General features: G+C 41.8%; 1 protein-coding gene across 5 annotated transcripts; it reads right to left on the bottom strand.

Annotated features, from left to right (window-relative positions):
• Positions 1–45,220: 45,220 nt before the first annotated feature.
• On the bottom strand, positions 45,221–128,744 carry LOC115410679 (histone acetyltransferase p300-like). 5 transcript variants are annotated; one of them, XM_030122431.1, is made up of 32 exons: positions 128,231–128,744; positions 125,776–126,467; positions 121,701–121,880; positions 121,247–121,580; positions 118,343–118,462; positions 114,418–114,657; positions 113,435–113,540; positions 113,187–113,312; positions 90,006–90,123; positions 89,589–89,730; positions 89,314–89,388; positions 87,738–87,823; positions 87,490–87,642; positions 86,613–87,107; positions 79,521–79,929; positions 79,247–79,365; positions 78,922–78,985; positions 76,994–77,169; positions 73,911–73,999; positions 70,452–70,532; positions 64,603–64,659; positions 63,883–63,960; positions 63,715–63,782; positions 63,429–63,579; positions 56,051–56,197; positions 55,832–55,945; positions 53,681–53,846; positions 53,354–53,521; positions 53,075–53,236; positions 50,007–50,288; positions 48,047–49,645; positions 45,221–47,443 (listed from the first exon to the last, which is right to left on the bottom strand). In XM_030122431.1, exons 1-32 carry the CDS (start codon positions 128,322–128,324, stop codon positions 46,559–46,561), a joined length of 7,776 nt encoding a protein of 2,591 aa, XP_029978291.1. In that variant the 5' UTR covers positions 128,325–128,744; the 3' UTR covers positions 45,221–46,558. The 5 variants fall into 5 exon arrangements, with proteins under 5 accessions (XP_029978291.1, XP_029978287.1, XP_029978289.1 ...); XM_030122427.1 differs by having other exon boundaries at positions 45,221–49,645; XM_030122429.1 differs by having other exon boundaries at positions 45,221–49,645; positions 118,349–118,462.
• Between the last annotated feature and the right edge of the window lie 1,631 nt (positions 128,745–130,375).

Raw genomic sequence — 130,375 nt, 5'->3', positions numbered from 1 at the left:
CAGGTAGTGAGGTTCAGGACCTCCTCTCTGTAAGCCGTTTCGTCATTGTTGTGGATCAGCCCCACCACAGTAGTGTCATCTGCAAATTTGACAAGGATGTTGCTGTTGTGGATTGGTGCGCAGTCATGGGTGTACAAAGTGTACAGCATGGGGCTGAGCACACAGCCCTGGGGGGCCCCAGTACTCACTGTCAGGACAGAAGAGTGATGAGGCCCCATCCTGACTGACTGCAGACGGTTGGTAAGAAAATCACCAATCCATCTGCAGGTGTGCTCACCAATACCCAGACTGCGCAGTTTGGACAACAGTCTGCTTGGAAGGAGTGTATTAAAAGCAGAACTGAAGTCCACAAACAACATCCTTGCATAAGTGCCAGATTGTTCCAGATGTTTACACACTGTGTGAAGGGCTGTGTTAATGGCATCACCTGTCGACCTGTTGGCTCTATATGCGAATTGGTGCTTATCAAGGCTGGGAGGCAACAAAGATTTGATGTGCCGTAGCACCAGTCTTTCAAAGCACTTCATCACAATTGAAGTAAGAGCCACGGGTCTGTAATCATCCAGACTGCTGACCGACTGTGTCTTGGGGATGGGTACAATAGTGGCAGATTTTAGACAGCTAGGGACTGTGCAAGCAGCCAGTGAGAGGTTAAAAATGGTAGTAAAAACCTCTGCCAGCTGGACTGCACAGCCCCTCAGTACCCTCCCCTGGATACCGTCGGGACCAGCAGCCTTCGACGGGTTCACACTCCGGAGCACCTTCCTGACCTCCTCTGTGCTCACAGTGAGGGCCAGGTTGTCAGCAGGTAGTGGTACAGGGGCACTCTCCCCCTTGTTAACTTCAAACCTAGCAAAGAACTGATTTATCTCCTCTTCTAGGTTTGTGCTGGTCTTGGTGGTGGTAGCATTTGAGCCATTTATGTTCACGAGGTCACGGATGCCCTGCCAGACACGCCGGGGGTTCCCCTCCATGAAGTGCTCCTCGATCTTCTTCCGTACGCTGCCTTCGCCCGCTTAATGCCCTTTTTCAGGTTGGATCTGGCTGTGCTGTACAGTTCTACATTTCCAGACCTGAAAACAGAGTCCCGATCCTTTAGCAGCTGTTTCACCTCACTGTTTATCCACGGTTTTGTATTTGGGTAATGTCTAATCTTCTTCTCCGCTGTGACATTATCCATGCACGTTTTAATATAAAACAGAATGGTGGATGTATAGTCTGTGAGGTCTTCTTGTGCAAAAATGTCCCAGTCTGTTGTGTGGAAGAAGTCCTGGAGTTGTGGGATGGCATCTTCGGCCCAAATCCGTATGGATCTCACCTCAGGCATTGTTCTTTGTATGAGAGGTCTGTATGCTGGGGTCAGAAACAGGGACAGATGATCCGATTGTCCAAGGTGGGGGAGGGGGGTGACTTTGTATGCTTCCTTGATGTTGCTGTAAACTTTATCCAGCATGTTATGACCTCTGGTTGCACATGTAACATGCTGGTAAAACTTAGGGAGCACAGATCTTAAGTCAGCCTGATTAAAGTCTCCGGCCACAATGAAAATACCATCCGGGTAGGCAGACTGTTGTTTGCTAACAGCTGCTAGCAGGGTCTTTAGTGCTACGTTAGCATTATTACCCAATTATTACCCATTGTTACCCAATAGGGCCCGTAGACAGTCCTGTGCTGGGCTGTGAGGTCGCCACCTCAAATGAAGGTGTAATGGTCCCCCTGTAGGGTGCCAGTCTGTCCCTCAGGATCACTTTGCGACCTCTGGGTGGTACCTGCACCCTGTATACAACCTCCCCATTACGTTCAAGAACGCTGCAGGGGCCATCCCAATGACTATCCAACTTTGGGGAGCATCCCTTCTTTCTTTTAGGGGAGTACACCCATACCAACTCCCCTGCAGAGAAGTGCCTGCCAACACTTTGGATATCATAGTTCCTCTTTCGCCGCATACCAGCACTCTCCAGCTGGTTCCTGGCAAAAGTGTGAGCCGACTCCAGTCTGTCCTGCAGCTTGTAGGCATACTCCAGCCAAGGCACATCCTCTACAGAGTCCAGTGGCCTTCCAAAAGCCAGTTCCACAGGAGTACGGATCACCTGAGCGAGCATCAAGAGAGCAGGGGTGCAATTGGTGGAACTCTGCACTGCGGAGTGGTACACCATGAGCACAAGGGGAATGTGTGTGTCCCAGTCACGCTGGTGGTCGGCTGTAAGGATGGCTACTTGTTGCTGCATAGTTCTGTTGAAACGTTCCAGTCGTCCATCACTCTGTGGGTGTAGAGGTGTGGTGCGTGTTTTATGCATGTTTAGTCTCTGACAGTGCAGCAAAAACACAGGACTCAAAATTTCTCCCCTGATCGCTGTGGATGACCTCGGGGATGCCAAAATGACTGAACATGCCCTCAACCAGTGCATCAGCCACGGTCTCTGCCTCCTGGTCCAGCAGTGCATAGGCCTCCAGCCATTTTGTAAAATAGTCCATGGCACACAGGATGTATTTATTCCCTTTGTTACTAACTGGAAAAGGCCCCATGATGTCTATAGCCACCCTCTCCATAGGTGCCCCTGCTACCTGCTTTTGTAAGGAGGCACGTGATTGGTCTAGGGGGCCCTTCCGTGCTGTGCACACATCACAGTGCCTACAAAAGTCCTCCACATCCCACCTGTGCTGACCCCAATAAAACCCCTGTCTAATCCTGCGCAGTGTTTTGGAGCTCCCAAAGTGATCCGACCCTACACCCCCATGACACACCCCCAGCACTGCCTCTCTAAGGGTTTTGGGCACTACCACTTCCCACCTTTCCTCTCCTGTGGCTGGCTACTTCCACATCTTCTGGAGCACCCCACCCACTAAACGCAGGGCACTGAATTTACACCAGAGGCCCTTTGTGGTTAGTGATATCCCCGTCACCTCTCCCCATGGTGGCCTACAACCATCCTCTACCCACTGCCTCACTGGCTTTAAGTAAGAATCCTCTTCCTGTCTAGCTTCCCATACTGACGCTTCTACCACCTGCAGCCCATGACATGATGGCTCTACAGTGGACTCCTCCCCCTTCAGCTCCCTTTCCCAGGCCTCCCTCCTGTCACAATAGCTGCAGACATCCAACAGCACATGGGTGCCGGGACAGGGCATCAGCGTTAGAGTGCTGAGCTCAATTTCAGTGCACCACTTTAAAGTGGAAGGACTGCAGCTCCTCTAACCACCTAGCCACCTGCCCCTCTGGCTCCCTGAAAGACATCAACCACTGCAGGGCTGCATGGTCTGACCTGATAGTGAAGGGGACACCACAGAAGTAGTACTTAAGGTGTCTAGCAGCCACCACTACCGCCAGCAGCTCCCGCCGGGTTACACAGTACCGCCTCTCACTCCTGTTGAAGATCCAGCTAAAATATGCCACAACCTGATCACTCTCAGTACTCACCTGTGACAAAACCGTGCCCATACCCACATTACTGGCGTCAGTGTCCAGAATGAAAGGCAAGGTGGGGTCTGGGGATTTGAGCACAGTGGCATTGATGAGGGCCTGTTTAAGGGCAGCAAATGCCTCATGGCTGTCTGCTGACCATGAGAAGGGCTGGTTGTTTTGAAGGAGGCGGAAAAGGGGAGCACAAATGCAGGAAAACCCCTTAACAAACCTCCGGTAGTAGGAGGCAAGACCCAAAAAACTTTTGAGCTGCCTCTGGTTTTTGGGGATGGGCCAGTCTCTAATAGCAGCAACCTTTTCCTGAAGTGTGCTAATCCCTGCACCACCAACCTTATGGCCCAAAAACTCAACCTCCCTCTGCATAAAGTGGCACTTTTCCGGGGGCAACCTCAGTCCTGCAGCTGCAATCCTCCCGAACACCACCTTCAGCGAGTTCAGTGCAGCCTCAAATGACCTCCTGTGGACTAAGATGTTATCAAGGTAGACCAGGCATTCCTGGCAGGGGACACCAGCCAGCACTCCTTCCATGAGTCTTTCAAATGTACCAGGTGTGTTACACAATCCAAAACTCAGGACTTTGAACTGCCAGTGCCCCCTACCAGTACTGAATGCGGTCTTTGGCTTGGATTCGGGGGTGAGGGGGACTTGCCAATACCTACTGCGCAAATCCAGTGAGGTGAACCAGGCTGAACCTGACACCAGGTCCAGGGTCTCATCCACCTGGGGGAGGGGGTAACAGTCCTTCCTCGTCACCTTGTTTAGGGGCCTATAATCAACACAAAACGTCCACCTGGGGTTCTTCTTCTTAGGCACCATAACTACCCCTGAGGATCATGGACTGTCTGAGGGCTCTGTGATACCGGACTCCAACATGGCACGACCTCCTCCTCTGCAGCCTGCTGTTGGAACATCAGCAAGTGGCTGGGGTGTGTCTTAATAGGTCGTGCATCTCCCGTATCAATATGGTGTTGAACCAGGTGTGGCCCCACCTCCCTGTCAGTGAGAGCAAAAATGTCCCTGAACTGCCACAACAGCTGCCACAACATCATCTGCTGCTGATCATTCAAACCCTCACAGTTCCTGTCTCATAGCTGCTGTGTGATCCCCTAGACCCTGGTGTAGATGTGGTGTGGTGTCTACAGCCGGTGAGGGTGGGTCAGGCTGACTAACCTATCCCTGAGGGCTGGCATGTTCTGTGTTTACTGTGCTCAAGTAGGACGTGATATGGGGGTCCCTGTGTGTAGGAAATGTCAACGGCACACTTTGCCCACCCAGCAGTACCAGTAGCTCCGCCTCCACATCCAAAACACAACCTGTGAAGCGCAAAAAGTCCAGTCCCAGGATACACTGGTCCCCTATACCGGCCACTCATGCTGCAAAGTTCACTATCAGGGGCCCCACCGTAAATGTAAACACACCCCTACCTTCCATGGCTGCTGTCTCACCAGTCACCATTCTCAGTTTCACTGAAGTCCTCTCTAAGACAGTACCAGCTGGGACAATGTCAAGCTTCACTAGAGTCACTGTAGAGCCAGTATCCACTAGAGCTGTACAGGAAACACCACCAACGAACACAGGAAACATGACAGAGATTTCCGACCTCCATCCAGCCCACGTACACAACAGGGCCAGGAGCAGCTTGTGTTCCGTCCTTGTCCTCTCCCTCAGTGATAGGTTGCAGCTCCCGGAAGTTGATAGAGGAGGTCTGTGTTGTCCGGGTTACACAGATCCCTGTCCTTTTCCTTGCTGATGTCTCTTCGTAGGGCAGCAGCAAAGCAGGTGACCCGATTGGCCACACCCCCAGCACACGACTGGACGAGCTGGATGACCTCCCTCCTCAGCCGACTGTGTTGACAGCATCCTCACTGCTTGTACGACCTCCTCTGCCCATGCAGGTTTCTGGTCCGGAACTTCGGCTGCAGTGGTGACCACCACGGGAAGAAACTTGTTTTGTGGCACTGATGACAGTTTCCCTCTCTATAGCGAGCTCCAGCGCCTCTCGGAGTGTGGACAGATGCCGGAACTGTACATGGAGGTGCAGCTCATCAGGGGTCAGGGCTTGAATGAACTGGTCACGGGTGAGCTCATTCTGGATATCAGGTGGCATGGTGGCATAAGCACACCTACCCAGGCTCTCAATATCAAAGGCCAGTAGACGAAGTGACTCACCCGGGTGTCTGGAGCGGTGCTTAAATTCACAACGTAGCGAGTCTTGGACGTTTGACACACCATATCTCCCCTGCAGTGCATCAACAAGTGCCTTATAGTCACCTCTTTCATCCGGACTCTGCAGCAGGAGACAAGCTGAAGCTTCATCAGTCAGGGAAATGGCGAGCTGTATGGCCTTAGTCTTTGCATCCACAATCAGTTCGAATTGCATCCGGTAAGCCTCCCACCTCCCTTTTCCTGAATATTTCGATGTTTTCATGCTGACCGGCAGATGGCGGAGGGTGTTGTCATGTCTGTTTACAGCCGAGCCATCCAGGCATGCACCGCCACCATCATGTAGTGCTGGCATTTCCCGCAAATAGTCCGGGTGGCGCAAAAAAACAGCATCTCAAGCAGCAGAATGTCCATTTCCAACATCCGAAACGTTCCAAACAGCTCCAGACATGTCCACCATGCACTCCCCCTTCTCCTGCTTCACCTTAGGTCTAGCTCTGGTGTATAAAACCATCTCACCCTCCGTGACAATTTAAGTCTGTTTGTTGTGGGGCCCTAATTCTGATCTTCTGACACCAAATGTAACACCCTGGAGAGTTTCACACAAGGATGAAGCCAGGAGCGACGTTCAGAAGGTTTATTAATCATTAACAAGGCACTCAAAAAACGGCTCCTCTCAGGTACATAAGCATACACCTCTCTCTGTCACTTCCGCCCCCACTGCATGTCAGCCCCCCTCCTCTCTCTCTCACTGACTCCTCCCATCTCAGTCACAACCACCTGAACCAAAACAGTGAAACTAAACAGCAGAACATAATGAACATAAATAACCCATAATGGTTAACTATTACAGATTATCACAATACATTCGATCATATGATAGTCTGATCACAGCCAAACAAGATAAAGGTTCATGCATAATTGTAAAATGGGGGTGTATATGATAGTGAGCCTCCTAAAATATTGCCCTGGTTTGTTTTTATTACTAACATGAGTGGTTTGTTGTGCTGTGTACTGCAGTTTTAGTTTGCTGTGCAGATTTCTGTTCACCTTTCACCTAATTAACCTGCATGCATGTGTGACTCTGTTGGGGCTGTATTAATGGAAAGCACCTGAAACCAATCTTCTGCTGACACTCTTCCTACCAGATTGGACCCTGTTTATTGGCACCTGGGTATAAATATGTGGACTGAGTGGAGTAGAGGGGGAGAGCATCACAGAGGACTGGGAGCTGGTGGAGGATCAACACGGACGGCAGTGGATTGACTAAGGTATTGGAAATGGACTGAACAGACGAGCGGGCATCTGTCAATAAAAGGAACGACGTTGGAGGAGGACCAACTGCTCGAGCTAAGTAAAGAAACGTGCCCCATCATGTTCTCCAGGAAGTGTGTGCCGGTGCCGTGCACCAGTCGAGCATCAATCATCTTCCATGAAGTTACTGGCTCCTAGGACCCAACAGATCTGGACAAGCAGGCGAGGAGACTGGACGAGAGTATACAACACAACCCAATGGGCTAAGAAAAGGAACGTAACCCATTCTGTGATGTGTGTGTGTGGCGACTGTTCTGTGAGTGGCTTTCACCAAGACCTGTACTTTGCCTCTCCAGCTACATCGCCCTGGCATGGATGAGGAAGTGGCTGGCCAGTCTGGAGCGTCGCTGATCTGATGGGGACCCTGGACACACCTCCTCCTTTGCAAAAGCTCCAATAGTGCTGTGCAACACTGCTTGTGCCGCTTGGAGCTGCCACCGTGGGACTGTGCAGCAGCTGAGACAGACCAGGAGGCAGCTACAGGCCCTAGATTGAGCCTGAATTTTTATGTTTAGAACATTTTTAATTGTCTTTTTATGGTTTTTTAAACTTGTTCACTTTCTTTTATTGAGACCACTTGTGGGTCATTTTAATAAATCCTTTTTAACTTTACCATTGCATTAACCTGGTTTGTCACAGTGGCGAAAAACTGGAAAAACTAAAGAAACCACACCTTGCATGCTCACATTTGGCATTGTCGGCAGGATCTACCAGCTCCACTGTGACTTACCAATTAACAAAATGGATACAGCTCAGAGTAGTATAACCCCACCTATTATTGCACAGTTTATTATGCCGTGGTTTATGGGGGCAGTGTGGGTGCCTAAGTTTAATGGTGATAAATCAAAGTTTGTGGAATGGAGGGCTCAGGTAGAAGCGATGTTGCGAGCACAAGGATTGAGTCAACAGCAGCAGGCTGACTTTGTCCTGGGGGCCTTAGAAGGGGAAGGAAAACGTGAGCTGCTCTTTATTTCAAAAGGAGATAGAGACACTGTGGTCAAAGTATTGGACATTTTACAAAGACTTAATGCTATGCCAGCCACCAAAGCACAGCTGAGGGCAAATTTTTAAAAATGTAAACAGAAGCCTGAAGAGAGTGTGACTGCATTTATATTAAAATTAAGAGAAATGTTTTCTAAATGGCAGGAGCAGGACATGGACACAGAGGATGGTGATGATCTCCTCCTTGAGCAGCTGATGGTAGGTCTGCAACCAAGGTCAGCAAAGCAAGAACTGAGCCCACAGCTGCGGCGCAATGATCACATGATATTTGCAGATGCCTGCAAGGAGGTCCAAGCCCTTGAACAAGAACTGGAGCATGGTGAGGTCTCTAGTGTTGCACAAGAGGCACTGTCCCGCCCCTCAGAAACACTGCTGATGTAGAGTTGGGCCAAAAAGAGAGGCTGCAGGCTGAACTGCAAAGTGAACTGTTGGGAGAGATGAGGAAAGAGATTACAGAACAGATTAAGACCCTATCTTCTGATTTGCTGGAAGAGATGAGGACATTGTACTCCAGAGATGTGCCCTCAGCCCGACACCCCTCGCCTGAGCATGAAGTTGCACGAAGTCGACCTGCAGCAGCCCCCAGGTCTGTCTATCAGTGGGATGCTCAAGGGAGGCCCATCTGCCGGCACTGTGGCACACCTGGGCAGTGGCGTGCACAGACATTGAGAGGGCAAGTCCTCAGCCAACGAAAAAGGGCACACCTCTCCCGAGTCCAACAATCCTGATCTGCAGTATTTTCATAAATATTGGTCTGCAATAACTTGCTATCACTGTTTATTCAGTATTACACATATGTTAGCATTCTACAAAACAATGTACTGCTACTGCAATGGCCTTACACGTTTCACACCAAATAACTAGAAAAAAACAAACAAAAAACATTCTACTCATAAAGTACAATGAGCACAGGCCTTAACAGTCCAGGAGCAAAAAAAATGACTAGAGGAGAATTATGAACCACCCAACCGTGTAAAAATCCACAAAGCCAAAACTGAGTCACATAATCATGACAATCACTAATTTACTGAACAACCTCTATCAGCCTGAACAAATCAATATCATATAACCAATCTAGGACTGCACACTTGACACAACTGTACATAAGGACTGACATTTGGCTTGATCCAGGACAGAAGAGAGCTGCTACTCTGGGCTGCCTGCTGCAAGTCTCTTTCCCTCTGTTTCTTTACTCTTTCCTTTCTTGGCATTTTGCTGCAATTGTGCACTGCAATGAACATTGTAGACCAGGGGTGTTAAACTCATTTTAGTTCAGGGGCCACATACGCTTAATATGATCTAGAGTGGGCCGGACCAGTAAAATAATATGAATAATAGGATAAGAACTTTTGAGTGAAAAAAGTAAATTCTGTAATGAAAATGTTTACATCTACGAATTGTACTTGAACATAACATGAACAAATATGAACAACCTGAAAATTTGTTAGTAAAATAAGTGCAATGTTAACAATATTACACCTCAGTTGATCATTTATACAAGTGAATCACAACTTAGAGATCACAGTGGATCTACAAATACACAAAACATTAATTAATAGGCAGAATATTATTAAAATTCCAAATACTTCTCTTAAGACATTTCAGATATTCACATTTTTGGTAAAAAGCTTGTCTGTAAATGTAAACTTTTTTGTGTAATTTTACTTTTTATTCACTAAAAAAAAGAGACAAATTTACAGTTTTCATTATTTATAGGTTAGTATGGTAGTATTTTACTGGTCTGATCCACTTTAGACTGAAATGACCTAAAATGATTTTAACATCCTTGATTATTAATATCTTCAGTGTAATTTTTGCATTTCACAAATTCATCCCAGGGGCTGGATTGAACCCTTTGGCGGGCCAGATTTGGCCCTGGGGCCACATGTTGGACACCTGTGTTGTAGACATACAGATTTTTTTTATCTGAATCACAGACTGATGTTAATTATATTTTGTCCATGAATACTTATTAAATAATTCCAAATGGTCTGTCTGCTTTCTTTCATAGCTTTTCCCCTGGTTGTGCTGCTTCCAGACATGTATTTTCATGTTAAAGTATTTAACCAATCACATTTCAGCCACCATTTGTTGCCAGGCAGGGTCAAAGTCAAAGAAATCTGCCTGGAGGCCTTCACAATCAGTTCTGCAGGCCCTCTAGCAAAACATAAGTCTCAATGAAACAGTTGCTTCAACTAATCAGATTTTGAGTTGGCGACACCAAAGCCCTCTAGCAGGTGTATGGTAACGTCAGCGTATTCACACCCTTTGATTGGATAGTCAGAGAGCGTACTAGCCAAAGCTAGCGAACTGCATCTGTAGCGAGCTGCACAAACAGAAATATAGTTGTGTTGGTAGCTGTTTTGTCAAAAGACAATGGCTGGAGGAGGAGAAGAAATGGATTTGGTTGCAGATTTACTGTCAAAGCCATTTTCAAGATGGACTTTTCAAGAAAAGCTGGACATCGTTAAGAAAGGTTGGACAATTCCAAAGCTAGCAAGCTGGTCACAACCAGGAAAAAGATCTGTCCGTCACTTTTATTCCACTTACTATGACTGGTACCCCCGGTCCCAGTGACGTGCAGTCAGAGGAGGCAGGGGAGGCAGAACCTCCCTTGTCAATCCTGAAAAGAAAAAAAACTTGACTATAAAATATAATAAATGTTGATAGTTGTCAGCTGGTATGTCCTATAAACTCATTTTCCATTCGAATCCAATATTGTTATTATTATTATTATTATTATGTCAATTAGAATAGCAGAATTTCCGCACACTCCGTTCAAATACAGGGAGGAGATGTGTTGTGAGGCAGCGCTGTGCTGTGCCTCCCGGAGAACTGTCTACTCTCCTCATGAACTCTGCTGGTACCCGATGAAAATATTGTGTCGCTGTCCCTCTGTATATCGCAGTTAAAATGCTTTCAAACACTCTGATTATATGCTCTATCCTTCCATAATCTGCATAATGTATGGAATGTATTTCTGTAATGTGTTTAGGCTCGCAGATTAATCATAAAACCGCAGTGAAAAAGTCACTAGGGGAGGCAAACAGTACCCCTTATGATAGATGGCGCCTGTGAGTCCACAGATTCATGCGCTTATAATCTTCTTCGTTCTTTTTTATACACTTTTATTCACGAGGATTGGTGCATGGATTTCATTTACAAATAAAGGTAAGACCATAAACTTGTTTTAATTTTTAGTTTGAAATGGCTCTTTTTGAAGGTTTCCTGTTGAGTTCCTGCCAGTCTACCTATGCTGACTTGATGCAGAGCCCATATACCCAGGCCATTCCTTTTGCTCACTCTCTCTATTCCAGTTTCTCAGGCCACCATATATTTGTAGACCTGGCTCTGAAAGAGTCAGTGCCTCCCCAGCCATGAACCCCACTGCACGTCACTGCCCAGTGCCTGCAGGGATAATCTGTACAACAGAGTTGTTGAACTCTTTTTGAGGAAAGAAGGGAGGATGGATTTTGTGTACAAATAATCAGAATTTTTTGGTGAGTAAAATGTTGCTATTTTCCTTAATAATATTGCAAGTTAATGAGGTTATTATTGATGCTTCTTTAAGCCTCAGTCACAAAGCTTTGTGCGAACCTATCGTTCGTACGAGTTCTGGGGACATTAAGCCTTTTGTGAATGTGTGTTTGATGTGTCTGGGATTGTGCGCTGTCCGTAGTGCTGAAATCACACATTACTGCACAAAAACTGACCTGTACTGTTAGAAATTAGGAGTCATAATAAGACATCAAATTAAGAAATTTGAAGTAGAAGATATAAGAATTAAACAAAGATACACAAGAATAATAAAGAAGTGAATGTTAAAAACACTAACCATCCAACACACACATCCATCATGCTGATTCTTGTCCCTGTGGACTGTGTATTATCTCTGTAGATTTGTTTCAAGTTTATTTTTCTGTTAATAAAAGACTTTGTTCTTTATATGTTCTGCACTGTGCATTTGAGACCAGTCATTCACTCCGTCTTGACAGTTTGTATTCGACCCACATAAGAATGCCACAAATACATGGAGCCGATTTAGGGCCTTAAGTTTTGTAAATGGAAAATATAGAATTTGAAACTGAAAATTAAAGTTTTGATCTTGAATTTTGAAAAATACAACAATGTATTCAAATTAAAAATAAGTGTATGAAAAGTTTTTTCAGGTTAAATATAATTTTGATTCACTTCGGTACTTCTTTCGAATAAATTATTTATTTTCATTTTTCACTTTCATATATATTATAATATATGAGGTTTTATTTTTTTATTTTTTTGTTTTATCTTTTCAGATTCAGATCTTTTTTTCACTTTGAAATCTTTTTTTTTCTAGTTTCAGATCTCTCAAAGCTTTTTAAATGTAGGTTTGTCACTGGCATGAGTTTTTTCACTACCACTGACGTGAATATAGTGTAAATAGTGTTGAGTCTGAATTGTTTTAGTTGCGACGTTCCCTGAAGGCAACATGAGCAGGGAAGGTCCCTAAGTTTTTTGTCATGCTGTCACTCATGATTCCACGCCCCTCTCAGTTGAGGCCACACCCTCCATGCCACATCAGGGCCAAATGTTGAACGAGCGAAAAAAAAAAACATCTGAAAGTGAAAAAAAGAGATCTGAAACTGAAAAAAAGATTTGAAAGAGAAAAAAAATCTGAAAGTGAAAAAATAAGATTTGAAACTGTAAAAAATATGACCTGAATCTGAAAAGATAAAACATGCAACTACAAAAAAATAATACCTCAAATTTTAAAATATATATGAAAGTGAAAAATGAAAATAAATAATTTATTCAAAAGAATTACCGAAGTGAATCAAAATTATATTTAACCTGAAAACTTTTCGTACACTTATTTTTAATTTGAATGTATTGCTGTATTTTTCAAAATTCAAGATCAAAACTTTAATTTTCGGTTTCAAATGTGATATTTTCATATGCAAAACTTATGGCCCTAAATCAGCTCCATACAATTGTCATACTACTGCTGCACTGCATCTTACGCCCACCTTAATAACGCCATGCAAATCTCTGTCAGTGCGTTCGTTCGTGTGAATGTCATAAGGGACCCCTAAGAACACCGTAATTAGGCCCAAGCCGAGTATAGCCGGCGCAGGGCCTATTGAGTCTGCAGTGGGCGCATGGGGACGAAATCGCCAGTGACGCGGTCGCTTTTCGCCACTGTCGCCACTCTCACACATATTCACATTCACGGCACTGAGACCTTTCCGAAGATGTACATGACATGTGCACAAGTCGCATATTTACACCTGCTCAGAATGAATGGGAGTCAATGGGACACGCCAAGTCGGGGTCAGTCACGTGGGTGTAAGTGCACGACACGTGACATCTGACCCCACAGACATGTGGGGGAACTCGAGAGCTTTCAAATAAAGCCAAATATGTGGTTACCATAGAAATGGCTATATTGTTCTTGCTCAGATTATTATTAATTTTATTTATTTATTTATTTTTAGGCCCAAGCCGAGTAAAGCCGGCGCAGGGCCTATTGAGTCTGCAGTGGGCGCATGGGGACGAAATTGCCAGTGACGCGGTCGCCTTTCGCCACTGTCGCTACTCTCACACATATTCACATTCACGGCACGGAGACAGACATGTGGGGGAGCTCGAGAGCTTTCAAATAAGGCCATATGTGGTTGCCATAGAAAGGGCTATATTGTTCTTCCTCAGATTCTGATTTTTTTTCTCCTGCTCTTTCAGCTCAATTTTGACCCTCTGAACATTTATGAAAACTCACCAAATTTTGCCTAAAGTTCAAAAGTGTGAGAAATTGAATTTACATATAGGTTTCGTAGAGGTCGGTAAAGAAATGTTGCGGCAGCGCCCCCTTGAAAAGCGGAAATGCATTGCGCCAATGGGAGCTCGTCCAACATAAAGTTTGTCGTAGAGCCACGAAAATTGGTACACAGATTCATCATGAGGAGACAAACAAAAAATATTATTATGGCCATGCCCCTAAACCAACCCTTGGTCAGCCATATTGGATTGAAATTTCCAAAGTGCTGAGTCAGCGTTTTCGCTGACGTTGTATTTTAACTATCTCCTACTAAGTTGTTTGGCCGAATGAGCTCAAAATCGGTGTACAGTATCTAGAGAAGTGGGATATCAAAAGTTATCTGAATTTTTTAATCGTTGTCACCGTTTTTGTGCAACGAGGTTACAAACTTTGTGAAGTTTTGTCGAAAATTTGCCAACACAAAAATTGCTTCAGCTCAGACATACAAACACCGATTTGGCTGAAATTTGACTCAGGCGTCGATCTCCCAGGCCTACACCCATTTATTGAAAGACATTGAAATTTCACACTATAGCGCCCCCTACAAATGTACATTTACAAAAATGACATCAGTTCGGACATACGAACACCAATTTGGCTTAAACTTGACTCAGACATCTGTCTCCCAGGTCTACACCTACTTGTCAAAAGAAACTGAAATTTTGCACTACAGCGCCCCCTACAAAAAATTTTTGATTTTTATTTTTTTTTAATAAAATTGCTTCAGTTCGGACATATGAACACCGATTTGGCTCAAATTTGACTCAGACGTCTATCTCTCAGGCCTACACCCATTTATCAGAAAAGTTGGAAATTCGGTGCCATAGCGCCCCCTAAAATTTTACCTTTACAAAAATTACTTCATGTTAGACATACAAACACCAATTTGGCTCAAATTTGAATCAGTTGTCCATCTCCTAGGCCTACACCCATTTATCAAAAGAAAATGACATTTTGCTAAATAGCGCCCCCTACAAATTTACCTTCATGAAAATTGAATTAATTCAAACATACGAACACCGATTTGGCTCAAATTTCACTCAGTGGTAAATCTCGCAGGTCTAAACCCATTCAGAGGAAGAAATTCAATTTTAGCTTCATACCGCCCCCTACAGATTTACTTATACTAAAATTTCTTTAGTTTGGACATAAAACCAAAGATTTGCCTCAAATTTGAATCAGTTGTCAATCTCCCAGGCTACACCCATTCATCAGAAGACATTGAAATTTGGTGCTAGAGCGCCACCTGCTGAACGATGGACATACTTCTACTGGACGTGCCTGTGGTGAGGGCCTTTAGATGCCGCTTGCGGCTTTAATTAGGCCCGAGCCGAGTAAAGCCGGCAAAGGGCCTATCGAAATCGCCAGTGACACGGTCGCCTTTCACCACTGTCGCCACTCTCACACATATTCACATTCACGGCACTGAGACCTTTCCGAAGATGTATATGACATGTGCACAAATCGCATATTTACACCTGCTCAGAATGAATGGGAGTCAATGGGACATGCCCAGTCGGGGTCAGTCACGCGGGTGAAAGTGCACGACACATGACATCTTACCCCACAGACGTGGGGGACCTTGAGAGCTTTCACATAAGGCCAAATACGTGGTTACCATGGAAACGGCTATATTGTTCTTGCTCAGATTATTATTATTTTTATTTATTTAGGCCCGAGCTGAGTAAAGCCGGCGCAGGGCCTATTGAGTCTGCAGTGGGCGCATGGGGACGAAATCGCCAGTGACGCGGTCGCCTTTCTCCACTGTCACCACTCTCACACATATTCACATTCACGGCACTGAGACCTTTCCGACGATGTAAATGACGTGCACAAATCGTATATTTACACCTGCTCTGAATGAATGGGAGTCAATGGGAATCGTCAAGTCGGGGTCAGTCACGTGGGTGAAAGTGCACGACACGTGACATCCGACCCCAAAGACATGTGGGGAACCTCGAGAGCTTTAACATAAGGCCAAATACGTGGTTGCCATAGAAAAAGTATCTATCTTTTGTGTGACGTCGCAAACTTTGTAAAGTTTCTTTGCAAATTTACCATTACAAAAATTGCTTCAGCTCAGACATACGAACACCGATTTGGCTCCAATTACACTCAGACGTCCATCTCCCAGGCCTACACTCATTTATTAAAAGAATTTGAAATTTCGCTCTAGACCGCCCCCTACAAATGTACATTTACAAAAATGACATCAGTTTGGAGATACGAACACCGATTTGGCTCAAATTTGACTAAGACATCTGTCTCCCAGGCCTACACCTACTTGTCAAAAGAAAGTGAAATTTCACACTACAGCGCCCCCTACAAGTTTTTTTTTATTTTTTTTTTTTATTAAAATTGCTTCAGTTCGGACATACGAACACCAATTTGGCTCAAATTTGACTCAGATGTCTATCTCTCAGGCCTACACCCATTCATCAGAAAAATTTGAAATTTGGAGCTGTAGCGCCCGCTACAATTTTACCTTTATGAAAATTACTTCACTTCAGACATACGAACACCAGTTTGGCTCAAATTTGAATCAGTTATCAATCTCCCAGGCCTACACCCATTTATCAAAAGAAATTGCCATTTCACTCACTAGCGCCCACTACAAATTCACCTTCACGAAAATTGCATCACCTCGGACATATGAACACCTGGCAACACACATGGCTCAAATTTGACTCAGTGGTACATCTTGCAGGCCTACCCCCATTCAATTGAAGAAATTTAATTTTAGCTGCATAGCGCCCCCTACAGATTTACTTATACAAAAATTTCCTTAGGTCGGACATACAAGCAATGATTTCCCTCAAATTTGAATCAGTTGTCAATCTCCCAGGCCGACACCCATTCATCAGAAGACACTGAAATTTGGTGCTGGAGCGCCACCTGCGGAATGATGGGCATACTTCCACTGGACGTGCCCTTGGCGAGGGCCTTTAGATGCCACTTGCGGCTTTAATTTTGTCTTATTTTTCCTTCTCCTGCGCTTTGAGCTCAATTTTGACCCTCTGAACATTTATGAAAACTCACCAAATTTTGCCTAAAATTCAAAAGTGTGAGAAATTGAATTTACATATAGGTTTCGTAGAGGTCGGTAAAGAAATGTTGCGGCAGTGCCCCCTTGAAAAGTGGAAATGCATTGCGCAAATGGGAGCGTGTCCAACATAAAATTTGTCGTAGAGCCACGAAAATCAGTACACAGATTCATCATGAAGAGACAAACAAAAAATATTATTATGGCCACGCCCCTAAACCAACCCTTAGTCGGCCATATTGGATTGAAATTTCCAAAATGCTGAGTCAGCGTTTTCGCTGACGTCGTATTTTAACTATCTCCTACTTGGCCGTTTGGCCAGATGAGCTCAAAATCGGTATACAGGATCTAGAGAAGTGGGGCATCAAAAAGTAGTCGAATTTTTTGAATCGTTGTCACTGTTTTTGTGCGACGAGGTTGCAAACTTTGCAAAGTTTTTTCGAAAATTTGCCATGACAAAAATTGCTTCAGCTCAGACATACAAACACCGATTTGGCTAAATTTGACTCAGACGTCTATCTCCCAGGCCTACACCCATTTATTAAAAGAAACTAAAATTTCGCACTACAGCGCCCCCTACAAATTTACATTTACTAAAATGACATCAGTTCGGAGATACGAACACCGATTTGGCTCAAATTTGACTCAGACATCTGTCTCCCAGGCCTACACCTATTTGTCAAAAGAAACAGAAATTTGTCGCTACAGCGCCGCCTACAAGTTTTTTAAAAATTTTTTTATTAAAATTGCTTCAGTTCGGACATATGAACACCAATTTGGCTCAAATTTGACTCAGACGTCTATCTCTCAGGCCTACACCCATTTATCAGAAAAAATTGAAATTTGGTGCTTTAGCGCCCCCTCCAAGTTTACCTTTACGAAAATTACTTTACTTCAGACATACGAACACAAATTTGGCTCAAATTTGAAGAAGTTGCCAATCTCCCAGGCCTACACCAATTCAGCAAAAGAAATTGCCATTTCGCTCAGTGGCGCCCCCCTACAAATTTACCTTCACAATAATTGCATAAGTTTGGACATACAAACACCGATTTGGCTGAAATTTGACTCAGTGGTACATCTCGCAGGCCTACACCCATTCAATGGAACAAATTGAATTTTGGCTCCATAGCGCCCCCTACAGATTTATTTATACAAAAAATTTTTTAGTTTGGACATACGAACACTGATTAGTCTCAAATTTTTAGTCAATTGTCAATCTCCCAGGCCAACACCAATTCATCAGAAAACACAAAATTTGGGGCTAGAGCGTCACCTGCTGAACGACGGACATGCTTCTACTGGACGTGCCCATGGCGAGGGCCTTTAGATGCCGCTTGCGGCTTTAATTTATTTTATTAGGCCCGAGCCGAGTAAAGCCGGCGCAGGGCCTATTGAGTCTGCAGTGGGCGCATGGTGACGAAATCGCCAGTGACGCGGTCGCCTTTCACCACTGTCGCCACACTCACACATATTCACATTCACGGCACTGAGACGTTTCCGAAGATGTATATGACGTGCACAAATCGCATATTTACACCTGCTCAGAGTGAATGGGAGTCAATGGGACACGCCCACTCAGGGTCAGTCACGTGGGTGTAAGTGCACGACACGTGACATCTGACCCCACAGACATGTGGGGGACCTTGAGAGCTTTCAAATAAAGTCAAATACGTGGTTGCCACGGAAACACCTATATTGTTCTTGCTCAGATTATGATTATTTTTATTTATTAGGCCCGAGCCGAGTAAAGCCGGCGCAGGGCCTATTGAGTCTGCAGTGGGCGCATGGGGACGAAATCGCCAGTGACGCGGTTGCCTTTTGCCACTGTCGCCACTCTCACACATATTCACATTCACGGCACTGAGACCTTTCCGACGATGTACATGACGTGCACAAATCGCATATTTACACCTGCTCAGAATGAATGGGAGTCAATGAGACACGCGCACTTGGGGTTAGTCACATGTGTGTAAGTGCACGACACGTGACATCTGACCCCACAGACATGTGGGGGAGCTCAAGAGCTTTCACATAAGGCCAAATATGTGGTTGCCATAGAAACGGCTATATTGTTCTTGCTCAGATTATTATTATTTTTATTTTTTTTAGGCCCGAGCCGAGTAAAGCCGGCGCAGGGCCTATTGAGTCTGCAGTGGCCGCATGGGGACAAAATCACCAGTGACGCGGTCGCCTTTCGCCACTGTCGCCACTCTCACACATATTCACATTCACGGCACTGAGACCTTTCCGAAGATGTACATGACGTGCACAAATCGCATATTTACACCTGCTCTGAATGAATGGGAGTCATGGGGACACGCCCAGTCGGGGTCAGTCACGCGGGTGTAAATGCACGACACGTGACATCTGACCCCACAGACATGTGGGGGACCTCGAAAGCTTTCAAATAAGGCCAAATATGTGGTTACCATGGAAACAGCAAGATTATTATTAGGCCCGAGCCGAGTAAAGCCAGCACAGGGCCTATTGAGTCTGCAGTGGGCAAATGGGGACAAAATCGCCAGTGACGCGGTCGCCTTACGCCAGTGTCGCCACTCTCACACATTTCCACATTCACGGCACTGAGACCTTTCCGACGATGTATATGACATGTGCACAAATCGCATATTTACACCTGCTCAGAATGAATGGGAGTCAATGGGACACGCACACTCGGGGTTAGTCACGTGGGTGTAAGTGCACGACACGTGACATCTGACCCCACACACATGTGGAGGACCTCGAGAACTTTCAAAAAAGGGCAAATACGTGGTTGCCATAGAAATGGCTATATTGTTCTTGCTCAGATTATTAGGCCCGAGCCGAGTAAAGCCGGCGCAGGGCCTATTGAGTCTGCAGTGGGCGCATGGGGACAAAATCGCCAGTGACGCGGTCGCCTTTCGCCACTGTCGCCACTCTCACACATATTCACATTCACGGCACTGAGACCTTTCCGACAATGTACATGACATGTGCAAAAATTGCATATTTACACCTGCTCTGAATGAATGGGAGTCAATGGGACACGCCCACTCGCGGTCAGTCATGTGGGTGTAAGTGCACGACACGTGACATCTGACCCCACAGACATGTGGGGGACCTCGAGAGCTTTCACATAAGGCCAAATATGTGGTTGCCATAGAAACGGCTATATTGTTCTTGCTCAGAGTATTATTTTTATTTTTATTATTAGGCCCGAGCCGAGTAAAGCCGGCGCAGGGCCTATTGAGTCTGCAGTGGGCGCATGGGGACAAAATCGCCAGTGACGCAGTCGCCTTTCGCCACTGTCGCCACTCTCACACATATTCACATTCACGGCACTGAGACCTTTCCGACGATGTATATGACATGTGCACAAATCGCATATTTACACCTGCTCAGAATGAATGGGAGTCAATGGGACACGCCCACTCGGGGTCAGTCACATGTGTGTAAGTGCACGAAAGGTGACATCTGACCCCACACACATCTGGGGGGCCTCGAGAACTTTCAAAAAAGGGCAAATACGTGGTTGCCATAGAAACGGCTATATTGTTCTTGCTCAGATTATTATTATTTTTATTTTTATTTTATTGTTTTGTTTTTTTTTTGTCTTATTTTTCTTTCTCCTGCGCTTTGAGCTCAATTTTGACCCTCTGAACATTTACGAAAACTCACGTTCAGACATACGAACACCGATTTGGCTCAAATTTGACTCAGTGGTACATCTCACAGGCCTACACCCATTCAATGGCACAAATTGAATTTTGGCTCATCGCGCCCCCTACAGATTTATATATACAAAATTTTTTTCAGTTCGGACATACGAACACTGATTTGTCTCAAATCAATTGTCAATGTCCCAGGCCTAAACCCATTCATTAGAAGACACAAAATTTGGGGCTACAGCGCCACCTGCTGAACGATGAGCATACTTCCACTGGACGTGCCCTTGGCGAGGGACTTTAGATGCCACTTGCGGCTTTAATTTTTTTTTTTTGTCTTATTTTTCTTTCTCCTGCGCTTTGAGCTCAATTCTGACCCCCTGAACATTTACGAAAACTCACCAAATTTTGCACAAAATTAAGAAGTGCGAGAAATTGAATTGACATATAGGTTTCGTAGATGTCGGTAAAGAAATGTTGCCGCAGCGCCCCCTTGAAAAGTGGAAATGCATTACGCCAAAGGGAGCACGTCCAACATAAAGTTTGTCGTAGAGCCACGAAAATCGGTACACAGATTCATCATGAGGAGACAAAAAAAAATTATTATTATGGCCACGCCTCTAAACCAACCCTTAGTCGGCCATATTGGATTGAAATTTCCAAAATGCTGAGTCATCGTTTTCGCTGATGTCGTATTTTAACTATCTCCTACTAAGCCGTTTGGCCGAATGAGCTCAAAATCGGTGTACAGTATCTAGAGAAGTGGGACATCAAAAGTTAGCCAAATTTTTTGAATCGGCATCACCGTTTTTGTTTGACGAGGTTGCAAACTTTGCGAAGTTTTTTCAAAAATTTACCATTACAAAAATTGCTTCAGCTCAGACATACGAACACCGATTTGGCTGAAATTTGACTCAGACATCCATCTCCCAGGCCAACACCCATTTACTAAAAGAAATTGAAATTTAGCACTATAGCGCCCCCTAAAAATTTACATTTACAAAAATTACATCAGTTCGGACATACAAACACCGATTTGCCTCAAATTTGACTCAGACATCTGTCTCCCAGGCCTACACCTATTTATCAAAAGAAACTGAAATTTCGTACTACAGCGCCCCCTTCATGTTTTTTTTTTTAAATTTTTTTATTTAAATTGCTTCAGTTCAGACATACGAACACCAATTTGGCTCAAATTTGACTCAGACGTCTATCTCTCAGGCCTACACCACTTTGTCAGAAAAATTTGAAATTTGGACCTATAGTGCCCCCTACAATTTGACCTTCATGAAAATTACTTCACTTCAGACATACGAACACTAATTTGGCTCAAATTTGAATCATCTGTTAATCTCCCAGGCCTACACCCATTTATCAAAAGAAATTTCTATTTCGCTCATTAGCGCCCCCTACAAATCTACTTTCACAAAAATTGCATTACTTCGGACATACGACCACCGATTTGGCTCAAATTTGACTCAGTGGTACATCTTGCAAGCCTACACCCATTCAATTGAAGAAATTTAATTTTAGCTGCATAGCGCCCCCTACAGATTTACTTATACAAAAATGTCCTTACTTCGGACATACGAGCAATGATTTCCCTCAAATTTGAATCAGTTGTCAATCTCCATGGCCTACACCCATTCATAGGAAGACACTGAAATTTGGTGCTAGAGCGCCACCTGCTGAACGATGGGCATACTTCCACTGGACGTGCCCTTGGTGAGGGCCTTTAGATGCCGCTTGCGGCTTTAATTAGGCCCGAGCCGAGTAAAGCCGGCGCAGGGCCTATTGAGTCTGCAGTGGGCGCATGGGGACGAAATTGCCAGTGACGCGGTCGCCTTTCGCCACTGTCGCCACTCTCACACATATTCACATTCACGGCAATGAGACCTTTCCGACGATGTATATGACATGTGCACAAATTGCATATTTACACCTGCTCAGAATGAATGGGAGTCAATGGGACATGTCCACTCGGGGTCAGTCACATGTGTGTAAGTGCACGACAGGTGACATCTGACCCCACACACATGTGAGGGACCTCGAGAACTTTATAAAAAGGGCAAATACGTGGTTGCCATAGAAACGGCTAGATTGTTCTTGCTCAGATTATTAGTATTTTTATTTTTATTATTAGGCCCGAGCCGAGTAAAGCCGGCGCAGGGCCTATTGAGTCTGCAGTGGGCGCATGGGGACGAAATCGCCAGTGACGCGGTCGCCTTTTGCCACTGTCGCCACTCTCACACATATTCACATTCACGGCACTGAGACCTTTCCGACGATGTACATGACATGTGCACAAATCGCATATTTACACCTGCTAAGAACAAATGGGAGTCAATGGGACACGCCCACTCGGGGTCAGTCATGTGGGTGTAAGTGCACGACACGTGACCTCTGACCCCACAGACATGTGGGGAACCTCGAGAACTTTCAAAAAAGGGCAAATACGTTGTTGCCATAGAAATGGCTATATTGTTCGTTCTCAGATTATTATTATTTTTAATACGCCCGAGCCGAGTAAAGCCGGCGCAGGGCCTATTGAGTCTTCAGTGGGCGCATGGGGACGAAATCGCCAGTGACGCGGTCGCCTTTCGCCACTGTCGCCACTCTCACACATATTCACATTCACAGCACTGAGACCTTACCGAAGATGTATATGACATGTGCACAAATTGCATATTTACACCTGCTCAGAATGAAAGGGAGTCAATGGGACACGCCCAGTCGGGGTCAGTCACGTGGGTGTAAGTGCACGACACGTGACATCTAACCCCAAAGACATGTGGGGGAGGTCGAGAGCTTTCAAATAAGTCCAAATATGTGGTTGCCATAGAATTGGCTACATTGTTCTTGCTCAGATTATTATTATATTATTTTTTTTATTTTTTATTTTTTTTCTTTCTCTGGCACTTTGAGCTCAATTTTGACCCCCTGAACATTTACGAAAACTCACCAAATTTTGCCTAAAATTCAGAAGTGTGAGAAATTGAATTTACATATAGGTTTCGTAGATGTCGGTAAAGAAATGTTGCGGCAGCGCCCCCTTGAAAAGTGGAAATGCATTGCGCCAATGGGAGCACGTCCAACATAAAGTTTGTCGTAGAGCCACGAAAATCGGAAGACAGATTCATCATGAGGAGACAAACAAAAAATATTACTATGGCCACGCCCCTAAACCAACCCTTAGTCGGCCATATTGGATTGAAATTTCCAAAATGCTGAGTCAGCGTTTTCGCTGAAGTTGTATTTTAACTATCTCCTACTAAGCCGTTTGGCCGAATGAGCTCAAAATCGGTGTACAGTATCTAGAGAAGTGGGGCATCAAAAGTTAGCCGAATTTTTTGAATCGGCATCACTGTTTTTGTGTGACAAGGTTGCAAACTTTGCAAAGTTTTTTCGAAAATTTACCATCATAAAAATTGCTTCAGCTCAGACATACGAACAGCGATTTGGCTGAAATTTGACTCAGACATCCATCTCCCAGGCCTACACCCATTTATTAAAAGAAATTGAAATTTCGCACTATAGCGCCCCCTACAAATGTACATTTACAAAAATGACATCAGTTCGAACATACGAACACCGAGTTGGCTCAAATTTGACTCAGACATCTGTCTCAAAGGCCTACACCTATTTATCAAAAGAAACTGAAATTTTGCACTACAGCGCCCCCTACAAAAATTTTTAATATTTTTTATTAAAATTGCTTCAGTTCGGACATACGAACACCAATTTGGCTCAAATTTGACTCAGACGTTTATCTCCCAGGCCTACACCCATTTATCAGAAATATTTGAAATTCGGCACCATAGCGCCCCCTACAATGTTACCTTTACGAAAATTACTTCACGTTAGACATGCGAACACCAATTTGGCTCAAATTTGAATCAGTTGTCAATCTCCCAGGCCTACACCCATTTATCAAAAGAAATTGCCACTTCGCTCATTAGCGCCCCCTACAAATTTACCTTCACGAAAATTGCATCAGTTCAGACACACGAACACCGATTTGGCTCAAATTTGACTCAGTGGTACATCTCACAGGCCTACACCCATTCAATGGAAAAAATTGAATTTTTGCTCATAGCGCCCCCTACAGATTTATATATACAAAATTTTGTTCAGTTCGGACATACGAACACTGATTTGTCTCAAATCAATTGTCATTGTCCCAGGCCTAAACCCATTCATTAGAAGACACAAAATTTGGGGCTACAGCGCCACCTGCTGAACGATGAGCATACTTCCACTGGACGTGCCCTTGGCGAGGGCCTTTAGATGCCGCTTGCAGCTTTAATTTTTATTATTATTTTTTTTTGTCTTATTTTTCTTTCTCCTGCGCTTTGCGCTCAATTTTGACCCCCTTAACATTCACGAAAACTCACCAAATTTTGCCTAAAATTCAGAAGTGTGAGAAATTGAATTTACATATAGGTTTCGTAGATGTCGGTAAAGAAATGTTGCGGCAGCGTCCCCTTGAAAAGTGGAAATACATTGCGCCAATGGGAGCGCGTCCAACATAAAGTTTGTCGTAGAGCCACGAAAATCGGTACACAGATTCATCATGAGGAGACAAACAAAAAATATTATTATGGCCACGCCCCCAAACCTACCCTTAGTCGGCCATATTGGATTGAAATTTCCAAAATGCTGAGTCAGCGTTTTCGCTGAAGTTCTATTTTAACTATCTCGTACTAAGCCGTTTTGCCAAATGAGCTCAAAGTCGGTGTACAGTATCTAGAGAAGTGGGGCATCAAAGTTAGCCAAATTTTTTGAATCGGCATCACCGTTTTTGTGTGACGAGGTTGCAAACTTTGCGAAGTTTTTTCGAAAATTTACCATCATAAAAATTGTATCACCTCAGACATACGAAAAGCGATTTGGCTGAAATTTGACTCAGACGTCCATCTCCCTGGCCTACACCCGTTTATTAAAAGAAAATGAAATTTCGCACTATAGCGCCTCCTACAAATGTACATTTAAAAAAATGACATCAGTTCGGACATACGAACACCGATTTGGCTCAAATTTGACTCAGACATCTGTCTCAAAGGCCTACACCTATTTATCAAAAGAAACTGAAATTTTGCACTACAGTGCCCCCTACAAAAATTTTTAATATTTTTTATTAAAATTGCTTCAGGTTCGGACAAACGAACACCGATTTGGCTCAAATTTGACTCAGACGTCTATATCCAAAGCCTAATCCCATTTATCAGAAAAATTTTAAATTCGGCGCCATAGCGCCCCCTACAATGTTACCTTTAGGAAAATTACTTCACGTTAGACATGCGAACACCAATTTGGCTCAAATTTCAATCAGTTGTCAATCTCCCAGGCCTACACCCATTTATCAAAAGAAATTGCCACTTCGCTCAGTAGCGCCCCCTACAAATTTACCTTCACGAAAATTGCATCAGTTCAGACATACGAACACCAATTTGGGTCAAATTTGACTCAATGGTACATCTCAAAGGCCTACACCCATTCAATGGAACAAATTGAATTTTTGCTCATAGCGCCCCCTAAAGATTTATATATACAAAATTTTGTTCAGTTCGGACATACGAACACTGATTTGTCTCAAATCAATTGTCAATGTCCCAGGCCAAAACCCATTCATTAGAAGACACAAAATTTGGGGCTACAGCGCCACCTGCTGAACGATGAGCATACTTCAACTGGACGTGCCCGTGGCGAGGGCCTTTAGATGCCGCTTGCGGCTTTAATTATTATTATTATTTTTTTAGGCCCGAGCCGAGTAAAGCGGGCGCAGGGCCTATTGAGTCTGCAGTGGGCGCATAGGGACGAAATCGCCAGTGACGCGGTCGCCTTTCGCCACAGTCGCCACTCTCGCACATATTCACATTCACGGCACTGAGACCTTACCGACGATGTATATGACATGTGCACAAATCGCATATTTACACCTGCTCAGAATGAATGGGAGTCAATGGGACACGCACACTCAGGGTCAGTCATGTGTGTAAGTGCACGACAGGTGACATCTGACCCCACACACATGTGGGGGACCTCGAGAACTTTAAAAAAAGGGCAAATACGTGGTTACCATAGAAACTGCTATATTGTTCTTGCTCAGATTATTATTATTTTTATATTTTTATTTTTATTTTTTTTGTCTTATTTTTCTTTCTCCTGCGCTTTGAGCTCAATTTTGACCCTCTTAACATTTACGAAAACTCACTAAATTTTGCCTAAAATTCAGAAGTGTGAGAAATTGAATTTACATATAGGTTTCGTAGATGTCGGTAAAGAAATGTTGCGGCAGCGCCCCCTTGAAAAGTGGAAATGCATTGTGCCAATGGGAGCGCGTCCAACATAAAGTTTGTCGTAGAGCCACGAAAATCGGAAGACAGATTCTTCATGAGGAGATAAACAAAAAATATTATTATGGCCACGCCCCTAAACCAACCCTTAGTCGGCCATATTGGATTGAAATTTCCAAAATGCTGAGTCAGCGTTTTCGCTGAAGTTGTATTTTAACTATCTCCTACTAAGCCGTTTGGCCGAATGAGCTCAAAATCGGTGTACAGTATCTAGAGAAGAGGGGCATCAAAAGTTAGCCGAATTTTTTGAATCGGCATAACCGTTTTTGTGTGACGAGGTTGCAAACTTTGCGTAGTTTTTCGAAAATTTACCATCATAAAAATTGCTTCAGCTCAGACATACGAACACCGATTTGGCTGAAATTTGACTCAGACGTCCATCTCCCAGGCCTACACCCATTTATTAAAAGAAATTGAAATTTCGCACTATAGCGCCCCCTACAAATGTACATTTACAAAAATGAAATCAGTTCGGACATACGAACACTGATTTGGCTCAAATTTGACTCAAACATCTGTCTCCCAGGCCTACACCTATTTATCAAAAGAAACTGAAATTTTGCACTACAGCGCCCCCTACAAAATTATTTAATATTTTTTATTAAAATTGCTTCAGTTCGGACATACGAACACCAATTTGGCTCATATTTGACTCAGACGTCTATATCCCAGGCCTACACCCATTTATCAGAAAAATTTTAAATTCGGCGCCATAGCGCCCCCTACAATGCTACTTTTACGAAAATTACTTCACGTTAGACATGCGAACACCAATTTGGCTCAAATTTCAATCAGTTGTCAATCTCCCAGGCCTACACCCATTTATCAAAAGAAATTGCCACTTCGCTCAGTAGCGCCCCCTACAAATTTACCTTCACAAAAATTGCATCAGTTCAGACATACGAACACCGATTTGGCTATAATTTGACTCAGTGGTACATCTCGATGGTCTACACCCATTCAATGGAACAAATTGAATTTTGGCTCATAACGCCCCCTACAGATTAATTTATACAAAATTTTGCTCAGTTCGGACATACGAACACTGATTTGTCTCAAATCAATTGTCAATGTCCCAGGCCTAAACCCATTCATTGGAAGACACAAAATTTGGGGCTACAGCGCCACCTGCTGAATGATAAGCATACTTCCACTGGACGTGCCCTTGGCGAGGGCCTTTAGATGCCGCTTGCGGCTTTAATTATTTTTATTATTATTATTATTTTTTTTGTCTTATTTTTCTTTCTCCTGCGCTTTGAGTTCAATTTTGACCCTCTGAACATTTACGAAAACTCACCAAATTTTGCCTAAAATTCAGAAGTGTGAGAAATTGAATTTACATATAGGTTTCGTAGATGTCGGTAAAGAAATGTTGCGGCAGCGCCCCCTTGAAAAGTGGAAATGCATTGTGCCAATTAGAGGGCGTCCAACATAAAGTTTGTCGTAGAGCCACGAAAATCGGTAGACAGATTCATCATGAGGAGACAAACAAAAAATATTATTATGGCCATGCCCCTAAACCAACCCTTAGTCGGCCATATTGGATTGAATTTTCCAAAATGCTGAGTCAGCGTTTTCGCTGACGTTGTATTTTAACTATCTCCTACTAAGCCGTTTGGCCGAATGAGCTCAAAATCGGTGTACAGTATCTAGAGAAGTGGGGCATCAAAAGTTAGCCGAATTTTTTGAATCGGCATCACCGTTTTTGTGTGACAAGGTTGCAAACTTTGCAAAGTTTTTTCGAAAATTTACCATCATAAAAATTGCTTCAGCTCAGACATACGAACAGCGATTTTGCTGAAATTTGACTCAGACGTCCATCTCCCAGGCCTACACCCATTTATTAAAAAAGTTGAAATTTCGCACTATAGCGCCCCCTACAAATGTACATTTATAAAAATGACATCAGTTCGGACATACGAACACTGATTTTGCTCAAATATAACTCAAACATCTGTCTCCCAGGCCTACACCTATTTATCAAAAGAAACTGAAATTTTGCACTACAGCGCCCCCTAAAAAAATTTTAAATATTTTTTATTAAAATTGCTTCAGTTCGGACATACGAACACCAATTTGGCTCAAATTTGACCCAGACGTCTATATCCCAGACCTACACCCATTTATCAGAAAAATTTTAAATTCGGCGCCATAGCGCCCCCTACAATGCTACTTTTACGAAAATTACTTCACGTTAGACATGCGAACACCAATTTGGCTCAAATTTCAATCAGTTGTCAATCTCCCAGGCCTACACCCATTTATCAAAAGAAATTGCCACTTCGCTCAGTAGCGCCCCCTACAAATTTACCTTCACGAAAATTGCATCAGTTCAGACATACGAACACCGATTTGGCTCAAATTTGACTCAGTGGTACATCTCGCAGGTCTACACCCATTCAATGGAACAAATTGAATATTGGCTCATAGCGCCCCCTACACATTTATTTATACAAAATTTTGTTCAGTTCGGACATACGAACACTGATTTGTCTCAAATCAATTGTCAATGTCCCAGGCCAAAACCCATTCATTAGAAGACACAAAATTTGGGGCTACAGCACCACCTGCTGAACGATGAGCGTACTTCCACTGGACGTGCCCTTGGCGAGGGCCTGTAGATGCCGCTTGCGGCTTTAATTTTTGTCTTATTTTTCTTTCTCCTGCGCTTTGAGCTCAATTTTGACCCGCTGAACATTTACGAAAACTCACCAAATTTTGCCTAAAATTCAGAAGTGTGAGAAATTGAATTTACATATAGGTTTCGTAGATGTCGGTAAAGAAATGTTGCGGCAGCGCCCCCTTGAAAAGTGGAAATACATTGCGCCAATGGGAGCGCGTCCAACATAAAGTTTGTCGTAGAGCCACGAAAATCGGTACACAGATTCATCATGAGGAGACAAAAGAAAAATATTACTATGGCCACGCCCCTAAACCAACCCTTAGTCGGCCATATTGGATTGAAATTTCCAAAATGCTGAGTCAGCGTTTTCGCTTAAGTTGTATTTTAACTATCTCCTACTAAGCCGTTTGGCCGAATGAGCTCAAAATCGGTGTACAGTATCTAGAGAAGTGGGGCATCAAAAGTTAGCCGAATTTTTTGAATCGGCATCACCGTTTTTGTGTGACAAGGTTGCAAACTTTGCAAAGTTTTTTCGAAAATTTACCATCACAAAAATTGCTTCGGCTCAGACATACGAACACCGATTCGGCTGAAATTTGACTCAGACGTCCATCTCCCAGGCCTAGACCCATTTATTAAAAGAAATTGAAATTTCGCACTATAGCGCCCCCTACAAATGTACATTTACAAAAATGATATCAGTTCGGACATACGAACACCGATTTGGCTCAAATTTGACTCAGACATCTGTCTCCAAGGCCTACACCTATTTATCAAAAGAAACTGAAATTTTGCACTACAGCACCCCCTACAAAAATTTTTAATATTTTTTATTAAAATAGCTTCAGTTCGCACATACGAACACCAATTTGGCTCAAATTTTACTCAGACGTCTATATCCCAGGCCTACACCCATTTATCAGAAAATATTTAAATTCGGCGCCATAGCCCCCCCTACAATGTTACTTTTACGAAAGTTACTTCACGTTAGACATGCGAACACCAATTTGGCTCAAATTTCAATCAGTTGTCAATCTCCCAGGCCTACACCCATTTATCAAAAGAAATTGCCACTTCGCTCAGTAGCGCCCCCTACAAATTTACCTTCACGAAAATTGCATCAGTTCAGACATACGAACACCGATTTGGCTCAAATTTGACTCAGTGGTACATCTCGCAGGCCTACACCCATTCAATGGAACAAATTGAATTTTGGCTCATAGCACCCCCTACAGATTTATATATACAAAATTTTGTTCAGTTCAGACATACGAACACTGATTTGTCTCAAAATTTGAGTCAATTGTCAATATCCCAGGCCTACACCCATTCAACAGAAGACACAAAATTTGGTGCTAGAGCGCCACCTGCTGAACGATGAGCATACTTCCACTGGAGGTGCCCTTGGCGAGGGCCTTTAGATGCTGCTTGCGGCTTAAATTTTTTTAAATGTTTATTAGGCCCGAGCCAAGTAAAGCCGGCGCAGGGCCTATTGAGTCTGCAGTGGGCGCATGGGGACAATATCGCCAGTGACGCGGTCGCCTTTCGCCACTGTCGCCACTCTCACACATTTTCACATTCATGGCACTGAGACCTTTCCGACAATGTATATGACATGTACACAAATCGCATATTTACACCTGCTCAGAATGAATGGGAGTCAATGGGACACGCACACTCGGGGTTAGTCACGTGGGTGTAAGTGCACGACACATGACATCTGACCCCACACACATGGGGGACCTCGAGAACTTTCAAAAAAGGGCAAATACGTGGTTGCCATAGAAACGGCTATATTGTTCTCGCTCAGATTATTATTATTTTTATTTTTATTTTTTTTTGTCTTATTTTTCTTTCTCCTGCGCTTTGAGCTCAATTTTGACCCTCTGAAAATTTACGAAAACTCACCAAATTTTGCCTAAAATTCAGAAGTGCGAGAAATTGAATTTACATATAGGTTTCGTAGATGTCGGTAAAGAAATGTTGCGGCAGCGCCCCCTTGAAAAGTGGAAATGCATTGCGCCAATGGTAGCGCGTCCAACATAAAGTTTGTCATAGAGCCACGAAAATCGGTACACAGATTCTTCATGAGGAGATAAACAAAAAATATTATTATGGCCACGCCCCTAAACCAACCCTTAGTCGGCCATATTGGATTGAAATTTCCAAAATGCTGAGTCAGCGTTTTCGCTGAAGTTGTATTTTAACTATCTCCTACTAAGCCGTTTGGCCGAATGAGCTCAAAATCGGTGTACAGTATCTAGAGAAGTGGGGCATCAAAAGTTAGCCGAATTTTTTGAATCGGTATCACCGTTTTTGTGTGACGAGGTTGCAAACTTTGTGAAGTTTTTTTGAAAATTTACCATCACAAAAATTGCTTCAGCTCAGACATACGAACACCGATTCGGCTGAAATTTGACTCAGACATCTATCTCCCAGGCCTACACCCATTTATTAAAAGAAATTGAAATGTCACACTATAGCGCCCCCTACAAATGTACATTTACAAAAATGAAATCAGTTTGGACATACGAACACCGATTTGGCTCAAATATGACTCAGACATCTGTCTCAAAGGCCTACACCTATTTATCAAAAGAAACTGAAATTTTGCACTACAGCGCCCCCTACAAAAATTTTCAATAGTTTTTTATTAAAATTGCTTCAGTTCGGACATACGAACACCAATTTGGCTCAAATTTAACTCAGACGTCTATATCCCAGGCCTACACCCATTTATCAGACAAATTTTAAATTCGACGCCATAGCGCCCCCTACAATGTTACCTTTACGAAAATTACTTCACGTTAGACATGCGAACACCAATTTGGCTCAAATTTGAATCAGTTGACAATCTCCCAGACCTACACCCATTTATCAAAAGAAATTTCTTTTTCACTCATTAGCGCCCCCTACAAATCTACCTTCATGAAAATTGCATTACTTCGGACATACGACCACCGATTTGGCTCAAATTTGACTCAGTGGTACATCTTGCAGGACTACACCCATTCAATTGAAGAAATTTAATTTTAGCTGCATAGCGCCCCCTACAGATTTACTTATACAAAAATTTCCTTACTTCGGACATACGAGCAATGATTTCCCTCAAATTTGAATCAGTTGTCAATCTCCCAGGCCTACACCCATTCATAGGAAGATACTGAAATTTGGTGCTAGAGCGCCACCTGCTGAACGATGGGCATACTTCCACCGGACGTTCCCTTGGCAAGGGCCTTTAGATGCCGCTTGTGGCTTTAATTTTTCTTTCTCCTGCGTTTTGAGCTAAAATTTGACTCCCTAAACATTTACGAAAAAACTCACCAAATTTTGCCCAAAATTCAGAAATGTGTAAAATTGAATTTACATATAGGTTTCGTAGATGTCGGTAAAGAAATGTTGTGGCAGCGCCCCCTTGAAAAGTGGAAATGCATTACGCCAATGGGAGCACGTCCAACGTAATGTTTGTCGTAAAGCCACGAAAATCGGTACACAGATTCATCATGAGGAGACAAACAAAAAATATTATTATGGCCACGCCCCTAAACCAACCCTTGGTCTGCCATATTGAATTATAATTTTAAAAATGCTGAGTCAGCGTTTTCGCTGACGTCGTATTTTAACTATCTCCTCCTTGGCCGTTTGCCCAAATGAGCTCAAAATGGGTGTACAGTATCTAGAGAAGTGGGGCATCAAAAATTAGCCGAATTTTGGGGATTGGTGTCACCGTTTTTGTGTGACAACATTGCAAACTTTGAAAAGTTTCTTCGGGAATTTACCATTACAAAAATTTCTTCAGCTCAGACATACGGACACCAATTTAGCTCAAATTTGACTCACACGTCCATCTCCCAGGCCTACACCCATTTAATAAAAGAAATTGAAATTTCGCACTATAGCGCCCCCTACAAATGTACATTTACAAAAATGAAATCAGTTCGGACATACTAACACCGATTTGGCTCAAATTTGACTCAGACATCTGTCTCCCAGGCCTACACCCATTTGTCAAAAGAAACTGAAATTTTGCACTACAGCGCCCCCAACAAGAGTTTTTTTAAAGTTTTTTTATTAAAATTGCTTCAGTTCGGAAATACGAACACGAATTTGGCTCAAATCTGACTCAGACATCTATCTCCCAGGTCTACACCAATTTATCAGAAAAAATTTGAAATTTGGAGCTATAGTGCCCCCTACAATTTGACCTTTACGAAAATTACTTCACTTCAGACATACGAACACCAGTTTGGCTCAAATTTGAATCAATTGTTAATCTCCCAGGCCTACATCCATTTATCAAAAGATATCGCCATTTCGCTCACTAGCGCCCCCTACAAATTTACCTTCACAAAAATTGCATTACTTCGGACATATGACCACCGATTTGGCTCAAATTTGACTCCGTGGTACATCTTGCAGTCCTACACCCATTCAATTGAAGAAATTATATTTTAGCTGCATAGCGCCCCCTACAGATTTACTTATACAAAAATTTCCTTACTTCGGACATACAAGCAATGTTTTCCCTCAAATTTGAATGAGTTTTCAATCTCCCAGGCTTACACCCATTCATCAGAAGAAACTAAAATTTGGTGCTAGAGCGCCACCTGCTGAACGATGGGCATACTTCCACTGGACGTGCCCTTGGTGAGGGCATTTAGATGCCGCTTGCGGCTTTAATTTTATTTATTTATTTTTTTGTTTGTCTTATTTTTCCTTCTCCTGCGCTTTGAGCTCAATTTTGACCCTCTGAACATTTATGAAAACTCACCAAATTTTGCATAAAATTCAGAAGTGTGAGAAATTGAATTTACATATAGGTTTCGTAGATGTCGGTAAAGAAATGTTGCGGCAGCGCCCCCTTGAAAAGTGGAAATGCATTGCGCCAATGGGAGCGCGTCCAACATAAAGTTTGTCGTAGAGCCACGAAAATCGGTACACAGATTCATCATGGGGAGACAAACAAAACATATTATTATGGTCACGCCCCTAAACCAACCCTTAATCGGCCATATTGGATTGAAATTTCCAAAATGCTGAGTCAGCGTTTTCGCTGACGTATTTTAACTATCTCCTACTAAGCCGTTTGTCAGAATGAGCTCAAAATCGGTGTACAGTATCTAGAGAAGTGGGGCATTAAAAGTTAGCCAAATTTTTCGAATCGGTGTCACCGTTTTTTTGCGACAAGCTTGAAAACTTTGCGAAGTTTTTTTGAAAATTTACCATCACAAATATTGCTTCAGCTTAGACATACGAACACCGATTTGGCTGAAATATGACTCAGACGTCTATCTCCCAGGCCTACACCCATTTATTAAAAGAAATTTAAATTTCGCACTATTGCGCCCCTTACAAATGTACATTTACAAAAATGACATCAGTTCGGACATACGAACACCGATTTGGCTCAAATTTGACTCGCACATCTGTCTCCCAGGCCTACACCTATTTGTCAAAAGAAACTGAAATTTCGCACTACAGCACTCCCTACAAAAATGTTTAATATTTTTTTTATTATGTATTAAAATTGCTTCAGTTTGGACATACGAACACCGATTTGGCTTTTGACTAAGAAATCTGTCTCCCAGGCCTACACGTATTTGTAAAAAGAAACTGAAATTTTGCACTACAGCGCCCCCTACTAAAATTTTTAATATTTTTTAATCAAAATTTCTTCAGTTCAGACATACGAACACCGATTTGGCTGAAATTGGACTTAGATGTCTATCTCCCAGGCCTACACCCATTTGTCAGAAAAATTTGAAATTCGGTGCCATTGCGCCCCCTACAATTTTACCTTTACGAAAATTACTTCATGTTAGACATGCGAAAATAGATTTGGCTCAAATTTGAATCAGTTGTCAATCTCTCAGGCCTACACCCCTTTATCAAAAGAAATTGCCATTTCGCTCAGTAGCGCCCCATATAAAGTTACCTTCACGAAAATTGCATTAATTCGGACATACGAACACCGATTTGGCTCAAATTTAACTCAGCGGTACATCTCGCAGGCCGACACACATTTAACTCAAGAAATTTAATTTTAGCCGCATAGCGCCCCCTACAGGTTTATTTATACAAAAATGTATTTAGTTTGGACATACAAACTAAGATCTTCCTCAAATTTGAATCAGTTGTCAATCTCCCAGGCCTACACCCATTCATCAGAAGACATTGAAATTTGGTGCAAGAGTGCCACCTGCTGAACGATGGACATACTTCTACTGGACCTGCCCGTGGCGAAGGCCTTTAGATGCCGCTTGTGGCTTTAATTAGGGACCGAGCCGAAAGGTAAGGCCCTCTCACACAGTGATAGGCCTTGCCTGCAAGCAAGGCCCAATTGTTTTTCATTCATTTTTATATTATTAGGGACCGAGCCGAAAGGTAAGGCCCTCTCACACAGTGAGAGGCCTTGCCTGCAAGCAAGGCCCTATTGTTTTTCGTTTGTTTTTATATTATTATTATTAGGGACCGAGCCGAAAGGTAAGGCCCTCTCACGCAGTGAGAGGCCTTGCCTGCAAGCAAGGCCCTATTGTTTTTCGTTCGTTTTTATATTATTATTATTAGGGACCGAGCCGAAAGGTAAGGCCCTCTCACACAGTGAGAGGCCTTGCCTGCAAGCAAGGCCCTATTGTTTTTCGTTCGTTTTTATATTATTATTATTATTATTTTTCCGTGACGCTTTAAACTGGAATTTGCCCCCCTAAACATGCTCAAAAACTCACCAAATTTGGCACACATGTCAGGCCTGGCGAAAAATTTGATAAAATGTAAAAATTAACCCCATAGGTGCCAAAATGGCCTCTCTAGCGCCACCTATGTGAAAAAAATGGGAAAAGCCCTAGTGGCCACTAGGAATGTCGTACAGACATGAAACCAGTGCCAAAATTCTTGTTGGATGAAGCACTACAAATCATCCACTGACACTTATGACCTAACTCCAACAGGAAGTTCGCAATATGCCTTTCAAAATAAAATTTCTAAAACTAACTCCGATGACACCGTTTGTCATATTGACTTCTAAATAGCATCAAAAGATAGAGTGAAACCTCCTCAAAAAAGTGATCTCTCACTTTTTCCGGAACTGTCTTAGTTTTTTTTTTTACAAGCCCGCAAAGTTGTGATGTTTGGAACTCATTTTTCACTTTGCAGTTTTTCCTGACATGTGACATATCTACACGTTCATGGGACTCAGCACAATGCTCACATGCAAAAATTTTTGAGATAGGATGTACGGTTGTTGATTTATAACAATTCTTTTATTTTCATACTTTTTCCACTTTAGACTGCCATTTGACCCCCTTAACATGCTCCAAAACTCACCAAATTTGCCATGTATGTCATGGCTGGTGAACACTTTCATACAATATCAAAAATTAACCCCTTGGGTGCCAAAATGGACTCTGTAGCGCCACCTATGTACTAAAAAACACAAAATCTGCCCTAGCAGCCAGTAGGAATGTCACAGAAACATGAAACAAATGCCAAAAATGTTGGTCTGATTGAGCCCGACAAATCATACACTGACACTCATGAGCTAACTCCAACAGGAAGTTGGCAATCTGCCTTTGAAAGTTACTCTACATTTCTGCAATTACTGCTTATTCATTTCAGAGTTTTGACATAAAAGTTAGACCTCATTGAATTCCCACAAGTCTGCAAAATCCAAAAGTGAAAGAATTTTTCAGATACGACCTACGGTTATGGAATTATAGCGATTTTTTGAAGACTATGTTTAGTTTCACTTTTCCAAATGGCAAAATCCCTATAAAAGTCTTGCTGGTGCACATTTTCACATGTCTCTCTGTAGTGCAGTGGTTCATGTAGCTGCCTATGGAGCCGAAGGACCCCGGTTCAAGTCTCAGGTAATCCATAAATTTTTTTTTTTTTTTAATTTTATTTTAAAACAGGTTTTACTGCATTGTATTGTGGATATTGGAAATTTTGCACACATTCAAAAGTACACGGACTACATTTTTTCAAAATAAAACCAAAATTAAGAATAATACAAAATGTCTATTACATAACTTCTTTTCATTTTTATGACCAAACACTCAACTGTTTGTACAATGTTTCTTCATTCAAAAGTACTCTTTCTCACAGACACACATCCTCACACAATAGGGTTTTTCCAAAATAAAAGCCTTAAATGTGGTAAATCATCACTTTTATACTCACTTATTCATACAATTTCAATTAATTTTTCAAACTGATTCTTTCTCTCACATTAAAAACAAATGCACATACACACAGTAGGGTTTCCAAAATAAAAGTCTCATTTTAAAGGTGATGGTGGTTTCAGCAGAGGGTCACTGGTGTTCTGTACAGATGTAAGGAGGACAGACACTAAAGGATGGGAACTGGTATGGGGATGGACAGGTGTGAGTGGAGCTGAGGCGTCGACAGTCACGGGTGGCGGATCGCAGGGGAGGCGGATCGCCCGGTGCGAGGTCCCGCCCAATGCTGCTTGCAGCTTTAATTATGTTTCTTTTTCCGCCGTCACTTTGAACTGGATTTTGACCCCCCAAACATGCTCAAAAACTCACCAAATTTGGCACACATGTCAGGCCTGGCGAAAAATTTGATAAAATGAAAAAATTAACCCCATAGGTTCCAAAATGGGCTCTCTAGCGCCACCTATGTGAAAAAAAATGGAAACAGCCCTAGTGGCCAGTAGGAATGTCGTAGAGACATGGAACCAGTGCCAAAATGTTTGTTGGACTAAGCACTACAAATGTTACAGGATGCCCCTAACCTAACTCCAACAGGAAGTTCGCAATATGCCTTTAAAAATAACATTTTTAAAACTAACTCCGATGACACCGTTTGTTGTATTGACTCCTAAATAGCACCAAAAGATAGAGTGAACCCTCCTCAAAAAAGTGATCTCGTACTTTTTCCAGAACTGTCTTAGTTTTGATTTTACAAGCTTGCAAAGTTGCCATGTTTGGAACTCATTTTTCACTTTGGAGTTTTTCCCCACATGTGACATATCTACACATTCATGGGACTCAGCACAACACTCACATCCAAAAATTTTTCTGATACGATGTACGGTTATTGATTTATGACACTTTGTTTATTTTCATAATATTTCCACTTTAGACTGCCATTTGACCCCCTTAACATGCTCCAAAACTCACCAAATTTGCCATGTATGTCATGGTTGGTGAACACTTTGATTCAATATCAAAATTAACCCCTTGGGTGCCAAAATGGACTCTGTAGCGCCACCTATGTACTAAAAAACACACAAAATCTGCCCTAGCGTCCAGTATGAATGTCGCAGAAACATGAAACAAATGCCAAAATGTTGGTCTGATTGAGCCCGACAAATCATACACTGACACTCATGAGCTAACTCCAACAGGAAGTTGGCAATCTGCCTTTGAAAGTTACTCTACGTTTCTGCAATTACTGCTTATTCATTTTAGAGTTTTGATACAAAAGTTATACCTCATTGAATTCCCACGAGTCTGCAGAATCCAAAAGTGAAAGAATTTTTCAGATACGACCTACGGTTCAGGAATAATGACGATTTTTTGAAAAGTATGTTTAGTTTCACTTTTCACAATGGCAAAATCCCTATTTAAAGAACACTACTGCCATCTGGTGGCTGTCTGACAATTTACCAGGGGTTAGAGCAGTGTTCTGTTATACAGGAGTCCTGGGTTCAAACCCCAGACAGGGAAATAGCTTCTTTTTTTTGTTTTTTGGTTTTTATTCCCTCCATCACATTTTAAAACAGGTTTTGCTGCATTACATTGTGGATATTGGAAATTTTGCACACATTCAAAAGTACACGGAGTACATTTTTTTTCAAAATAAAACCCTTATTAAAAATAATACATACTGTCTTTTACATAACTTCTTTTCATTTTTATGACCAAACGCTCAACTGTTTGTACAATGTTTCTTCATTCAAAAGTACTCTTTCTCACAGACACACACGCTCACACAATAGGGTTTTTCCAAAATAATAGCCTTAAATATGAGAAATCATCACTTTATTACTCAATTATTCACACAATTTCAATTCATTTTTCAAACTGATACTTTCTCTCACATACAACACAAATGCACATACACACAGTAGGATTTCCAAAATAAAAGTCTCACTTTAAAGGTGATGGTGGTTTCAGGTTTCGTAGATGTCGGTAAAGAAATGTTGCGATAGTGCCCCCTTGAAAAGTGGAAATGTATTACGCCAATGGGAGCATGTCCAACGTAAAGTTTGTCGTAGAGCCACGAAAATCGGTACACAGGTTCATCATGAGGAGACAAACAAAATATATTATTATGGCCACGCCCCAAAACCAACCATTAGTCAGCCATATTGAATTGAAATTTCCAAAATGCTGAGTCAGCGTTTTCGCTGACGTCGTATTTTAACTATCTCCTCCTTGGGCATTTGGCGGATTGAGCTGAAAATCTGTGTACAGTATCTAGAGAAGTGGGACATCAAAAGTTAGCCAAATTCTTCGGATCGGTGTCACCGTTTTTGTGTGACGACATCGCAAACTTTGCAAAGTTTCTTCGGGAATTTACCATTACAAAAATGGCTTCAGCTCAGACATACAAACACCGATTTGGCTCAAATTTGACTCAGACGTCCATCTCCCAGGCCTACACCCATTTATTAAAAGAAATTGAAATGTCACACTATAGCGCCCCCTACAAATGTAAATTTACAAAAATGACATCAGTTCGGACATACGAACACCGATTTGGCTCAAATTGGACTCAGACGTCTGTCTCCCAGGCCTACACCTATTTGTAGGAATAAAGTGAAATTTTGCGCTACAACGCCCCCTACAAGTATTTTTTTTAAATTTTTTTATTAAAATTGCTTCAGTTTGGACATACGAACCCCAATTTGGCTCAAATTTGACTCAGATGTCTATCTCTCAGGCCTACACCCATATATCAGAAAATATTGAAATTTGGAGGTATAGCGCCCCCTACAATTTTGCCTTTACTAAAATTACTTCACTTCAGACATACGAACACCAATTTGGCTCAAATTTGAATCAGTTGTCAATCTCCCAGGCCTACACCCATTTATCAAAAGAAAATGGCATTTTGCTCAATAGCGCCCCCTACAAATTTACCTTCACGAAAATTTTATCAGCTCGGACATACGAACACCGATTTGGCTCAAATTTGACTCAGTGGTACATCTCGCAGGCCTACACCCATTCAATGGAACAAATTGAATTTGGGCTCCATAGCGCCCCCTACAGATTTACTTATACAACAATTTCTTTAGTTTGGACATACAAAGATCTGCCTCAAATTTGAATCACTTGTCAATCTCCCACGCCTACACCCATTCATCAGATGACTTTGAAATTTGGGGCTAGAGCGCCACCTGCTGAACGATGGCCATACTTCTACTGGACGTGCCTGTGGCGAGGGCCTTTAGATTCCACTTGCGGCTTTAATTATTTTTTTGTCTTATTTTTCTTTCTCCTGCGCTTTGAGCTCAATTTTGACCCCCTGAACATTCACGAAAACTCACCAAATTTTGCCCAAAATTCAGAATTGTGTAAAATTAAATTAAAATATTGGTTTCGTAGATGTCGGTAAAGAAATGTTGCGGCAGCGCCCCCTTGAAAAGTGGAAATGCATTACGTCAATGGGAGCATGTCCAACATAAAGTTTGTCGTAGAGCCACGAAAATCGGTACACAGATTCATCATGAGGAGACAAACAAAAAATATTATTGTGGCCACGCCCCTTAACCAACCCTTAGTCAGCCATATTTGATTGAAATTTCCAAAATGCTGAGTCAGCGTTTTCGCTGACGTATTTTAACTATCTCCTACTAAGCTGTTTGGCCAAATGAGCTCAAAATTGGTGTACAGTATCTAAAGAAGTGGGGTATCAGAAGTAAGCCGAATTTTTTGAATCAGCATCACCGTTTTTGTGTGACGAGGTTGCAAACTTTATTTAATTTACCATCACAAAAATTGCTTCAGCTTAGACATACAAACACTGATTTGGCTGAAATTTGACTCAGACGTCTATCTCCCAGGCCTACACCCATTCAACTGAAGAAATATAATGCTAGCTGCACACCGCCCCCTACAGATTTACTTATAGAAAAATTTCTTTAGTTTGGACATACGAACAAAGATCTGCCTGAAATTTGAATCAGTTGTCAATCTCCCAGGCCTACACCCATTCATCAGAAGACAATGAAATTTGGTGCTAGAGCGCCACCTGCTGAACGATGGACATACTTCTACTGGACGTGCCCGTGGCGAGGGCCTTTAGATGCCGCTTGCGGCTTTAATTTTGTCTTATTTTTCCTTGTCCTGCGCTTTGAGCTCAATTTTGACCCTCTGAACATTTACGAAAACTCACCAAATTCTGCCCAAAATTTAGAAGTGCGAGAAATTGAATTTACATATAAGTTTCGTAGATGTCGGTAAAGAAATGTTGCGGCAGCGCCCCCTTGAAAAGTGGAAATAAATTGCACCAATGGGAGCGCGTCCAACATAAAGTTTGTCGTAGAGCCACGAAAATCGGTAGACAGATTCATCATGAGGAGACAAACAAAAAATGTTATTGTGGCCACGCCCCTAAACCAACCCTTTGTCAGCAATATTGGATTGAAATTTCCAAAATGCTGAGTCAGCGTTTTCGCTGACGTCGTATTTTAACTATCTCCTCCTAAGGCGTTTGGCCAAATGAGCTCAAAATCAGTGTACAGTATCTAGAGAAGTGGGGCATCAAAAGTAAGCCGAATTTTACAATCGGTGTCACCGTTTTTTTTGCGACGAGGTTGCAAACTTTGTGAAGTTTTTTCGAAAATGTACCATCACAAAAATTGCTTCAGCTCAGACATACAAACACTGATTTGGCTTAAATTTCCATCAGACGTCTATCTCCCAGGCCTACACCGATTTATTAAAAGAAATTGAAATTTCACACTATAGCGCCCCCTACAAATGTACATTTACAAAAATGACATCAGTTCGGACATACAAACACCGATTTGGCTCAAAGTTGACTCAGACATCTGTCTCCCAGGCCTACACCTACTTATCAAAAGAAACTGAAATTTTGCACTACAGCACCCCCTACAAAAATTTGTAATAATTTTTGTTAAAATTGCTTCAGTTCGGACATACGAACACCGATTTTGCTCAAATTTGACTCAGATGTCTATCTCCCAGTCCTACACCCATTTATCAGAAAAAAATGAAATTTGGTGCCATAGCACCCCCTACAATTTTACCTTTACGAAAATTACTTCACTTCAGACATACGAACACCAATTTGGCTCAAGTTTGAATCAGTTGTCAATCTCCCAGGCCTTCACCCATTTATCAGAAGAAATTGCCATGTCGCTCAATAGCGCCCCCTACAAATTTACCTTCACGGAAATTGCATTAATTCAGACATATGAACACGGATTTGGCTCAAATTTGACTCAGTGGTACATTTCGCAGGCCTACACCCATTCAAAGGAAGAAATTTTATTTTAGCTGCATAGCGCCCCCTACAGATTTACTTATACAAAAATTTCTCTAGTTTGGACATACGAACCAAGATCTGCCTCAAATTTGAATCAGTTGTTAATCTCCCAGTCCTACACCCATTCATTAGAAGACATTGAAATTTGGTGCTAGAGCGCCACCTGCTGAACGATGGAAATACTTCTACTGGATGTGCCCGTGGCGAGGGCCTTTAGATGCCGCTTGCGGCTTTAATATGTTCTTGAGATTTACTTGCAGCCACCTCAGGAACATGTGGGTCCTGGAAAGGCCTCCTGATCCTCGAACGTTGTTCTTACGCAGTTCAAAAGGCATTCGTTAGTGCGCCGTGTGAAAGGGGGTTTCGTACTGCTTTCATAGAAAATGTTGGACAAGATCGCTCACCTGGCTATGAACTTAGGAGCGTTTCACCAACACTCCATGGACACACCATTCTTATACGGCCACCTAAAGGTCGTATGAAATGGTCCATAAATTGTTTGTACGGCGTTCATAGCCGTTTGTAACGGCATTTGTGACAGGCTTCATGTACGTGGCAGCTGTAACTGCAGTAGGAGGAGACTTGTGCACCCCGGGTTTGTTTATTCCGTAAAGGCATTTATTGTGGCTGCACGAGTTATCTATCTGCAATGCAACTGCTCTTCATACTGCATTTCTGCAAAAGAGGGTTTTTATAACTATAAAATAGTTATTGAGGGGTGGATCGATTCAGATGGAGCCCTACTGAAGGCCTGGGTGTGAAATGCATGGTCCGCCACTGAGTTTAGGAGTCACATACAGACCAATATGATCTCAAGCAAAATAGTAACATAACCTATACATATTGAGAACTACAAATTTTCCTCTTGCTTTAATGTGAAAAAAATATTACACTGAAAAGCTTTACATTTACAAACCATCCTTTAACAATAAAATATGACTAACCTGAACAAATATGAACCTGAAATTAAAAAAAATAAATAAGTGCAATTTTAACAATATTCTGCCCATTACTAAATGTTTTGTGCACTGCGGTCTGCAAGTTTTGTCATAAGCTGAGATGTAATATTGTAGAAAGTGTTCTTATTTTAGCTGTAAATTCCAAAGTTTTAACAATATTATTCATTACCAAATGTTTAACATTGCAATGCACATGTAAATATTTCCAGAATTTCATGGTTTTTATTGCACTAAAACAAAAACATTTGATGCTGTCATTATATTATGGCTATTATGCTATTACCTAACTGGTTGGGTCACTTGAGATCAAATTGGGCAGAATATTGAACTAAGATGAGTTTGACATCCATGAAACAGAGCAAAGTGAAAAACTCTGAGAGCTGATCCACTTAAATACCCACCACACATAGGCAAGAGGCAACAACCAAGTATTTTTCCAATGGTACAAACATACTTTATTGTACAATTAATTTATTGGCAAAAAAAAAAAAAAAAGACCACCAAAATAACTTAAAAAAGAAACTAATGAAAATGGAGCAAGTTATTTTTGCTTTCTCTCAGCAAGCACCAAAATTGTTAACAAGAGGAACAAAAAAGTGGTCAAAAATTTCCATCTGAATACTAAACAAATATTTAAATAGTCTTATTTCCAGTCTCTTTTCCAGAGAAGAAATGATAAAAAAAAAAAAACAAAACTATTTGTTCAGTTGCCATCAGTTTGTACAGTGATTCAATATGTTTACATCTATATTCATGTACACAAAAACATTTTCTGTAGAAGAATGGTATAATATACTCCACAGCCTCCCCAGGGCAAACTGAATTACTGTCTGCAGTGTCATTTTGCATCACCATAACATCTTTAATACAAAACAAAACATGTTTTTATCTAGTAATTCCTGTAGCTTCAAGTTTTATTTCCGAAAAATAAAATTAAATAATATATCTATATATAAAAGACAGTTTATCCTTGTTTTTTCTTATAAAATAAGTCTCAAGATATATTGCCACCTGGTTCTGTTGCGTTCCCTCCCCATCCCCAGCGACCTTTAGAGAAAAATAGTGTGTGTGAATATTGTGTCTTCAGTCTTGTCCGTAAAAAGCTAAATGACCAAATTTAATCCTTTCGCGTCACACCTTGGTTCAACCCCCACCTCTACTTTGTTATGTGGGTTTTCACATCGAAGTCTGAAACTATTCAGGTGTGTCACTTGTTATAACAATAATAATAATAATGATAATAATAATAATGATGATGACGACGACAAGAACCCCTGCTTTCCCTAAAACTCCATGTCCAAAAATACACAGAAAAAGGCGCATTGGTGCTCTTGTGACCTACTACACCCCATACTGTACCTTTTTAGAAAAAATCGCAATACTGTACAGTAGCTCAGGAGTACATTTGTCAGATTTTTTTTTTTTTTTAACAGATACAGCAAATATCCAATCAAACAAGAGGGAAAACAAGCAACAGAAAATAATTCCTCTCTGCTCATAAGGGTTTTAAAGTATATACAGGTTTGTTTTTTTGTTTTTACATCTTGCGCTTTCACTACAAAAAAACGGTATCCACCTTTTGTCTTTGTACAGTACTAACATTGAATTAACGCTTGTGGCTGGGAGGCAGTCATGAGAATGAAGGACAAAGGGGAAAAGAGGAGGGGAGAAAGGGAAACCGTTAGGGTTAAGGATGCAGGCAGGATTTTCTTAAACCTCTGAAGCGCACAAAAAAACCAAAACAAAAAAACACATTAACGACCCCTTTTCCCTGTCACAGTTCATAAACAAGGTTGCAATATATGTACAGGCACAACCTTTAATGTTGGCCAGCTGCAAAACTGGGGCACGGCTTTGCCTCCAACAGCTGGACAAATATCAGGCATCAACAGTTCATCCCTCAAATTTCAGGGGTTCAAGGAGGGAAGGGGTGCACATTCAAAGGAGAACTGAAGATGTGGGTGGGTCCATGGGTGCACGTTTCTCAATCTGTTCCAGGTCCAGATATTATCTTTTTGCACAATTAAACCAGACCTACTGCTGCCGTTGTGTTGTCACCCACCCACCAAAAGAAAAAAACTTCAAGTTTAATTTAAACCTAAAAGCCTCATATGAAAGGAAAAAAAGTATTAAGTCTACACGTGTGAAATTAAGTCACAGTAAAATGTACATCATTGCGAAAAATGTCCAGAGTAATGACAAAGGATATGTTGATGCTTGTTTTATGATCCATTTCGAAACAAAAATAAATTCAGAAATAAAGTTATTCTCTGCAAAATAGATACAATCATGACAGGGTATTTAAGAAGGAAAACAATGATAGTATTAAAAAAAAAGGTACACTGTGTCAACTCACTTTAATTTTTTAGCCACATTAAAATCTTAAAAATATTCATAAAAAGGCAAAATTCTCAGTCCCAAAAAATATTGTGTCATAGACTAAGGAAGAAATATATTCAACCTGAAACACTGCCCTTCCACCATTTTGTACACAATTGGCAAATATATATTTTACCAGCAATAACTTACCATTATTTTTAATTTATTCATTTATTGACTTCTAAGATTTATGTTGCATCTCCCATAGGAAGGAAGCATTAGTTCTTATTTGTACATGACAAAAATATTTAAATAAAAAATAAAAACTTCTAAAACCCCAAAAGAAAGTTCAGCTTTGCTCTTCTTTCACGGCCGTTTGTTGTTTGGGGTGACTGATCAGAGCATCGTGACGGAAATACTACAAAGTCAAGGCTACATAAGGTCTAGACTGTTGTGGTTCATGTTTGTTCCCAGCTCCTGGTTGGTGCTGTTATTATTATTATTCCCACTCAACATGTCTGACTGCCCCACCTGCCCACCGTGCATCCCTGTCATGCCACTCAGCTGGGACATGATTGAGTTCTGGTCTGAGGTGAACTGGCCAGGATCTATAGAACTACCCGGCTGCTGTTGCTGCGATAACGGTTGCTGCTGGGGCTGTGGGGGTTGAGGTGGTGCCATACTGGGGTGATGCTGACCTAGGTGGCCTGGGTGGGGTGAGCCAGTCTGGGTCTGTGGGGAGATACGGTGAGGGGAAGGCTGGGGCTGAGGCTGTGAGGAAGGCTGCATGCGCGGGGACGGGCTTGAGTGTGGAGGCTGTGACTGCGGCCTCGGCGATGGCTGGGGCGACCTCACCTGGTTGCTCAGAGACCCTGCTGGACCTAGTCCTTGTCCTTGTAGGTGGGGGGACTGTTGTTGGGGGCTCATGGGACTGCTGTGCTGTGCTGGAGAACCCCCACCAAGGTGCTGCTGCTGCAGGAGCCTCTGGTGGATGTTCTGGTGAAGCATTCCTTGGGTTGTCTGTGGTAGTGGGGGCCCACCCCCTCCTCCTCCAACACCACCTTGCTGCTGCTGACCCTGCCCTGGCCCTCCCTGTCCAGGCTGAAGTGGAGGGCCTCCTGGTCCTCCTGCACCTCCACCTGGCACTCCATCTTGTCCTTGTATCCCGCCCATTGGATTTTGCTGCTGCTGCTGCTGTTGCATCTGCATCTGTTGCTGGATCCTCTGCTGAAGTGCTGCAGTTACTTGAGAGGTGGTGCCCTGGTAGCCCTGAGGCTGGCCTAATTGTCCTGGTCCACCCGGTGGCCCTCCTTGCTGCTGAGGACCCACTACACCTCCACCTCCAGGCTGGGGTTGGGAAGAGGGGGGCATCCCTGACTGTCCTTGCGCAGACTGCATGAACCCCTGCTGGCCCGGTTGCTGCTGCTGGAATTGCCCATGGTTACCCATCTGCTGCTGTTGCATGTGCCTTCTCATCAACAGCTCTCTAAATTGTGGATTTAAATTCGACATGTTGCTTTGTTGCCCTTGTTGTATTGCTCCTTGTTGTTGTTGCTGCTGCTGTTGCAATGCTGCCATCTGTTGCTGCTGTAGGTTTCCAGGCAACATTGGACGCTGTTGCTGTAGCTGCTGAAGCTGAGCCATAGTGGGCATGTTTCCTCCACCTGCTCCACCCTGAGTCATGCCCATTCCTGGCTGGCCTGCCTGCTGCTGTCCATCCATATTGGTTAGCTGGTTAGCCCCTGGCCCCCCAACACCCGGCAAACCTCCTGCAGCACCCTGGAACCTCACACCCCCAGCACCTCCTTGTGAAGGCCCTCCAGCTCTTCCAGGACCACCCTGATTGCCTTGATATCGGGCTGCTCTCTGCCTGATGAAAGCTGCCATAAGTGTTGGGTTAGAGCGGAGAATGTTAAGAACCTGTTGCTGCTGAAGGGGGGAGCTTGGTGAACGTAGTGTTTGCAGAAGCTCCTGTAATGCTGCCTGGGGAAGATTTCCTGCTCCAGCTGGCCCTGCTACTGAAGCAGGTGCCCCACCCACTGCTCCTGGTACATTCATTACTTGCATCAGCCCACGGTTTCCTGGTTGTTGCTGCTGCTGATTCATCTGCTGTTGCTGGCCAACTGCTGGCTGCTGCTGTGGTGCCATGTGACCCATCATGCCACCTGGCCTTTGTTGGGGGTTCATGGCTTGTCCTCCAGCACCCCACTGCTGGTTTGGTGGCTGAAGCTGTCCTCCAGCTCCCTGCTGAAGCTGCTGTTGAACTTGAGGAGGCAGCTGTGTCTGTGGGCCACCCTGTTGGATCCCAGTGAGCATTCCTGGTTGCTGTGGATCCAACAATGTCCGGCCAACAACTCCCTGAGCCTGTGAGGGCATGCCTTGGGCCCCAATGTGGGACATGCCCATCTGGGCCTGGGTGTTCTGATGGTGAGAATGTGGAGGTAACATTCCTCCCTGTCCTAGGCCCCTGATCTGGGCCTGGGCCTGGGCCATCTGTCTCTGGGACTCTGCAAGACGCTGAATCTTGAGCGCTGTCTCCACAGCGGCCAGTGGCGGCCCTTGCTGCTGACCTTGACCAGGCATAGACCCCTGGCCCTGGTTGGGGGGTTGTTGCTGCTGGGGTGGGGTGGATGGACCAAGTCCAGGTTTGCCCAATGACTGGTGTAGAGGAGAGGCTCCTGGTGGTCTGGGATTGTAGGGAGGCAGACCTCCGGGGTGTGGCTGCTGCTGTAGTTGCGGGACATTAGGGGGCTGTTGCTGAACTGAATTCATCATCCCACCTCCACCTGCTCCACCCATTGCCTGAAACTGATGATGGATATGGTGCTGAGGACCCATAGCACCAGCCTGCTGCTGAACCTGCTGTTGCTGTCCTGGTGCTCCCAGGCCAGGCATCCCCACTCCCTGCTGCTGAGGGTGGACAGGTATGCTTACCTGTGTGGGTGTCTGTGGGGTGGGAGGTTGCGCGCCCACAGATGTAGGAGTACCAGGACCAGTTGCACCATTGTTGGCTCCGGGAGAGGGCAGACCATTTCCCCCAGGAGTACCACCTGGAGCAGGCTGGCCCACCCTCTGCATGCTGGCCATCCTCCTTCTTAACATCTGAGCCTGCTGGAGCCTGTGTTGCAGCTGCTGCTGCCGGAGTTTGTGCTTGATATTCAGGCAGAACGGGACAGGACACTTGTTCTCCTGACAGTGCTTAGCATGATAGCAACACAATGCAATAAGCTGCTTGCAGATTGGGCAGCCACCATTGGTTTTCCTCTTGCAGCCTTTCGTGTGCTGAACAACACGTTTCATCTTCTGGCAAGATGGCAGAGAGCAGTTTGCATTTCGACACTGGCAAGCATGGACCAGAGACTGGATGCACCGCTGGATGCTGAGGCGACGAGAATCTCCAGGGCTCTGAGTTGTTGCAGCCGCCTGATTGCTGTTCTCGTCATCTAAACCAAGACCTAACTTCTCCATCTTGTGCTCATGACCCTTACTGTTGTAGCATGTGATGCACAGGTCATAGTCCTGTGAAGGATGAATAAAGAAAATAAGATAATAGGATAAAAGTGATCATTTGTACATGCTAACAACAGACTGTTTTCATCAACATTATCTTCTACAAATAAGAGTGAATTAGGAATCCCAAAGATGGTTAACTCAAATATCTGTAGTACAGTAAATGCAGTCAAATTAACTTTGTGAAGAATAACATAAACTCCAATACTGAACTTCACTAAAATGCTTTTAAGCATATATGTGGTGCAAAGAGCCAATATGCATCAGAATTCAAGTAAGATATTTTTTGTTTTTAATTTACAGAAATACTGAAAATAGTAAATATAAATACAGTTTATTCAATTAACATATTCTTCTGTCCCATACTGACCTCACAGACAGTGCAGTGGAAACGGGTCTCCACATGATGCTTGCACTCATTGCAGGTATAGACGAAGCGGTCCTGGCTTTGGTTATGCAACTCCACTAACATACACATGGAACTCCATTTGGACCTTCTAAGGGCACTGAACTCAAGGTGTTTATCTCGGGCCAATGTAAGAAAAGCATCACGGCCATCCATCAGGTCACATGCCATCAAGGGATCTGGGTCAACAATAGGAGGCAAAGCATTTGCCATGGGGCCTGCGATAAGCCGGATCACAAAGAACACCTAAAGAGGAACGAAGGTGAGAGGTATGTGAAGCTTTGCTTTTTTAAAAAATATACTAGAGTACAATATAATGCAAAAAAACAAAAACCAAAGCTACAAAAGGTAGAGAGAGTAAACCTAATTTATACATATAAAAATATGAAAACTAAATTGTAAAAAAAAAATATACTAAAACAAAACAGCTGCAGTATCATTGACTTTAAAGACTCAAGTGTGGAGTTTTTATTTCAACTTAGAGCACTAATTAATGAAGATCTGCTGTGGGTCTAAAAATATTTGTAAGTCAATAAAATGACTTTGCTCATTATGAGATTGAAAAAGCCTCAAACTGTAAATTTAAAAATGAGTTATAACATATACAAGGATAAAGATGATAAGACAACATATACAAACATCCCATTGGTGATAAATTAAGCTGGAAAATTGTCTAAATAATGTATCACAGAGCAGAGGGTTTATTCAAAACTAAAATTCACATCAAGCAGTTATAGACAGTCATATTGTAGGGATGCAAATTATCGATTAATTCATTAATCATTAGTTGGTTGACCTTATCAATCGATTAACAATTAATTGATAAGCGATTTTCTTGAGAATCTGAATTTCTCTTTCAATACGATCTATAAGAAAAAAAAGCCAAATATTGTTAATATACTTCATGAAAAAAGCATGTCATATTCCTTAACTGATTTATTGTACCATTGGATACAGTCAGTGTTTCCTGTGGAATTCATCTGTTGGTGTGACAGTGTGTAATGGGGGGGTACACGCGCGTGCGTTTCATCGATGGGTGGGGGGGGTTGCGCAAGTTTCATTGGTGGGTGGGTGGGGTGCACGCACGTGTGTTTCATCGGTGGTGGGGGGAGGGGGGGGTTACTTGGCCGCACGCGCACCGGGGGATGCGTGCATTATGGTTAGTAACCGTGTGCATGTCACTTTCCGTCCCACTTATAATACTACGGGCGTACGGGACGGTGCAGTTCGTGCTCCCGCAGAAGTGAAAGTGAAACTTCTTGCTCATTTATCTTTCCTCTACCTCCTGAACCTTCGCAAACTTTCATTTGCCCCCCGCCCGCTTTTTCCCGTGTCCACCAGAGTGACTGTAGGACATAATGTGCAACATACCTGTGGCCCAGATCAGGAGCCTGGAGGATGTTTTCAACTTCTGTCTCACTGACCAGATAGTCCAGATGACTGTGGACTAGAACAACCTCCAGGGAAAACGATCCGATCCGATACTGTCCACACATTTGTGCGCGTATTTAATCAGGGGTGCACCACTCCCACAAACAGACTGGTCTGTGTTTCGCTCCACCATGTACCTAACGCGATTCTAACTCATCAATGCCATTATCAGGTTCGATGACCGGCTATCCCAGCCGTGGCAAACCGGAAGCCTTCGGACAGGTGTGGACATGGGCAATTAACCAACAATTAATAATTTAATCGAGCAAATTCTTAATCGATTGTCGATTAATTGTTTACATCCCTCATATATTGTCAAATTCTCTTTGAGTGATGAATTTGATTTGTTGGGGAGACCTGTGTCTAGCCATGGCTACACCCTTCTGTACAATCTAAGCCATATATGCCACCATACCACCATATATGGCTCCTGCCACCTAACAACACAATTCAGTAGTAACAGCTGTGCATATTACACAAAAATGCATATTCAGAACGTGCTAATTTCAAGATTTAGTTACACTTAAAATATAAATTTACTGAACATTTACAGGTACATCTCAAAGAATTTGAATATGATGAAAAAGTTAAATACTTTTTGTCACTCATTTCAGAAAGTGAAACCCATATAATATATAGACTCATCAGACACAGAGTGAAATATTTCAAGCCTTATTTCTTGAAATGTTGATTATGGCTTACAGATAATGAAAACCCAAAATTCAGTGTCTCAAAATTAGAATATTACATAAAATCAATAAAAAAGGAAATTTTAAACAGAAATGTCAGGCTTCTGAAAAGTATGTTCATTTATATGACCTCAAGACTTGGTTGGGCCTCCTTTTAAATGAATTACTGCATCAATGTGGTGTGGCATGGAGGTGATCAGTTTGTGGCACTGCTCAAGTGGAATGGAATGGAATGGAATAGTGTCCTTCAGGTCATCTGCATTGTTGGATCTGGTGTCTCTCATCTTCCTCTTGACAATACTCCATAGATTCTCTATGGGGTTCAAGTCAGGTGAGTTTTCTGGCCAAACAAGCACAGTAACACCATGGTCACTGAACCAGCTTTTCGTACCTTTGGCAGTGTGAGCGGGTGCCAAGTCCTGCTGGAAAATGAAATCAGTACCTCCATTAAGTTTGTCAGCAGAAGGAAGCATGAAGTGTTCTAAAATGTCCTAGTAGATGGCTGCATTGACTGTAGACTTCAGAAAACACAATGGACAAACACCAGCAGATGCCATGGCAGCCCAAATCATCACTGACTGTGTAAACGTCATACTGGACTTCAAGCGACGTGGATTCTGTGCCTCTCCACTCTTCCCCCAGACACTGAGACCTTGATTTCCAAATGACACGCAAAATTGACATTCATCTGAAAAGAGGACTTTGGACAGACACCAGATCCAACAATGCAGATGACGTGAAGGACACTATCAAACAAACCTGGGCTTCCATTCCACCTGAGCAGTGCCACAGGCTGATCACCTCCATGCCACGACACATTGATGCAGTAATTCATATAAAACATGTACTGTAATAGCAAACTAAAAGAATTAATTAAACTACTGCACATCTCTCATATCCATTTCTCCATACCTCTTTGTGTTTTTCCATAGTGGCATAGAGTTTCTGTGAAAGGTCATTTGAGACATTGGGCATCCCTGGCTTCTTCTTATTGGCTCGGCTCAGGCTGCTCTTGTTCTTACTCGTCTTTTTATTGTTCTTCTTCTTTGCATTTTTACTGTCACCTTTTGTGTCCTGCACAGAAAAAGGAATGCCTTTAGTGCACAGCTTACCAGAAATAGGTCTTTGTTATGAGGAAAAAAGTTATTACAGAGGAATTAGCATGATCATATGAATCACAGGTATGCTTACATCAATACTCTCATTAGAAGTGCTGTTTTCCTCCCTTTTCCTCTCCTCCTCCTCCTGCTCCAGTTCTTTGATGCTTTCCTCAAGCACATTGGGCCAAAAGTCACCCTCAAAGTAAGGCAACTCCTTGGCACTAGTCAAACGATCCTCTGTTGCTTGCTTGAAGATATCCTTGGGTGAATCAAAAATCCAAGTTACTTTGTGGATCCAAAATCAGAGGCTGTATCGTAAGTACATTGATGTCATGTGTCACCATTTTCGTAAATACATTGAAGAAAGCATTAACCAAAGCACTCCACAAACCACACGCAGAATGCTTGTGGCCTATACCTTGTAGTCATGGACTATCCGCTCTGCCACAGCTTTGTCTAACATCTTTTTGTACCACTCCTGAAGGCGCTTCGGCTTTGGAATCTTCTGATCTGCAGGGTGACAGTGGAAGATGTAGTCATCCCCTTCACTGGGTGGGCACGCCCAAATATGGCCAGTGGTATAGCTAAGGAGGAAACACATGAGCACATACATAATGAGCACAATTCAATTGTGAAAAAGTAAATAGAATTTATGTGATGGGAAACCACAACAATGACTGGTAAATCAAACTGGATGTGGGGGAAAATGTCTAAATGTCCAGACCTGAACCACACAGAAAACCACTGGAATGAGATCCAGAAGAAAACACATCAGACAATGTGGAGTAGCTGAGATTTTTGAACAAGAAATATCATTTAATCACCACATCAACATGAAAGACTGGTGGAGTTGTAACCAAAAAAATCTAGCAAATTAACTCCTCCGAACTTAAAGCATTAGAATTGTACTGTTTAAATGAATATGAACATGTTTTCTTTATACATTTCAATCTGAAAATTCTGATTTTTTTTTAGAGCCATCCACATCTCCTTGAGCAGATCTGTTAGTTTATTGATTTTCCATCTACAGTTCACTCAAGAACTTGACCAAATGGCTCCAAATTTAGCCCAAACCCACACTTGAAATGTGTTGTGACCAAAACTCATGGCCACTGACCACATATGGCCATTTTAATGAATGCAATCTCATTGCATTCATAAATGAGACATTTGAAATTGACATTGCATTCGTTAAAAATAATCCAGTTGCAACTCTGATCTCCTTAAGGCTTATGGAGATCAGACCTGCAGCTATTGTTTATTTTTGTAATGATAAATCTATCCATTATTTTCTTCGATTCGATTCAACAATCGCTTGAATAGGAATATAGCAGAAATGTAAAAAAAAAATAAATAAAAAAAGAAATGTCTGAAAATGACAAATTCTTCATTATTCCAGAACCAGCTGAAAAAACAACCACAAAAAGCATAAAAGTAAAAGAATATGTGCATGAAAAAAAAAACAAAACAAAAATGAAGTTAGATATCTACAAACAATATACCCACTGCCGTCTTCAACAAATTTGAATCAAGCTTACTAAGAACTTAAAATGAAACTAACATACAACTTACAAAAATAAAGTTAAATATTTTTTATGTTTATATGAAAGCTTAAAAGTTTAAAGGACTAAGTCATGGATCAAATGAAGAAAAGTGAGCATATTGGCATCCGCTGCCTTTTTGTTCTTATCTCTTCTGACCTATGCTCCATGTTGTTTGTGTGGAAACAACTTCAAAAGTAACTGTAATGGTTAAATGGCTTGTTAGGGGTTAATGAAAACCCTCCTCCTTCCAACTAGGGTCTCTAGGCCCGACTATACTGGCATAACAACTAGACCTGATGTTCTGTCTTGGTGGTGGTTGTTGGTGGTGTTGTATGATACTTGTCCCTTGTACAGGTGAAGGTCTACATCAGTGGTTGTCAACTGGGGGGTCCCAAGTATGGGGGGGTGGGTGGGGGTGTTGGCGAGTGACACAGTGACATTGGCGCATGTGTGCGTGCGTGTTAGCAACTACTGTTATACATCACAACATTATAAATCACTCAGCACATACCCCCCCCCCCCACACACACACGCACACACACACACTTCTATAAATAGTAAAAAAAAATAAACAACAATAAAAATCACTGGTCTCTTTTAATCTTTCAAGAAGTGTATAATATGTTCGGCTTTATGACTCCTTTTTGAAAAATAGGACCAATGGCCCTGTAGCTTACCGGCACTTCCTATTTTGTTATAATGGGGAAATGTTTCAAAGTCGCACCAAATCCAGAATCAGACCTGGACCCAAATAATTTCACTAACTTTTGTTGAAATCATCATAAAGAAGCTGTATACCAAGTTTGAAGTCAATCGGAATTATAGTTTCGGAGAAGAAGACAATTGAAATTTTTGTAACGGACGCCAGACAACGCCAGACAACGCCAGACGGCAATAGCTTACGGCCTGTCAGCTGGTAAGCTAATTAGCTAAAAAACTAGACCCCTGTTGCACATTAATAATACAGAAAAATAGTTACCACTTTGCATATATATTTAGATTTTCTATAAGGAATAAACACTCACCCCAGTTTCTTTACATATTCCAAATATCCAATGAGGATTTCATGGTAAACTGCTGTTCTCAAACAGCGAGGGCGGAAGAAGTGCACACTGTCCAGGTAAGAGATGTATACTCGCCTGAGGGGATTAAAAAAGGAAAATACTAATACATACCAGAATCCTGAAATGCAACATTTAAAGTAATCCCATTTGAGTAACATTTCATTATTATGATGTTCTTACCTCTGGTTGGGCTGCGGGCAGTCAGAGCCATACTCCTGAACATGCATCCCAAAGAAGCACACATCTGCTCCATCGATGTCCTCGAATGCAAAAAGGGCTTTTGTCCTGTATGGGAATGACTCAGACATCTCTCCACTGTCCACAAATCTGGAGAGTCAAAAAAACAGACATGGGTGTAAATTTGGTGGCAAGATTCATTGAAAAACAGAAACACTTAACATTCAAACTCATCATCATTAAGATCCCACACATTTTTTCAGACAAAACTTCAAAACCTTTCAAGGGTGAACAAGTTAGCTGACCATTCACAATAAGTGTGTTACTGTATGAAAACTAAATGGCATCATCAGCTATATAATGAGGAATTTTCTTAATGTTGTAGCAAGATCCAAAATTATGCAAAACATATAATTTTTAATAAAACTTTGGCAAAATAGAATGCTAGATGCTAAATAGAAAGCCCTGCAGAAAAGGAGTAGTAAATAGTAGGATGTGAGAGTATCCACAAGTTTTACAAACGAAAGAATAATGTATGATAAGAGGACCAATGCAGATGTGCAGGCACTGCTTGCATTCTTCGGCAAAATCAGTCACGCAATGACTGCAAGTGATTACGTAAGAGGACATTCCTGCAAATTCACCCTCTCCCACCTTGTACCCTGAATTTCCTGAAAAAGCGCCCCTTGATTAAATGTGACAAATTTTGTGAGGTCAAAAATTCAGGAATGTAAACTCATCGGGTGAAAAGAGAGACAATGCAAATCTCTAGAAGGTCTAAGGCCATACTATCCTATGAAGGACATTTTTAACAAGTGAAAAAGCAGGCAGAGCTTAATTATACCCCCACCCCACGGCACAACACTTTGCTCCCCCCTTGTCACTGATACCCTGGCTAGTCAGGGATTTATGTTGAATTTTAAATTAAAGATAATTGTAAACTACATTAAACCAAAATGAATTGGTCTCGTCCTTCGCCAGCGGATCCAACTCACCACCAGGTGGTGATCAGTTGACAGCTCTGCCCCTCTCTTCACCTGAGTGTCCAAAACACGCGGCCGGAGGTCTGATGATACGACAATGAAGTCAATCAACGACCTCCGGCCTAGGGTGTCCTGGTGCCAAGTGCACTTATGGACATCCCTGTGTTCGAACATGGTGTTCGTTATGGACAAACTGTGACTAGCACAGAAGTCCAATAACAAAACACCACTCGGGTTGTGAGGGTCTGTTGGGAACGTCTGGCAGAACCCGATGTTAGTGCGGTCTTCAACTCCCACCTCCGGGAGAGCTTCTCCCAGATCCCGGGGGAGGCTGGGGACATTGAGTCCGAGTGGACCATGTTCTCCACCTCCATTGTCGAAGCGGCTGCTCAGAGCTGTGGTTGCAAGGTCTCCGGTGCCTGTCGTGGCGGCAATCCCCGAACCCGGTGGTGGACCCCGGAAGTAAGGGATGCCGTCAAGCTGAAGAAGGAGTCTTATCGGGCCTTGTTGGCCCGTGGGACTCCCGAGGCAGGTGATGGGTACCGGAAGGCCAAGTGTGCTGCAGCCCGAGCGGTTGTGGAGGCAAAAACTCGGGTCTGGGTGGAGTTTGGGGAGGCCATGGAGGAGGACTATCGGTCGGCCTCGAGGAAATTCTGGCAAACCATCCGGCGCCTCAGGAAGGGAAAGCAGTGCGCCACCAACACTGTTTACAGTGGAAGTGGAGAGCTGCTGACCTCGACTGGGGATGTTGTCGGACGGTGGAAGGAATACTTCGAGGATCTCCTCAATCCCACTGCCACGTCTTCCATAGAGGAAGCAGAGGCTGAGGTCTCAGAGGTGGACTCGTCCATCACCCAAGCTGAAGTTACCGAGGTGGTTGGCAAGCTCCTCGGTGGCAGGGCACCGGGGGTGGATGAGATTCGCCCTGAGTACCTTAAGTCTCTGGATGTGCAGGGACTGTCTTGGTTGACACGTCTCTGTAACATCGCGTGGCGGTCGGGGACAGTACCTCTGGATTGGCAGACCGGGGTGGTGGTTCCCCTTTTTAAGAAGGGGGACCGGAGGATGTGCTCCAACTATAGGGGGATCACACTCCTCAGCCTCCCGGGGAAAGTCTATTCCAGGGTACTGGAGAGGAGGATCCGACAGATAGTCGAACCTCAGATCCAGGAGGAACAATGCGGTTTTCGTCCCGGTCGTGGAACGCTGGACCAGCTCTATACTCTCCATCGGGTGCTCGAGGGTTCATGGGAGTTCACCCAACCAGTCCACATGTGTTTTGTGGATCTGGAGAAGAGTTCGACCGTGTCCCTCGTGGTATCCTGTGTTAGGTGCTTCGGGAGTATGGGGTTCGGGGCCCTTTGCTAAGGGCAGTCCGGTCTTTGTATGACCGAAGCAGGAGCCTGGTTCGCATTGCCGGCAGGAAGTCAGACCTGTTCCAGGTGCATGTTGGACTCCGGCAGGGCTGCCCTTTGTCACTGGTTCTGTTCATAATTTTTATGGACAGAATTTCTAGGTGCAGCCAGGGGCCAGAGGGGGCCCAGTTTGGGGACCACAGGATTTCGTGTCTGCTTTTTGCAGATGACGTTGTCCTGTTGGCTTCATTGAACCTGGACCTTCAGCGTGCACTGGGGCGGTTTGCAGCCGAGTGTGAAGCAAGCGGGATGAGGATCAGCACCTCCAAATCTGAGGCCATGGTTCTCGACCGGAAAAAGGTGGTCTGCCCTCTCCAGGTCGGTGGGGAGTCTTTGCCCCAAGTGGAGGAGTTTAAGTATCTCGGGGTCTTGTTCATGAGTGAGGGAAGGATGGAGCATGAGATTGGCAGACTGATCTGTGCAGCGTCTGCAGTGATGCAGTCGCTGTACCGGTCAGTTGTGGTAAAGAAGGAGCTGAGCCGAGAGGCGAAGCTCTCGATTTACTGGTCAGTCTACGTTCCTACCCTCACCTATGGTCATGAGCTTTGGGTCATAACCGAAAGGACAAGATCCTGGATACAAGCGGTCGAAATGAGTTTCCTCCACAGGGTGGCTGGGCGCACCCTTAGGGATAGGGTGAGGAGCTCAGTCTGGTGACTAGGAGGAGCTTGGAGTAGAGCCGCTGCTCCTCCGCGTCGAGAGGGGCCAGCTGAGGTGGCTCGGGTATCTGTTTCGGATGCCTCCTGGACGCCTCCCTGGGGAGGTGTTCCAGGCATGTCCCACCGGGAGGAGATCTCGGGGAAGACCCAGGACACATTGGAGAGACTATGTCTCTCGGCTGGCCTGGGAACGCCTCGGGGTCCCCCCGGAAGAGCTGGAGGAGGTGTCTGGGGAGAGGGAAGTCTGGGCATCCCTGCTTAGACTGTTACCCCTGCGACCTGGCCCCGGATAAGCAGTGGATAATGGATGGAATTGGTCTCGCAAAAATCTGTTGGACAAATTTTGTGAGTTAAAATTTTCAAAAATTTCTAGGAGGAGACCTTGGGGCCGACCCAGGACACGGTGGAGGGATTATATCTCTCGGCTGGCCAGGGAACGTCTCGGGATTCCCCCGGAAGAGCTGGTGGAAGTGGCTGTGGAGAGGGCTGTCTGGGCTTCTTTGCTGAAGCTGCCGCCCCTGACCCGGACCCAGATACGCGGATGAAGACAAGTACGAGTAATAAAAAAAAAAAAAAGAAAAAAAAATCCCAAAATTTTAATTCAGCCATGAAACTGTGCACTGCCCATCACCTAGTGGTAAAGAAAATGTCTGTCAAATTTGAAAAGAATCAGCTGAATAGTCTTTGAGAAATTGGCTGGGCAAAAATCTCAGATGGACGGATGGACTTCCTGGTATTACTGGTATGACTCTGAAAAAAAAAAAAAAAAAGCTTTGAAATGAGGATTTAGTGCAGCTGTTTGTTGATACAGTAGTAATTCATGCAGGGGTGATTGCAAAAAAAAAAATCTCAAGCCTGAAAATTTTTCTTCAGGTCAGGTTATGTAGAATGGGTCGTTGGTGGGCTTACATCCAGCAATTTGCAGGTCTTCATAGGAGCAAATTAAGAAATCATAGGTCCCTGAGCAATAAGGTCTTGTGGCCCCTAAACCACCCAACTCACACTGAATAAAAGGGGGGTTCGGGGGGAAAATTTAGAAAATTATAGCACCTAAAGTGCCTTTTCATGCAATTTCAGATGGAAACTACTTGTTTCAGTATTGTGCAAACACAATGCAATTCAGCTCATTATTCCACCACTGGATCTGCATTACAAAGTATGAGCTGAGCTTTCAACAGTGATGTAATAAGCAGGCCCTCCAGGAATTCACGATGTTGCAATCGCAACTATTAACGCAAATTCAACCAACCACTGTGAATTCTGCGTGGCACTGCAATTTCGTCCAATCACCGCGAGTTTTCCGCAAATTTGACTAATCACCTTTGCCCCCTTTCGCCCACCCCTGTCTACGTGACATGTACGTCATCACGTTCATTTCCTTGTTAACGGTTGAGAAGATGAAGACGTGCGATTCAAAACACTCACATTTACCGACAAATATCATTGTTGGTGCAAGTCAGTTTCCAGATGTGTTACACAAAAGTGGAAGTATACTGTTCTGCACTGCCTGCAATATTGTGGTGGAACACGAACGAAGGTCTCCGCTCCACAGACACTTTTCAACCGCAAAAACTGGAAGAGGAAAGACGAGACAAGTCCCAATGACAGAGGCTGTTGGATCCAGAACAATAGCAGAAGCTGAAAGGATCAAGGTTAGCACAGATATACTCTATAAGGCAATGTAAGAGAAGAATAAAGAACCTGTGGAGGCATGCTTTCCTTTCTGTGTATTGTGTGTGTGTGCGTGCGTGTGCACGTGCGAGCACAAGTCTGTGTGTGGAGTTAAAAAACGAGATCACAAATGAAGATAGTCATTAAACTTGGTGTTAATATTGTTTACTCTTGTGTGTTAGATAGAAAGCAACCCAAGTTTGGCTGACCTGTGTGCCTGTCTCTCTTTGTGTGCATGTGTGTCTGTGTGTGCATGTAACCCATCTAACCCTAACCCTAAATATACTATTATCTCATCATTAAGGAAGCAAAAGTCATGTGTTGTGTTGTATAAATGTGAGATGGGGGTGGGATTTAATAAGTTTTCTTCTTCCCACTCCTTTTTGAGCAGTACATATTGTGAATTTATTTTGTTATTACTAGTCAACATGGCAATTGTTATTTTGTCTTGGACATCTTTATTAATGTATTTGCTCTATTAGTTCCTTGTACACAAAAAAATGTTTACATTTTTCTTCTGCTCAAAACAAATAAATGAATGAATGAAAAAAAAACCTGCTTTGTTTAAAATCATTACTTCCTGGTGCTTTATAAGGCTAAAAACTTAAAAAAGGCTGTTCTAGGTAATTTGCAAATGCCCATGTTCCTGTGACTTTAATAAAAGAAGCCTCAAATCATCGCAACTTTCACAGCAATTTTTTGGAAAAGCTGACACAAAATCAGGCATTTTAGGCCGCAACAATAAAAAAAAAAAAAAAAAAATCCAGTGAAATCCTGGAGGGTCTGAATAAGGCTTGGTTTGGGCTTTCACTTCCCCATAAATAAGAGGTCAGGGCAAAAACATCATTAATACATATCTTATTTATTTCACTGCTGTTGAATTCACATTGGACAACTAACTCTATATCCAGAATCACTTTGAACAAAATTAACACAACAACTGGATGCCTGTCAGGAGAGTAACAGATGAGAAAGCACATTTTTGTCTTCTGCAAATTTTTTTGCAGAAGACAAACCCTAACCCACCCATACATTAGACCTACAACCCGACCTGACTTTAAACGCCGTGTCTCCTGATGACACAGGGCCAATTGATGCCCTTTTTAACTGCATTGTAGACATCAAGTCATGGATGGCAGAGAATTTCCTACAGCTCAACCAGGACAAAACTGAGATTTTAGTTATAGGTCCTGAAGGCCAGAGAGAGAAACTTTTACCAAAACTAAAAGATCTTAAACCAACACAATCAGTAAAAAATCTGGGCGTGATTTTTGACTCTGAGCTGAATTTTATCCCACATATCAAAAATATAACAAAAATAGGTTTTTATCACCTTAAGAACATAGCCAGAGTCCGCCCGTTTCTCTCTCAGGCCAGTACGGAGGTGCTAATGCATGCTTTTATTTCTTGTCGCTTAGATTACTGTAATGCCCTGCTCTCTGGTCTTCCCAAAAAGAGTACTTTAAATCTCCAATTACTACAAAACTCAGCCGCACGCGTGCTGACAAGGACCAGAGGGCGGGAGCACATTACACCGGTTTTAGAGTCGCTGCATTGGCTCCCTGTACGCTTCAGGATCGATTTTAAGATTCTCTTGCTGGTTTTTAAATGTCTTAACGGCCTTGCGCCCTCCTATTTATCTGATCTGCTTTTACCATATCAACCCTCGCGGACCCTGAGGTCCTCCGGCACTGGCCTTTTAACCATACCAAAACCCAGTTTTTGCAGGTTACTTGTCAGGTACCCCACCCAGTGCAGGACTCTGATGCATGCACAACAGTTTCATTGCTAGGGTCAGCTTCATGCTGTGAAAGTACTTTTTTTTTAACCACTCGTATATTTCAATGTGCACTAGCATAATGTACAAAAACAAACACCCGGTATGTCAGTTTTTGCACCAACTACCATAAGGTTTTCCATCCTTTCACACCTTCATCAACGCCCAACACCATTTATTTTTCAGTCCCCTCTGAATCTGCAGGACGTCTTCACCACTCTTCATCTGCTTGCCTTCCATCTCTACAAGTGTCACCACGTACAGTTGGCTACTCTGAGGTTGTTGGCTCCAAACCAGTTTGTCTCTACAAGACCCGCCCCCTCTCTACTACTGGTCTAGTAGCCGTAACTGGACTTCTTGGGAGCGAAAGCCATTGGTTGAGAGCTAGAGGTTTATCAAAGCCTAGGTCGGAGCCCCTGATATTGTACTAGCTGTGATCTTTTCGCATGCAAAATCCTGCATTTATCCCCCTTGCTGATTGCCACACACCGAAAATCTGGTATGGTGCCGGAATCCTATCACCTCTGTTCATATCAGTGAAATGTTTGACTTTGAAACTCATGTTTGTGATTGTGGTGGGAATTTATTTATGTATTTTTTAAAATTCTATAGCCAACACAATTTTACATAATTTCATGACCTGGTCAAATTGGTCCGCACAATTAGGTAGTATTCACAACAAAAGGGTGAGTTTTTTGGTTTTCATATGAAGCCCACCAGCCAGTTTGACACGTAAAGCAGTTTGCATGATTACAAGTCATAAAGGCTGTGTGTTAATTTTAAAAGGTCAGAACACCTCAGAGCCAAAACACAGAATATTGACACATCTTCCTGAGCGCTACTTGGTTTTATGTCTGATGTGTCTCGTTTCTGTACCTGGATTTCATGCCTGGTTTAACTTCTACCACTTTGTCAGAAACATGGACGACACGGATGAAGACCTCGCCAGACTCTGGATGATTCTGACGTTTCAGATAGTCGTTCACCCTCGTCTCCAGGAAACTACCCAACTTCGTCTGGGGCAACCCTGTTTGCGCGAGAACCATGCAGAATGTGAACAATTGTGAGATTAATAACCAGTTCTAACAAATCACGTGAAGCCTGAAAGCCAGATTTAGAATGAATGCTACGATATGATGGAAATGCAGTAACAGCCACTTACTTTTGGCAGAATACTTGTTTTCTTTCCTTGTCTTATTGGTTTTCTTTAAGCAGCCATCACATAAAAAACTGTGAATGAAAATGTACATCAGTTTAATTCCAAAAACATGATAAAGTGAATCATAACATGTCAGAAGCAACTTGATGAATTTAAATGAGAGATTTTCACCCTGATGGCCAGATTGTTTCATTGTGCAAAACACAAATCTGGTGCATCCTCCGCCCGCAGTCCATACATTCAACAAGCCTGAAAAAAGGGAAGGAACACAAATCAAGATGTGATAATGTCTTGTCTAGTCAACCTTTATGGAGGTTTACATTTAAGACATTTTAATGACCTCATGAAGCAGTTTAAGGCCTATTTCACATCCATCCTGATAAATGGTTCTTAGGATATGAGTAAAAACTGGATATGATAAATACAGAACAATACTGGAAAAAGACCATTGTTTTCTTATGAATTTATATTTTTCTGATTTCTCATGTGAGTATAATGTCTTCATATTGAAAGATTGTAATTTGGATGTTTTCTTGCACAGCTACCTCATTGCAGCAGGATTCAAATTTTTCCAAATTTTCAACACATTTGAATCGATTGCTTAAGTGATTGTTCAAGTCACATCTCACTGAATTAGGTTTATACACTTCTACATGGGTATATGGGATGAAGTGACAGTAACATATATATACTTCAAATATTATACTTACTAAATCATGATTTGACAACAAAATTTGCATTACTGGTCAGTGGTTCCATGTTTATGTAATTTAATAATTTTGCTACAAAGGCACTGCCATCACACATTTAACAGCGAGAATGACGCTAATGCATTTGTTGACAGTACTTCATTATCCAATTAACTATTACTTGTTAAAGAGTCCAACTTACAGTTCAGGATCCAGTGTGTCGTTCTTTTTCTTTTCAAACTGGTCCTTGTTAATGGATCTGCAATAAGGGATTAGGGATTCATTTATGCATTTATAATTGTGCAATAAGAGGAACCATTATTCAACCCACACGGTGGAAATTTAGTGTTACAGTAAAGAGCAAAAACAACATTAACAAAATTTTTAAACAAGTAATTCTGAGTCTCAACTTTCAAACTTTTGTAAAACTTAAAAAAAAAAAAAAAAAAAAGTAAAAAATGTAAACAAAAAAAAAAAATTGAGAGAAAGGTAAAGAACAAGTGTGTAAAATTTGAGAATCATCAGGTGAATAGTGTCCAGGAAATTGGATGGACAAATTTTCTAAGATGAAATTTTTAAATATTTATTAAAAAAAAAAACATAAATTAAAAATGTAAATTCAGCCATCAAACTGTGCACTGCACCTCTCCTAATGACAAAGAACGTGTCCAATTTGAAAAGAATCAGGTGATTAGTCTCAGAGAAATTGGCTGGACAAATATCTCAGACAAGTGAAATTCCTGGTATGTCTAGATGTCCCCTCCCTCTGGGGCAGCCAGGGGTATAAAAATACAGGTAAAAGCACACCATTATTATTGCACATATGAATAGTTCTCAAATTGAAAAAGTACAAAACAAGATGTACTTTGTAATGTAGCAGAAATGGAAGATAAGAGTAATATATAAACCGGGATCAAACTGTAAACAAAAATAAATACTTGTGTTAGTCATATTTCTACTGAACGTGGGAAACAGGTAGCACCAGTGCTGCTGCAGTTACTCATAATACCTTTTGCCTGACAAATGCTTAAGAGTTACCAGGCACTAAAGATCACTTATAGTGATGTTCTTGAGCTTTTGTTTGGACACGCAGAAGAGAGCAACTTAAATTTAGAATTAAGAGATTAGAACGGTAGTGATAATTTCATTCTTTTTGCTAATAATCCCCGATGGCTTCAACAACACTGGAAGGTGACCAGACTAGTTATGGGTCATGTAAAGGAAATGTTAAAGGTAGGGTAGGAGATCCTGGAAAAATGGTTCAAACATGCTACATTTTGAAAATACACAATTCAAAAGTCCAAACCCCTTTCTGCAGACTTCCCCCCGAAGCTATACCTCCAGAGTACAGAGTAGGGCTGGGTAAAAAAAAATCAATTTAATCGATCTCGGATTGATTTTATTTTAATTTTGAGTTGCGTAGCGGATGGGATCGATTTTTCCTCATTAAATTCACCCCAGTAATGTTGTGCAAGGTGACTTAGCTTCACCTTTACGTCATTACGTCAGGCGCTGTCTTGCATGTGCAAAATGGCTGACAAAGGTAAAACTCTGCTCAGCAAGCCCTCTCATCTTAAGTCGGATGTCTGGAACCATTTTGGGTTTAAAACAAAAAAAGAAAAAGAGCTGGATAAATCCAAAGTGACTTGCAAAATCTGCCAAGCGGAGGTCAGTTACTGTATAAATACTACAAACCTCAGAGACCACTTGGTAAGGTATCACTCTACGCTAGCATTAGCTTCCGACAACAAGCCACCTGGGGGCAAAACAAAAGAAGACGAGGGAATCACTTACATTACCATCCAATTCCCTGTGGGCCACAAAGATAACAGAGGCCATCACAACTTTTGTTTGCAAAGATTTATGCCCATACTCGGTGGTAGAAAACGAACGCTTTAAGCACCTCATTCATGTACTGGACCCACACTTCGTTATGGTACAACGTAAACATCTGACTGAAACTGTTATCCCCATGATGTATACACATGTGAAAGAAGACATCTGAACGAAAATGCAGTCCACAGATAGAGTTGCCATAACTTGTGACACCTGGACATCACTGGCAACGCAGTTGTACATGATGGTGACTTGTCATTATATTGACAAGTGGAGCCTCAAGTTTCATGTGCTACAGACCACTGAGGTTCAAATGAACCACACCACTAGCAATCTATCAGATATGTTAATGGGGCCCATACAGGGGTGGGGTCTGACCAGCAAAGACCCAGCAGTCGTGACGGACAACGCTGCGAATATGGTCAGTGTGGTGGAGTTAATGCAACGAATGCACATTGGCTGTTTCATGCACACACTGAATTTAGCCTCACAAGCAGGTCTAAAAATCCCAGCCGTGTCATGTCTGCTTGCAAGAATGAGGCATATAGCAACGTTCTTTCACCGTAGTACGACGGCAAACCACATACTTAAAGAAAAACAGAAGCTTCTTCACCTGCCAACGCACAAGCTATCAATACACATTGTGACTCGGAGGAACAGTGCACTGGATATGCTGCAGCGCTTTTTAGAGCAGCAGCCAGCAATTTCTGCCACTCTCCTTTCACAAGACGTGCGCAGGAATGAAAAAGATCTGTGCACCTTGACAAAGGTGGATGCAACAATGGCTGAGGATTTAGTGAGGGCCTTGAAACCTATGAAAGAAGAAACACTGGCCATGTAGGAGGACAAGCAACCAGCTTTATCTGTCATCGCCCTGCTGCAGGAGGCTTTAACCCCCAACCTTTAAGACTCCCCCATTTTGAGGGACTTCAAGGCTGCTATAAAGAACAACTTGAGGAATAGGTATGCTAAGGTCTCTCTCTCTCACTCTGTGTGTGTCTGTAGTAGTCAATACCAGGCTAATCAAAATAGACAGATGTACCTTATTTATTAGACGGATTTAGAGGGTAATGCATCTGAACTCTTCAATTTAATCCCTGCACTTTTTGTTTGTGTGACTGTATATGGTATGCATACCATGACTTTCCCAGTACTGTGATGATAACAAAAATAATGTATGAAATGTCTTAAAGATATGATGCACAGAAGAACACACTGTATGTAGCATCAGTGCTGGAGCCTCGCTTTAAAGACCTACCATCACTGTCTGCTAAAGAGTGAGATGACACATTCACCAAACTGCAGACTGAGGCTGCCAGGGCTGCATGTGATGCAAGTTTTTAAAAAAAAAAAAAAAAAATCCATTTAATAAAAGTGTTTTCATTGCGAATTAAAATATTCTCTATTGGATTAAAAGGAATATTGTATAATTGAAAAGTTCAGAAATGATTTCAATCTATTTATTTCTGAGTTTTTTTATGTCTTATTCAACAGCAAAATACTGATGGAGATGCTGATGAAGCTGAAGAGATGGGGGAAGTGACTTCACCCAAGAAATCCAGCACCTTGGAGTCCCTCCTTGGGGCAGTCTACTCACCAACAGTACAGGAAAATGCACAGAGAACTGTAGCAAGGAGGGCTGAAGATGAAATCAGAAGCTACAGTGCATAAAACCTGCTGGACTGAATGACAGTCCTCTGACCTGGTGAAAGTTAAATGAAAGGCAGCATCCACTGTTGGCTCGCCTGTTGTGTCCTAGGGACCAGTATTGTGTCAGAGAAAGTGTTTTCATCTGCAGGTGATATTGTCACTGCAAAAAAAGAAGCTGCCTAACTCCAGATCATGTAAATGAGCTGCTTTTCCTTCACAAGAACCTCACACTTACTGTGTGAGAACTGAGAACAAAGTCACAATAAGTGGACTTGACTTTAGACAGTTTAAGTTGACTTTTAGTTTTGTTACCATTTTATTATTTTTGCACTTTAAGAAATGCCTTAATACAATTTGTTGCAGGTCAAGTTTACCATCACTTAGTCAGATTTTGTGAGGCTGTTTAGTTTACAGTTCAAGTTTAAATTGAATGTACAGGTAAACCAGTTAACACGTTTCCACTTAAAAGAAATTTAATACCTCTGTATTGTTCCCTCAGGTTGTTGTGAGAAACAATACATTTGCATTGTCTAACACAGTGGAGCCATTTTCATTATTTAAGAGCAGATTCAGCTATTTGCTGCTGAAATGTCATATTTATTTCCATTCTAATGTCAATATTGATCCCAGTATTGATGTGTTGCATGGCTGCGATAGTCAAATAATCAGATTAAAGCTCAAAATTGTACTTTGGTATCACTAAATGAATTTGAATCAGTGGCGATTTCTCATAGACTGCAAGGGAAGCCCGGCTTCCCCTAAAATTACGGAGATTAAATGGTTAAATATGTACGGTTATGTTGGCATTTTATTGACTACAAATGTGTTAGAACACGTTCATCTCAAAGACGAGTTCGTTCAGAATCAGCTTTATCACAAATCAACGGACGCGATGTTGTTCACTTCTCATCCATTCCCGTTGTGCTGTTTTCTCATACGATCTCTGCTCAGTGCATTTGCCCATAAACACAGGGCGTCTATGGGCTTCAATGGGACTGAGTGGAACAGTTTTTTTCATTGCCTCAAAACTGGACGGTAATTGGATAAATGCCATGATGTTCTCCCGCCCCCGGACGCCGGGCGTCTCTGGGGGTGAATGGAGCTGTGGGCGGAGCTCGGCCGGGCTGGACGCCAGAATCCCACGTGCTGATTGGAGGATCAGTCGAAAGGCTGAATCCCACTTGATTGACAGCTAGTTTGAGATCTACTCCTTCACTTGACACAGTTCAGTTTAATATCGCACATTCTGCTGTAAAATCAAGAGAGAAACCACTCCGAAATTACTCGTTCATTTCTTGCTCTGTAAATAAAACACACTCATTGTACTTCCTTGTTTCAATTTAACATAATTTCAGTGTTTTCTTGTTTCAGTTACATAATTTAATCATTTCTTGTTCGAGTTTAATACTGTTTTGTAGATAGTTAAATCAATCATACTGTCAGCTAGGTTGGAGTGAAAGGAGGATCTCTTGTTTAAAAAGGCTGAAGTCTTACACCCGCAACACAATGGGCCTAGGCAATCTAAGCAGCCTAGCTCTGCTGGACATTGAGAGGACACTGGTCCAGTCCCTGGAAAAGACGCCTACTTGGTACGATAAGGTCACTGACCATTTTCTTAAAAAGGAACGAAGGGCCGAATGTGTGTTTAAATAACTTGACAATTTTTTTTTTTGATGTAAGCCAACAATGAGCTTCCCCTGTCTGAAAGACGAGCAGCCGCCTCTGATTTGAATCAATCAATTAATACTGAATCGAATCGATATCGAATCAAATCGTTATTAATCAATTCAGAACCCTATGAATTGAAATGATTAAGGAAACTGGCCATGATACCCAGCCCTACTGGAATGCGCAATGCTTGTTCGTGAGGGTTCACAAGCGCTGCACATCATCAGTTCGCTAACCTTCCCCAACTTTTTCTCATGGCTCATTCAGAGGTAAGAAAATACCTGACATAATGAACCTAAACAATGAATATGATTATTGTTTCAAGTTATATTTATCAGTATTTTAGATTAGAAGTTGGACTTTCACTTGTTATTTTGATAGGCGTTCAAAGTAATCTCGGGCTCGTAAAAACAGTTGATTGCAGTAAAACTGATGTCAGATTACTAACCCACTAAAGTTTGCTTTGAATACTGTAATCTGTGCATTTGACTATTATGTTTGTTGGCAGAACAGCCCAGATTCATACCTAGCTGGCTAACGTTACATTCCCCAGTGATTTATGTTAGTGACATGAGCCCCGTGGCATAACTACAGTCCACCATGCTGGTTTGTTTACATCTATCTGCCACAATTCCTTGCACTCAAGCAGGCCACGTCCACACGAAACTGCAGATTTTTTTTTTTCTTTGTCGTTTTCAAAAAAAAAAGTGCTCTGTAAACACGGAGTCGTTTCAGGAAACATCCATGTCCCCACGAAATGCAGCATTAGCCCGGTAAAAAATTGCTACAGCATTACTAACAGCATGGAAGCCTAGGGCGCAGGCGGAGCCGCTGCGGGTGCAGATCTTGGTGGTAGTAACAAATATTGAAACAAGAACTTTGAACAATGATACTCACGTCTGTGGCTGGGTGGGGTCGTCGCCCAGGGAAACCGTCTCCCCTTGGATTTCGTTGAAACACTTCTCGCAGAAGTGGTACCTGTCAGCAAGAAGCCCAAATTTTGGTGAACTACACCATTCCCCAAAGCACAGTCAATGACGGACAGCGCATGGAAAGGAGGGCAGTCGCCAAGTGGAACAGGACATGGGCAAGGCAGGGTGCCACAAGTGGAGAGCAAGCAGGAAGGAGGAGCGCAGGACAGCAGGAAGTCGTCATCGCAACAGCCAGTCATTGTTTTTTGGGTTTTTTTTGAGGGGTGAGGGTGGAGGAGGGATGGGGAATGCGTTTGGAGGTGTATGGTTGGTCAAGGAAAAAGCAAGCCAATGTTTGATATCACAGCCGTTGAAGGGTGGACAGACAAGTAAGATTGACCAGAAACAAGACAGGACAAACATCCAAGACAACACACAGCAGAGAGCCGAGGCAGAGCACAGATTAGCAATTTGGACATGAGGGGATGAGCAACAACATTCACCATCATGGCTAATGAGAGCAGGAGCAGAGTAAGAGGAACTAAAAGAATAGCAGGGAACTGGAGGAGGAGGCTGCAGCACAGGACATAATACAGACACTGAACAAAGGCAAACAAATAAGCACAGATGACTGCTCAGCTGTTCATTCGTTCGGGCAGTTCATTTTACAGTCGGTCATTGCACATTCAAGATGGGCTGCGTATAAGAATGTTATAAACTGTAACTTCAAAAGACTGTTATCTTAAAAGAGTAGCAACATGATTCTAGCGTTAACATATTACTGTTCCTCTGGAAAGAAAATGATCATTTACTGCTTTTGATGACTTGATTAAAAAAAACAGCATCAGAAAAACGTTAAATTTTCTACTTTGAAAATTCTTATTTCAAAGTATTTAATGGCAAAGTATGTCACATTTCTCCTCAAACCTCAGCAAAGAAGGAAGAAAGACAGGTGGTCAACCAAGGTATTCCCCAATTCTGCCACTGTGGTTATATTCTAAAACCACACACACACATCTTTGCAAAACTCAATATGAATGTTCTAGAGCCAAAAGACTACTGAAACACAAGCTTCCTATGTGTACATGTGAAGCAGAATGAGGAGAGTGAATATCCAGAAAAAGTCCAAAAAATAGGACCAATGTCCCTGTATCAAAAAGGCATGTTCTATCAAGAATCAATAACCTAAATTTGCGAGGCTGTCAATTTCTGCCACTATGTTAGAGTCCTGTGGTCTTGATGGAGGAGATCAATCTCCCAATAGATGTGGGTGGTACTTTCACTGGAGGATAGCTCAACAAGTTAAATGAGTCCATATACGACTTTCTATCAGTGTTCAACAATAAGTGTAATTGATATCTCTAACCAGTTCCATGCTATAAACCATCAAAGAAAGAGGGAGATGAGTAGCAGCGTTGGCTTCAATACTGTCTAAACTTCAGAATAATATTTAATTAATAAAAAATGGGGAAGAGCTGTTGTGCGATTGATTGTATGAAAAGGTTTGAAAAGCAGTGTTGGGAATAACGGCGTTAAAAATAGCAGCGTTACTAACGTCGTTATTGTTTTCCAGTAACGGGTAATCTAATTAATTACTATTTGAAAGGTTACAACGCCGTTACCATTACCGACAGTGAAATATGGCGTGTTGCTATGCACTGATATCTAACAGCTGTTATCCGTCCTGACTTGCTCAGCCAGGCACAAGAGGTGTGACATTCATGGACAAGTCGAGTCTTTTGAACGGCTCTTTTAAGTGAACGATAAGAACTGATTTGTTGCCAGCTGTTCATTTATCATTTGTTCTTATATTCAAATTGCCCACACTGCCTTCATGCTTTACTTGTGTATCCGTGAGTCTGAGTTGTCCATGCTGCCTTCACCTGAACAACTAATGACATCTGCAAGTTTGAGTTGTCCAAGCACACCCCATTCACTTGAACGCATCTATGTGCGCAGCTAATTTAGGGGAGGAGTTATCAGTGAGAGTCCGACTGACTGAAGACATTTACTGCTGTATCAGGGAGGAGCAACCGAAAAAAGAGGAGATGTGGGATTAACTGGAGGAGCATCTTTCTTCCTATAAATGCAGATACGCATTTATGTGGTGGAAAAGCCGGGCCCTGGTGGACCCCAGCCTTACCAAAGTCATGGTAGAGAAGCTCTGTTTAGTGGAAACATCGGTTCCATCTGAATGAGTATGAGTGACGACAGGACCCATCTGTGTCCTGCCCTGACCTGTGTCCTGCCCCCCTCCCCCACCTGTCTGGATGGACGTCCTTGGCCTCACCACTGTGGATGGGCCTCCTCATCCCTGCCTGTCTCATCCAGTGGGATGGACCCCTCATGTGTTCACCCTACTGCATCCTTGCAGATTGGAACTACATCTGCAAATGGACGTCCATCAGTCCTGGTGCATCTATAGCCTGTCCGTCCATGGGAGTGGATCTCTCCTTCACTGTGGTTCTCTCCGAGGTTTCTCCCTTTTCCCACTGGGTTTGAGTTTTTCCTTGCCGAGAAGGAGGGTCTAAGGACGGGGGATGCCCTGGACATTACTCATTTTCCTGCTGTTTATTTTTGACTGTTGTTGTTTACATCTAACTGACTCTGTAAAGCCCTTTGAGATAACCTTGTTGTGATATTGGGCTATACAAATAAAATTGAATTGAATTGAGTATGAGATAATGTCTTTAATTTTGTTCACACTCCAATAAATATTAATTTAAATGAAGTACCCATCTAAGTTGTTCTACTCTAGGCAACTGGGGGGGGGGGGGGGGGGGGGTTTGACATATGTGCATACCCTCTATATATAATAGTATATATTATAATATTCTAACATAATTAGCTATTTATTATTAGGAGTAGTAGTAGCAGCAGCATTATTATTACTTTGCTACTTGTTTCTACTAGTACTTTCAAATGTGCAGTTGCCTGTTTTTTATAGTTATTATTTTGCAATTTTCTTTCTTTCTTGTGTTTGTATATTCAGTGTTGTGCTGCTATTAGAACCTAAATTTCCTGAGGGTTCTGCCCAAAGGATCAATAAAGTTCTATCTAATCTATAAATCTAAGTGTTTTTAGGGAAACTGTTGCATGCTTTGCCCTTAAAAAGTCTGTGTTTACTTTTTATTTATACATTTTTTTTAAAATTAGAAAGAAATGTGATAAGAGGGCAGACTTAAAATCTCAGTATATTAGGCACCATATGAGGGTATAAAAATGGGGAAAATGAAGTGCAGGGAAGTGTTTAAGAAAACAAAATTAATCAGATGAACATAGAGATAAAATAGGTGACACATTTATTCTTTCACAATTCACCACATACTTTTTAAATGCTTTTTTCCCCCTAGATTATCAATTTTATTTATCATTTTCCTAACCCATCCTACATACCTAGACAGTCCTACATTGTTCATTACATAGGTTTTAACCCCCTCCATACCTGTTCTGGTAGCTGAAGTAAGCAGCATCTCGGGGAATAGTGCACAGCTGCTTTCCATAGCAGCAGAGGGTCTGTGGAGAGAACTCCAACTGATGGACAGAAGCAAAGAAACACAGCCATGAGTGCATGAATCCTTTTATAACAGGTTGGAAAAACAAATAATAAAAGGAAATTACAAAAAAAAAAAAAAAACAACTCCTGTGTGAGGTAATTGTAAACCCACATGCATTTCTGTTTGGATCCTCGATTTAAACAAAGTAATTAAAGTTAATTTCAAGCATTGGATTACTTTGTCTCTCTGTCTCAAGTCCACCCTTCAGTGAGGCTCATAATAAGGGCCAATCAGTTTTGTTTTTTGTCTGCAAAACCAAAAATAGCAGAGTCTAATGAGAGCTGAAATATGATATAGTGATGGTATGCTCAAGGCCAAATTTAGCGTTGAACCCAGTGTACTGCTTCCATTTCAGATGTGAATGAACAGAGTTAAAACATACTTAACATGCATACAGGAAACATTTTCCACACACATTTTAAAGAAATCCTGTTCACTGCTGAACATATCAGTCAGTCAGACTTTCAAACATTCATGCTTAGAAAACTGTGATTTATTATGTTGAATGGGGTGGTCTTGTCAGTGACATGCACAGACGAGCCAACGAAAAAGGGCACCTCTCTCCCGAGTCCGACAATCCTGATGTGCAGCGTTTTCATAAATATTGGTCCGCAATAACTTGCTATCACTGTTTATTCAGTATTACACATATGTTAGCATTCTACAAAACAATGCACTGCTGCTGCAATGGCCTTACACTTTTCACATGAAATAACCAGGAAAAAAAAAACAAAAAACATTCTACTTATAAAGTACAATGAGTACAGGCCTTAAGAGTCCAGGAGCAAAAACAAAAATGACTAGAGGAGGATTATGAACCACCCAACTGTGTAAAAATCTACAAAACCAAACCTGAGTCACATAATCATGACAATCATCAGTTTACTGAACAATCTCTATCAACCTGAACAAACCAATATCATATAACCAATCTAGGACTGCACACTTGACACAACTGTGCATAAGGACTGACATTTGGCTTGATCCAGGACAGAAGAGAGCTGCTACTCTGGGCTGCCTGCTGCAAGTCTCTTTCCCTCTGTTTCTTTACTCTTTCCTTTCTTGGCATTTTGCTGCAACTGATGAATAAGAAACATCAAATTGCGCACTACAATGAACATTGTAGACCAGGGGTGTTAAACTCATTTTAGTTCAGGGGCCACATACACTTAATATGATCTAAAGTGGGCCGGACCAGTAAAATAATATGAATAATAGGATAAGATCTTTTGAGTGAAAAAAGTAAATTCTGTAATGAAAATGTTTACATCTACGAATTGTACTTGAACATAACATGAACAAATATGAACAACCTGAAAATTTGTTAGAAAAATAAGTGCAATGTTAACAATATTACACCTCAGTTTATTATTTATACAAGTGAATCACAACTTAGAGATCACAGTGGATCTACAAATACACAAAACATTAATTAATAGGCAGAATATTATTAAAATTCCACATACTTCTCTTAAGACATTTCAGATATTCACATTTTTTGTAAAAAGCTTGTCTGTAAATGTGAACATTTTTGTGTAATTTTACTTTTTATTCACTAAAACAAAGAGACAAATTTACAGTTTTCATTATTTATAGGTTATTATGATAGTATTTTACTGGTCTAATCCACTTTAGACTGAAATGACCTAAAATGATTTTAACATCCTTGATTATTAATATCTTCAGTGTAATTTTTGCATTTCACAAATTCATCCCAGGGGCTGGATTGAACCCTTTGGCGGGCTGGATTTGGCCCCCGGGCCACATGTTGGACACATGTGTTGTAGACATACAGATTTTTTTTCATGCTTGTGTAACTTATAATGACAAACGACTTTGACAATAATTTAATAATCTGAAACTTCACATCCCAATAATTTCCAAAAAAGGGGATTTGATTTAACTTTCATATTATGTGTAATACTCCAATCAATGCGAATGCAACATGAAGCCTAGCGTCTGGGTGCTCACCTCATCTGCTCCTCTGGTCGACTCCCCAGAAACTACAAACTACACCACCTCTGTTCAGCCTGACACCACAACAACACGCACTTTTAGACACAGTTTGGATTAATAGGCTATTATATATTTGTGACTCTGGAAATATACCGGGTACTCACAACTTTTCACACAAATAAGTAGCAGAGGATTTTCGATTTGCTGGTTCGCACCAGCAATGCACTGAATTAGCATCATCGGGCCGTGGGCTGTGACCTCTCCGCTAGCAACAGCTAATCACCTGACACACGCAAGTATTGGGCTACTGGCTACACTAACCACTCAAACTTGTGGGGAACGGGACAAACATTTGCTTAAACAGTTGTAGGTCAAAGGCACCGCTATTCTTACCAGTTTGTCTCTTGCAAAAAGTCGAGGCCATGCGATATGTGATCAGCAATAGCAGAGCTCCAACCGCATTAGTCGAACACAAGCAGAGCAGGAGAGAGAGGCAGTGAGAGGAGGCGGACTCAGGGAAGGACAGGAGGCACTGGGAATTATTTGGATTTAACTTAATATTAAAATATGGTTATAATGTCATGTCGATGTGGATTCTATTGTCTTCTTTGACTGAGGAAAAAAATAAATAATTACATTTTTAAAAAAACAAAAAAACCCAAAAAAAAACGATCGCCAGAAGGGCACCGAGGCCAGAGGGGCAGGTCTTGAGGGACACCTCAGGTCTACCTGTGCACGTCCCTGGGTCTTGTAATAATACAGTAGTAATAGTGGTATATAAAGACACCTGTCTTGTACTGTACTGTTAATGATACTCTTTTAGCACCAATATGGGTCATTATGTAACTTGTTTCTTTGTTTTAACTGTTTTATCTGCCTGTTAAGCTGCCTCTTGGTCAAGCCACCATTGTAAATGAGAACTGGTTCTCAATTGACCAACCTGGTATAATTAATTAAAACTTTTTTTTTTTTAATTGCCTTTTCATCTAGTCATTTATCTGGCACTCTGTCTCACCTTCCTCCCACAACAGTAGCCAAGGCTCTGCATCACAGGGTCGATCTCCTGTTCAAAAACCTCAGCCAGCTTGGAGCAGTATTTGTAAACTCTGGATGTTTTTCGGTTGTAAAGCCAGGCGTTGTTGAACATCAGCCAGATGTCATCCACATACTGCCAAGGATCCTGGTACTGACCTACAACACAAACATAAAGCGTGGAAAGACATACTAAGTACACTATCAGACTTTAATTGCTTTTAATTGATTTTAACTGATCTGTAAGCAGTCACAATAAACAGGACCACCTAGTAATCAAATGTATCTGTAGGACTGGATGATACATCACTTCGATCACCTTGTTTTTGAATGATGTAAAAATATGTGCAAGTAGCAGCAGGAGCAGGAAAAGAATGATTCCTATTGATTTACTGTCTCAAGTTCAGAAAGACAGGAAATAAATAGGGGTGTGTAATATGACGATATTAGATTGTGGAGGATTAGAACATATCGATAATTAGGGATGGGAATCGAGAACCGGTTCTTTTTGAGGACCGGATCCCAGTAGCTCAGTTCCTTGGAATCGTTTGCCTGCCAGCTTAACGATTCTGCTTATCGATTCCACCTTCATTGTGCATGCAAGATGACGTCACGTGTATGCTGCATTGTTTTGGTCAGAACATGTCCAAAATGGCGTTGAGGCAGAAACGATCTAAAAAGATGACATCGGGTCCACTTGTAACACTTGCAAAGCTCCCATGTCTTCAAAAGGGTGGAATCCCTCTAGGATGCTCAAACATTCGTCCACAGCATGTGATTCATTTACAGGAATGTCATGTATTTGACACGCTACTTAGTGACGCTTGTGAATGTAGCGAATGTAGTGAACGCCAGACCCAGTTCTGGTTCTGGTGCGGGCAACAAACGTCGTACCCCCTCAAATACAAGTTTCCGAAGGTAGGGGAATGGAAATGAGGTGCACAACAATGGGAGATGAGCCAAGCCGAGTCAAACTGGTTCCACACTGTGGACACGCGGCAACAGAGGAATTAGTAAAGTGTCTTTAGTTTCACTTTCACTGCATGACCCCCCCCCTCCCCCGGGCCCAGCGTGATCTGTTATTACTATTTGTACATACTATATATGGTATATTTTCTGTGCAGACATGGAAATATAAAAGACAGTTAATGCAAACACACCCATTTGTACTCTTTTATTCCCTCACCCAATGAGAATCGATAAGAGAATCGATAAGGAATCGGATCAATGAGCAAAATCGATAATGGAGTTGGAATCGTTAAAATATTATCGATTCCCATCCCTATCGACAATCCGACAAAGCAGAGAGATCGTGGAATCAAGGGGGGTTTATACAGGGGTGCGTTCCGTGCCACACGTACCCCACAGTGAGTATGCACAGTAAAAGTGAAACTTAAAATGGCAAGGCAACTTAAGACCTGGCCCCTACAGAGTCGGGCATGCTTTACTCCCCGGACATCTGCGCACATCAACCTGTTTCTGAATGTGAAATTGGTACGCTCAACTATGAAACCTCAAACATTCACAAACAGTGCACGCAGAGTCCCCGCAGGACATTTATGTTCTTAGCACACATAACTAAATTATAAATGTTCTGGAAGGTTCTTCGGGCTAAATTATTTTTTTTCTTCTAGGGCTATGTTTTACATAGGGAAATGGTTTGGTTGCACTGCTCAGAAACTTGCAAATTAGTCTCAAAGATCAGTGTAATAAACAGATAAAAATCAAGACTGTGATTTTATTTTTTAAAAATCATGATATATTTTTCCCATTATCGCCCAGTGTTCTGGAAACAGAGTAAAATCTATTCCAATGAAACTTAATCTGTTTATTTGACTTAAGAAGTAGAAAAGCCAGCCTTGTACGTTTCCCAAATGTTACCACGTTTAACATAAAATAGCAAACACAAACCTGTGTCAAGCTTTCGTTTGATAGTAGATAAATCCATTGGGTTCTTGACAATGTCAAAGTAGTCCTGCAAGATTCATAAGGTTAATGCAAGTTAAATAAATACAAAAGTGAAAAATTACATGCAACACTTCTGTGTCTGATAAATATACCACAAGCAAAAACAATCCAAGAACATGAATTTCCTCCTTGCACAAACTGAGAAAGTTACACAAAAGCTTGTGCAGACTAAGACATTATCAATAAGACAAGAAAAAGAATACACATGACACTAGAGTTCATACAATGTACATGGACAGATGGACTTAACAGGAGCGGGGATACATACAGGTATGCACAGCAGTTGTGGGTCAACAGGCATTCTGAAGGGCAGAGACTCTGGGTCCTGTCGGTACAGAGATTCCAGTGTGGGCATCAGGGCCTGACGAAGCTCCTCTGGCTTGAAGACTGAAATAGAAGCACATAGGAATCATTTCAATACTTCAATTGTGATGTCTGATTGAAGAAAATGAAAACAACCCAAATTGTTTCAATTACATGCACTGACATTTTAAGTAAATGCATTAAAGGTACAATTAAATTAAGCAATGGATTCTTCTTACTCTTTTTCTTGACTGGAGCCTGTGGTACTACTGCCTCTGATGACTCCTCTTCATCCTTCACCTCCTTCTTAACATCTGGCTTCCTGTCTTCCACCTTTACACCTGATGTTGCCGTTGTCGTCGATGTATCCATAGGAAGCCCTTTACCTCCTTCTCCTGAACAATCCTCCTTTTTCAACTCAGTTTTCACTGGCTTTTCTTCTGTTTTGAGGTTGCTGAGCTTCCCCCCCTTTGAACAGCTGCCGGCATCGCTCTCCTCCTCCTCGTCCTGCTGCTTGACCTCCATCTTTGACTCGATGTTGGTGGTGGAGGTGTTTGACTGTGGCTGCTGGGAGGAGGTGTCCAGGCTGCTGATGGAGGCTGGTGTAAGAGCCTGACCATCAGCTGGGAACGAACCCTTTTGTGACAACTGCAGAGAAAAAGAAGAAAATCAATCACCTTTTACATGCTTCATTTAGGTAACTTAATAAGGATTCATTCCAATTGTCATTGTTACGCTGATGATACCCAGTTATACTTATATATGAAACTAATCAGCTAACTAAACCAGAGGTCGCGTTAACTGAAAATATTCCGTCATTGACAGATTTATTTTTTTTTTTAAATGACAGAAATTTCTGAAGGCCATCCATCATTTTGACAGATTAAAATACTGAGGGTAATCTACCAAAGAAAGTCTTCACACAACACTGTGAACAGAACCTGCTCACAGGATCGCTGGTCTGTCTGTCTCTGGACAAGTCATCAAACAGTCCGTAACAGCATCCTACCCGCATATAACCCAACAGCGCCACTGTTCACAACTACGCTGAACACAACAGCGGTACTTCAGTCAAATATCTCACCGTTAGTTCACCTGTAGTAGACCCCCTGTCCAGTTGATGGCCAGTGTGCATATTAATCAGTCAGTTTCAAGTCTTGTCTTGTTGTTTAGCTGACTTTAGCCAAAATTAGATGCTACTTGGCTAGCGCAAAATGTGAAGACAGCCGAGTCTCCTTAGTTATTTTTAAAACGCCCAGTAAATGGGACGGCATTGATAAATGCGGTGAAAAAAGAGGGACTGATGCAGTGAAGAATGACGGACAAGCAAGGAATACGCCAGTTCTTATGGCATTTGGTGTGCTATATGTACGCATTTTCTACCTTTCATGTGTTATTTGATGGCATGTCAATTTGTGCCAAGATCTCTGGTTCACATAACCCAAACCCTAACCCTCAGTGCATGGTATTTGACACTGCATGAACAAACACAAGGAAAGCTTATAGTGTCTACAGATAACATATCAATTAAAAGTGGTGTATATAATTATGCGAGTTGTAATATCACGTTGGTTTATCAGCCAGCAGCAACTACAGTTGCTGCACCATTGAGATGTTTTTGAATATTAAATACTACTAAACATATCTCATTATCATTAAAAAATAAAAATTTGAAATGACGGATAGTAATATGTTATGAAAGAATTTTTTGACCCTGTCCGTCAAAATGACGGACAATAAAAATGTCTAGCACAACCTCTGAACTAAATTAAAGGAGTGCATTAAAGATATTAAAAGCTGGAGGTCCAACAAATTTCTGGTGTTAAACTCAGACAAAACTGAAGTTATTGTGTTAGGCCCAAAGAATATTAGGGACGCATTGTTTAGTGTAGTAGTCACCATGGATGGTATTACCATAGAGTCCAACACCACTACGTGGAATCAAGGCATAATATTCAATCAGGATTTATCATTTAACTCATAAAACAGATTTCTAGGACTGCCTTTTTTCATTTGTGAAATACTGCTAAATTCAGACACATTTTAAGACAGAATGATGCAGAAAAATGTGTGTAATGGGGGGTGTGTCAGCCAGTTTCTGTTTCGTCCTACTTATTTAAGGGGGGGGGGGGGGGGGGGGGGGCACATATAGGGCAGGGCAGAGAAAGTGAAACTCAACATGCATTACTAATTCGTCTCCCGCTGTTGTGAAGCTCATTTTCCTTTTCCCTTTCTCCTGAAACTTCGCAAACTTTCATTTGAGGGGGCAAGACATTTGTTTATGGAGGCATTGCTCCCCCCCAGAACCTGCCCTGAGGCCTATTATATATTATACACATGTATAATTAGTCTAATGCGACAGTTGCTCGATTCCTGGGAATCGTTTGCCTGCCTGCTTAACAATTCTGCTTATCGGTTCCGCCTTCATTGTGCATGTACGATGACATCACACGTACGCTGCAATGTTTTGGTTAGAACGTGGCCAACATGGCGTTGAGGCAGAAAAGGTCTAAAAAGACAACATCAGGTCCACTTACTTGGAACACTTGCAAAGCTTCCATGTCTTCAAAAGGGTGGAATCCCTCCAATATCCCCAAATATTTGTCCATAAGCATGTGAATCATTTACAGGAACGTCACATATTTGATACTCTACTTAGCGGTGCTTGTGAATGCAGCGGCAGAGTGAACGCTGGGCCGGTTCCGGTGTGGGCAACAAACGTCATAACTCCTCAAATACAAGTTTCAGAAGGTAAGAAGGGAAAGGAAATGAGATGCACAACAACGGGAGACAAACCGAGCCGAGTCGAACCAGTTCCACGTAGTAGAAATGCAGCAATAGAGGAATTAGTAAAGCGTCTTTAGTTTCACTTTCACTGTACGCCCCCCCCAACCGGCCCGGCGTCATCTGTTATTATCATTTGTACATACTGTATATGTTATATTTTCTGTTCAGAGATGGAAATATTAAAGACAGTTAATGCAAACACACCCGTTTGTACCCTTTTATTCCCTCACCCAATGAGAATCGATAAGAGAATCGATAAGGAATCGGATTGATAAGCAATATCAATAATGGAATCGGAATAGTTAAATTCTTAACGATTCCCATCCCTACCCTGGAGTCTCTGCTTAATCGTCTAACAAGTCTTCCCTGGATCATCTCTGAAACTGCCGCTGTGGTCCTGTTTCCTTCCTGCCACCATCATCATCATTATGCATCTATCCGTATAGTTGTGATAGTGTTTATTATATGGTAACTGGAATGGTAGAGATCTCTATTACTGGCTAGTAACAACAGCAGCAGTAGTATATCCACTGTTAGTACTTGGGGTAGTAGTATTAAGAGTTAACTGATAACCGCTGATAACAGCTACGGGTATTTGTACTTAACGTAAATTCCGGACTATAGACTGCACCTGAATATAAGCCGCAGACCCTAATTTTAGAAAGAAAATCAATTTTGTACATGTATAAGCCGCGCTGGTTTATAAGCCGCAGGAGTCCACCAGTGGTGATTTCTCATAGACTGCAAGAGAAGCCCGGCTTCCCCTATCATTATGAAAATTAAATGGTTAAATATGTTCGGTTGTGTTGACATTTCATTGACTACACATGTTAAAACACGTTCATCTCACAGAGGAGTTCGTTCAGAATCAGCTTTATCACAAATCATCAGACTCGATGTTGTTCATTTCTCATACATTCCCGTTGCACTGTTTCCACATACGATCTATGGTCAATGCATTTCCCCATTGAAGCCTGGCTTCTATGGGAGTCTACGGGACCGAGTGGAACCTTTTTTTTTCATTGCGTAAAAACTGGACGGTAATTGGATAAAGGTTTTCTTTGAGTTCAAATGAAATTATTCCCTGTATGTAAATGGGTATGACGTGTAAGCTTGCTGTCATATCCATAGGTTGATTCGTTGTTAATATGATGATTAAAAAACAAAAGACAAAAAACGAGGCAATAAAAGGATAATAATAAAAGCACATTTTCTCTTTCTTTTTTTTGTCGGTGGACTTATCGGGGTTTCCTTTGGATTCGTGCCGATACAGGATTGACTTGCTTTTGCGCCGGCTGTGGATTCACAGACTTAAAATGACTTGAAAGACACTTGAAAGTGAACAAATTTTTGTTTTTCGTTAGAGTAAGACTTTTAATTTATTTTTAAAATATAAAGATTAAAAACAAGTAATTACGTCTGTTGTAATATCATTTTCATTTAACATTTTGCATGACGTGCGCATTAATTCTGAGATGCTTTAAATTTATGACGGTCTCTGGAGAGCTTTATTGGGTGTTTTCATTCAGAGTTCTGTTTTGTATATTTGTGAAACAAACAATAGGTGGTTTGCCCTCTCCGGGTCGGTGGGGAGTCTTTGCCCCAAGTGGAGGAGTTCAAGTATCTTGGGGTCTTGTTCACAAGTGAGGGAAGGATGGAGCATGAGATTGACAGACAGATCAGTGCAGCGTCTGCAGTGATGCAATCGTTGTATCGGTCTGTCGTGGTGAAGAAGGAGCTGAGCCGAGAGGCGAAGCTCTCGATTTATCAGTCAGTCTATGTTCCTACCCTCACCTATGGTCATGAGCTTTGGGTCAGCACCGAAAGAACAAGATCCCGGATACAAGCGGTCGAAATGAGTTTCCTCCGCAGGGTGGCTGGGCGCACCCTTAGGGATAGGGTGAGGAGCTCAGTCACCAGGGAGGAGCTCGGAGTAGAGCCGCTGCACCTCTGCGTCGAGAGGTGCCAGCTGAGGTGGCTCGGGCATCTGTTTCGGATGCCTCCTCCCATGTCCCACCGGGAGGAGACCTCGGGGAAGACCTAGGACACGCTGGAGAGACTATGTCTCTCGGCTGGCCTGGGAACGCCTCGGGGTCCCCCTGGAAGAGCTGGAGGAGGTGTCTGGGGAGAGGGAAGTCTGGGTGTCCCTGCTTAGACTGTTACCCCCGCGACCAGCCCCGGATAAAGTGGAAGATAATGGATGGATGGATGGTGAAACAATATTAACATTTGAAGGTTTACTATTTTTCCTTAAAAGTTCTCCTTTTGTGTGTGTTAATATTAACTTTATAAAGGTTAAGTTGTTAATGTTATCCATTCCTGCATACCTGGTAACAATAGACAGATTCTTCCCTGGGGTGTGGCAGGCAATAAGATAAAATTGTCATATAAGCCGCGTCGGAGTATAAGCCGCAGTGCTTAAAGCGTGGGAAAAAAGTAGCGGCTTATAGTCCGGAATTTACGGTATATAATATTATACTCCAAACAGTAACGGGGGGGGGGGGGGCACAGCAGCATTTGACATCGTCGACCGCCACATCCTCCTCAACTGCCTTCATAATGAAACCAGTCTGCCACACTACCATCAACTGGTTCACATCATTTCTCTTGGGTAGGACGGAGTATGACACCAACTCCCAAACAGCCCTGGTCACCTGTGGGGTCCCCCAGGGTTCTGTCCTTGGACCACTCCTCCTCATCACATACATCCTTCCACTGGGCCGTGTCATCAACCGTCATGGTGTCTCTTTTCACTGTTATGCTGATGACACGCAACTGTACCTCAAGACCCACCCCAACCCTTCCTCCTCCTTACCATCCACACCATCATCCTCCACATCCCTCCCCTCACTCTCCACCTGCCTTGAGGAGATAAAGGCATGTATAAACCACAACTTCCTCCTCCTAAACAGTGACAAGACCAAGCCATCTTGACTGGCACCCCAACCCCCATCCCCACCAGGTCCAGTCCTCCTCCATACCCTCCATCTCCTTCTCTGACCAGACCGTACCACTCTCAACCTCTGTAACAAACCTTGGTGTGAAACTGGACCCGAACCTCACATTTGAAAATCACATCAAACACCTATTTAAAAACTTGCTTTTTCCACCTTAAGAACATCTCAAAATACCAACCCTCTCTCTCAGTGATACAGATGCAGAAACACTTGTCCATGCCTTTGTCTCCTCAAGGTTTGACTACTGTAATGCCCTTATTTATGGGATTCCCAGGAAACGGCTACAAAAATTCCAGTCCATCTTAAACAGCGCGGCCAGAATCCTCAAACAGACCCATAAACTGGAACACGTCACTCCCGTTCTCCATAACCTCCACTGGCTACCAATACCCTTCAGAATTAATTATAAGACAGCCCTCATCACCTTCAATTGCATCCACAGAAATGCCCCGACTGCTTCAAGGACCTCCTCACCCCTCAGACTTCCACCCGTAGTCTCCGGCCCCACAGCACCAACCTCCTCCTCCCCCCAAGAACTAAATTTCGGACCACAGGAGACCGGGCATTCTTTTCTGCTGCTCCCGTATCTGGAACTCCCTCCCTGACCTCCTCAGTCACTAGACTCCTTCAAAAAGGGGCTAAAGATTTTCCTATTTAGACAGGCTTTTTATGGTCCACCATGATGCTTTGTTTTATTCGCTTAGTATTTTATTCCTGATACAGTATTTTATTTTTTATTGGACTGCCTTCTCTCTGTAGCACTTTGAGATTCTGCTGAATGAAAAGTGCTTTATAAATGCAATATATTATTATTATTTTTTTATTATTATTATTATATTAGTAAAACCAGTTCTAGTTTTTAAGTTATATTTCAATTTGTTGTGCATCCATGTGTCTCACCCTGTCTTCCCCCCTCCTCCTCCGCCCCTCCCCCCAATCTCCATTTCACTCTCTATTCTTCTATCCCTCTCTCTTTAACCCCAACTGGTCAAGGCAGATGGCCATCCTCCAAAGCGGGGTCTGCTCAAGGTTTCTGCCTGTTAAAAGGAAGTTCTTCCTTACCACTGTCACCAAGCGTTTGCTCCTGAAGGATTCTGTTGGGTGTCTGTAAATTGGCTTATTAACAGTCTGGTCTTGACCATCTCTGAATGTAAAGTGTCATGAGATAACTTCTGTTATGATTTGGCACTATGTAAATATAATTTGATTTGATTAATACCCCCGCCACACTTTGCCCCTCCTGCTCAAAGTTCACATTTTCACAAATTTGTAACAAAATTAAAAAATAAATTAATTTTTTTTAAAAATTCAGTCATCAAACTGTGCACTGCGCCTCTCCTAGTGGAAAACAAAATGTGTGTCAAATTTCAATAGAATCAAGTAAAGAGTCTTTAAGAAATAGACTTGACAAAAACGTAGGATCGATAGATGGACCTAAGTCCCCCCCCGCCGTATGGGCGGGCAGGGGTATAAAAGCCATTATGCCAGAGGTACCTGGGGATTTGAAGAGACAGAATAAAAAATGACTCTCACTGCAATGGAATAAACAGAATGTGTGGAACACGTATAAAGCTAAATCCCACTGACCGGAGTGCGTGGAAGCTGAGGGCCATGTGATGTAGAGTTGCTGGCCAGCCCAGGATGTGATGGAGTGGTGGAGCCTGTGGGTCCCATGTGTTGCTGCTGGAGGGGCTTGTTTGAACCTGGCCCTCCCTGGCTGAGCTGGTTCTGCTGGGGTGCTGGAGGTGGAGCCAGTTGTGGTGCATTAGGGGTGTGTGGTTGCGGAGTCTGGGCCCCAGCAAGTCTAGGGGGCGTCTGGTGAGGTGTAGGGGATCGACTATGAGCAGGGGAGGGGGAGCTGCCACGCATGGCTCCCAAGTGAGGGATAGAGTTTGGTTGCTGGTTTGTGTTAGATTGAGTCATTGTGGAAGCTGGGGGTCCAGCAGCTGAGTTTGGACATCCGCCACCTACACTCTGGGGACCCAAGGACCCCACTGTGGAGGATCCAGTAGGGCCACTGACTGAGCCTGGCTGTGCTAAAGGGCTGGCAACTGGAAGGAGTGGAGGAGTGCCCATCTGTGTCTGTGGGTTCAAGAGGGAAAGGAGAGGGTGGGAAGAGAGCAAACACAGGCCATTAAAAGATGGCATTTAACAAGATTATTTAAAAAGTAAAAGTGTTATTAAGAGAGAAACTGATTACCAATAACTAATATCAGAACATTTCTCTGGAAATAATGACTTTGGTGCAAAACAATTTTTTAAAATTTTACAGCTAATTTCTAAATCTGTCTTGACAAATCAACCATCAATATGTAGCTGTATCCATAATTAAATAAACATACAAACATTACCACAAATTTGAGGTTCAGAATCTTCTTTCTACTCACTAGCGTTGATTAAAGTATGAAATGTAACACTGACACACTTCCACTAATGCAGTATTTGTGGACTTCGGGCACCTTACCTGTGCCATGCCCCCTGGTACACCAGGCTGGGTCATTCCAGGCTGAGCTGTGCCAACACCTGGTCCTGTGGCAGGAAACTGTCCCTGGGACAGATACTGGTTCTGCAGCTGATTGACATTGGTCTGCCCTATTCTGGGCCCAACCACTCCTATCTAGAACGTAGACAAAAGGGTGCAGACAGAGGTCTTACACAGCTGGATGGCATAATTTCAGCAGATCAATTTGACAGGTTAAAATCAGTACCCACCTGGTTGCCAGAAGCCCCCAGAGGAAGAGGAGGTGTGGACCTCTGGCCCATCGACTGTATCCCCATCTGATTGAACTGATTCATACCTGAAAAAAGAAACAATACATAGTTGGTTACACAGGGTACACAGTTTCAAACTGTGATCACAAAAATTGTACGCTTTTGTTAAATACTTTTTTTTAAAACAGTGTTAAGTGTCTACAATTAAACTGTTCAACATTAAAAATATGTATTACACATCTCTTCATAACAAAGACTGTGTCCTGGTCTTAAAGGTCCTGTACAGACTTTCTGCGTGATCTTAAAAAAGTCTCATTTTTAGATGTATGCCTGATCGTAGTCCACAATTTAAAATGAGATTATGAACTCCAAAATAGGTAATTTCCAAACGCTATTTCCAGCTTCCCTGTTCGGGTCGGACAAGACTGGACTGATTTATGGCAGACTTACATCACTATGACAACACCACACCAAATGGCAGAGGTTAGCAGTGAGAAGTAAGCTGAATGAGTGAGGAGTAAAATCTGTCCTTCTTCCTCAAGAAAAGGGATTTCTTGGATTTATTTTGTTGTAATGGTGGACACTGGAACTGGAGCTGGACTGACAGAAAGAAAAAGAAAACTAAACAGGAGAGTGAAAGAGCACAGACTAGAACAGGGGTAAACCTCTGCATTGAACCCATGGGGAGAACTAAAGGAGTTAAATGGAATGAAAACGGACCTGGAGTTGGCCCTCTTCCTTCTACACAGATATAGAATGCTTCTGTTCTTTATACATATGCAATGGAACATTGTATTTTACCATAGTTACTGTTTGTAGCTCAGTCAAACACTTAGTAAATGCCTCTCTGTTAGCCACAAGGCTAGCTCTTGGGCGTCAGTAATATGTTTTATTTGGAGCATTGTTTCAGTACCAAACTAAGGGCTTTGTAAGGTGAGAATGAAATGGTTCTATACGGAGTTTAATGTTCATGCCGGGGCCTGTATACTAAACTTACCCTTCAGGAACAAGACAATTCTAAAAGGAGAATACTGTGAATGGAGAAGGTTGAAGCAGCTAGCGCTGAACTGCTAAAGCAGAATGATGAAGATGTTGAATGACTGAAGTCATTTCTGAAAATGACTGAATACGTTGTGGAACAGAATACTTTGTGTATATTATTAGGACATGTCTTAAACACCGGTCTGTGAGTAACACTTACAAGCTCCTGCGTAAAAGGGACATAGAAGCAGTAGTTGGACTTTCAAAGTTTGGTTTCACTTTTGTTTTCACGCCAGTTACTAAACTACGCTACAAACGGACTTTATGAAGTTTGCTTGTCTTGTTTCAAACGTCACTTTGCACCCTGCAAGTTGTTGTTTTGAAAAACGAAATGCAGAGTTGTAAAGAGGATCCGCTCTTCAGTAATTAGCTTCCAAATACCTTGGCCAGAGGTATGCCTTTACGACAGTAGGCGCTAGTGTTCATGGGAAGAAGAGTCTCTGTCCCTTAAAAACACCACCGATTCCGGCTGAAGGTGTCGCTGCAATCCACTTTAAATGAATTCTCTGTACAGGACCTTTAAGTTGTTATTTACCTGGTCCTTGCATCCTGTTGACCATCTGATTTGGTCCAGTTGGTCGCACCATTGATGGATCAGGGAGGGGACCGTCTGTATAAAGGCAGAGGGTGGTCAATGAATACTGGCCAATAAACAAGTTATGTACTATTTTAAAATATACGTTTACATATGAGCTACAAATACAAAATTACCGACATGTACAAAATTGACCAAAGTGAACTAAAATGCAGCCTATTAGGCCCAATCCATGTATCAGTAAAGAAGTAACAACTAGTCCTCCATCCACTTACTTGAGGGTAGTCCAGCAGGGGACTGACCTATACTGGCCGGCCCAAGGCCCAGACCCTGCTTCTGGAGCCGGGTCCTCCTCTTCTCCTCCAACTCTTTCTGGATCTTATAAATTTTCTCTGCTAATAGGTGATAGTACTCAGCCTGCCAAAAAGAGAAAAGCGATAGGTACAAAAAAGCCAATAGGTTTACATATCCCATGCAATTAAATGAACCTGTGACTGGCATGTGTAACATGACAAACCATTGCTTTACCAGCTATTAAATACATATAAAAAATGCTGTCAGACTCCTACATTTTCCCCAGAATGACAAAGTGATTTTTTTCTGCTTTACTCAACAAGGCCAGAAATGAAAGACAAACTTCTGAGAAGCTAACTTTTTTGCGCAATCCAGTATGCTTAAGGAGACTAACTTACTCTACTGTTGGCGGACTCATACATGTCTCCCTCCACTTTTCTAGCATAGGCCACTAGATTCTCCATTCGACGGTCTTTTAATGCAGCAGGATCTGGAGTTGGAAAGATGGCCTGGACACTGTAGGCAGGAGGAAAAAATACAGAGTGAAAAAAAGAGTAGAATGTAGTGAAAGTTTCATTCATGATACAATATTGTCTTGATACTGTAGCTTTTAACATTTGAAGAAATGCGATAAACACCAACTTTAAAAAAAAAAAAAATTGAGTTACCGCCAAAATAAGCTTCACATTTGGTCTCTATTCAAATTTTTAACAAATGCGATATCTGCTGTGTTTCCCTGCGCTGTTTCTTTCCTTTTTTACTCAAACCAAGTCAAACGGCAGTCCTGATTTTCAGCAGAATGCAAAATTTCCATTCAACCAATCACGCCACACCATTCCAACATGCAAACTGTCATGGCGGCACCCTGTCAGTTAACACTGGTAACCACAGTCATCTTTCAAATGTGTTTTTAGTAAGGCTGGGCAATTTTATCGATTCTGCAATATACATCTATATTTTGTTTCCCCAGAAAGCATAGATTTTTCAGTCGTGAGTATCGATACATTGAGCCCCATTCAAATCCCCCATGTTCCGTCTGGCACGCTGCTCACTGCCCATTTTCCCCGTTCACTTTGCAGGAAGAGCAATTAAGTCAGCCAGCAGCTAGTGTCGCTGTAGAGCATTTCTAGCAACTTACCCATCTAGATACTGTCTTTACACAGACGCCGGCGTCTTTCTCTTCCTGTTTACACAGCCAGAGCTAAGTGATTCAGGAGAATGGTGGCAAATATAAACCCAGCACCTTCATACTTAAAAACAGATGTGTGGGAGCACTTCGGGTTTCAAAAAAAGAAGGAAAGCGATGCTAGACTCTATGTCCGGGTATCGGGTTGTCGAGCCACCTGCCATCAACTGCCACCCAATCCACATTGCACCCGGCCCCTACGGCTCCCTCGGTGGATGGTGAGTCCATCAGAGGGTGGGCCCACGTCGCTCCTTCGGGCTAGGCCTGGCCGGGCCCTGTGAGCAAAGGCCCGGCCACCAGGCGCTCACTTACAAGCCCCAACCCCAGGCCTGGCTCCCGAGTGGGGCCCCGGCTGTGCCAAGCCGGATGACGTCACGTTCTTTTGATGTTTCATCTTCATAGGGGCTTTTGAACTGCTCTTAGTCTGGCCCGTCACCCAGGACCTGTTTGCCTTGGGAGACCCAACCAGGGGCATAAAGCCCCCGACAACATAGCTCCTGGGATCATTTGGATGCCTCCTGGATGCCTCCCTTGGGAGATGTTCCAGGCATGTCCCACCAGGAGGAGGCCTCGGGGAAGACCTAGGTCACGCTGGAGAGACTATGTCTCTTGGCTGGCCTGGGAATGCCTCGGGGTCCCCCTGGAAGAGCTGGAGGAGGTGTCTGGGGAGAGGGAAGTCTGGGCATCCCTACTTAGACTGTTGCCCCCGTGACCCAGCCCCGGATAAGCGTCAGATAATGGATGGATGGATGGATGGAAGGAGTGCCAGGGCAAATTCTTTGCTGCCACACTATATATTTCAGTTTAAAAATTCATCTCTGCATAAATGAGCGATAAGTTTCACTTTCACTTCCGCCGGTGGCACGGCCTGCATCACCCTGTACCCCACAGTATTATAAGTAGGAAACCGGCCGAGCTCTGCCCGCCCCCATGACTGACTGAACCACTAACGCGTGCACCCCCCCACCCATGGCTGAACAGTGCGCATATCTGCTCCCACTCTTCGTCCATTATTACAAATCCTCCTTCCTTTTCCCATTTTCCTTTGATGTATTTAGTGGAATGATTATTAAGATTTGAAACACTCTGTGATATTATCCCTCTTGAGAGTTCTGCTTTGTATGCTTTTATAAAAAGTTTAATAAGGTAAACATCATTAAGTGTCTTTTGTCTTAGCCTGCAACAGTTAAATAGTCAGAGCAGATAAATATATAACAATAAAGGGCTGTCTACATCAAGCTCTACAACAACACCTACATAGTCTATACATTTGTTACAACTCAACTGCATGCTCACACCACAACTATAATGATGAAAACATTTATTATTCCCCATGTGCTTGCAATGTAATGCACAGGGGACTAATGTTTGTCATATTTATTATTATTATAATTATTATTACTATTATTATTCCCCATGTGCTTGCATGTTATGCAAGGCACAGGGGACTATTGTTTGTCATACGAGGGCTGTTCAATAAGTTCATGGCCTCACCCAGAAATACTGGTTGTTATAATGCAGGATGTTACATTCTTTCGTGATGGGATAGTGATGCTTGAACATCGATGGACCAAGTGCATTGCTGTAAATGGAGATTATGTTGAAAAATAAAATATAAATTATCAGTCTGTGTTGTTCTGTTCTGGGTGAGGCCATGAACTTATTGAACGGCCCTCGTATTTAGGGGCTCGGGGCCATAGGCCCGAGCACCTATTGTTGTTGCTCGCACCTCTTTCACATATTATTATTATTATTATTATTATTATTGTTAGGGGCTCGGGGCCACAGGCCCGAGCACCTATTGTTCCTTGGGCCTCTTTCAGTCACATATCATCATTCCTCATCTTCTGGACAAGATTTCAAGGATTAATAGGGTCTAAGGCACTGGGAGTACCCCTGCAATTAATACATCAAAATGTGCGGTTTCATTGGGAATAGCGTGCTATGTTATTTGCGTAGAGATTTGTGAATGTTTCACAGAGTTATTCATGAAAAACATGCAAAAAAAGTCCCATATAAATGAATGGGGAGAGGAAAAAAATCAGCCACAAAAGTCCACTTGTTTCCGACTGCTACTGCTTCGACATACTTTGACCTACAGACTTAATTTAAACTTTAAAACGCAGGCATTTTTGTTGTCTCCACAGCAATGTACCTTGTTCGAGGATGAGGTTTACGGTTTTTGATAGATGGGTCTTAAAAAAGTGTCAGATTTGTCAGACCAGACCAAAACAGAGTGACATTCCTCGCATACCTCATCTCACCAGAGTGGGACAGACCACAAAAATCACCTCAAAATTTTCTGGATAACTCGTACTCCCGGCCAAACGATATATAGGAGGCAAATGATTCTTTCCAAAAATGTAGCCATGGTTCTTGGGCTTCATATGAACCTATGTTTGAAGACCTAGCTCTTTTTAAAGTGAAATGGCAGGCAGTAGTATGGAGGCTCATCCTTTTTTCTGTTCCATAGGAGGCACTATAACTGAATTGATCTTTTCCTGGTAAGTTGACTGTTTCATTAGGAATAGTGTGCTATGCTATTTTTGTAGAGATTCGCAAATTTTTCGCAGTTATTCGTGAAAAACATGCGAAAAAAGTCCCATAGAAATGAATGGGAAGAGGAAAAAAAATCAGCCAGAAAAGTCCACTTTTTTCCGACCACTACTACTTCGCCATACTTTGACCTACAGACTACATTTTAACTTTAAAACGCAGGTATTTTTGTCCTCTACGCACAACTGTTGTTGGTATGAGGATGGGGTTTACGATTTTCAATAGGTGAGTCTTCAAAAACCCCTGGGTTGAGTGAAAATTGGCCAAATTTCCTGAGTTAGAGTGTGTGATGTCATAACGCTAGAGTGGAAGAGCAGCGAAAATTCAACTGAAAATTCTCTGAATAACTCGCCCTCCAGGCCAAACGATACATCGCAGGCAAATGATATTTTCCAAAAATGTAGCCATGGTTCCTGGGCTTCAGATGAACCCATGTTTGAAGACCTAGCTCTTTTTCAAGTGAAATGGCAGGCAGGAGATTGGAGGCTCATGCCTTCTTTCCTCCCATTAACTCTCCATTATATGGGATTCCTACTTGTCTTGGTCAGTTGACTGTGTTTACACTGCCCTAACTCAGTCATTTCTCAAAGTACGGGAAAAAAACCTACATCTGTGTGTTCCCCAGGTCTCTCTGACGCTCACAGTTATATCGGTTTTCACCTATCTTTTATGGTTTTTCCGTAATTAGCAGTTGATCGGGACCTGTTCTGATCCAGTCTCTGCTTATTCATGCTGCTCTGTGTGTCAGTTTAATTCTCTGTTTGTGTAAGTGGAGCGCCCTTGCTGCGGTAACGGCCCCACTGCTCTGTGTCCCAGGTGTGTCCAATAAACCTAATCAATCTGACATGTTTCTCCTCCCACAGCAACCCTGTGGAGTCCATAGCAACGCTGTGTGTGTGAGACAGTACTGCTACCACTACTACTAATACCACTAATACTACTACGACTACAACTACAACTACTATTACTAGTATAACTCCTACTAATAATAATACTACTAATACTATTAATACTACTACTACTTCTACTACTACTGCTAAAACTACTACTACCACTACTTCTACTACTACTATTCTTACTGATACTACTACCACTACTAGTACTACTTCTACTACTAAAAATACTACTACTACCAGTGGCGTGCACAGACATTTAGAGGGGCAGGTCCTCAGCCAACGAAAAAGGGCACACCTCTCCTGAGTCCGACAATCCTGATCTGCAGTGTTTTCAGAAATATTGGTCCGCAATAACTTGCCATCACTGTTTATTCAGTATTACACATATGTTAGCATTCTACAAAACAATTTACTGCTACTGCAATGGCCTTACACTATTTGCACCAAATAACTAGAAAAAAAACAAACAAAAAACATTCTACTTATAAAGTACAATGAGCACAGGCCTTAAGAGTCCAGGAGCAAAAAAAAAAATGACTAGAGGAGGATTATGAACCACCCAACTGCATTTTGCTGCAATTGATGAATAAGAAACATCAAATTGCGCACTACAATGAACATTGTAGACCAGGGGTGTCAAACTCATTTTAGTTCAGGGGCCACATACGCTTAATATGATCTAAAGTGGGCCGGACCAGTAAAATAATATAAATAATAGGATAAGAACTTTTGAGTGAAAAAAGTAAATTCTGTAATGAAAATGTTTACATCTACGAATTGTACTTGAACATAACATGAACAAATATGAACAACCTGAAAATTTGTTAGAAAAATAAGTGCAGTGTTAACAATATTACACCTCAGTTTATCATTTACACAAGTGAATCACAACTTAGAGATCACAGTGGATCTACAAATACACAAAACATTAATTAATAGGCAGAATATTATTAAAATTCCACATACTTCTCTTAAGACATTTCAGATATTCACATTTTTTGTAAAAAACTTGTCTGTAAATATAAACATTTTTGTGTAATTTTACTTTTTATTCACTAAAACAAAGAGACAAATTTACAGTTTTCATTATTTATAGGTTATTATGATAGTATTTTACTGGTCTGATCCACTTTAGACTGAAATGACCTAAAATGATTTTAACATCCTTGATTATTAATATCTTCAGTGTAATTTTTGCATTTCACAAATTCATCCCAGGGGCTGGATTGAACCCTTTGGCGGGCTGGATTTGGCCCCCGGGCCACATGTTGGGACACCTGTGTTGTAGACATACAGATTTTTTTTCATGCTTGTGTAACTTATCATAATGACAGACAACAACTTTGACAATAATTTAATAATCTGAAACTTCACATCCCAATAATTTCCAAAAAAGGGGATTTGATTTAACTTTCATATTATGTGTAATACTCAAATCAATGCGAATGTAACATGAAGCCTAGCGTCTGGGTGCTCACCTCTGATCTGCTCCTCTGGTCCACTCCCCAGAAACTACAAACTACACAACCTCTGTTCAGCCTGACACCACAACAACACGCACTTTTAGACACAGTTTGGATTAATAGGCTATTATATATTTGTGACTCTGGAAATATACCAGGTACTCACAACTTTTCACGCAAATAAGTAGCAGAGGATCTTCGTCGATTTGCTGGTTCGCCCCTCCATCTCTCCTCACATTATCAAATGCACTGAATTAGCATCCCCGGGCCGTGGGCTGTGACCTCTCCGCTAGTGACAGCTAATCACCCGACATGCTAGTATTGGGCTACTGGCTACACTAACCAGCCAAACTTGTGGGGAACGGGACAAAGATTTGCTTAAACAGTTGTAAGTCAAAGGCACCGCTATTCTTACCAGTTTGTCTCTTGCAAAAAGTCGAGGCCATGCGATATGTGATCAGCAATAGCAGAGCTCCAACCGCATTAGTCGAACACAAGCAGAGCAGGAGAGAGGCAGTGAGAGGAGGCGGACTCAGGGAAGGACAGGAGGCACTGGCATTTGGATTTAACTTAATATTAGAATATGGTTATAATGTCATGTCGATGCGGACTCTATTGTCTTCTTTGAATGAGGAAAAAAATAAATAATTACATTAAAAAAAAAAAAAAACAATGCCAGAAGGGCACCGAGGCCAGAGGGGAAGGTCTTGAGGGACACCTCAGGTCTACCTGTGCACGTCCCTGACTACTACTACCACTACTACAACTAAAAATACTATTACTACTACTAAATATACTACTACCACTACTACTACTACTACTCAGTGGTGCAGCTTGCCATTAGGCAAGGCAGGCAGCTGCTTGGGGCCCCTAAGCCAGCAGGGGCCCCCAAAGGACCAACAGACTTGACACAAACAGTCTAAAGAATAAGTTCACTACACAGCGGCAGTGAGAAGTTGCAGTAACAACCAGCTGTCTCAAATTCTCTGAAGGGACCCCCTGAGTCCAAATTGCCCCTCCCCACCTGTCTGTCTCTGTCAGAGTGAGATATTGCGTACAGGTTGCATGCTATGCATATATATTTATTTATTTATTTTTTGCTTGGGGCCCCAGGGGACCCTTTCTGCGCCACTGCTACTACTACTAAAAATACTACTACTACTACTAGTACTACTAAAAATACTATTACTACTACTACTAACAGTACTACTACTAAAAAGACTACTACTAAAAATACTGCTACTACTACTAGTACTACTAAAAATACTATTACTACTACTACTAACAGTACTACTACTACTACTTCTAAAAATACTACTACTACTACTACAGCTATTAAAAATACTACTAATACTACTACTACTACTAAAAAATACTACTACTACTAAAAATACTACTATTACTACTACTACTACTAAAAATACTACTAAAACTACTACTACTAAAAATACTACTACTACTTCTATTAATACTGCTAATGGTGACGTCCATCAGACGCCAAACTTGGCACACAGATGGGAGTTCAGAACACAGAATAGCCCTCTAACCATGAAGTCTTTGGCAATGTCGAACCGACATGCCCCCCCGAGCCCCTCTCACGATTTTCGCCTGTGGAAATTGTCTAGTTAGGGGCTCGGTGCCCTAGGCCCGAGCACCTATTGTTGTTGCTCGCACCTCTTTCAGTCACATATTATTAGGGGCTCGGGGCCCTAGGCCCAAGCACCTATTGTTGTTGCTCGCGCCTCTTTCACATATTATTAGGTGCTCGGGCATCGACACGAGCACCTCTCTCCCATTGTTCACCACGAGCACCTATTGTTCTTCCGCCCGTTTCTTCTTATTTTTCATCTTCCGGACAAATTTCACCGATTAATACGGCCTCGGGCGTTGTGACGACATCTGCAAAATTATACATCAAAACGTGCGGTTTCATCGGGAATAGTGTGCTATGTATTTTTTGTAGAGATTTGTGAAATTTTCGCAGAGTTATTCATGAAAAACATGCGAAAAAAGTCCCACAGAAATGAATGGGAAGAGGAAAAAAAATCAGCCAGGAAAGTCCACTTTTTCCAGCCACTACTACTTCGCCATACTTTCACCTACAGACTTCATTTAAACTTTAAAACGCAGGCATTTTTGTCCTCTCCGCACGAATGTACTTGGCACTAGGATGGGGTTCACGGTTTTCAGTAGGTAAGTCTTCAAAAACCCCTGGGTTGAGTGAAAATTGGCCAAATTTCCTGAGTTAGTGTGTGTGATGTCATCACGCTAGAGTGGAAGAGCAGTGAAAATTCAACTGAAAATTCTCTGAACAACTCGCCCTCCCGGCCAAACGATACATCGCAGGCGAATTATCTTTTCCAAAAACATAGCCATGGTTCCTGGGCTTCATATGAACCCATGTTTGAAGACCTAGCTCTTTTTAAAGTGAAATGACAGGCACTAGTTTGGAGGCATATACCTATACCTTCTTTCCTCCATTAACTCTCCATTGTACCGGATTTTTTGTTGTCCTGGCCAGTTGACCGTTTTTACACTGCCCTAACTCCGTCATTTTTCACAGAACGGGAAAAAACCTACATCTGTGTATTCCCCAGGTCTCTCTGAAGCTCACAGTCATTTCAGTTTTTCGGGCGCTGGGAGTACCCCTGCAATTAATACATCAAAATGTGTGGAATAGTGTGCTATGACTCAAGGTAGAGATTCATGAATTTTTCGCAGTTATTTGAGAAAAACATGTGAAAAAAGTCCCATAAGAAATGAATGGGGAGAGGAAAAAAATCAGCCACAAAAGTCCACTTGTTTCCGACTGCTATTGCTTCGCCATACTTTGACCTACAGATTTAATTTAAACTTTAAAACGCAGGCATTTTTGTCATCTCTGCAGGAATGTACCTTGTTTGAGGATGAGGTTTACTGTTTTTGATAGATGGGTCTTAGAAAAGTGTCAGATTTGTCAGAAAAGACCAAAACAGAGCACATATTCCTGGCATACCAATCTCACCAGAGTGTGAAAACAGCTCAAAATCACCTCAAAATTTTCTGGATAACTCGTCCTCCCAGCCAAACGATACATAGGAGGCAAATGATTCTTTCCAAAAATGTAGCCACAGTTCCTGGGCTTCATATGAACCTATGTTTTAAGACCTAGCTCTTTCTAAAGTGAAATGGCAGGCAGTAGTATGGAGGCTCATCCCTTCGTCTGCCGCATTGGCAGCAATGTAACTGAATTGATCTTATCCTGATAAGTTGACTGTTTTTACACTGCTGTAACTCAGTCATTTCTCACAGTACAAGTAAGAAAACCACATCTTTGTGTTCCAGAGCTCTTCGTGCCAGTCATGATCACTGTAGTTTTCACTTATCTTTTACAGTTTTTCTTCAATGAACAGCTGTTCCGGACCTATTCCAGAGCTATTTCTGCCTGTCTTTCTGTCTTCTGAGCCCACTTCCCCCAAACAGCCTGAACGTCACCCTGGCAATGAGAGGTCTACTAAGGGTCATTGGAGTCAAATTACATTGGTGCAGGGGTATAGGTCGAATTTAAGAAGAGGGGGGCAAGCTGTAAATACTGACTGAATGAAATAATACTGAATTAGGCTCATACTGCCACCTAGTGGTCCCACACGGTAACTTGGTTACTTTTTGTCCGATCTCCACTAAACTTGACCTGGTTAATGTTACTCCCGCTCTGAACAAAATACTGAATCTGACTGATACTGCCACCTAGTGGTCCTGCACGGTAACTGTCATTTTTGGTCCGATCTTCACCAAACTTGACCTGGTTGATGTTAGTCCGGCCTTGAATGCAATGAGACTAAATCAGGCTCATACTGCCTCCTAGTGGTCCCCTATGGTAACTGTCATTTTTTGTCTGATCTCCTCCAACTTGACCTGGTTGATGTTAGTACTTCCCTGAATGAAATAATACTGAATCTGGCTGAGCACTGCCACCTAGTGGTCCTGCACAGTAACTCTGTCATTTTTTGTCCAATCTCCACCAAACTTGACCTGGTTATAGGCCGTAAGGTGTACGCCGTATCGTTTCATCCTGTTCCGACATATGGGGCACTACAATCTTTTTACTCTGTTACAAAGATATATTGTTCCTGAGGTAAATGTCAAAAGTTCTCCATTTGCAATCCTGCAGTTTTTTTACAATCAGCATTTGAAGTCGGTCCTACTTCACTTTATTCGGGCAATGCTATCGTTATCATGTGTGCTGTGGTTTGAGTCACGTGTAACCTGCTGGTCCAATAAGAAAGCGTAAAACATCCAAGATAGCTGTGACCAGGAAGCAAGCTTCCTGTAGTTCGGAGGAGGAAAATACAACGAAAAGTTTTAAAAAGCCAGCAAAAATATGGAATATGCACCTCATATCCGTAAAAAAAGAAAAAATACAGGATTTTTCAGCCAAACAATGGGAAACATTAAGAAACTGTCGAACGATGGCTTTATTTGAGTGGTGAGAGCAGGACTATAACAGAAACTTATAAACACCATCACTACTGACTTTGACAATGTTCCAGAGGATGCTGGGTTTCATGCAACATGCTGCAGACGATTCATTGATTTAAAAAAAGCGATTGGATTCCACGGAGAAACATAAAAGAGAGAATCCAGATGTCAATGAATCACAGGGAGGCGAGTCTGTGCAAACAGGTGATGTCGGCAGAACCACAGGATCAACAAGTGAAACACCGAGGAAGAAATGATGGTCCAGGATGGGTCTGCCTTCTGTTTCATCTGGTCCTGTTCTGCCTGCGTTATGCATAATATGAAAAAAAAAGTGGATAAATACATCACCATGTCTGGCACATGCACAAAGGATTATCTTTCACTGGTACAGACGTTACCAGCAGGTGTGTAAAAAAACAAAAAACAAAAAAACAAAAAAAAACAAAAAAAAAAAACAAAAAACAAAAAAAAAATAAATAAATAAAAAAAAAAAAAAAAAAAAAAAAAAAAATATATATATATATATATATATATATCTGTCTCTTACACTCACACACTCACACTGTATATAAGTGTGTAAATTTATTCTATTCTCTACTACTACTACTGCTATTACTATTACTACTACTGTTATTACTACTGCTACTGCTATTACTACTATTACTACTACTGCTATTACTACTATTATTACTACTATTGCTATTACTATTATTACTACTACTACTACTATTACTACTATTATTACTGCTACTGCTATTACTACTACTGCTATTACATCTATTACTACTATTACTGATCATAACTCATTCTCTCTCTCACACGCAATGCTGCTTGCAGCTTTGTGAAACTCGGTGTGTGTGTGTTTCAGAAATGAGCCGCCTTCAATGTCAGCTACAAGATCTTCTCTTCTGTGAGCAGATCATCAGGCAAAGAATTATTATTGTTGTGAACCACCACCACCAAACATTCATACACCAGAGTGAGTGGCACTGGGTGGAGTGTCTTGCCCAAGAACACAACGGACTAACTAGGACAGAGCGGGATTTGAACCGCCGACCCTTCGGTTATTGGACGACCTGCTCTACCATCTGAGCCATGGCCACCCAGTCTTGCTGACAATGTCTCATTATTGCTCCTTGGTAGTTTGCCCTATCCATGCCTCCAACATGCGATGCTCTATACCAACACTGCAAAAGGGCAAACTACCAAACAGCAATAATGAGACACTGTCTGAAAGGTATTATGTGTGCACCCTCACCCATTGGTAGTGGATGGCACATTGAGGATGGGGAGTTAACAGTGACCCGGATGACTAAAAATCCTGCTCAAAGTGTTTTGCAGTTCATCCACTGCAGTTGGAAACAAGGCAAATGTGATATAGACAGGTGTTCCTGTATGTCAGCAAGACTGTCTTGCACTGATTTGTGTAGGTGGCAGCACTGTGTGAATGTTCAGAAGGAAACAGAAGCTAGAGCTACATGGGATGATGTTTCTGACAGTGATGGTGATGATTAGACATGTTACAGAACCATGAAATATCCTCTAAAAAAACATCCATTGAACAAAAATAAAAGTTTACAGTGTACTGTGTAAAAAACCAGACCGAGATCTATTAAAAAACATGTAGTGTTACATGACAAACACATTATTGTTAAAAGAAGAAAAGAAACCCTGCAACTGTAAACAATGTAAATGTCAAGCAATGCTGTTACATTGATGTATGTGTGTTTGTGTGTGGCAAAATTCACCATGTGTAATATGTGAAATCAGTAGAAGGTTTTTCCCACAAATTTCCAAGATTTCATGGTCTAAATTTACATTGCATGGCAATAATTCATCAAGACTTGTCTAAAATGTTAATATGTATAAATATCAATTTGTGAGAGTTTTTGTGTTGCTAAAATGAATGTTGATAAATAAAACAAGTGAATCTAGCATCACAGAATTTTCGTTTTTTAATTTTATAATAATATAGATTTATGGCTTGTGACAAAAAAACTGCAGGATATATTGCGGAGAACTTTTAACCCAAAGTCCATGAGGATACAGTCTAAACAAAAATGCATTTAAAAAGTAGTGCCCAGACACGGGAATGAAAATCATTTTCTAGCCACTTTTCATGGTTCACCTTATGGCGTATTAATGTTGCTCCCGCTCTGAACAAAATACTGAATCTGACTGATACTGCCACCTAGTGGTCCCGCACAGTAACTCAGTCATTTTTGGTCTAGTCGGCACCAAACTTGACCTGGTGGATTTTAGTCTAGCCTTAAATGAAATCATACCAAATCAGGCTCATACTGCCACCTAGTGGTAACTCTGTCATTTTTGGTCTGATCAATGGCATGGAAATTGATCAGGGCTGTTAACCTACACAGCTGTGGGGGGGCCCAAGGGAGAGAGGGGCCCATGGGAAGTTTAGATTTTTTTTTAGTTTTTTTTTTTTTTTAGCTTCAAATGGCAACGTCACAGATGGACAACAAAAGTAATTACAGCCGCAAGCGGCATCTAAAGGCCCTCACCACGGGCATGTCCAGTAAAAGTATTTCCATCCTTCCTTTACGTTGGACGTGCTCCCATTGGCGTAATGCATTTCCACTTTTCAAGGGGGCACTATCGCAACATTTCTTTACCGACATCTACGAAACCTATATGTAAATTCAATTTCTCGCACTTCTGAATTTTGGGCAAAATTTGGTGAGTTTTCGTAAATGTTCAGGGGGTTAAATTTGAGCTCAAAGAGCGGGAGAAGAAAAATAAATGAAAATTAAAGCCGCAAGCGGCATCTAAAGGCCCTCGCCACGGGCATATCCAGTAGAAGTATGTCCATTGTTCAGCAGGTGGTGCTCTAGCACTAAATTTCAATGTCTTCTGACGAATGGTTGTAGGCCTCGGAGATTGACAACTGATTCAAATTTGAGGAAGATGTTTGGTTTTATGTCCAAACTAAAGAAATTTTAGTGTAAGTAAATCTGTAGGGGGCGCTATGCAGCTAAAATTGAATTTCGTCCTTTGAATGGGTGTAGACCTTCAAGATTTACCACTGAGTCAAATTTGAGCCAAATCGGTGTTCGTATGTTTGAATTAATGCAATTTTTGTGAAGGTAAATTTGTAGGAGGCGCTATTTAGCGAAATGTCATTTTCTTTTGATAAATTGGTGTAGGCCTGGGAGATTGACAACTGATTCAAATTTGAGCAAAATTGGTGTCCGTATGTCTAACGTGAAGTAATTTTCGTAAAGGTAAAATTGTGGGGGGCGCTATGGCACCGAATTTCAAATTTTTCTGATAAATGGGTGTAGGCCTGAGAGATAGATGTCTGAGTCAAATTTGAGCCAAATCAGTGTTCGTATGTCCGAACTGATGTAATTTTTGTAAATGTACATTTGTAGGGGGCGCTATAGTGCGAAATTTCAATTTCTTTCAATAAATGGGTGTAGGCTAGGGAGATACACGTCTGAGTCAAATTTCAGCCAAATCGGTGTTTGTATGTCTGAGCTGAAGCAATTTTTGTGATGGCAAATTTTCGAAAAAACTTTGCAAAGTTTGTAACCTTGTTGCACAAAAACGGTGACACCGATTCAAAAAATTCGGATAACTTTTGATGTCCCACTTCTCTAGATACTGTACACTGATTTTGAGCTCATTCAGTCAAATGGCTTCGTAGGAGATAGTTGAAATACAACGTCAGCGAAAACGCTGACTCAGCATTTTGGAAATTTCAATCCAATATGGCCGACTAAGGGTTGGTTTAGGGGCGTTGCCATAATAATATTTTTTGTTTGTCTTTTCATGATGAATCTGTGTACCGATTTTCGTGGGTCTACGACAAACTTCATGTTGGACGAGCTCCCATTGGCGCAATTCATTTCCACTTTTCAAGGGGGGGCTGCGGCAACATTTCTTTACCGACCTCTACGAAACCTATATGTAAATTAAATTTCTCGCACTTCTGAATTTTACACACAATTTGGTGAGTTTTCGTAAATGTTCAGAGGGTCAAAATTGAGCTCCAAGAGCAGGAGAAAAATTAGAATCTGAGCAAGAAGAACAATATAGCCGTTTCTATGGCAACCACATATTTGGCCTTATTTGAAAGCTCTCGAGCTCCCCCACATGTCTGTCTCAGTGCCGTGAATGTGAATATGTGTTAAAGTGGCGACAGTGGCGAAAGGCGACCGCATCACTGGCGATTTCGTCCCCATGCGCCCACTGCAGACTCAATAGGCCCTGCACCGGCTTTACTCGGCTCGGGCCTAAATATCAAATTAAATAAATGATATTTAATAAAAAAATTAAATATGAAATAATTTGTTTAATTTCAATTATCAATATCATACACTTTTTTTTACAATACAGGGTGGGGAAGCAAAATTTACAATGAATATTTAGTTGTTTTTTCTCAGCAGGCACTACGTCAATTGTTTTGAAACCAAACATATATTGATGTCATAATCATACCTAACACTATTATCCATACCTTTTCAGAAACTTTCGCCCTTTTGTCATGAACGACCTCGGAATAGAACCGACGTCGTACCCCACCCCCCAGCCCCTCTCACGATTTCCACGTGTGGAAATTGTCTAGTGATTCCCCATGTGCTTGCAATGCAATGCACAGGGTACTATTGTTTGTCATATTTATTATTCCCCATGTGCTTGCAATGCAATGCACAGGGCACTACTGTTCGTCATATTTATTATTAGGGGCTCGGGCATCGACACGAGCACCTATTGTTCTTCCGCGCGTTTATTATTTTTCTTCATCATCATCTTCATCTTCTGGACACATTTTCGGCGATTAATAGGGCCCGAACCATTGGAAAGACCCCTGCAAATTATACATCAAAACGTGCAGTTTCATCGGGAATCCTGTACTATGTTATTTTCGTAGAGATTCGTGAATTTTTCGCAGTTATTCACGAAAAACATGCGAAAAAACTCCCATAGAAATGAATGGGGAGAGGAAAAAAATCAGTCAGAAAAGTCCACTTTTTTCCAGACGCTACTACTTCGCCATACTTTGACCTACAGACTTCATTTAAACTTTAAAACACAGGCATTTTTGTCCTCCGCACAAATGTACTTGGCATAAGGATGGGGTTTACGGTTTTCAGTAGGTAAGTCTTCAAAAACCCCTGGGCTGAGTGAAAATTGTCCAAATTTCCTGAGTTAGTGTGTGTGGAAGCACAGCGCTAGAGTGGAAGCGCAGCGAAAATTCAACTGAAAATTCTCTGAATAAATTGCCCTCCCGGCCAAACGATACATCACAGGGGAATGATATTTTCCGAAAACGTAGCCATGGTTCCTGGGCTTCATATGAACCCATGTTTGAAGACCTAGCTCTTTGTAAAGTGAAATGGCAGGCACTAGCTTGGAGGCTCATACCTTCTTTCCCCCATTAACTCTCCATTGTAGCGGATTCCTTCTTGTCTTGGTCAGTTGACTGTTTTTAAACTGCCCTAACTCAGTCATTTTTCACAGTACGGGAAAAAACCATCTGTCTGTTCCCCAGGTCTCTCTGACACTCATGGTCATTTCGGTTTTCAGCTATCTTTTACGGTTTTTCCGTAATTAGCAGTTTTGCGGGACCTGTTCTGAGTGACTCACTCAGCCTATTCCTTCTGCTCTGTGTGTCAGTTTCATTCTCTGTGTGTGTCAGTGCAGCGCCATTGCTGCGGTAACGGCCCCTCTGCTCTGTGTCCCAGGTGTGTCCAATAAACCCAATCAGTCTGACATGTTTCTGCTCCCATAGCAACCCTGGAGAGTCCATAGCAACGCTGGGTGTGTGAGAGACACTACTACTACCACCACTACTACTTCTAGTACTACTAGTACTACCACTAATATTACTACGACTACAACTATTACTACTAGTATTACTTCTACTACTAATACTACTATTAATACTATTAATACTACTACTACTTCCACTACTATTGCTAAAAATACTACTACTTCTACTACTACTACTCTTACTAATACCATTACCACTACTACTACTAATACTAAAAATACTACTACTACTACTACTACTACTACTACTACTAAAAGACTACTATTACTACTACTAAAAAGACTACTATTACTACTACTAAAAATACTACTACTACTACTACTAAAAATACTACTACTACTACTACTACTACTACTTAAAATACTACTACAACTAATATTAAAAATACTACTTCTACTAAAAAGACTACTACTATTAAAAATATTACTACTACTTCTAAAAATACTGCTACTACTACTACTACTACTACTATTAAAAATACTGCTACTACTAAAAATACTACTATTACTGCTACTACTAAAAATAGTACTACTACTACCACTAAAAATACTACTCCTATTAGTACTATTAAAAATACTACTACTTCTAAAAATACTACTACTACTTCTATTACTCCTTCTCCTTCTCTTCCTATTACTGATAGAATAAACTGATTCAAACTGATTCTCTCTCACACACACACACACACACACACAGAGTATAGAACACAGACAGTTGAAGCTCAGGTGTCAGGTGTTCAGCATCAGCCAATCAGGTCACACATGACTACAACTAATGGGGAGAGGAAAAAAATCAGCCAGAAAAGTCCACTTTTTCCAGACACTACTACTTCACCATACTTTGACCTACAGACTTTATTTAAACTTTAAAACGCTGGCATTTTTGTCCTCTCCTCATGAATGTACTTGGTATGAGGATGGGGTTTACGGTTTTCAATAGGCGAGTCTTCAAAAACCCCTGGTTTGAGTGAAAATTGTCCAAATTTCCTGAGTTAGAGTGTGTGATGTCATCACGCTAGAGTGGAAGAGCAGTGAAAATTCAACTGAAAATTCTCTGAATAACTCACCCTCCCAGCCAAACGATACATCACAGGCGAATGATATTTTCCAAAAATGTAGCCATGGTTCCTGGGCTTAATATGAACCCATGTTTGAAGACCTAGCTCTTTTTAAAGTGAAATGACAGGCACTAGTTTGGAGACTCATCCCTTCTTTCCTCCATTAACTCCATTGTAGCGGATTCCTTCTTGTCTTGGTCAGTTGACTGTTTTTACACTGCCCTAACTCAGTCATTTTTCACAGTACAGGAAAAAAAACCTATATCTGTGTGTTCCCCAGGTCTCTCTGACACTCACGGTCATTTCCGTTTTCTCCTATCTTTTACCGTTTTCCTGTAATTAGCAGTTTTTCCGGACCTGTTCTGCTCCAGTCTCAGCCTGTTCCTGCTGCTCTGTGTGTCAGTTTCATTCTGTGTGTGTCAGTGCAGCGCCGTTGCTGTGGCAACTACTACTACTACTAAAAATACTACTACTACTACTACTACTACTACTACTACTACTACTACTAAAAATACCACTACTACTAAAAATTCTACTACTAATGTTAAAAATACTACTACTACTACTACTACTACTACGACTAAAAATACTACAACTAATACTACTAAAAATACTACTACTACTACCACTAGTACTAAAAATACAACCAAAGATACTACCGCTACTACTAAAAATACTACTACTACTTCTATTACTACTATTAATGGTGACGTCCGTCAGCTGCTAAACTTTGACACATAGATTTTCCATATAAAGTGAATGGGAGTTCAGAACACAGAATTCCCCTCCGACCATGAAGTCTTTGGCAACGTCGAACCAACATGCCCCCCCGACCCCCTCTCACGATTTCTGCGTGTGGAAATTGTCTAGTTATTCTTCTTCTTCTGACTTATACAAAAAACTTTGAAAAAAAATGCGGCCCAGACTGTTGGAAATAGACCCAAACATGTTTTTACAAAAATGTGCAGCCTGGTCTCAAAAGCTGTAGTATGTTATTGGCTTGACATTCTGATGCATGGATTTTGTTAAAATTGCGAAAAACCAGTCAAATTTCTCCATCCAAAATGAATTGGGCCATTTTCAAGTGGCTACCATTCCCAAACGGTGTGTGCTAAAATGATTCTGTCAATGCAGAAATGTTCAGCTTGGCACCAAGATTATCTGTGTGGTCACGTGGTAATGATATCACTTACGGTTTTCGCACAATAATGGGGAAAAAAAACAAAAAAAACCCATTCATTTTCAATGGGAGCGACAAACAAGTTGTCTGTTTTCTGACCACTACTGCTTCGCCATACTTTGACCTACAGACTTAATTTAAACTTTAAAACACAGGCATTTTTGTCATCTCTCCAAAAATGTCTGTAGTATGAGGATGGGGTTTATGGTTTTTGATAGGTGAGTCTTCAAAAACCCCTGGGTTTAGTAAAAATCGGATCTGCTAGAGTGGGTGATGTCATCACCTAGAGTGGAGGAGTAGCCAAAATTCACCTGAAAATTTTCTGGACAACTCACCCTCCCAGCCAAACAATAAATAGGAGGTGAATGATCTTTTCCACAAACATAGCCATGGTTCCTGGGCTTCAAATGAACACGTTTGAAGACCTAGCTCTTTTTAAAGTGAAATGACAGGCACCAGTTTGGAGGCTCATCCCTTCTTTCCTCCATTAACTCTCCATTGTAGCGGATTCCTTCTTGTCTTGGTCAGTTGGCTGTTTTTAAACTGCCCTAACTCAGTCATTTTTCACAGTATGAGAAAAAAATCTGTATCTGTATGTTCCCCAGGTCTCTCTGAAGCTCACAGTCATTTCGGTTTTCACCTATCTTTAACGGTTTTCCTGTAATCAGCAGTTTCTCGGGACCTGTTCTGAGTGACTCACTCAGCCTATTCCTGCTGCTCTGTGTGTCACTCTCACTCTGTGTGTGTCAGTGCAGCACCGTTGCTGCGGTAACAGCCCCTCTGCTCTGTGTCGCAGGTGTGTCCAATAAACCCAATCAGTCTGTGAAATGACAGGCACTAGTTTCAGGGCAGATCCCTCCTCAGCTCCTATTCACAGCAGTACAAATTACTGCTAAACAGATCGCTGTGCTCCTGGTGAAATGACTGTTTTTACACTGACATAATTCAGTCATTTCTCACAGTACGGACAAAAAAAAAAAAAAAAACCATCTGTGTGTTCCCCAGGTCTGTCTGCTGCTCACGATTATGGTAGTTTTCACCTATCATTTACAGTTTTCCCATAATTAGCAGCTGTTCTGGAGCTGTTTCAGTGTTTCAGTCATAATTGAGCGTGCATGTCTATGTCCTCAGTGCAGTGCACTACTCGTTGTCATGGTAACGGCACATGTGGTCTGTGTGTCACAGCTGCAGACAATTAACATAATTAAGGCTCCACAAAAAAACATACACTAATACAGATACAGTACAATTACAAATAAACTGAAATAATAAATAATGAATGCAATAAAAATAAATATAAAAACATATAAATATAATTAAGCTGAAAAACTTCCCATAAATTCTCTCTATGAAATGAATGAGCTCACCTGGGATCACAGACACACACACGGAACTATTCAATTAAAGGAGCCTATTGAAACACTGCTTTAACAGGACTGACACAGACTGTGGGAGGGGCTTCTCATCTGAATACAAGTCTACAGAAAGTCTGTGGTGACGGCAGTCCACAAACACTGACACACACATTCACAGATGAAGTGAATGGGACATATTTCTTGCTTTAACATCGCAGAAGTCCAACGATCCAGCAAGAGGCAAGCACATGGGTTACATTTCCTTCAGGAAATGTATGGAAGTCTAGTTATTCTTTATATTTTGACTTCTGACTTACACAAAAAGCTTTGAAAAAAAATGAGGCCCAGACCGTTGGAAATAGACCAAAACATATTACAAAAATTTGCAGCCTGGTCTTGAAAACTGTGCTATGTATATGGCTTGACATTCCCATGCACAGATTTTGTTAAAATTGCAAAAAAACAGTCCAATTTCTCTATCCGAAATTAATTGAGCCATTTTCAAGTGGCTACCATTCCCAAACGATTTGTGCTAAAATTATTCTATCAACGCAGAAATGTTCAGCTTGGCCCAAAGATTATCTGTGTGGTCACGTGGTAATGATATCACTTACGGTTTTCGCACAAAAAAAGCGAAGAAAAAAAACAAAACATTCATTTTCAATGGGAGCGACAAAGAAGTTGCCTGTTTTCTGACCACTACTGCTTCGCCATACTTTCACCTACAGACTTCATTTAAACTTTAAAACGCAGGCATTTTTGTCATCTCTCCAAAAATGTCTCTGTGGTATGAAGACGGGGTTTACGGTGTTCAATAAGTGAGTCTTCAAAAACCCCTGGGTTTAGTGAAAATCTGATCTGCTAGAGTGGGTGATGTCATCACCTAGAGTGGAGGAACAGTGAAAATTCACCTGAAAATTTTCTGAACAACTCGCCCTCCCGGCCAAACGATAAAAAGGAGGTGAATGATCTTTTCCAAAAATGTAGCCACGGTTCCTGGGCTTCATATGAACCCATGTTTGAAGGCCTAGCTCTTTCTAAAGTGAAATGGCAGGCAGTAGTTTCGGGGCAAATCCCTTCTCACCTCCTATTCAAAGCAGTACAGATTACTGCTAAACGGATCACTGTGCTCCTGCTGAGATGACTGTTTTTACACTGCCATAACTCTGTCATTTCTCACAGTACGGACAAAAAAAAAACCCACATCTGTGTGTTACCCAGGTCTGTCTGCTGCTCACGATTATGTTAGTTTTCACCTATCATTTACAGTTTTCCCATAATTAGCAGCTATTCGGCAGCTGTTTCAGTGTTTCAGTCATAGATCAGCATGCTTGTGTCTGTCTTCAGTGCAGTGCACTGCTTGTTGTCATGGTAACAGCACATGTGGTCTGTGTGTCACAGTTGCAGACAATTAAGATATTTAAGTCTCCACAAAAAACAGATACACTAATACAGATACAGTACAATTAAAAATAATTCTAAATAATACATAATGAAAGCAATAAGAATAAATATAAAAACAAATATAATAAAGCTCAAAAACTTCCCATAAATTCTCTCTATGAAATGAATGAGCTCACCTGGGATCACATACAAAGACACATGGAACTATTCAATTAAGGGAGCCTATTTAAACACTGCTTTAACAGGACTGACACAGACTGTGGGAGGGGCTTCTCATCTGAATACAGGTCTACAGAAAGTCTGTGGTGATGTCAGTCCACAAACATTGACACACAGATTCACTACATCGCACAAGTCTGCCGATCTGGCAAGAGGCAAGCACATGGGTTACATTTCCTTCAGGAAATGTGTGGAAGTCTAGTTAGGAATACTGTCAGAGCGATTTGATGAATGATTAACATTGACAGCCAATGAAAAAAAATCTTAATTTTTTTGTTGGATGTGAGCTTTGTGGAAACACGTTTTGGTTTAACATTTGCACACTGCACATGGTTTGTATCCTACAATATATAGCCTACTGTCTCACAGCTGGGACTACTGTGTACAAAACTGTATTGTTCATCAGTGTAGATGACATTGTAGGTATTGTTACAGTTACACATTGGTGTGCATGGCCCTTTACAGCCATTAGAACAACAAACACTTGATATTAAAAGTAAATAAGTGGAAAAAATAAGCAGAACTTACCAACACCCGCCGCACAACACTTTGCCCACCTGATCACTGATACTCTGCCTTGTCAGGGATTCATTTTGAACTTTAAATTTAAAAATAATTATAAACTAGATTAAAGCTATACCTGCCGATGTGGCATTTCTCACAGCACTTAATAAAAGGTTTGAACATGAACAACCCGCCTCCCTCCAAAGCCCCGCCCACTTCCCTCTGCCTGAGCTCTGAGGCTCCCCTCCTCTCTCCTCCTCTCACCTGATGCGCACAGAGGAAGCAGAGGCGGGGGTCTGGTCCGCTTCGGTGTGTCCGCGGACCCCTCCCTCAGTAATGAGATGCATCATCCACCTGCTGCGGGCCCGCAGCCCCTGTTCCATCAGTAGACCCTGAATTTAAGGGTCTGGTCTGTGCAGTGCTGGGTCTGTGTCTTCACTGCACCACGGAGATGAGATGCCCAGGCGACGGGTGCGCGCACTGTGAACGCGTGGCCTCCGCGAATTTTTTCGTGGACATTTGAGGTTTCGTAGTTCATACATTTATCATCCTACACTGTGTGACACCATGTACATGTATGAGTCCCACGGTTATAAAAGCTGACCTTTATGCAGACCTGTTTAGTCCAGAACACCTGACTTCCGGACTTTTATCTCCATCCTTCATCGGACTCCTGTTTGTTCCCCTTGGTTGTTATTTCTGTTAATAAATCCGTTTTTTCCCTTCCACATGTGCATTTGAGTTTTATCCATACACATCCTAGACAGACTGTGGTCAGTGACAAGAGAAGCAGCGCGAGTGAAGCGTCAGATTAAGAGGGACACATATCGGATGCAGGGACGGCGATAATGGATTGGATGCTGGACGGCCGTAATGGATGATTGACAGGAGGCTCAGTCAGGTTCGGCCAATTATTTCATTCAGACCGAATAAAATGATTGGTCAGACTTTTATCAGAAATATATGAGAATTAAACATTTTTGAGTTTCAATACCTGGTGGATTTCTTTTACATTTTAGTTTGATACACGCTTATTAGGAGCATTTTAAGGTGACAAAAGCAAAGTGTAAAAATGCCTCATCATACAGTATAGGTTTAAGCTAAATTACCGTCCTTTTTGGGTAGTTTAGTCAAACCAGAACAAACATTCTACCAAAGTCTTAACTTTCAATCTGATCACATTTTGCCTGCCAAATTCGGTGAGTAGTCTTAGCAAAATTGGTTGGACAAATTTTAGAAGTTAAAATTTTCAAAACTTTGTTAAAAAAAAAAAAAAAATTCCCAAAATTTCAATTCAGCCATTAAAATGCACACTCCACTTCCAATAGTGGTAAAAGTGTCAAATTTGAAAAGAATCTTGTGAATAGTTTTCATGAAATAGTTTGGACAAAAATCTCGGACAGATGGATGGAAAGCCAGATAGAAAGACGGAAGGAATTCCCTGTATTACTATACACCCCAAACTGATAGGATGAGTTGTATTTCTTCTGATGGGAATACTTACAGTTTGTGTACCAAGTGGTTTCTAAGGTCCTGTGTGATGTCCTCGTGCCAAGATTTTCTCATGCCTGTGGCAGAGGGAGGGGCTGCTGTGGGCATGGAGCTGACCCCACCTGCATCATTCATAAGACTGGAAGAGATAGGGCATCATTTTAATTAGTCACTTTTCAAGAAAAACATGCGAGTCCTGGTCTAACAAATTCTCAGCTATAATGTTACCGTGCCAAATGGCATGTTTGTGTTTCTCCCTACCCTTGGTTATTCACATTGAGGTGCATCATAGTGTCTTGCAGCAGATTAGCCTGTTGGTTCTGGGAAGGGGCTCCTACACCCCCGTTGACTCCCATAGGATTTGCACCTATACACAGGAAGGACACGCACGTTAAAATACATTATTCAAGAAGTCACACTGTTACATCAAAGGCCTATTCTTGAGGTGCTAATCAAACTGTATCTACCAGGCTCCTCTTAAATATTCTTGAATAGTTTTAAAGCACCTTTCTGCTTCTGGCAAATAGTAACTGCTACAAAGTCCTTTGAAGAACACAACACTGTCCAAATTCATATTCTTCTGTACCTGGGCTGGCCATTTTGAGTGCACAAGTGCATTAATGCTATCAGTCATGGCACAATGCAATATACTATGAGTAACGAGGTAGTTTATTCATAATTATCAAAAAGTTGAGTGTGATGGACTGAACAACTGTGTTTGTGGCTACTTTAGCAACAGCATCAGCTCATCAGCACAGACAGTGGTGTTAATTCCACCTTGTGAGAAATGGGGCACAGAAAACCAAGGGAAAACATGATCTTTCTTATTAAATTGTAATAAAAATGTAACTGAACTGAACACATATTAGATATAAAATTGCAAATGTCAGTGTCAGACATTTTGGAAGGCACCAATCTTTCTCAAATGTTGGTCATAATGCTCCACTTGGTTACTATTCAGTGTTAAAAACAAGAAATAGCACGCTATGATTGTAATTTTTGAATAAATGCACAACAGCAGTGTTTGACAACACTATAACTGTGAAATACCCACTAAGCAAGTAAGAACATAAGGTAAGTCTACTAAAGAAAGTATATAAAATCAATTAGTTCAACTCTGCACCTGTGAAGGCTGGAAGTGACTTTTTTTTTTAAAATGCTAAGCTTTCAATTCTCAAAGGCAACAGAATCTCTTTCCTCTGAAAATATCTGAAGCATTTCAGAGAGCATTCAACCAGACTCACCCATTGGGTTAAGGGGCCTCATGCCAGTCTGGCCCTGCAAACCTTGGTTAGGAATGTTGGGCTGAGCAGTTTGAGCCTGGATCTGGTTGCCCTGGTAGGTGAGGCCCAGGGCTGCATAGGCTCTTTCTATGGAACTGGGGTCAATCTGGCTCGGAGGGTTTAGGTTCGGGGCACTAGGTTGGCCACCAGGAACTGCTCCAAGAGAGCTTCCCAGACCAGCACCAGCCACACCTAGCAGGGCTGTGAGAAAATAGCAAGGACAAAGGAAATTTTTAATAAGTCTGATCTGTCTGTTAGCACACAAAGAGTACAGCCTAAGAAAAACATGTGGCAAAAAATACATTACACCTTAACTACTAAATATACAGTATCTGGCTTTAACCGATAGACACTAAGGCATCATGAGACTGTTCAAAGCTTAACATCACAAAAGTATCCTACTGTATATATCAATCATATGTCCTCAGAGTGTACAAAAAACCGGGTTTGGTGATGACCTATGATCTGATTTTCAGAGGGTCACACAAAACATGTTAATTATAGCACTGTTTGTATAATTCTTCCAGGGAGCATTCATTTAAAATGGCCCGAGAACAAAAGCAATCAGCAAATTTTACAAACAATCTTGCATTATGCATTTTGTATCACTGATGATGCTAAAGTCATGACTACTGTAAATTACGGACTATAAGCCGCTACTTTTTTCCCACGCTTTAAACACTGCGGCTTATACAACGATTTTACCAGTACCACAGCTCGGTGTCGCGGCACCTCGGCTCAAGGTGCCGGTGGTGCCGCAGCACCGGTGGCATCCAGCTGTGGCACTACGGTGCCACGGCACCCGGCACCGAGCCCTGGTACCATGGTGCCACAGCACCTAGCGTTGGCCCCGAGGTGCCGCGGCACCTTGGTCCTGCCACGGCACCTGGCACCGAGCCGTGGTACTGCGGTGCCACAGCTCGGTGCCAGGTGCCATGGCGCCGTGGGACCATGGCTCGGTACCAGGTACCACAGCACGGTGCCAAGTACCGTGGCATCTCGTCCCTACTGCACGTCGTGCGTAATGTTAAATGAAAATGATATTACAACAGACGTAATTACTTGTTTTTAATCTTTATATTTTAAAAATAAATTAAAAGTCCTACTCTAACGAAGAACAAAAATTTGTTCACTTTCAAGTGTCTTTCAAGTCATTTTAAGTCTGTGAATCCACAGCCGGCGCAAAAGAAAGTCAATCCCGTATCGGCACGAATCCAAAGGAAACCCCGATAAGTCCACTGACAAAAAAAAAAAAGAAAGAGAAAATGTGCTTTTATTACTATCCTTTTATTGCCTCGTTTTTTGTCTTTTGTTTTTTAATCATCATATTAACAACGAATCAACCTATAGATATGACAGCAAGCTCACACATATCATACCCATTTACATACAGGGAATAATTTCATTTGAACTCAAAGAAAACCTTTATCCAATTATCATCCAGTTTTGACGCAATGAAAAAAAAGGTTCCACTTGTTCCCATAGACTCCCATAGAAGCCAGGCTTCAACGGGGAAATGCATTGACCATAGATCGTATGAGGAAACAGCGCAACGGGAATGTATGAGAAGTGAACAACATCGAGTCTGATGATTTGTGATAAAACTGATTCTGAACGAACTCCTCTGTGAGATGAACGTGTTTTAACACGTGTAGTCAATGAAATGTCAACACAACCAAACATATTTAACCATTTAATTTTCGTAATGATAGGGGAAGCCGGGCTTCTCTTGCAGTCTATGAGAAATCGCCACTGGTGGACACCCTCGGCTTATAAACCGGCACGGCTTATACGTGTACAAAATTGATTTTCTTTCTAAAATTAGGGTCTGCGGCTTATGTTCAGGTGCGGTCTATAGTCCGGAATTTACGGTACTTATTTCTAATGATTCTCCAGGTTTACCACTTTAACGACCACGGTTTGTGTAAAGTGTCTGCAGCTGATGAAACAATAACTTGAGCAAACAATGACAGTATTTCTGAGGAGAGCTGAACTCTTATGAACTCTTTCTGAACTTGGATGTTGTCTGAGTCAGATTTACATCAATGTGTTACTGAAGCAGCAGCACAAAACACAATGTTAGAGTCTAAAAATGTTTTATCCATAAATCTCCTAGCCTAGGTAATTAAAAGCAAACATTGCAGCTGAATTTACAGTTAAGAAAATGTGGACAAGTGTTTACTCCAAAGATGACCAGATTTACATTAGTATTCTTCTAGTTATTGGCAAAATATTGCTGTAGTATTAGTCCAAAATTATGCAAAAATTTAAATAATTATTTAAAGTGTACCAAACACCAAAAAGCAATCACACCACAGCCAGCACCCCCCAGACACCTCAGCAAAACTTATTATTGTTTGGTTTTAACAAACTACATTTCAAACAGGGTTCCTACAGGTTTCTACAAGTTACATTTAAGAGTTTTTAAGACTACTTAGAACAGAATTTAATGCCTATTTCACAGCCATACTGGCAAAAATCTGTGACTCCTAGAAATTAGGGAAATGTATTTATTTACTCCAACACTACTTTTAAATTATGAAGTTGCCGGAGCACTGCTCAAATTTAGCAACATTTATTTACGTAGCAAATTTTCATACATACACATATTTTGTATAATACATTCATAACATTGTATTTTTGAACATGTATCTATTATTTTTATTACAATTTTATTTATATTTCTTTGTTTTAACTTTTCCGATAAATTAGTGCTCATTTAAAACTACTTTTTTTATTAAGAAAATCAAAACAAAAAAACAAATACAAGCATTTGGATGCTGTATTCCTAAATATTTTAAGGCTAGTATTTCAAAAATTATGAAATGGAACAATCTTGTATATATTTACATAATTAATTATTTATTAAAAAAAAGAAAATTAAAAGTATACACATCTGTATGTGCATTTTCAGTACTTCAAAATTGTTAAAAACGAAGGTTCTCATTCCCTCAAAAACACTTCAGCTGCATGTGCTACTATATTTCTGAATGATTTGCCCTTTTCTAAATTCACATATGCTGTCAAAACATATCAGTTAAAAACAGAACAACTTTGTGCACATAAATCCAGTATCCGCCTATCCCTTCCACAGAGTCATCACACTGGAGTAAAACCAAGTGGCACCTGCTCAAGTCTGACACCAGCTGTCTAGGGACGAAGACACACCACCCCGACTGCTGATCGCCGCCAGAAAAGGTAGCCCGACAAATCAGTCGGCTCTCGTCTCCCTGACACGGTCAAAAAAGTGTGAAGTGAATTGTGAAGTGTAATTTTGATTGGGTGGAAATTTAGACCTGTTCTACCAAGTGACGAATCAACTTTGCGTTATTATATTATTGACTGGAAAGGGTCTGCGAGCTACTGCTGGCTCGCAAGCGATGTGTCAGAGACACCTGGAGTAGACTAGCGTTACTTTCTTTGGAGCTTGGACATTTCCCAGACACATTTGAACACAATACAGCAAAACAAGTTTATGACAACATAACTTAAGATCTACCATATCAAATTTAATACCTTTTTAAGACTTTTTTAAGGTCTTAAATGCAGATTTGTAAATTCAAGACTTTTAAGACTTTTTAAGACCCTGTGAGAACCTTGTTTAAAAGAGGGGAGAAAAGCTTTGATACAGATGGTGGATCACGATACTACCTCAAAAGATCATCATGTGATGTGATATTTACCTCACCCCACTCTAACACAAAATCATGTACAGTAAATATAATGACAAATATTACTTGGGTTTTTTCTTTTAGCCTTTCATGACTCATTAAAACTCAAACAGTTTGTCAAAAGTCATGAGGCTTGCAAAGTTTTGACAGAGCAATACAAGTCAAAGTGAATACAATAAACAGTTAGGTATAACATTGTTTGGTCAGATACAGACACTCACACTGCGGGTTCCTCTTGTCCCCAGCATTCTTCAGTGGCAGGCAGACAGGACAGTCGTGTCGTGTGCAGTTCTTCCAATGGGAGATTATCTGCCTCGATGATGCACAGTGTGCAACTAAAAGGAAAAGGTTAAAAAAAAAAAAAAAAAAAGTGGGGGGGGGGGGACAATACATGTAACAAGAAGAAGATTGGTGCTGTTGCTACTCTCAATAAAGCAGATGACTACATTACAAAGTTAAAAGTTCAAGGAATCAAAGACATTAAGGCGGCCTTACACTGTGCGAGTTTAGAGACGATATCTCACTCGTGCGACTCTTTCTGGGATCGGGCCCGATGTGCCTCTAATCGTGTGTCGTGCTTCGTGCAGTGTACATGGGGTAAAGAGAAGCGATTAGCACCTCACGACCACCTCACGACCAGCAATCGTGTGTTCGCAAGGAAAACGGAGCTGTTTGAAATCCTGCTCGCTCCTCGTGAGTGTATCGTACTGTCAAAGCAGTGCCACGAACCGATGTGCCTCAAATTCTCACACTGTGCATGCGCGAACACAGACGCGTACAGTAGCATACAAGCTAACAATAGCTGGCTATTGTCCTAGTGCAGTTTAGTTGTTGCAGCTTACCTCTAGTTCCTGGGTGACAGCCCATACTGTCCACGTCTGGACAACCAATGCCTGCACCAAACACATCGTTGTCTTTTCTTCTTTTTTGATTCCTCACAGATAATGGCACATATTACCAAAGCAGCTCGTTGGTTTTTGTTTAGCACTACCATTTCGTGACTCACGCCAATGCACAATCATCTATATGCACTTTTACGGATTCCTTGGTATTTTAACGTTGTATTTCCGGATACAACACTCAAACGTGTGGTGCGTCCTGTGGTGTACGGTCCTACAGTGTGAGCAGTCAGGTCACATATGAGCGTCGGTCCGTACAGTGTGAGAACAGGAATCGTGAGCCTGACTGTACGACTGATTCGCACAGTTTGAGATGGAGCTGCGTGCAACGATCAAAATAATTGCACAGTGTATGGCCGCCTTTAGAATGTATTTTGATTATGTTCAGCAAACATAAAAAATAAAATGAAAATGGGAAGCAGCTCTGTAAAGCCATCTTTCCCCATCTAACAACACAGCAATGCTACTACAGTATAACTGATTATTAATCCAATTCCAACCGCAACATCAGCCTGGGCATTTGTGTAAAATGGCTGCAATTAAATTAGTACGAAATGTGAATATGGTAACATGAAAAGCAATTCTCCATTTGTGTACAGCAGGTGTGAAAAAATTACTGAAAAACTGTAATTAGGAAAAAGTATCTTTACTTTGCTTTAAATTCTACTCAAGTAAAAGTAAAAGGACCCATCTAAAAATCTACTTGAGTAAATGTAAAAAGTACTTAATTTAAAATGTACTTTGAGTCAAAGTTACTTAGTTACTTTCAATTACTTGATGTAAAAAAAAAAAACAAGTCATAAATCTAATCCAGCACTACTTGGTTTTAATCAGCTTTTAGTCCACATAATGATTAGGACCTTTCAGGCAGTAAAATGTGCAAACATGGTTCAGACCACCCCATAAAACATTTTCAAGTACAAGTGGCATAAGTTGTGAATTCTATGATCCATTTTTTTCTTTACTGACAAACACTTGCTATACTGCGAATTAAAGCCACTAAAGCACACATGAAATTTAAACCAACCAAACTCAAAGTGTCTGGGACACTCACGTTTTAAATACAACTGAGCTGACTTTGATGGGCTATCACTGTCCACCCAAAGCTCATAGTCTAGGCTGCAGCTAACAACCCACGAGCTAGTCTATTATACATGAATTAAGATGATTTCACACTGCAAAAAAGGGGTGTCTAAAAACAAGATAAAAACACTAAATCTGAGGAAAAAGATACTCAAAACAAGTGAAACATCTGTCCATGCAGGAAGATAATTTCACTTGACAAGATTTCTTGAATTAAGATTGTTAAATCTAGAAATAAAGATGTCTACATATGTATGACCACTTAAAATAAGAAATTAACTCTTACATCAAGATAAATCTAATTTTTTCTTTATCTTGGTAAGAACCAATTAATTTGCAGTGTATGAGACCAAATGCAACTAAAGTCATGCATTCGTATTATTTCTGATTGTCCTCTGTTAAAACCAATTCATAAACGTGAGGTGATTCATTTCATCTCAGCAACTTCACTTGAAACATTAGTGATCGGTGGGGGCGGTTCTAGACAGTCACATATGAGGTAGCAATCAGGAATGTGAAGCGGTCACATGCCGCTGTTGGACAGGTATTGTGTGTGCTTATGTACCACACAATGTGTACAGGCACACCATCCAAATGTACAGAGTGAAAGTGAAACTAAGCCTCCCGCTGTTGTGCAGCTCACTTTCTATTTCACTACCTCCGGAAACTTTTAATTGAGGGGGCAGGACGTTTGTTCGCTGGTGATCCACTAGCAAGCATCACAAACTCTGCACTGCAGTACCCAATCGCACCACTCCTCCAGGACGCTTGTTGTAGGAGTTTCCATTTGTAGATGGGCATGACTGAGGCAGCAGAAGACGGCTGGGGTTCTGCTATTGGATACTCACCTTGTATTGGGCGCTCTCCGAGTGCTTTTCTAGTTTTGAAAATTTTATGTTTTTGTTACTAATTAAATCTTGTAAAACATTAGCAATTTTGAGAATAAAATTGCACATTTTTAGCATAGTTTAAGTTTGAGGGAATGCAAAATATTTATATCAAATGACCCATTATCGTTTCATTTTCCTCAATAAACTGAAACATTTTGATACAATTGCGGTAAGATTTTTCATCAAATCAAGCAGCCATAATGACTACTTAACACGTGCAGAGCCATGAAGCATCACTTCTACTCACCCTGACAGGTCTTGCCAGCTTGGCAGTGAGTCATGTGGTTTAGGACGTTCTTCATAGTACGACAGTGAGGCAGGTTGCACTGCCGGACTTCACCATTGGCCTGTTCCCGCCGCTGGCACTTGTGTGCATGAAGTAGCAGTACCAGTTGTTGCTGAATTAGTTTGCGTTTCTCAGGGTCTGCTGTGGGTGGTGCTCCAGCTGCAGCAGATGCTACAGAAACCTGGGTACCAGGACCCACAAGACCACCTTGTGCACTGTGCACCATCCCTGAGGCTCCTCCCACAGGTGCACCTGGGGGACCACCAATACCTGCCTGCCCCTGCTGTGAACCCTGCTAAAGAAAGAAGGGACAAAAGAGGTGCAAGGAAAAAAAGAAGAAAACAAAAGACAATATTAAGGGTACCAGAGGAGAACATGTGAATATTGCTTCAATTAGTATGAATAAATTCCCTACCATTGGAGCCATTCCTTGCATGTTTGGGTTCTTCTTGTCCACACTGAACTGGGCCAGGCTATTTGCCATGGAACCTTTGTTCTGAATCTGCGGGCCCAGCCCTGCACCTCCTATGCCTTGATTCCCCTGTCCTGCATATGGACCACCAAAAGGGCCACCTGGGCTGCCCACCATCCCCATCTATTTGGAAGAAAAGAGAGTAATGAGAGATATTGTAATAATTAAGTTGATGAGGACAGGACAAATTCCACAAAGTAAGAAAACAGCAAACTGAATATTTATTTCACATTTCTCTACATTATCTGTGACAGCACTTCGAACTGTGAAAAGATCTCTAACTTTAGCTAACTGCAACATGATTTTGTAGTTTTTCTCTGAGTTCAACATATAGTGCTTAAATGTGTGGATGTTCATGCCAAGATCACCAAAGGCAAAGTTAAGGGGAAGTAGTCATCTCATAATACACAGATCAGCACTACTTTTGTCAGGGTTTACCAAATTCTGCTTCCTACTACTCCGACGCAACTCAGTGCTATACTAAAAGACAGTCATCAACTTTGATTCAAGATATAAACTGGTATGATGAACCTGAGTATTATGATGAAGAATCCAGCAGCAATCTGACATAAACAGATGGATTCCCTAACCATGCTTTAAATTCCCAATAATTTACTCCTAATCCTTTACTCCTAATAATTTACTCCCATGTCTACTTCTTTGATATTTCCGTCGCTGCTTTAGCAAGCTCCACTGGATTTTTCTTTAATGATCCCTATATGTAACACGAACGACCCATCTCTGTTTTCTAATCTCTTCGACTAAATCGTGCATTAGTCTCAAACAAATTAATTCAGCAGCCAACTGCCAATGCAACATTTTACTGTGAATCCCATGGGACAATCACTCGTTTTAACAGTTTGTTCAGAGCAGTAATGTTGCACATTTGTTCTGCTGCACCATTCTGTGTAAAACTTATGAGCATAGAAAGATGGATATTGCCATTTTGCCTTTAAGCTCTCAGCACAGGTAGCAGCAAAATCGAATCGAAATCTTTCTAAAACAGAAAGCTGTCATCACAGAAGAAGGCTGGAACATTCTGATGATGTGTTATGTGTGACCTGCCACTTGGGGATTAAAAAAATCTCTGAAGAAACAGTTGGCAGCTAACTTAACAAGAATTCTGATGTTGTGTAGAGTCAAGAGACAGAAAGGTCTGAGAGCTTCTTAGCCTCCAAGCAGAGGATGAAATCACACTGTATTCTTTTATTGAAAACATGACTAGTATGGTCATATTTCTTTGTAGGAGATACTAACAGTTGCGTCATGCCTCTCATTCTCCAACACCGGCATGCTATTGAAAAATTCCACACTTGGCATTAGAGCCCGACCGATATGGGATTTTTGGGGCTGATGCCGATACCGATATTGGAGGCTAAAAAAAGCCAATATCCAATATATCGGCTGATACCTGATATTGGCCGATAACCAATATATTGGCCGATATACAAAACAAGAACACTGATCTATACAGGATATAATAATCTTCTATCAGATAATTGCAGACAGGTGGACTAACAGTTGCATAAATCTTTGTTTATTTGACAAAGATAATTTACATAACTTTCAAATGCAAACTATGCAAACACAAAAATAATTAGAGCCAAAATATTACTTACCACAAAATTATGTTTTCCCTCACAAATTTTGATGTGTCTGCCTCACGGCACTACAACTTCCCATGTGGACTAAGGACTAAACTGAGCATGTGCAGAGTGAATTAGGTGAGTTCTAAGTTGTTCCTGACTGGAGCAATAGCAAGAGTTACAAATGACCCGTGTTACAACTGTCCCCGGTCTCCCCTACACTATTAACACCCAGGCGTGCCTGCAGAATGAAACTGTGAGGTGGACAGGAAATGCACGGACATGGGTGTGTGTGGGGGGGGTGAATACTTCATAAGAAAGGGGGGGTCTGTGATTTTCAGGGTGGGGGTGTGTTAGCGGTCCATCTTCGTCAGAGTGAAGCGGTCCGTGATTTTCGCCGGTGGTGGTGGTGGTGGGAGGGTCGGAGCGGGGGGGATTAGCAGTAGCTCCGTGATAATGTGATTGTGTGTGGGGGGGTGATAGCGTCATTGTCCGAGCAGGAGTGAAAGTGAAACTAACTCGCTTTACTGTTCGTCTGACTCTCCGTGTCGCGTACACTCACACACAGGAGCAGCGAGCGACAGAATCTCCGCATAGCAAAAAAGTTAACACATCGGTCACATCGGCTACATATTGGCCGATGTTGATTAATTGGTGAAACACTATAATCGGTCTGATTAATCCAATTAATCGGTCGGGCTCTACTTGGCATCATTACACAGGCTTCATTTGGTTCAGTGTAAGCAAGAAAAGCCAGCATAATGAAGATTCTTAACAGCAATACAACAGGATTTCTGTTTATTAAAACCTATGGAGAGCAGCTTTCAACACCTCTAAACTTCAAGCATGAACACACTGCCCATCAGAATCAGCTCAATTTTTTTATAATCCAGAAATCATATCATATATACAATAAAAACAATGTACATCAGTTGCATGCTGCAAAAACAACCAAGTATAACTTGAACAATTTACAAAACATATTTAATGAGAAGTCAAACTACGAAAAAATAGGTTTGCAAACTGTATAAAATAGATTCTCACAGAGCTGCAATTATTAGTCAAGTAATAGTCAACAGCAAAATAAGTGAACGACTAATTTAGTAGTTGACGAGTCGTCATTGATGTCATCGTATGTATCCCACAGCATGCAATCCTGTACTGAACATTTTACCATAGCCACTTGAAGTAGTTCAGAGTGAGACATCTCACTTTTCCCAAATCTTTGATGCACTGACAGCACATGTACACTAATGACCGGGAACAGAAGGGGCAGTAGTAGAAGCTGGCTGAAGTAACCCAATACAAAACAAACGATCCAGAGTTTGGGAACATTTCGCGTGTGACACAACCACGAAAACTGTCACATGCAAGATCTGTAAGTTGAGTCTGTCGTACCATGGGACCACTTCATCTATGCATGAACATTTAAAGAGGAAACACCTTTTGGAAGATTTAGACACACCTCATAAACTAATTAGCTCCCATACTAGCAATGAGCCTAAGTGTGTTCGAAGGATCCTGACAATTTAGAGTAATGCCACTTTATCTGACAACTTCATGATACAATTTATGCAGCTTTAAGAAGAGTATGGGAGCCATGGACGGCTTTTTGCGGAAAAAGCAGATGTGTACTCCACAACACACTACTGCTCTTACCGAGTCAATTATAAACATGAAACATACTGAAGTGACCCTGGAGTAATTATTCTGTTAATGTTACTGTTTGAAAGTTTAACAATTATTGATTGTCTGTAATGCACTGAGGGAATATGGGGATATGATGGATAGGTGAGTGAATGAGAACAGAATGGGGGTGGAGTCAGTGAGCTGGTGTGTGCGAGAGGGTTGAGAACAGGAAAAGATAGAGAGAGAGCAGATGAGTGAGACAGAGCCAGCAGTTAAGTTTCCCATTAATTTTTCTTTCTATTGTTTTGGCATAGTCACAGCCAACAGTAACCAATACTGTTCTTTCAATAAAACAGCCACAGTGGAATAAACACTTGTCTATCCTTTCAATGTCCAGTTGGACACTACAATATTTTACTGCTGCAGTGAATATAAAAAAGAGACATTGTTTTTTTTGTTTGCAGTTCATAATCTGGCTTGTCGTTACAGTAGTCGATGACTGGTCAACTATTGAGATAATTACTAGATGCAGCCCTACTTACAAATAGTAAGCAATGATGTACTTAATGGTGTAATGATTGAAATGATGCCTAATAATACTTAGTTACATTAATAAGAATACCCATTTCAAAACACATTTCTGTGGTCAACATAATATGAATATGTTCCTAAAAATGTATTTTACTACAATTGACTTTCTTATTCTTCAAACAAACAAATAAATACAAGTGCAGCTTGTAATATTACTTATTAAAAGTTCTGGTGGTGAAATAGATTGACATTTTAGAATGACACATCCATACCTTGTTCAGTGCTCCAGGCTGCTGGCCTCTCATCCCAGTTTGACCTCCAGGTCCCTGCTGCTGCAGAGTCTCAGCCAACAGGTTGCTGTTGCCACCCATCCCTTGATTCCCAAAGCCCATCCTGGGGGAGCCATTCATCACTTGGCCTCCCATCATGCCTGGCTGCTGTTGTCCATTATTGGCTTTCTGCTGAGCTCCCATCATGGCCCTGTTCATGCCACCCATCATTCCAGCAGCAGCATTCTGTTGCTGCTGCATCATACTGGCCTGCTGCTGTGGGGAGAGGTGCTGCTGTCCCTGGCCCATCATTTGCTGAGGCCCCTGACCAGGAGACCCTTTCATGTTCGCTAAGTGTTGGCTCATGGTGGTTGGGCCTCCTGGACTCCCCATAGCTCCTTGATGCCCCTGCTGGGTTGAAGAGGGTGCCCCTGAACGCAATAGCTCAGATAGCTGTTTGTGCTTGGCTACTGCATCCTGGCCTCCACCAACACCCCCAGGAAGTCCTCCTGGTCCAAGCCCAAGACCCATTCCTCCTGCCCCGCCACTGCCTCCCCCAGGACCCAGACTTGTCGGGCCTCCTCCCAGAGTGGTATGTAACTGGTTGATGTCCCCACCATTGACAAGACTTGGTTCATTAGAGCTGATGAGTTCGTCAGGGAGATCATGCTCTAAATCAAACAATGATCCAAAGTCTGAAATGCAAAGTTTGGGGACAGGAGTTTGTTACTGAAGACAAACCAGAGAAAAGGTGAGTAGAGAACAAACAGGGTCACAGCCTTGTTAAACTGGTTTAAATCATCATTTTGCAGCATAACTCAGTGAAAATGCAATTGCATGCTTAATATTAAAAATTGATAAAAGCTAAGCTGATTTGAGGTGTTTGACCAATTTTCCCCTGTGACCAATAAATAACATTCCACCAAACACGGATCAAGAAGATCTTTGCAGTGCATGCACAAAAATCTGAACACAATGCAAAAAAAACAAACAAAAAAAACAAACTACTGCTAGCTGTGTCACAAAATCCCTCACTAATATAGTGATTAGGTGTGTTGCAAAGACAGGTTTACAATAAACCATGCCAAGATGGACATCAAAACCAAAAAGCACACCCACAAAGACTTGAGCATGCAGAATTCTTTGGCAGCATGTTCAATCCTTAAAAAAAAAAAAAAAAAAAAAAAAAAAAGTGATCACTGATTTCTTTTTCACAAAGTAGCATGATACCATGTACAGTATAACTCACCATAAACAGAAAGCACACATCAGTCATTTACTTGATGGATATTCATAAACATAGAGTTGCATTCCCTGCTTTACTTTAAGTCATACAGAGCAACAATCAATAATTTATCAAATCTATGTGCAACTGCAAAACAGGTGCCCAGAATGCTAAGAACTTGTACTTAATCTGCCGACAATGAGAACTTGTTTTATTTTTAAACATATTTATAGAAATTACCAAACTTAATGACATTGTCACAGACAATTTTATGAGACATAATTTTGAGCGCAGTCATTTCACTCAAGTAAGCTCTACGTACAGATCTGATACTGATCACTGTAGAATCTACTAATGTACAATACAGAACAGATATGTGCAATGGCTTATTTTGCCATAAGCGACGTTAATAGGATGTGAACACTGACAGCACATACAGAGCTGATAGCCCACGATATTCGTACATGGAAATTAAAATGTATGTTAAAATTTAAGTGCTTATTTATGCTTGGAAGGGTATCTGCCTGTTAATTCGACCTGCTCGCAGTGATTGGACATGGCGCTATCCACGCTTCACAGTTTTGTTCTCAGGCCACTATTCCAGCTGCTGCCACACGCCATCCACCAAAAAAGGGGAAAAAAACAATGGCAATTTAAGCTAAACAATCTGGGGTAACCGTGGGCCTAAATTTAGCTTTCCCGCAAGGCTAGCACCATCCTACCTCTACTTTCGCTAACACTACTAACGACACCTAACGTTAGTTGGGAAACGAGTTATGATGAGGCAAAACAACAAATTGTTTAAGACATTAACGACCTAAAAACTCAAATAACAGCACGGGAGTAGCCGTAAATGACTGTCATTTTGGCACAACTGTAAAATACGCCAAACTTTATCTTAAGTTGGCATGGCATTGAGTTTATCATCAGCCCGGCTAAAGTAGCCATTAGACACGGGACCGTCAGTAGAAGACCTGCATACGGCTTGCTAGCTGAGCGTTAGCCGTATAGCAACCCCGGCTAAAATGGCTGTTAGCATAGTAGCTAGCTGTAGGAGCTCTTCATCACGTCCGACACACACACTCCCAAGTAGCACGCTAACATTAGCCAGCTACGACAAAAACAGAAGAGTAATCCCGCGTATCTCCCCTTCTTAAACATACACAGACCGCCTAGAAATTACAAACTCAACACATAAGTCCGTAACAAGTGATATCATTAAACAATACTTGCCATTTCCATCGCTGGCGGAGGCGGAAAGTGCCGGAGAGGAGAGTTTAGGCCTCTTGGCTGAAGGCGGGCCAGAGTCCAGAACGTTCTCGGCCATATTTTTTCGAAATAAAAATATATAAAGTATCCACAATTGCAGACGTTTTCACGTCTTTACAAGCTCATTCCTTTTCGTTTCCAATATTGCGACTTTTCCCCCTCCTTTAGGGGGACTAAGAGGGGGAAAGTCCCGTGTACAAATTACTCCTCTTTCCCTGGGTTCGCCTCTCGATTTCAGCCTCAGCGTATATCAACCCCCCTCCTCCCCTCCCTCGTCGGATTTTTTGTTCTTTATAAATTTCTGCCAGCGGAGGAGGAGGGGGTCGGTGAAAGTAAAGAGGGAGACACACAGCGCCTTCCCTCTAAACTTACACAGCCTCTTCGAATGTAAATAAAGTGTCTCTCGATCTCTCTCTCATGGTTGCATCTGTCATTTCTGCTTCCTTTCCAGCGAAGTCTGGATGAAGATAATGTCGGCAGGAAAGGCTTGTTTGGTGCGAAGTGATGGTGGTGGTGCAGCTGGTGGCAGCGGGTGAGGATGAAGGGATGCAAATTTAAAAAAAAAAAAATGAAGCCGACAAATTTGCAGTTGCAACAACGGAAAAATATGTTCTAATAGTCACTAAGCTATACGTTGCTAATAATGCCAATAAAGGGGGGAAAGTCGTAGTAGTAGTGTCGGTCAGTCTCACTGCCAAGTAATTTCACAATGTCAGGAAAGACTTCTGGAAACTTAGTACTTAGGCAACATTTTTGCAAATATAAGATTCTTTGAACTTATCTTCTGCCTGCTTTACAGCATTACACCTGTATGGACGAACAATGTGTTATGGGGTAATAAGCCAATTACAATACTTTTACAGAGTTCATCCTTGAGACCATGGCAAAGTATGGAGTCCCTGAAGTGACAACTGTCAGTATTGATCAGTAGTTCATTAGATGTGTCCATTTGCGTGTTCATCCACCCTCATTTATTTTAAAAATGTCTCAGGAACACCTTGTAGAAATTTCTTCAAATTTGGCATTGACATTCACTTGAAGTAAAGGATGAAATTATTAGTTTTCAAAGGTCAAATCACCATGACCTCACAAAACAGATTATTGGCCATAACTCAATGTTTGAGATCATGGTGGTGGTAATGCAGGGAATACAATGAATAATATGGTCTATATGAATTGAGCTTTGAATCATTAAAATTGCTGATTATAATTTGCATGAATATGAACAAAATATTGATCCTGAGAATAACTTCTTTAACTAGAAAAGCACTCGGAGAGCGCAGATCTCTGCCAAAGCAGATCAGTCCCCCCCCCAACACCACCAAAATGTAGTCATTTGTTCCATGTGCCAGCGTCAACATTTCCTGAAAATTTCATCCAAATCCGTCCGTAACTTTTTGAGTTATCTTGCTAACAGACAAACAAACAGACAGATAGACAGACAAACCCTGATGAAAACATAACGTCCGCTGTTCCTTGGCGGAGGTGATAATCTAAATAGTAACTGCTGCTATTGAATGGTAGATAAATTTAACACCAGTATAAAACCAAGGAATGTCAGTTATACATTTTAACAGCAGAAGTTTATATTGACGGTATGCACGTGACGTCACCGCTAGCCGAAGTCACCGCGGTTCCGCCCACTGAGTGGCAGAAAGAGAGTGATGAGAGGTAGTGTTGGCTTCAATACTGTCTAAACTTAAGAATATTATTTAATAAAAAAATGGGGAAGAGCTGTTGTGCAATTGATTGTATGAACAGGTTTGAAAAACAGTCGGAGCTATCATTTTACAGGCACCAAAAGCCAAAGAAAAGAGAGATCCACAAATCCAGGGAACCAAACCTAGATTTGTGGATCGCGTTTCGTGTCAGGTAACATTAATTTATGCTGTATTTTTGGGTAAAATCATACCTTAAATTATGTATTCTTTTGGCTAACATTACTTCTTAATAAAGCTCTTGGTTTCATGATCAGATCTTTCATGGTTTTTGTCTTCATTTTGTGATTATGAACCTTGTGCTCCTACATGATTTGTGAACTAACTTAGACTAAGGCTAACCTACTTTTTCAAATACGGGGGTACTGGAGAATAAAGCTACGACTGCATA

This window comes from Sphaeramia orbicularis, chromosome 19 (assembly GCF_902148855.1).
Source record: "Sphaeramia orbicularis chromosome 19, fSphaOr1.1, whole genome shotgun sequence".
Taxonomy (NCBI): domain Eukaryota; kingdom Metazoa; phylum Chordata; class Actinopteri; order Kurtiformes; family Apogonidae; genus Sphaeramia; species Sphaeramia orbicularis.
This window is presented reverse-complemented; position numbering and strand designations above follow the sequence as displayed.

Bases quoted from the DNA above. Each gene is read 5' to 3' on its own strand.
- LOC115410679 (XM_030122427.1), bottom strand. From the start codon at position 128,324: ATGGCCGAGAACGTTCTGGACTCTGGCCCGCCTTCAGCCAAGAGGCCT. The intron at 70,533-73,910 runs GTATGGAGGGGG...TCTTGCTGACAG, and splicing joins TACTTCAGCTACCAGAACAG to GTACCACTTCTGCGAGAAGT. The intron at 50,289-53,074 runs GTATGGAGAAAT...GTTCCTCTTTAG, and splicing joins CTATGGAAAAACACAAAGAG to GTGTTCTTTGTGATCCGGCT.